The sequence below is a fragment of the Panthera pardus genome, unplaced genomic scaffold, assembly GCF_024362965.1.
Source record: "Panthera pardus isolate Hobbes unplaced genomic scaffold, ASM2436296v1 HiC_scaffold_12, whole genome shotgun sequence".
Classification (NCBI taxonomy): Eukaryota; Metazoa; Chordata; class Mammalia; order Carnivora; family Felidae; genus Panthera; species Panthera pardus.
In genome coordinates, this window is record NW_026526677.1 from 12,158,757 (window position 1) to 12,302,935 (window position 144,179).

At 41.4% G+C, this 144,179-nt stretch overlaps 4 protein-coding genes and 1 pseudogene across 6 annotated transcripts; 2 read left to right on the forward strand and 3 right to left on the reverse strand.

Annotated features, from left to right (window-relative positions):
* Positions 1-19,759: 19,759 nt before the first annotated feature.
* Positions 19,760-23,676, reverse strand: CNTF (ciliary neurotrophic factor). Its single transcript, XM_019414462.2, has 2 exons — positions 21,935-23,676; positions 19,760-20,716 (listed from the first exon to the last, which is right to left on the reverse strand). The coding sequence occupies exons 1-2, from the start codon at positions 22,046-22,048 to the stop codon at positions 20,228-20,230; spliced, it is 603 nt and encodes a 200-aa protein (XP_019270007.1). The 5' UTR covers positions 22,049-23,676; the 3' UTR covers positions 19,760-20,227.
* A 118-nt stretch (positions 23,677-23,794) lies between these two features.
* On the reverse strand, positions 23,795-69,699 carry ZFP91 (ZFP91 zinc finger protein, atypical E3 ubiquitin ligase). Of its 2 annotated transcripts, none has more exons than XM_019414461.2 (11): positions 69,241-69,699; positions 63,600-63,628; positions 35,579-35,791; positions 35,313-35,349; positions 34,586-34,687; positions 33,927-34,061; positions 33,108-33,158; positions 32,606-32,684; positions 31,146-31,260; positions 28,010-28,109; positions 23,795-27,660 (listed from the first exon to the last, which is right to left on the reverse strand). In XM_019414461.2, exons 1-11 carry the CDS (start codon positions 69,588-69,590, stop codon positions 27,150-27,152), a joined length of 1,722 nt encoding a protein of 573 aa, XP_019270006.1. In that variant the 5' UTR covers positions 69,591-69,699; the 3' UTR covers positions 23,795-27,149. The 2 variants fall into 2 exon arrangements, with proteins under 2 accessions (XP_019270006.1, XP_019270004.1); XM_019414459.2 differs by having other exon boundaries at positions 34,586-34,690.
* On the forward strand, positions 69,690-109,988 carry LPXN (leupaxin). Of its 2 annotated transcripts, none has more exons than XM_019414458.2 (9): positions 69,690-70,584; positions 78,832-78,989; positions 84,604-84,650; positions 91,476-91,575; positions 95,015-95,182; positions 96,103-96,276; positions 96,359-96,440; positions 108,702-108,850; positions 109,162-109,988. In XM_019414458.2, the coding sequence occupies exons 1-9, from the start codon at positions 70,569-70,571 to the stop codon at positions 109,429-109,431; spliced, it is 1,164 nt and encodes a 387-aa protein (XP_019270003.1). In that variant the 5' UTR covers positions 69,690-70,568; the 3' UTR covers positions 109,432-109,988. The 2 variants fall into 2 exon arrangements, with proteins under 2 accessions (XP_019270003.1, XP_019270002.1); XM_019414457.2 differs by lacking the exon at positions 69,690-70,584 and adding an exon at positions 73,114-73,254.
* A 7,544-nt stretch (positions 109,989-117,532) lies between these two features.
* LOC109246960 (mitochondrial calcium uniporter regulator 1-like) lies at positions 117,533-118,233 on the reverse strand (annotated as a pseudogene).
* Positions 118,234-129,893: 11,660 nt separating this feature from the next.
* LOC109246959 (olfactory receptor 1444) lies at positions 129,894-130,847 on the forward strand. Its single transcript, XM_019415321.2, has one exon. It carries the CDS (start codon positions 129,897-129,899, stop codon positions 130,845-130,847), a length of 951 nt encoding a protein of 316 aa, XP_019270866.2. The 5' UTR covers positions 129,894-129,896.
* The last annotated feature ends 13,332 nt before the right edge of the window (positions 130,848-144,179 follow it).

Consider the following 144,179-nt stretch of genomic DNA (forward strand, 5'->3'; position numbering starts at 1 on the left):
AACCCCCTAGCCAGACTTCTCAAAAAGAAAAGAGAGAGAACCCAAATAGATAAAATCACAAATGAAAATGGACTTATCACAACAGATCCCTCAGAAATACAAACAATTATCAGAGAATACTATGAAAAATTATATGCCAACAAACTGGACAACCTGGAAGAAATGGACAAATTCCTAGCATTTTCTCTCTTCCTCTGTGGTGTTAAGAGCATTTTGCATCTTTCTTCCTTTCTCCCCACCTTCCTCTCTCCTTCTTTCCCTCCCTCCATTCCTGTATCCCCTTCCCAACTATGCATTGAGACACAGGTACAGTGTGAAATTAGACCCCTACATGCAGGGCCAATATCCAGCCAGTAAACTCAGGAAGGCCATTTGCAGCCAGTGTGGGTTCTGATGGGCTGGGACTGCATCATGCAGGGTGTTAAATATTTGGACTATTTCCTCTGCTTATCCACAAGGGTAACTGTATGGGTGTCCCCTAGAGTGCTCTACTGGAATATGCTGGGCCCTGAGGCTGTGAGGCAGGGCTGGGCGTGGCCTGAGCCTGGGACCTGGAGTCAAAAGGCAGGGACTTAGATGCAGCCCTGCTACAATCTACCTTTTGTGTGACCTTGTGCACACCACTTTCTCTGGGAATCAGTTTCTCTGTGGGTAAAGTGAAAGTGTGTAAGGCCTGTACCATTTTTGTAAAAGAAAAAACTGTGTGTAAATGTGCCTGGTGCACACACAGAAACATGTGTGAAAGGAGATACACCCACCAGTTCACAGTGGGAATCTCTGGGGAGGAGAACTGGCTGAAGAAGGTCTTTTTAACTTTAATCTTTTTACTCGTTTAATTTTTCGTAACAAGCATCTGTTGTAATTTTTTTAAATGTTTATTTATTTTTGAAAGAGAGACAGAGTGTGAGCAGGGGAGGGACAGAGAGAGAGAGAGAGAGAGAGAGAGATCTGAGGCAAGTTCCAAGCTGTCAGCACTGAGCCTGACGCAGGGCTCGAACTTGTGAACCGTGAGATCATGACCTGAGCTGAAGTCAGATGCTTAACCCACTTAACCAACTGAGCCACCCAGGCACAGCCATTTGTTGTAATTTTTGAAGTTAATAGCAAAGAAAGTCCTATTTGTTCCTGTTTCGCAGGAAATCACACTTCTTATCCGAGGTCACAGGGCATTGGCATCTAACCCAAGGCTGTCCTGCCTATATGTTCTGTATGCTGCCTCTAAACAATTAAGGGATGTGAGTTCTGGGCACCATCTGACCCCCTAATCCCTGGGCCTCAGCAAATGCTGCCCAGGGCTGGTAACAAAACATCTGCAAAGTCTTCCTTGCCCTCCTCCTGCCTGCATCTGACCCCCATAGCAAATGCTTATCCACAGCCCAGCGTTTATCTTCTCTTGTGTCCACTGCTATAAAATACCCAAACCTTCCCCAGGTCCTGGGAAAGAGCTATCACCAAACATGATGAATTTCCAAACTCTTTTGGATTTACAATGACACGAGGTGTTTGTTCTTAAGTCACACGCCCAAAGGACTGAGTGGGATGTGGGAAAGCAGCATGATTACTTGTCCTTGTCATAGGAAGACACACCAACAGGGGAACAAGGCATTACTGTCTCCCCAAGATAACAGTCTTCTCTCTAGCAAATAATCCACCCCAAATTACCTTATGAGAAATCAATTACACTTTTTAATAACAGAATGCCAAAATAGAGAGTGGAAGGAACCACATGTAGGTAGAAAGAGCACTAGACTTTGGACTCAGACCAACCTGGGTGCAAATCCAAACCCTGACCAAGTCACTTAACCCACTTTACTAAATGGACACCTTATTTTGTGCCAGGCACTCTGCTGGGCATTTTACACTAACAGCTCAAGCCTGAAGAGGTTTGTATTGTTCTCAACGTGTAACAAATGAGAGAAGTGGGACTCTGGGAAGAAAGCCACAATGTGGGAGGGCTCAGCTGATGAAATTGCTAGGGCCCAGATTCCAACTCATATCGGGAAGTCAAGGCCAGCAGCCGTTCCTCTGGCTGGTGCCCCCTCTCCCACACATGATGCAGGAGGTGGGGCAGGGGGGGTAAATGTGCTCCAAGCACACTGTGGAAACCAAGTCTAACCAGGAGTGCTACCACTGGGTTAAGCGCTCCCCAAATCCAGACCCTGACTTTGAATAGGAAGGCAGGCACAGATCAGTGGATGGAAACTGTGCTTTGGCATTCGATGCACCTAGATTTCTATGTTGGCTCCACTGCATACTGAACTGTAACCCTGGTACTTTACCTGACTTCTCTGGGCCTCAGATTCTTCAAATGTAAAAGGCAACTGGTGACAGGTTAAACTAGGATTATACAACATCTCGGCCAGAGTCACATTTAGAAGAGCTGCTGATCTTAGGGAGAGGAGATGGAGACCTCCAAACTGGAAAAGAAGGATGAAAGTTCTTGGACCCTAGACTATTCAGAAGCAGCCTTTAGAAGTTCAGTCCTGTCCATACACCAGGGCTCTGAGGCAATGATGCAGTGCCCCGCACCCCCCACCCCCCCTCACTTCTTAGAGCTACTGAGAGCCTGCCCCAGCCAGAAAGGAGCTCCTTTCTGGAATATCTGCCAAAGGCCCACAAGGAAATCAGCCTGCAGTAAATGTGACCTCCCAGCCACAGTGCCTCACACACGAGCTGCCTGGTCAATGGGCAAAAGACCCAATTTTCCAGGCTTTGCCCCTAACCCACTTCCTCATTCAGTGCAGTAGCAGTAGCAGGATCCTACCTGCACCCCGTGGCCAGAAGCCAGTGAGAGACTAAAATAGTGGGTGCTCAATAGATTTGATTTGCTTCACAGAGGTCAACTGGGAGCGCCTGGGGCAGCCTGCTCTCCACCATCCTGGTCCACCTGTCCCTGGGCCTAGCGCAAAGCCTAGAATCTGCCGAGTTTCACTCCCCTTGGTGCTTCTGATCAGGAACATGCTTTCCTCTGAACAGGTCAAGGGGGGCAGCCTGAGAGGGGACTACTCACTGGGGAGGGGCCTGAGTCTTGCTGAGTCACTGTCCCGTGATTGGACATACTTCGGCTCCCGGGGCCATGTAGTTTGCTGAAGGGCTGCAGGCTGCCAAGGTAAAGCTCTCCAGCCTCTGCCCCTGCCTCAGGGCCTGCTTTTGAGGCGGGAGGGGGTGGGGAATGGCGGCCCGGAGCACAGGGCCGCAAGCAGGCTCTGGCCTTGGGCTTGCCTGGAGCTCTGTGGGGTGGGGGGGTGGGAACTTGCGCAACCTGGAGCCTGGGGCCTCTGCACCACGGAAGCAGCGAGAACCTCACCCCAGACCACATGCACGTGGGGCGTAGCGGGAGGGCGGCGGGAGACATGTGTCCGAGCTCACTGCTCACGGGCTGGGCTCGGCTGCACCGACACCTGACATCTGGGCAGCCACCGTCAATATCCCGCTCTCCTTCCTCCCCAGACTCCACGGCGCGTTCTCCGTCCGCTGCCGGGACGTCGAGTGGTACAGCCTGGGCCCAGGAGCGTGTGGCGCACCTACTCGGGGAGGGCTCCGAGCCCGTCCCCCTTCTTCCAGCCCGCCATCCCGCAGCACCTGCTGACCCTGCGCGCGCAGGTGACCGAGGCCCAGAGGACAAGCCTCTGACAGGGACGCCGTGCCGAGGCCCGCGCGCGCGCGTACTCACCCCCGAGGACGCCGAGAGGTAGAAGCCGCGCGGCCCGCGCGGCCCGCGGGTAGAGCGACGTCACATGCGCCGCCTCTGCCGCGTTTGCCCACGCGGTCGGGGCAGGCGCAGAGCCGACACCTGCGCGAGCACCGCGGCCTCCGGGAGGCGCGGCTTGGGCTGGTCGGGCCTGCACCTGCCCGCGCTTCTCCGCCCCCCCCCCCCCCCCCCCCCCGTGCCACTCGCGGCCACCACGCGGGCCAGGCGCTCCCTGGCTGCTTGAGGCGCGGGGTGGCCGCCGAGCCAACTGACGCCTGGGGGCGACTTCCAGGAGGGCGAGGCCGCATGCAGGGGGGCGGGGACGCACCCCGAACCCGCTCCCCCCGCGACACCTCTTGCCCCGGCCAACCCGGCCCAGCGAGCTGAAGACGGGCCCGTCCCCCCCACCCCCCGCCCCCCTGAGTGCTGGCTCTTCCCGGGCTGTCGGGCCTGCGCCCCGCCACCAGCAGCACAGCCTGGGGTGCCTGGCCATACCCCCTTCGTCCCCGTTGTGCCTTGCAGGCCTCCCTGCCCGCCACTTCGGACATCCTCTTCGGAGACCTCTGCAGTCCTGAACCCAAACCGGCTCACCAGGGCCAAGGCCTGCACCTGCTACTTCCACCCACGGGTGCTCTTTGGTGACCTCAAGGTGGTCAGCAGCGGCTCAGAGCTGTCTCCTTTGGGGGTGTCTTCAGCTGCTATGCGGGACACCCCTTGGTGGGCCTTGTGAGGGACCAGAGCCCTGGGCCCCTGAGGGAGATGCTCTACCAGGACAGCCCACGGACCACCCCGTGAAGTGCCTCACAGGGTATGGCGAACTTGGGGGTTGCCTCAGCCATGACTGCCAATCCTCTACTGCCTCAGGACTGGGCCCCTCTTGGGCCAGCAGCGGACAGCTGTGCGGATCCCCCCATTTCTTCCCAGGCCCCCCTTGCATGACAGCAGCAACACCCACAGGCTGTCTGTCCTGGTTGAGTCCAGTGGTCAGCAATCAGGGTGAGGCTGCAAAACCAGTAACAGGCCAGCATCAGTGACCCATCCCTGCCGGTCAAGCTCTTGAGCTGGCCCGGCTCCTGGGTGGGCACCATTGTGGCTATGGTGGCTCTTGCTCTGGGCAGAAGCTATGGCTTCAGTTGCTTCGAGAAAGGGGGCTACAGGAGACTGTGGGGAGGCATCCTGACAGGAACAGAGGGCCTATGGGGTCACCCGAGCGACTGCAGAGCCCAGCTCAGTCTGAATACATAGATGATGACAAGAATTCTGTCCAAACTTAAAGATAACCGAACAGGACTGCTGACTCATTACTAATTAAGGCTTTAGCCCCCTCTCTTCCTTCTACCACCTAGACAAAAAGTTACCCAAATATAGAATTGGCTGCACTTTCAGAAGGTACCAGTGTAGAAGTAAACCATGCTTCCTCAGACCCTCCTCCAAATTACCCAACATAGACTCAAGACCTGTCAATCCCTTGCCCTGATACCCTCCTGCTGAGAAGCCCCACCCTTCTGTGGGGCAGGTTCACATGTTGCCCAGCCTCTCTTTTGCAAGGAGCCAATAAGCCCAACTTTGTTCAAATACAGGTGTGTTCCTGATGGACTTTGGTAGGAAGGAATCAACAGGGAAGGTAGAATTGGTCTTGACCCTAGGACATACAATATAATTGAGGTTGGAATTTTTTCCCTAATTGTTATAAAATTCAATCTGTTTTCCCAGAAACATTGTCTTGTACCCAAGGACCCAAAAGTTCTCTCTCATGCTTCATCTAAAAGGTTGTTTTGTTTTTTTCCAAATAGGGCCTGACCTATTTGTGGATCATGAAATAAATTAGGTTATGATCAGCATTTTAAAAGATGAAATAGAATAAAAAATACAGTGCCTTCCATGAAATAAATACAGGAGTTGCTTTTGGGAAATTTTGTTTTAGTTACGAAGTTGAAAATTGCCCATATCCAATCATTTTTGACTCACAAAAAAAAAAGGCAGTTTTTTAGTATTTAAACTAAAATATGTGGGGGCGCCCAGGTGGCTCAGTCAGTTAAATGTCTGACTTTGGCTCAGGTCATGATCTCACAGTTCGTGAGTTTGAGCCCCACATTGAGCTCTGTGCTGACAGTTCAGAGCCTGGAGCCTGTTTTGGATTCTGTATCTCCCTCTCTGCTCCTCTCCCTGCCGCCCCCCACTCACACTCTGTCTCTCTCTCTCCCTCTCAAAAATGAGTAAACGGTAAAAAAAAATTACAAAAATAAAAAATAAACCAAAATATGCGTATCAGTATACAGGGTCACAATGTAAAAGACATTTCAAACTGTGAGCACAGTCAAAAGAGTTGAAAGCCACTGTTTTTAATGCTTGTTCCGTGGAGCTTAGTTTTGGAAAACTTACATGTATCCCCCAAATCTATCTCACTCCCAACCATCCCTAATGGACAGCCTTCCCTTCGGAGTTCCTGTTTAGCTCAGGTATGCCAGAGAAAATTGCCGTTCTGTAACCCAATCTCTGTAACCCACAGCAATCTCTTAGGGATGCAGTTCAATTTTATAATGTTCTTGGACCACAGGCCTTATCACAATGAGTCTCTGGTTGTCACAAGAACAAACTGAGGGTGTCCCATTAAACCCACAACCTTAGAACCACAGGGCATGCAGAAATCTAGTTCAAATGGCTCCTTGGGATGTGAATTTTTAGAGCCAATTCTGAAGGCACATGGAGAGACTCCCGGTGCTGGTAGTTGGGAAGTATGGCCTCACCCGGTTGGCAAGACCCCACTTCCCTGACTTGGGTAACCCTAAGAGAGTCATTTTACTTCTTGGTATTTCAACTGCTCAAGCTACAAATGGAAAGCTATCTGGATACTGATGAGATAGTATTGGTGTAGACCCCAAATCCTAAGAGGAAGAATCAACTAAAATCCAAATAACACTGGGGATTTTAAGATCATCTCTCCTGTTGGCCTGGTGTGTGCACATTGGAGGTGACAGCTAAGGACTGACTTACTCTTGCCTCTCCTGTGCCTTCTCTGGACTTGTGATCACTACCATTTTTAGAGATTTTCTCTATGTGAAAAGTACCTTTCTAATAGCATTTCACTTTATCTTCACAAACCCTAAGGTCGTAAGTAATTCTCATATGAGGAGACTGGGACTCAGAGAGGTTAAGTGACTTGCCCAAAGTCCTGTGACTCCAATACCTCAAATGCTAATGCCCTGTACCTACTGAGTATTTAGACTTTACCCTTTGTAACGGCTATTTCATTTAATTCCTTGAAAAATGATTTTAGGTAAGCACTGGGAATATCCCTATTTTACTGGAGAGGAAACTGAGGCTCAGAGAAGTTAAGTAGATTTTATAGGACACTGCAGCTGAGTATAGCAGGAAAGCTACGGGCTTGGTCTGGTTCAAATATCAGCTCCTAGTAATTCCTCTGTGCCTCAGTTTGGTCCTCCATAAAATGGAGTTAGCACAGTAAATTCCCATGTTACTTGAAAAGTCTAAATGAGCTAGTGAATACAAAGCATTATGGAATAGCCCAGGCTTTCTAAATTTAAATCTATGACACTGGGGCACCTGGGTGGCTCAGTTAAGTGTCTGACTCTTGATTTTGGCTCAGGTCATGGTCCCACAGTTCGTGAGTTGGAGCCCTCCATTGGGCTCTGTGCTGACAGCAAGGAACCTGCTTGGGATTCTCTCTCTCTCTCTCTCTCTCTCTCTCTCTGCCCCTCCCCCACTCATGCACATGCACATGCTCTCTCAAAACAAACAAATCAGTCAATCAATCAATCAATCTATGGCACGAACACTATGGGGTCTGATTTGCCACCGCTTTAAAAGTGGAGCCCCAGAACCAAATCAGACAGACATGAGTTCAAGTCCCACTGCTCCTGCTTGTGACCGTGGCCAAATTGTCTCACCTCTCTGAGAACTAATCCTATCTATAAAATGGGGATCATTCTGAAACTGATATCATAAATTGTTATACAGATTAAACAAGATAATGCAAGGAAATCCCTTAGTACAGTCACCCTGGCATGTCACCCTGAGCTGTCACACAACATGCAGATAATTCTGATGGTGATGTGCGGAGGTGAGCAGGGGTGAACTGGACACACACTATCACCAGGGCTCACAGCTGAGTGGAACAGACACCCACACAACCGAAATTACTCATTGTGGAAATGTCATAGAGCTTCCAACAAAACATCATGGGAAAGTGAAAGAGGGACACAAATTCTAAGTGGGAGGGGGCTGGCAAGGCTCCTGGGATGAGACAGGACTCTTGGTCTCAGCCAGGCACATTTTCACATGTGTTCAGTTACGTGGGCCTGGGAGGATTCAACAGCAACTGAACGCTCCTTTCTGATGTTCTCAATCCATTTCCTCGAATAGGCCTCCCCACCCCCCACTGAGCTCCCAAAGTGAGCCTCTCCACAATGAGGTATGAGCTGGGGAATCAGGGCATAATGGAAGTTTTGGGCCTGAGAGAAAAAAGAAGGGGGGCAGAATAGACCACCCTGTGTGTAGGGTGACCATAGAATTCATCATCCAAATCTGGATTCTTGTTGAGGCTCAGAGGAGGTGCTATTAAGTAATTACACGGGACATGTTTACTTAAACATATGTCATTCCACTTTTACAGGTGACGGTTTGCCATTAGACCCTGACCTATCTTGTCACCCTGATGTCCAGCTAGCCTTTCCCCATGTTATACACCCACTGCTACACACATTGATCCCCACCTCATGTTAATTCCTGGCTGTGCCTTTGCCTGATGAATTCGTACTCATCCATCAAGACTGCGTTCAAATGTCACCTCCCCTGACAATACACTTCTGTTTGTCCCTTCCTCCCGTACCTCACACACTCCTTCAATCTCCCAGGAGGAATCATCTCTTACTCTGCTTAACCTCTTTAGCAGCATGTTACTGTGAGTTTGTCACTTTGCACGAGTTCTTTATCCAAACCGACTATGAGCTCTTTGGATGGGGGGATGGAGAGTGTGCTCACTGTAGTTACTTCCAGAGCTCAGCATCAGCCAGGACACCCAGGTAGGTACTCTACAAATTTGCTGAATCAAAGAAAACAAGAAGTGGTCCTGTGAGGCCCCAAGTGATAAGAGCCACCCATCAAATCCTTTTAAGTTGCCTGCCCCTCTTAGATTCTTAAATGTATTATTTCATTAACAAAGCAGTTTTAAGCCCCTTTTTGACCATTATAAGTGTTTGAATAACAATGGGCATGGGATCAAACATGAATAAAGCTCACATTTCACTGTCTCAAAATATCCTAGGCATGTAGGCAAAAAATAAAACTAAAAGGAATGGGTGCAGGGGAGGTGGCAACCTGGTGCAACCACTTGGCGTCCGAGGCCCTTTTGGGACTCTGGGTAACAGTGGAGAGGCTGCCACGGTCCCATCCCAGCCCATGACAGAATGGAGACGGCTAGGCGACTGTTAGGAAGTTGTTCCTTGGACACTGTACAATGTTTTCTCCTGGAGCAGGCTCCTCTTGGACAACTGGGTTGTTGCTACCTTTTTTTTTTTTTTTTTTTTTAACGTTTATTCATTTTTGAGAGCCAGAGCCAGAGCCAGAGGGGGCAGGGCAGAGAGAGAGGGAGACACAGAATCTGAAGCAGGCTCCGGGCTCTGAGCTGTCAGCACAGAGCCCGATGCGGTGCTTGAACCCACGAACTGTGAGATCATGGCCTGAGCCGAAGTCGGACGCCCACCTGACTGAGCCACCCAGGCGCCCCTAGGTTGTTGCTATCTTTTTTTTTTTTTTTTTTAAATTTTTTTTTCAACGTTTTTTATTTATTTTTGGGACAGAGAGAGACAGAGCATGAACGGGGGAGGGGCAGAGAGAGAGGGAGACAGAGAATCAGAAACAGGCTCCAGGCTCCGAGCCATCAGCCCAGAGCCTGACGCGGGGCTCGAACTCACGGACCGCGAGATCGTGACCTGGCTGAAGTCGGACGCTTAACCGACTGCGCCACCCAGGCGCCCCTAGGTTGTTGCTATCTTAAGGACACTTCAGGTCATGTAAAACAAAGAGGTCTCTGTCCTTATTTTGACTTTTAGATAGCTTAAAACCAAATTTTGGCCTTTTCTATACATTTTTTTTTTTCGCTAAATTCAATCTTAGTTCCAACCTGGCTATAATGAAAACCTTCTTGGGAGATGCAAATTTGCCCAAGTTGGGAGGTGGAAAGCAGAGCGATTTCTTTATATGTCTTAGAACGACAAAAGCTCTGGGGACTGTCAGAGTCACAGGAGGGTTGGGGGGGGGGCTTGCTCTGCATTTGGATTTGGACAAGGGGACCCTGTCAGTTCCCTATAGAACTAAGGCAGAAGAACTGACCTATCTCCTGGTGGGTTTTCCTTATCTTTCCTTCCTTCGGGTCTTGGGTCTTCTGTTATGCTGACTTTGAGGATCACTGATATAAAACCTTGAATGGTTCCTCATTGCCTATGGGATAAATCTAAATACCTTAGCATGATGTTCAAGGGCCTTATGGTTGAGCCCTAACCTTCCTATCCACTTCATTCCCAGGTGCTCACCTCCCCACTCCTTCTTCCATGATTGCTATGCTCCACATTCAACTCAACATATTTAAAAACCAGACTGTGTTCTCCTATGCTACCTCCAATACCTGTCCCCCTGTCTGTGTTTCTTGCCTATTCACTCTCCTCTTGGTTGCAGGGGGTATTCTTTGCTTCTTTCCTCTTCCTAAAGCTCAGAGTCCTTCTCTCCAGCTTCCCATGCTAACTTCTCTGCCATGATCATCAGAGTTGTCCCCTTTTCTCCATCCACTGTCACTTTTTTTTACATTTATTTATTTATCTTAAATTTATATCCAAGTTAGTTAGCATATAGTGCAATAATGATTCCAAGAGTAGATTCCAGTGATTCATCCCCTATATATAACAGCCAGTGCTTATCCCAATAAGTGTCTTCCTTAATGCCCCTTACCCATTTAGCCCCTCCCCTGACCCCTAACGTCTCCAGCAACCCTCAGTTTATTCTCTGTATTTAAGGGTCTCTTATGTTTTGTCCCTCTCCTTGTTTTTGTATTATTTTGCTTCCCTTCCCTTATGTTCATCTGTTTAGTATCTTAAATTCTTCATATGAGTGAAGTCATGTATTTGTCTTTCTCCAACTAATTTCCCTTAGCATAATACCCTCTAGTTCCATCCACGTAGTTGCAAATGGCAAGATGTCATTCTTTTTGATTGCTGAGTAATACTCCATTGTATATGTGTATATATATATATATATGTGTGTGTGTGTGTGTGTGTGTGTGTGTGTGTATATGTGTATATATGTGTATACACACACACACATATATATATATATATATATATATATATACATACACACACATAATCTTTATCCATTCATCCATCGATGGACATTTGGGCTTTTTCCATACTTTGGCTATTGTCAATAGTGCTGCTATAAACATTGGGATGCATGTGCCCCTTTGATATAGCATACCTGTATCCTTTCAGTAAATATCTAGTAGGGCAATTGCTGGGTCATAGGGTAGCTCTATTTTTAATTTTTTGAGGCACTTCCATACTGTTTTCCAGAGTGGCTGTACCAGTTTGCATTCCCACCAGCTGTGCAAAGGAGATCCTCTTTCTCCACATCCTCATGAACATCTGTGTTTGCCTGAGTTGTTAATTTTAGCCACTCTGACTGGTGTCCATCAACTGTCACTTTTAATTCAGGTTCTCCATCATTTGTGGATTTATTTATTTATTTTTTGCTTGCACTCTTGCCCCTATAAACTCACCTGCTCACAGGGACTCTTGAGTACTCATATAAATCCTATCAAGTCACTTTTCTGCTTGAAAATTTCCAATGGTTTCTCTCTGTAGTGTCAATACCCTTTAGCCAAAGACCCCTAGGACAACACCTATAGTCAAAGTTGGGTTTATTGGCTTGTTGCAATGAGGGAGACAACACATCATGAGGGACTTGGGGACACCTCAATAAGGAAACGTTAGCAAGGATTTGTGATAGGCTTCGGACTCAGGTTAGTTAGTTTGGGAAAGGGTAAAATGTAGTTTTGCTCTGAATTGGGTGCTGTCAGAAAGCAAGGGTAATTCTATGATTGGGGTCATTTTTATCTAGGAGGAGATGCTGTCTGTTGTCTATGTGGAAATACTAACCACACACTGACTTCTGTCAGAGTTGGTTATACACCTGCTGTGTTCCAAATCCCTTTCCACACTTACTCTCACTGCTAGTGAGAGAGAAAACTCGTAGCCCCTGATGCACAGCATTGATCTGACATTCACAGCTGGATCTCAGTGTATCACAGGCTGGTCTGAGGCTCACAGCCAGTGAGCCTAACTGATTGAAACAAACTCATAGAAGAATAACTTTGCACAAAGCTCCCGGGGACCGTGATAAGGGAAACAAAGCCACTTCATACTTTTGTCTAATCACAGACAAAATCAAGCTGCCACCCACAAAATACCCAATCATAGAATTGCCCTCACTTTCTGATAGCATCTAAGCTAGAGCCAACCTCTCTGCTTTCTCAGGCCCTTCTTTCAATCACACAACCAAAGCCTAAATCCTACCATAAGAGCTAACACCGTCTTACCGAGATACCCCATAGTTTCCCATGGTGTCCATTCTTCCTCGCTGTTACAGGTAATAAAGCCACCCGTGTAACCACAGATTTGTTTCTCCTGGTCTTTGGCTGAGGGCCTGCACACTGGCATTGCTCCCTTGCCCTCCTGGTTTCAGCCACATTGGCCTCCTTTCAGTTCCAAGAAAATGGGAAGCTCATTCCTGCCTAGGGGCTTTGCACTCAGTAGTTCCCTGTGACCCTGGTACTTCCTCTCAGGTCGCTTGGTGGTTGGCTGTTATCATTCAGATTTCCAGGAAAATAACTCCTTGGGAAGTTCTGTCATGGCCTCCTCTCTAATTTTATACCACTTTTTGATTTCCTATATAATTCTCATTCCTTTCTAAATTATATTAGCCGTTGCCTCTCTTCCTCAACCAGAGTGCAAATTTTAAAAGATCAGGGGTTGTGTTGTGTTCACCTCTGTACCCTGGTGCCTTTAACATTTCCACGAATAACCAAAAACATATCTTACCTTGAGAACAACAGCATCTTCTTAATGGATCCCTCTGCCCCAGGCCACTTCCACACCCAGGACAGCTCTCACAGAGCCCTCTGAATTGTTTTTCTAAAACGAAGGGTAGATGCTAGCACCATCCCTCTTGAAGAACCTTCCAGAGAATCTCTCCTGAAGGTGCCAGCACCTCATTCGTCCGGTCTCATCTCCTACTGTGGTTCTTGGAGAACCCTGAGCTCAGTCCTGGTGAACATTTCCAAACATGCTACATACCTTCCAGCAGCTAAGCCTTGACTAGTGCTCCTCCCTTCTCTCCAGAATGTTCTTACCTACTTCTCCTTACTTTTTCCTGAGGCCAAAATCCTAGTCATTTTTCAAAGCCTAGCTCCCAAAACACCATTTTTGGAGCAGTTCTCTACATTCCTTCCTTCCTTGGGCCTCCTACCACTCTTCTTTTATACTCAGGGTGCTACTAACCACACCTTGACTTCTGTGCCCATTGGCTGCCTGCTTTCTTAGGACATCATGAGTGTCTGCAAGGCAGGGAACCATCTGCTGTCTGAGCCTGTTCCTGTGGTTGTAAAATAAAAATCTTTGTACCGTAGAGGAAGAAAACTTCTTCCCTCTAGATTCGTTGGCTGGTCTAATAATTGACAAAAGACGGATTCATGGGAGAAAGACAAACTTAATTTCGTACATACACATATAAAAATATGAGACTTAAAGAAGTGACCAGAGCAGGCAGCTTTTATACCTTTTAGACAAACTTGTGAAGGATTGACAAGATCAAGGGGTTTGGGCTTGGGGTAGTAAATTAGTGAAGAAGTAACATGGTTTGTGTATACAGACTTCTCAGCCCTCAATTCCCTCTCTCTGGTGATGAGCATATTCTCTCTCTCCTGGTACAGGGAGAGTCCTTCCTTTCCCAGATTTATTTTCTGCTTTCTGGAGACAAAAGAGGGTCAGAATGTCCTTGCACAGGCTGTTTAAGTAACTTTAAAATAACCAGTATGCCAAAGTGGCACATTTTGGGGTGGCCTGCTCAAAGACTTTTTGTGAGGGATAAATGAGTTACTGCACGTAAAGCAGTTAGGATGATGACTGGCACAGAGTAAATAAATACTGAATACATGTCTGCTACCACCACTAACATTTCTTTCTGTATCCTTATTACTGGCCCAAAGTAGGCATCAATAGGCATTTCGTGGGAGTGGGACAGGAAACTGCTGGAAGACTGAGCTTTGGAGCTTAGAACCAGGTTGGTAATTTTTTTAGCGACCTACTGAGTTGTCTGTGTAACTTCCAACTCTCTCCCCACCCCAAGCTTTGGGGATAAGGAGCCAGGGATAATTAAGCAAGAGAAGAGGAAGTCATCTTAAACCTTTTACCTAGTGGTGTGGCATCAGGTTGGTCTGACCTAAAGACATCTGCCTCAGAAATGTATTTATTTAAAAAACACTCTTAAAAAAAGTTTATTTTTATTTATTTTGAGAGAGAGAAAGAGAGCAAGCAGGGGAGGGGCCGGGAGAGAGGGACACAGAATCCGACACAGGCTCCAGACTCCGAGCTGTCAGCATAGAGCCTGATGCGGGGCTCAGACTCACAAACCGTGAGATCACAACATGAGACGAAACCAAGAGTCCGATGCTTAACTGATGGAGCCACCCAGGTGCCCTGGGAATTTATTTTGAAAAAGCCTCCCTGGGTCCCTTGTTCAGACGATGCTCATCCTGGAAGGAATAACATATTTAACCACTACCTCAGAATGGGTCCCACTTTCCTTGTCAGGGGAGGGATGGCATATAGGGTCACAAGAGAAGTCCGGGCTAGGAGTTGCTGTTCCCAGAGTTTCCGAAGGCTTGTGAGAGAAAGGGTTGCCAGAGTGCTGGATGCAAGAGAAGGACGGAGAGGCACCAGATGCCTCCCAAGATGAGGTTGGTCTGGTGCAGAAGCATGACGGGGCGGTGGGAAATTCTCCACTCGGCCGTAGCTCTAATTCTTCCGCTTTCCGCCTGCGACACCGGGGCGCGTTACTGAACCTCTGGCCCTGTGGTGCTGTCCGGTGGAGAAGTTTTGAGTTCCTTTCCGTGTTAAGAGGAGGTGCTGGCATGTAGCAGGCGACTCTGTCTAAATGCATGCTTTAATGCATCCTTGGCAGTGTCTGCCTGGCTGCTCTGGAGCTTGTCTGACCCTGTCTCCTCTGAAAGCCACCTTCTGGGTGTGGAGAACAGCCAGTCTGGGCTCTCAGGGAGGTAGGTTTGGGATTCCTGGCTGCCGGGTCAGCCTCTACTGGCCGAAGGCTCACAGGCACAACAGGGGGACATGTAGGCTGTGACCAGATGGGATCCTGGGGAGCAACTGGTGTTTCTCCGAGATGCTTAACAGACCTCTCTCCTCAGCTGAAGGTCTCACACGAATCCAAGCTATGGGAGACATGAAATATACTTGATGTGTGTATGTCATTCACAAGTACTTTCAGACACTCATTTGTCTAAACCATTTACCAAGCTGTGAAGTTAGTGGCCACTTCCGTTTCTTAAATGAGAAAACTCAGAAAAAGTGACTTGTCTCAAAGTTTGGAAACTTACCAGGGTTTGGCACAGGTTTGTGCTGGCTTTATCTGAAATCCAGATATGGAGGAGGATTTCAACATAAAATGGCCTCGATTGTTAGGTGGCCACGGCAGTGATAGGGGAGTGAGTCTTGGAGCCAGAACTAAAACTCCACACCGGTCAGGTACTAGGGGAGGGACCTGGGCAGGTTAATGCTCATTCTCATTTCCTTCATTTGTGAGATGATATCTCAGAGGATTAACTGCCTGGCACGAGTAAATGAGGCAGTATTCACACTGCCTTGAACATGTAGATAAAAATGCAGCATCTCTTAGTTAAGTCTCATATTCTCCCCTATGCGATTTTTTCCCAGCTTAAGTGTCTACCTTCAAACTGGACTAGAAACAGGCCAATCAGGGTTCTTCTCTGTCCTTCAAAGGTTTTGACTGGGGTTCAGAGTTGAAATTAAACCATTCGAAAGGAAATCTTCCCCGTCTGCAGGCTAGCTGATAGGTGTGGGGCAATCTGCCTTTTCTAGGCTGACTGGCCTCGGGAGTTTTTCCCGGTGGCCTGGCATCACGGAGATTTACCCGGCACGCTCGACGGAGCCTGGCCCTTGCTGGGAGGATTAAATTTCATCCAGTGTTGAAACCACTTGAAATTCCTCTTGCTCATCCAAAGATACAGAAATAAAAGAAGCAACTCGTGGTCCTGCTGAGGCGAGATCTTTATTGTTAGCCGCTCTTGCATCTTTTACTTTCTATCTGCCAAAAATAGATGGATCCAAGTAACAGGAGAATCACATGCACATGGATGTTACCACACACCCCGCACATTTCATCAAAAGATCAAATTGTATTTTTTACTGTGTTTTTCTGTAGACTTCAGGGCTCTACAGAAGCTTCTGAGTGGAAAGAGGACTTTTTTACCACTTTCACTTTTTCAGTGTCCCCGACATCCGGGAGGTTTGTTCTTGGGTGGGCTGAGGCAGGAGGCCACACCATTCTTCTTCAATGCCCTGGCCTAAACACTGCCTAGTAACTAACACTCGCGCACATACCATAAATCGACTGAAGTTGATACCCAAATTGGACTTATTTTTCCTCTTCACCAATCACTTTATCGCCCTGGTGGAAGCCCCTTTGCTTCCTGCATTTCTGTGTTACTCCTTAGTATTAAGAGAGTAGGTGTTCAGCCACTTTATGAAGAGCTGAGGATTCATAGTCATTCTAAACCACTTTGGAACTATGTAGGTCTCCCTGAAATATTTACTTGTCCTCTGCCTGTTTGACCAGTGGTCACAAGAATGAGTCATCCATTGGGCTTTAATCCACATGAGCCTGAAATAACAGCAATACCAAGGCGATGACTTTATTAAAACCTTCACTTCCCTCAAACCTGATCATTTCAAAGCTAATTTTATTTGATGGTTGGCCTGTGAGTTTGTGCCAATTTGCAAGTGTTTTCCAAATCACCTTCTTAAACCAAGGCAAAGTTTACCAGTTCTCATACATGTAATTCCTTACCGATTCAGAAAAACAGAATCTCTCTCCTAACAAAGGACTTTTCTAGAGGCTGTGGGATAGAAGGACTCCTCTTTACAAAATATGAGTTAGGGGTTAGGAACTAAACTCATGCTTTAAAAAAAAAAAAAAAAAAAAAAATATATATATATATATACACACACACACACACACACACACACACACACACACACACATAAATGCCTTTACATATATATATATATATAATTACATTATACATTTTATATAAATCTTATAGTTGCATATTATGTAACTATAGATAGTTTATATGTCTATAAAAATATGATTCCCCAGAGATCCTATCCATATATAGATCTAAGAAACAAGGGAACTAAAACCTAAAGGCCAAAAATCTCTTTTGGGTTCTGGACTCTTAAAAGAACCATACTTCCACAGTGTTGCCATCATTCCTATCTGTATTTTGAGACACACCCCTAGAACACGGGCCTGTTGTCAGTCCCTTCTTCAATGTCGCGTCCATTTCAGAGAAGCAAGATGCACAGTTGACACGTTCAGAGCCACACACTTTTGCGACTTTGTTATTAGAGCTGAGTGCTCATTTCTCCCTTATTCTATCTACATTTTTCTAGGGATTTTCCCCATACTTCTTTCTTTTTAAAAAACAAATTTTTTTTTTTTAACATTTATTTATTATTGAGAGAGAGAGAGAGAAAGAGAGAGAGAGAGAGAGAGAGAGAGAGCGAGCATGAGCAGGGAAGGGGCAGAGAGAGGGGAGACAGAGAATCCGAAGCCGGCTCCAGGCTCCGAGCTGTCAGCACAGAGCCTGACGCAGGACTCGAACTCACAAACTGTGAGATCATGACCTGAGCCGAAGTCGATCGCTCAACCAACTGAGCCACCCAGGCGCCCCTCCCCATAATTCTTTTGAGGCATGCTGCAAGTTTTTTTTGAAGAAACTGATACAGAACTCTTACCACAACGCTGGGCGTACACTCAGGGGGACTTGGTTGCTTACTAATCAAGACTCACACAGCTTCCTATTTTTCTCCCATTCAGTAGTTAGTACTTGTACCTTTTCTGGACCCTCTGCCACTTCGAATGTGCCTCTTACAGATAAACATTTCTACACATGTAACTCAACAAAGCTTAAGTCATGCTCCCTTAATTTCCAAAACTGCCAACGTCTGCTCTGCCTCATCTGCTGAATATAAAAACAAAACCCTTGGGAGCCACTTCTTTCAGATTCAGGTTTGTGTTCAGTTACTCCCCAGTAAGAAACTGTATTCCCATCTTTATCCATTAAACAGAAAGAGCCTAAAATACTTCATAGGTAAATCTACGAGCTTCACATTAATAAACAGGTACTTTATCCATTAGAAATACTGCTCTTAAGCAAAAGAAAAAGTTTAAATCAGAGAAAGCTTAAATGAAGTAAGCCTCTCTGCTTTTACTGAGACAATATCTACCTATACACCAAAATTACAAATGAAATAAAAGCAAACATTAACCTCGAGTGGCAGCCGGACCCAAATGTTTATTACTGCCTCACTTTCTTCTAACCAGCCAACTCTTCCTCTTCTCATGATTTCTCTTTATTTGGTACCCAGCCACCCTCTGAGATACAACCGAACTCCTCCCTCCTCCAGAAAATGATTTCTGGCCCTCGTTGAGCTCCTCCCTAGAACTCCCTAACCCTAACCTCGTGCCTCACAATTCCAACCAGAACTGATGTCTTCTACACATACAAGGCCATTTCCACAGATGTTTATTGCAGAGCAGGGCCTTCCTTGCCCTGTATTGCCACAGTGCCTCTCCCAGAGTCCTCATAACACTGACCTCGTGGAGTTGTGGACACAAACCCTTGTGGGAAAAAGATGAAAGCTAAGTCACCCCATCCCAATCTCATGCAACCTATGTGGTTAGCCCTCTCTGACTCATGGTTCACTTAAGAGCACAGCAAGTAAACTAAACTGATTTGGGTCCCCCATCCACGATGGTGACTTTAACTGGTAGCATAAAATAACGTCACACCTGAGAACTGGGTTTATACTGCAGCACTGGTTCGTATGCCTGACCGCAAATGACCTTTTCCATTAATGCCCACATTTACTAGTTGGGGTCTTTCATATAGTGTTTCTCTCAAGAACATTGAACACAATGCCCTGCCCCTTTCTTGTGAAGCATGGAGGCTTTGCTGTATATTGCTTCAGTATCGCTGGCATTCCCACTTGGAACAGAGTGGGCCTCACCCTCTCCTCATGACTAAGTCCAGAGAATGTGTGGTAAAAGGAGTTTTGTGACATTTTAACCTGAGTAGTATTCCAACCATTGTGCATGAATGCTTGGCTTACAGTGCCTATGTCGCCACATTGCTGATTACAATAAATGTGAGGTAACCTAGTACGAGTTGTGCCCAATCCAAAACTCAAAAACATTTGTGGGCACTCTAAAGCAGCCTGGAGCTTCCGAATTTCACAAGTCTGGTGGGCCTAATCTTTTCCCCAAACCGAATCTTAACATCTCCAGTGCTCTCTTCTTAGCTAGGCATGGGCAACAAATACTGCCCTTCATGCAAATTTTGTTCTAGTAACATATCAGGACACATAATGGGGATTGTTTTTCCAGTGCTAGGGATAGACTACATGGGTCAATTTTCCAACCCTCTGTGACACAGAGGTGCAGTGAAAGAAGTTCATAATTAGGCCTCTAAAGTGAAGGGCACATAGGCTTTAGAGTGAGAAAGATCTGAGTTCAAACTGAAGCGTGCCATTTGCTAGGTGGGTAACCTTGAACAAGTTGTAATTTCTGTGACCCTGTTTTCTCATCTGCCAAGAGGGGAGAACACTACCTCCCTCAAAAGAGTTGTGGATATTACACACAGAGCCCCTGGCGTACTGCTACAATACAGTACATACTCCATAAACGTTAGTTACTATTTTTATTATCTGTGAGTTTGAACTGGCTAGTAGAGTCCATGATTTTTCATTCACTGTTCCAGTCTTCTCAGAAAAGTCATCTAGGACTAAAGTTAAACATACATTTATCCTGTGAGACTGTTAAATACTTGTAAGGTTAACTTAGTGGGTAGAAAAGGTTAGAGCACTAAAGTGGAAGGATGTTGCCCTTGTCCCCACTCCCTTATGGTCCAAAACACACACACACACACACACACACACACACACACACACACACACACTCTCTCTCTCTCTCTCTCTCTCCACAATAAACCTTATGCCCATTTGTCCATGTCTACAACCATACTTGATGAAAATGCCTGTGGTCTTAAAAGGTTAGAAAACTTTCAAAACTTAAGAATGGGAAAGTGAGGCCTCAGGGAACTGTGTATATTCCACTAGAAAAGGAAGGGGGAGAGAAGAGGGAAAACTGCTATATTTTCTTGTCATTAGTAATATAATGGCTCCCGTGTGCCGGAATCCCAGTCTGATGAGAAGAAATGACTCGAAGGTCACGAATGGATCTAACTGTCCACTGTGAAAGCTCTCGCAACACCTTCAGGCCCCACAGCTTCTTCTCAAAGAGACCACCATCTCCAACAACGGTAGGCATCCCATCGGCCTCATTGGGGGGGATCTTGTGTTCCAGGAGCATCATTAATTCCTCCAGTTGGTAAGCAAAGGCAGCAACTTGGAGTAGAAGGGTATGTATTGCTTGATGGAAGTCCCCTTCAGCTGGAGTAAAATGTACCTGTTGGTCTTCTAAAAGCCTGGCCAACATAACATGGAAGGCTCGATAAGCTTGGAGGTTGTCTTGGAGTCGTTCTGCCTCAGTCAGCTCACTCCATCGATCAGTGCTTGCCACTGGCACACCATCCACAGAGTCCAGGTTTATGTTCTCGTTCAGGCCCTGATGCTTCATCTGGCCAAGGATACATAAAAACATCATATCTTCTGTAATTATCCCAACATTTTTATTTCATCCCTAAATCTCATGTAAAATCTTTTTCATCTTCCTGGTCAAAAAGGATCCAGATTGTAAAGAAAATAACAAATCTACAAAAGGAACTCTTTATTTGAGATCCAATGATGGGACTTTAGGAAGACCTTATTGTCTCTGAAATTATACATACTGTTTTGACTACCTGTTCAGTTTTTGTGGGAGAATCTGCAGTTTTCATTGGGTTCTAAAGGTTGAAAACCACTGGTCTAGAATGCTTCCTTCCCACTTCAAACTGCCTCCTGGAAACTGGAGTATTTTAAATCATATTGGAGATTTGAGTAACTTAAACATACTTAAAAACACTGGGTACATCTATGAAGCCCTAGAATTAACCCACTGCAGAATTCTTCTAACCCCCTGTCTCTTCCATTGTCCACTCTCAATGGTGAGGACAATCCTTTAAGAGAATTCAGTGGGAATTCGTTTAAAAAAAAAAAAAAAATCAGACTCTTTGGTATCTCAAAGAGTCTGATTTCTAACTGGTGAGGCTGTACGAATCTATATTCAGAACTCTCACAGGGCCTTCAGTGTTCCTATAGGCCTTAGATGGACACCGATGGGGATCTCCTTCTATCAGAAAACCGGTCTGGAACTCCCAGTGAATTTTCTAGGGGATCCTTTTGACAGTGTAGGTGACTATTCTATTTAGACACAGGGAGACTTGGTATAAATTATGAAAAAGTGGGTGGCTAGGAGAAATTCTTTGGATCTGTGCTGCTCTTCTCTCAATCCTATACACCTCACTCTTTACACAGTGCAAAAATTCAGAACAATGTATACGAAGAACCCACACTTAGAGGGCCCACGGCTAATCTATTCTGGTAGAATTCAGACTGTAGGCGATCAAATTAGGAACAGCCTCCAAGACATATAGCCAATCCTACCCAGAACCCCATGTATATTTTCTTATTCAAAGAGCATGTCTCCTAAATAGCCTAGAGAAGAAAATAAGGTCACAGGAGTTTCCTTAAGGGAAGGAACCATGAAGAACCATGTCAAATGACGGGCCCAATCTATGAATGACTATATGAGGAGGGCCTTCACGATTGGCAATGGGGGCTGGGACAGACATGGTGGTAACGGGCTTCATCAGAGGAGATGAAGTGAAAACAGACAACAGCAAAATAGGCAACTTACATAAGATTCCATAAGAGCAGTCAGATCTGAACGAATCTTCCTTGCTAGCCAGATAGAGCGGCTACAGAGGTCCCGGCGGTGAGGGGTCAGCGATGAGTGCTCTGCGAAAGCCATCCCCTAACTCAAATGTCCCAGGAAACAAGTGAGCTGGGTTTGCTTCTGTCTACACTGGTCCAAATAAGAAATGTGACTCTCAGACTAAATCCACTGGGCATTCTGTACTAATGGGATTGTGCACCCCACCCCCACCCCCTGCCTGACTCAGAGGTGGCAGCAAATTCCTGGCTGTGGATTTTTGTGCCTGTGGAATCAAAGGCCCCTTTTTAATCAGCTTTTTTTCCTGCAGTGTCTGCCTCCATCTCTCTCCTCCACTCAGTGCCTAGCCTACTTGTTTTTATGTCATTGTTTTGCTTTTGCACTTAGCAACAAGGTCACTATCACACTAATCCTCATGACACCCCTGCCTAATGTGATCTGTATTATATACATATAATCATTTAATTTTATTATTACCCTCCTTTGTATTCCCCATGTCCTCCTCTTTCTTTCCTTTTTTTGGCCTGGTAAAGTGTTCAAGAATATTAAGTTATTACTATAAATACAACCGCCACTGATTAAGCAGCTACTCTGGACCAGACACTGTGCTAAAGGCTTTAAAGCCTTTATTCGACCTATAGAATAATTCTATGAGATATTAATTTCCCCATTTTACATACGAAATTGAGGCTTAAAGAAAGTAAATAATGTACACAAAACCCAGAAAGCAGGCACAAAATTTCAATATAGGTCTCTGATTTTACAGCTGTTTCTCTCATTGACTTTCCAATTTCATTCTTTAGGTTTTTCACATTTGTTAAGAAATAAAGTTTATGTGAAACAGGTCCCTTAAAAATACAGCATCTTTTCATTTGTATCACTTCATTACGTATCTAAAGTTAGTTTAATTTACACTAAAAAATCAGCAAAGTAAGCATCTCTAACCTCGATCATGGTGCCTTCCTCATAGCTACAGGATGAGGAAGGTACTGTTTAGGCCTGTTTTCTTCCAAAGGACAGGAAACACCCAACCCTGACCGGGTAACATTTCTAAGGCAGTCTCAAGTGACAACATGCTTTTCTTTTTCTTCCTTAGCCCAGTCACACCACACTGCTTCTCAACAAGATAAGAGAATGAGCTGGGCTTTGAAATGAGGGCAAAAGAGTTTAACAGCATGTGCAGAGTTGTTCTTCTATTGCATTTAACTCCGTAGGTTAGAGGATGATACTTACTGACCCAAGAGCTGCAAGTGTCATCCCTGAATCAATCAATTAGCTCCCACTGTTTCATAGCATAGACGTTGCCTCTACACTGAAACCCACACCTCAGGTGCAAACTTCCATAAGTAAACAATAAGCGAGAGTAAGAAGGGAGAAAAGTGAGAAGTGGGTGCTGTAATAGTAGGCCTTTTAAGAATGTAGGAGGATTCTAGTTCTTTTTTTTAAGTTAGTACTTGCGTGGACACGGAGTTTTCTGAAAAAGCACCGATATTAAATGCCACCAAGGTTTTGTCACTTATCAGACTAACATAAACTTCACAGCATCCTTAACGTTCTACTAGACTAATAAGGCCATCTTTTCTACAAGTCTGCCAAAACATGGGAGGGATTTCCAAGTTTGCCAGATGATCACAGAATCTTATGGCAACTCAGCATTAGAAATCAAGAACTAAAATGAGTCAGATGCTAACTGTCTGATTCTCAATGAGAGCAAACAGCATCTGCCACATAAAACCTGCTCTGAGGGCACTTGTTTCTCACTGAACGGCATCAATGGTCTTCATCCTTTGGATAACTGTAATCATTACAATCAAGGAAGACAAGTTGCTTCCAAGAAGACAACTTTTATTGTTCTTCTTTACATATTTATTTTGGATATGTCTTAACTAGATTAAGAGAAAACAAGGATTTGAAAAGCAGAGTATCCCTTTTATTATAATTTCTTTTTACATAACCTTTTCAACCTAGATTCAGGTAACTACCTGTCTCTCCCATCAAAGGAGAAGGGTCCTGCACATTACAACAGGCAAAAAAGGCTTTCAGGAAATAAAATATTTTAAATTGATCCATTACAATTTTTCAAATTTCTTGAGTACATTGGAAAGTGGGAAAAAGAAGGAGGGAAAAATGGTACTTCAAACAACCAGACCGTGATAACCTTAGCTGGCTTTAGTACACTTTTTAGATTTTTTTCCAACAGGTACAAAGGAGGTTCAAGTGCTCTATGTAGATGCTTTTCCATACCTGATTTCTCTTTTTTTTAACTCCCAGTAATCCTGGCCAGTGTGTATCCAAACTCTCTGAAGCACAGTAAGTCTCAATTATGCAGAATAACCACAGGCAACCAGAGATTAGGGGGAAGCGCATCTGCCAGAAAGAATACTTGTATCTGAGTTACATTTTCAGAATTTAGAATCGCCAATTCAAGATGGAGAATATGCAATGGGAAGAGTTATTAACAAGGTAACACAATTTGACTATGAGTAGGCAACGTGGAATTTTAAGGTTAGGAGAGCTCCTTGGAAGGACATAGAAGTAAACAGCGTGAGAAGCAGACAGGGAAAGGGAAGAGGGCCTAGTAGAAGCCAGCTTACTTGCACCACTTTTTATTGTGCTAGCATCCCTTTCTCAAAAGGAAAAAAGATAAAGTCCCTGGAGAATATTTTAAAATTGATTGCATACTGATAATAACTTATTGAAGCAAACTGTTGGCAAATGGTACCTATAAAGAGGTCAAGAAACAAAAGGAGAAACAGAAAGTTCCTAATTATTAGAACTTGTTGCTTTTGATGGGGAGGAGTGTGATATAGGGAAAAACATATTTTCCCTTTCTCTCATCAAGTTTTTTATGCAGTTTGCTTTTGTGTAGGTGGTTAAAATATCTGATGACTAACCACTGCAAGCACAACTTACAGGGACAAAGAAGATAAATGTGACGACGACAGAAGTTAAGCGTGGAGTCCAGATGCGAGCCAGTAAAACAGTATAAAAAGGACTTATAAGGGAAGTGGAACGACTTTGTTGTAAACGCACCCAATCAATCTGATAATATTTTCAAATGTACTCAACATACCAGAGTCCATTCCAAATCCTTACTGTGGGCAGGAAAGCATATTCTACATCCCTTCTATCCTTATTCCATTTTCTACCCCCACACTGGAGGGACGGCAAATCTGCAACACTCTGAAAAGAAACAATGGTGCATTTAAGTCTGTTCACTGTAGGTGTCTGACTCCCTATCCCTGGCATCCCAACCACTGACACTAGTGGGTGTAAAGTAAGCCTCTTTCAGAGATGACATTTTGTTACCCCTCTTTTTGGAAAAAAATAAATCAAAGAGAAAATTAATAAACTTTGTCGTTTTAGTGTTTGTGAAAAACAAGCCATTCCTTATTTTGCTCCCAGCAAAACTTCATCCTTTCCAATAGCCATCACACATTTCTGACAAACAATGAATAGGACAAGCCTTTAACTCTGGCTTGTGAGGTACACAGAAGGATAGAAACTGCCCTTCTAATTCTCTAAAAATCCCCTAATAGGTTTTTAGTCTTCTGGGAGTTATAAACTTGTAAAAAAAAAAAAACACCACCTGCCTCTCCCATGGACAGTAATAAGCAGTCTACCCCATTCTATCTCAATGGAAGTGGTAATTCTCAGAATTTTAGGTGAAAGCCAAGGTGATTATTATACAAATTATTAACTTCATCTATGGAAGTCTTTCCTCTTCTGAAGTGTTCTTAGAAGGAAAACAAAACAGAGCAATTTTCCTTGACTTAAAACTGTACGAGTCATAGACCTCTTCACTGATGGCAGTGTCCTTCACTAATTGGGAGCTGGAATGAACCAATGATAAAGCAAAAACCAAAACAAAGCAAGGGGCCACAGTTGGGCCAACAGGAAGGTGTGCAGGAAGAAATGAAGGGGACAAAAAAAGAAAATAAATGCATAAGAGAAAATCTTGTATCTGTAATTCAGACCCTGAACAATCCTTCTCATCCTCTCAAAATTCCTAAATTTCAATGCTCTAAAAACTCAAAGAGCACTAAATACTGAAAACCTAACAACCTTCCCTAAATAGGCTTCTGAAAAAGCATTAGGCTACTGTATGCTACTGTAGTGATTTTGTTAGTGCTGAGGACCAGCTTTCTTTAAAGGCCACTGGAGAGCTATGATTTAGAGGCTGGCTGTGCTTCTTCAACCCTATATCTTGCCTTCAAAAGTACTTCTTATGGAAAGGACCCCATGTCAGAACAATCTAATCTCTCCCAGCCCCACAAAATATAGCAACAAAGATCCAAAAAAAAAAAAAAAAAAAAAAAAAAAAAAAAAGAAGAAAATCAGACTTTCCATTAATAAATAAGGAATCTCAGGTTCCACAACACAAAAACACACATGTTCAAAGTGCAAATTTCTGCCATTAGTCTGGGACTTTTCTCACTGATACAGAGCCCTGTCTTATGGTCAGAGAAACCATGTAGAGGGCAGCCCCCCTCCCTGTTGGGAGCCTGCTTCCAAGCTAGTGAGCACCACTGAGAACCAGATGGAGGTGTTGGGAGGGGACTGAAGTGCTGGGGTCACAGAGGAGGGAGGTGGTCCCCATGAATCCTTCCTTTCCTAAACCCAGCAGGGAATGGAGGAGAAGGGGGTGAGTGAGAGAGGTGGGCTGTTTTAACAGCTCACCCTGCCAGGGGGCCTAAAGTGCCAAGTCAAGCTGCCAGCCTCCAGAGATTAGAACTGTATGATGCTTTGGGGGTAAGTGTGCCGCAGTGGGTAGAAGCCAGAACCATAGGGCAGCAGTGAAGGAGAAGGGGCTTAGAGGACAGTAATATACTATCAAGAGTTAAAAGCTGATCCAGAGCACATCAGAGTTACAGGTTTAAGAAGGGATCTGCCGGTGAGCACGAAGTCTGCCTGGCTGGAACGGAGTAGGAGGATAACCCTCACTTTAAGAGCTTCTTCTTTTTTGCCTACCTTTTTGGTAAAGGCAACATCAATTTTATAAAGGGGACAATAGAGGGAGAAGAAGGTGGGTGTAGATGTGTGTGCTGTGATCCACAATGGAAAGAGCAGGCCCTTCAGTTATTTTACTAGATTTTAAATGCTTTAAATTTTTTTTTGTCCTTTTTATCTTTTAAATACAAAGTCTGAGCTGTCCCAGTGCCCAAAGTCTTCCCTTCCACTAAGGTCCAGTAGAGTCTGAATCTTCAATCAGAACCTCTGTGGTAGCACCGAGTATATCCGAGTTCATGACCAGCCCTTCAGTGCCCCCACTGCTGCCACTTCCCACAAAGATCTTCCCATCAGCCATCAGGCTCACCCGCTCTGTCCCACTACAGTATGACTTTGACATCCCTTCGGCTTCTAGCAGGAGGCACTCTCCAGAGGTGGAGTTTCCCAATGGCTCAGGAAGAAGAGGAAGACCCTGCCCATCTGCAGGTTGTGTCAGGGACTCTGGGTTAGTGCCCAAGATATCTGTGCTGGTGATGAGGGCGCCTGCATTGGCAGCCAGAGCTTCGGCAATCAGCACCTCGGGGTGGCTTTTTGCTTTGTGTGCCACTACGCTGTCCTTCTTCTCAAATTTTTTGCCACAGATATTGCAAGAGAACTGGTAGAAGGAATCTGCATCATGCTTCTTCATGTGCCAATTAAGGGATGCCTTTTGCCGACAAGTAAATCCACAGATCTCGCATCTAAGAGAGCGGAAGAGGAAATGGCTGATCAAACAGAGAAATGAAAAGGGCTCTTACTCAGGGTCAGGGCAAGAACTTAGAGGTCAATATACAAGCAATAGACACTAACATATACTTGTGAAAAATTAGGAAAAGTTAACTAGATGGAAAACTAATCTGTTTTTTTCTTTTGTTTAAAAACCAGAGGAAACAAGGAAAAGTTCACTAAGTAACTTGCATCCCCAATCAATCCTCTGATTTGGTAAAAGTAAACAGCAGTGGCAACTGAAATGTCTGTACAGGGGCTAACCCGCGAGCAGGGCATGTATGCGCTTCTCCCCCAGATGTTCACCAGTAAATAAACACTCACTGTAACGGCTTCTCGCCAGTGTGAATCATCCGGTGCACTGCCAGATTGTGAGAGCTCTTGAAGGCCCTGGCACAATATTCACAGATATAATCCCTTTGATCTAAGAAGAAAAATAATGTGGTTAGTGTTCCACTTCGAATCCCTCTTAAGTATTTTTTCCCAGTTTACAGTAAGCAAGCAGATGATCAGTTAGTAAGAGCAATATTGTTTTCAATGTATAAAATACACTTTGGATAAACAAAATTTTAAAAAGATATATACCATTTTCTTTTTTCATGTTTGTTTTTGAGAGGAAGAGAGAGAGACTGAGAGAGAGACAGACAGACAAGACTGTGAGCATGGGAGGGGCAGAGACAGAGGGAGACACAGAATCCAAAGCAGGCTGCAGGCTGCAGGCTGGGCATGGGGCTTGAACTCACGGACCATGAGATCATGACCTGAGCAAGTCAGAGGCTTAACCGACTGAGCCACCCAGGCACCCAGGACTTGTTTTAGAAAACTAAACAAAGCAAAACAAAAACAACCTAATGGAAATAGGAGAATTGGAACCCTAATCTCAATCTTACCAATAATCCAGATCTTGGATAAATTGCTTAGTAAGTAAACAACTACATTTTCCCTGGATTTTATTCTTTAAAACAGTTTTTCCAGACTGTGGAAGCTGAATGCTTACATATGAAGAATTTGGCACTCAAACACCAAAATCAACAATAACAACAGAATTTGGCATCTCCTAGAAGAAAAGTGATCCACAATTAAAGTGGTAATCATGTCTTCTGTTTCAGGTTTAAAAAATGTTACCCAAGATAAACAATTTAAATTTCTCTCAAAAAGGTTCAAGTTGCTGTCATCATATATGTGCAAACAGTACCTGTATTCTTTACCTTATTCTCCTACCCCACATCTTCTGCACCATTCAACCCCCGCCTCTGTCATTTCACAATCCCCCCAAATTTCACAGGATTTTTGATGAATTTGGTAACATGGTGTAAAATCATGGGTCAAAGGAGCACTGCACTTAATTATTTCTTTATCACTTGGTTTTGGAGAGAAGTGGACAAGGAGATGCTCTGTATCTCTTGAATAAATGACCACTATGTTTTCTGGGCCTTTCTCTTAAAATTGCTACACATAGTCAGAGTGAAAACACAAGGATAAGTTAAAAGGCAAACAATATCCAATTTAATTCTATGCCCCATCCCAAACAGTTCTAAAGCCAAGTGTGGGAGAAGAGCCAGGTTTTTCTCAAGCTTGAATATATTTGGGAATCATCTAGGGATGTTAGTAAATGCAGATGCTAGTTGAGCGGGTCTGAGATTCTGTAAGTAACTCGCTCAAGTGACATCGATTCCTGTTGGGCTATTTTCTACATGATGAATAGGCAAGGTCTAAAAATGCACTTTTAACCCAGAGACAACTCTTCAGTTTGTCTCCCAGGTCTTGTCTACCTTTCTAGTTTCACTGTAACATGCAAACCTGGGTGGGGCATCCACTTGCTTAAATAAATTACATTTTTAAACAATGTTTATTTTAAGAGAGAGAGAGAGAGAGAGAGATTGAGAAAATGTACGAGTGGGGGAGGGGCAGAGAGAGATGGTTAAGAGAATTCCAAGCAGGCTCCACACCATCAGCACAAGCCCCACATACAGCTCAATCCCACAAACCGTAAGATCATGACCTGAGCCGAAATCAAGAGTCAAACACTTAACCGACTGAGCCATCCAGGTGCCCCAAATAAATTACATTTTCAAAGGGAGTCTGTACATACAAATTTGGAAAAAGAAAAACTGCAATGACATCATAAAATTTTATTAACCAAATACAAATAATTGGAATGGAGTGAATTTCTAAAGGAGTCGGTTTGTCATAGTAGTTACTTGATACTTACAGCTAATACCCTAAACTGGTTGTCAGAAACTACTTTTGTAGAGAATAAAACCGTATAAACAGGGAGAAGGAGCAGAGATATGGCAGCTAGCAAGGAATAGAGTGGAGACAACATTCTCCCTGAAGCAGCATGGTATCATGGGAAGACTGCAGACTTTGCAGTGAGTCAGACCTGAGCTCAAACCCTGGGGCTCTGAGAAGTCTGTGTGCCAGGCCCTGTGCAGTAAACAGCACTATGGATGTGATCTTATTTCATCCTTATAATAATTCCATGATATCTGTGACATTATCATCACTATTTTTCAGATGAGGAAAGGCGAGAAGTTAAGCAACTTGTCTAAGTCACACATACAGTAAAAGATGGAAAGGGTACATATATCAGTATAACAGTATACTGTATATACTGTATACTGTATAACTGTAGGAGACAACTAGAATTCCTAGTTGTACCCTCCACAACTACTGAAAAGATAGTAGGTAATAACCCAGTGCCTGGCACCTGCTCAATTAACTCTAATACCCAGCCTAATTTGTTCCTATTAACTGAATGGCTTTGAGATTGTCAGTGGCTAAAAATGAGTGGAATTTGAATCCATTCTATATTATGTATTACGAAGGCATTTGGTTTCTCTTTTTAAAAGAAAAGCTCCTACAGGAGATTTCATGGGAATGTAATAGCTAGCCTTCACAATTTCAACAGCACCAGAATTGCCAGGAGCTAGTGAGTAGTTAGCATAAACCAGAGGCAAGCCTCTTTACCATCCAGGCTTTCTCTTCATACTCATTTCTAGTCCATAAGAGCTACTACAAAGTATCTACCAGAAAGGGAGTTAGAAAATCTTGGTTCTGTTAAAAACTAGTGATGTCACCAAGGCCAAGTTAATGTGCAAAGCCTCTGGTTTCTCAGCTGTAAAACAAGGATAATATAAGCAAACTTGGTGATGTTGAATGATGATAATAACATATGTAAAGTTTCTAGTCCACAGGTGATATAGAATATGTGCTCAATAAAAAAACTGTCCTGGTCATAAAAGTTCTTAAAAAAGTCAAAGGATAAAAGCGAAAAAGCCCTAGTTTGTTCATCTCTTATAAAATTTATGTTTTATTACATTTTATTTTCATACCTTTCTCTCGCACTTGACTGTAGACTTTTTAAGATTTACATTAGAAAAAAGTATCATTACCAATCTACATACTTAAAAGTAGAATGCACTTAACACTTGATAAAACATTTTATTTAAAAAAGTACCTGTATGATGTTTGGCATGTCGTAGAAGTTGCTTCTGGAGCCTGAAGAGTCGCCCACAGGAGGGATGAGGACATACATATTTCTTCTTCAGCAAATGCTGATACTTAATGTGGTGCTAAAACAGTAAGAGAATAGAAAGAGGGATAAAAATTAAGGCTTCTTGAAAGCTTGTTCCTTTGCTAAGTCAAAAGTGCTAAAGAAAAACCAAATACTCTGCATATGGATGGGGGTAGGGAGCAGTGTAATAAAATAGTTAAGAACATAGGCTATGGAAACAGATCTGGATTCCAATCTGGGTCCATCATTCATGAGCAGTGTGACCTTAGGAAGTGTACTTAAATACTGTAAGCTACAGTTCTCATTGGCAAAATGGAGACAATTACTGCCCTAACAGTACCAATTGCATTATCATGAGAATATAGAGATCATGTATTATATAACGCTGAATGCAGTAACTGGCCTATAGCAAAAGAATAGTACCAAACATTACTATAACAGAACCAGAATCAGAAAGTGAGGGCTTAGTCTCTCTTGCATTATATTTGCTGCTAAACTAAAAATCAAACAGGCCATTTGTCCTTTTTTTACAATGTTTATTTATTTGAGAGACAGAGTGAGAGTGAGTGTGAGCACACATGCACAAGCAGGAGGGGGCAGAGAGAGCAGGAGAGAGAAATCTCAAGCAGGTTCCGTGCTGGCACTGTCAGCGCAGAGCCCGACATGGGACTGGATCCCACAAACCGTGAGATCATGACCTGAGCCGAAATCAAGAGATGAACACTCAACCGACTGAACTACCCAGGTGCCCCCAAAGAGGCATTTCTTAAGGTTTAGTAATAAACATTTCACTTTCATGTCCTCTGCTAGACCTAAATATAAGCTGAATCTTTAATTCATTTTTAAAACTCTACTAAAAAAAAAAAAAAACCCTAAAAATTTATTTTAATTAATAGATTTTATTTTAAGAAATCACTGATTTGAGTTGCTAATTTTATTTTTAAAAATACACATTAAAATAAAGTCTGTTCATCTGTGTCTCTGGTGTGTTGGTAAAATCACCTATCAGAAGTATTTACACCATAATAGGAAACACCGGACTATTTCAAGGAAATCCTTTTTTTGTGCTATGTTTTTAGACATTTTTTTTTTTTTTAAATGTTTATTTATTTTTGAGAGAACGAGAGCATGCATGAGTGGGGGAGGGGGAGGACCCGAAGTGCACTCTGTGCTGACAGCAGAGGGCTCGATGGGGTCTGAGCCCACGAACCAGGAGATCACGACCTGAGCTAAAGCCAGACGTTTAACCAACTGAGTCATCCAGGCGCCCCTAGACACTTTTCTTGACATTGTATGTCAATGATAAAGCCTGCACAAGTTCACAAATTATAATATCTCATGAAATATGAGAACTAGTAATGGAACCTAACCTGAAAGGCTGCCTTATGTAACAACTTACTGACCTGCAAATAGCGAGGGTGAGCAAGAACGGTTCCACATCCTTCCATCTCACAACGGACATACTGGATTGGAGGCTTTTTCCTATGATCAGTATGTAGGAGATATGTTAGCAAACAGAAAAGAGGCACTCTGCACAGTGACTTAATTCAGTGCACTATAGGGGACAGCAATTTTACAGCACAAAGAATTAAAATCTCTTTACTAGTATACAGCTTGCACAGAATTTATGTTAGAAACAACCAGAAACGGCCAAATGTTTGATAAAGAGTTTAAAAAAAAATGGACCAAATAAATTAGAACTCCCCAAAAGGTAAAGAAGCATTAAGATTTTTTAAGACCCTGCAATGGAAATAAAAACACAGTAACTTTGCATCAAGGACATTAATAAAGTTGCGTTTGAGAAATTTTCAAACAGCCATTCCTGCAAGGTAATTGTGAGTAATTATGTGAGTAAAGTGCTTACCATCAGGAATAAGGAACACAGTAAGGGTATAAATTACTTACCTCCGTTTGGGTAATCGTGGACTTTTGTCATCTTTTCGCCTTCTTCCTCTCCTGTAATTAAAGAACAGAGTAACTATCCACATATTCCAGATTGAAGCTTGGAGTGAAGGATGGCTGAAGACATGTACTCAAGACCAAAGAGAAGGTGGCAGAAACAAAGGGTACCCCATAATAGACAGAACCAAAGACATATCTGACAAGCCAAACAAATAGGTCATTCTAAAATAATTTCACTTAAATAAACCTGCACAAGTTAAATACATACTTTTCTAAAACTATACATTACCATGGAAGATTTGGATAAACCTCAAGGTTACTACTTGAAGAGTTGTTTCAGTAAAATGTCTATCACCTAAATTTAATCAATTTAAAAAGTAGAATCGAAAGAGTCCATTAGCTAAAACCCCTGAGAATATAAACTCTACTCTCCTTATACAGAACCAAAAGCCTAAACACTTAAAAAAACAAAATCTTATTTCTGCAACAGGCAATGATGGCTGGACAGGAAGTCAAGATTCTTAAATCATTTGCCTTACTTAGTTTGCCCTTCTTTTGAGGCTCCACATTTGCCATACTTTTTTTGCTCTTACCCTGCCTCCCAATAGCTCCCGTCTTACCCACTCATTTAGATCTCTTTAAGTATTGATTTGAATTAAATTTAAACTTTTCAAGCTTTTGAGTCTCTCGAATGAAACTGTCAGCTGCTTGAGGCAGCAATATGTACCTGTCAATAACCCTCCTCACACTCCCACCCTTTTTTTCCACTAGTGGCTTCAAAATCTGTTAGGTTTCCATTTTTAGTAGTAATTGCCTACTCACTTCCTAGGAGGTTCCTCATCCTCTCTAATTTCATTCTCTTCTTCTTTCACCTCTACCTCCACTTCCACTTTAATTTCTTTCTTCTCTTTTTCTTCTTTCACCTTCCCAGATTTTCTCCGTGGTTTTGGGGTTTCCCTGAAAACACAAATGCATTTCAACACTGGTATCCAGCAAATGATCTTTTCAAGGGGACCTGTGACAACGGGGTAAAATCTGTGATTATCATTGATTTACTATAAATTATGATCCTAAGCTCATGAAATACGATTTGCAGTCAATTGTTCCTCACATGCATGGTAATGATACATACTTAAAGTCGCTTAGGCTAACAATACCCTAGAATCAAAATTCACTATAGTTATAAACAGAAATACAAAAGTAAAAAATTGTAAGTATTCAGACAATTATGGTATCTTGTTAAGATAAACATGCAGACATCCAATAATTTGGATATGATCAAAATAAAGTTCTATATAAATAGAAGAGAGGGCTGTGTGAAGGAGTTCGAAGATCATGTTCAATTTGCAAAAGTACATAATTGCTCATTTAAAATGAAGTCCATACCCATTAGTTTAGTAACAAGGCAAAATAAAAGCACACAATAGTGCTTTCCTAACTTATTTTTCATTGACATGTCTGGAGTAAAATCTGAGACGTGCCTTTCTAAGTGGGGTTTGTAGGTCTCGTCTCTTGGGTCGTCTTTGAATGGTATTTCCTCTTCACTGATTAGCATTTCTTCTTCTTCCTCCTCTTCCTCATCACTACTAAAAAGAAGCAAAAAGAGATTAGAAATTCTAGTTGTAAGGATTATATCTGACTGGATTTTATTTGCTAATTTATTTAGAGGTACCAGAAAGTCACAGTAAGTTATTTAGAATTTTCATCCTTACGGTCTAACTGGATGCAATCTAGCTACTTTATCCTCACAATAATAATTAGAACTAAAAATACATTACTTCATTAAATCAAGGTAAAGTGATGACTGCTCAACGGCACTAAGAGTTAAAGAACAACTGACTTTATCATACTGTGTGTAGTCATCTGATGATCTGCTCTATCAAAGGAGATCAACCAAAAAAAAATAATTCACATGACTTTATCATGGAATATAAATTTCAAAAACCCTAGTTAGTCAAAACATCTACATTTCCCATTAGTGGCTAGCATAAAATAAGCCAGAATACAGAAGGTACTCAAGACATGCTTTCCAAACTGGGTAAGTAAAGATTACATGGTTAAAGCTTTAATTAAGAACAAAGTGGCATCTAAATACCAAAACTGAAGTCAATTTTTTTTTAACAGTTCCACATTCTTTCAAGTAGAAAACAACTTCTGTATGTGCTATATGTCCCCAAGGGTTTAAATACGACATATGAAATTTCTTACCTAATGCCACCTGGAGACTGGTGTTCTTCTGCACCATCTGGAGAAAGCAAGCAAAACAGAACTTTACGGATATTGATATTTTGTCTCTGCAGCCAAGAGACTCAAACCAAATTACTGCCTGGAAGAACTATACAAAAGGAGAGTATCTGCAAATTGTCTAAAAGGAGCCCTATATCATCAGACCTACCCTTGACAGTTGTTCAACATTACATTTAAAATCAAAAGGCAACTGGTTATTAGATCAGCACACTCTACTTGTACTGTACCATAGTCAAGTTGATCTGTATTTGGTTCTGACTTGCAGATGAGCTGCAATGAACCAGTCTTCGACCTAGAGCTTCGGGTGTTCTCTGTGTCATGATGCCGAGAAACTGATGTCCTGCTACTACTGCGCCAGCCCCGGCTAGGCCTAGTTGCAGCAACGGAAACTTCTTGAGGGAGAGCAGAATCTCCTTCTTCCTCTTTCTCTTCCTTAGGATCTAGATGAGAATATATACCATTACTTATGGTTAACTAATAACCATCTCAGTATATCTACTATTGTAAATACAGTTAATAAAAAAGAAAGTAATTTTTTTTTTTCCAGGAGAAAAGCCCCTCAGATCTTTGCTGAAATAAGAGAAACACGAGAGGAAAATTAGATGAAACTTCTCCTTATTGTCATCACTCTAAAAAGAAAAAAAAAATTCATGTCATAAAGTAGTAGTCTTATATCATATCTAGAAAAAAATGGAACACTAAGACAAGTATGCAAAATATACCAAAGTAATTCAACTAGAATTCTAGCCTTTACATCCAAGATAAAAGAAAGTAAATTAAGTGAGTGGTCCCAGAAAGATGGCTGGAACTTCTTACAGAAGCACAAGAAAGAATCACAGGTCTAGATGTGTTAACAACCAAACAATGATGGAAGAAATTGCTGAAGAGAAATTCCATAAGAAAAATGCTGTCCCTTGACTCTTTTCAATAGTTCTTAGAACCAAACCATGAATTTCAATTAATCTATAGCATCAATGGGGCACCTGGGTGGCTCAGTTGGTTAAGTGTCTGACTCTTGATTTCAGCTCAGGTCATGATCTCATAGTTCATGAGTTCGAGCCCTCCATCGGGATCTACACTGACAGTGCAGAGCCTGCTTGGGATTCTCTGTCTCCCTCTCTCTCTGCCCCTGTCCTCCATGTGCACTTGCTCTCTCTCACAAAAATAAACAAATATTAAAAAAAAAAAAATCTACAGGGCCTATCATGACAAAGTCCAGCTCCAGTGTTGCTCTGCTTCGGTTTTCCTGAGATGCTGTGTACAGGTATACACACAATGTTACTGTTACCCTAGATTTTCTTCATGCTTTAAAGGTGAATGAGGTGATGTAGGACCATTCCCTCCTGAGCAATAAAAAAAAACAAATAAAAAGCTTAGTATTAGAAACTGGCTTTCATCCCTAGAGTAGCTTATTACCATGTTAGCATATTAAAAGTGAGCACATTTTGACTATTCTTTATAATAGAAAAGGCCTTTCTAAGAACAACACAAAATTTTAGTAACAGTTATACCTAGGACTATGTAAACATAAAAATTTTCTGCATGGCAAATTCCACTAAAAGCAAAGTCTAACAGCCCAACAGAAAAAAGCCAGCAAAAACATGTGGCTTTCACACAAACAGGTCAATCCTCTCAGGAGAAACTCAAATGAAAACAATTAGTGTGGTACCATTGTTCCCGTCATACTGTCAATGATCCAAATGTTTGACAACAGAGTATTGGCAAGGCTGCAGGAGACAGTAACACAGATGACAGCATGTGCACTGGCAAATCTCTATGAAGGACACTTTGGCAGGATCTACTGAAATTATAAATGCACATCCTTTCACATTAATTTCAACTAGGAATTTATCCTACAGAATTGCAATCACATTTATGAAATGACTTGTGTATAGTCATCAAAGCACTGTTTTTAGTAGTAAAAGAGTAGAAAACAGCAGGAGGGGCTTGGTTATATGAATTATGATACATCTAGTCGGTAGGCAACTGCATGGAAATACTTCCATGACACTTCATTATGCAAAAAAACCCCACATTCATGTAATATCCAAGTATTATATAGGTATACATTTGTTTTTTATATAGAAATAAATATACATGCAAGATATGTATCTTATATATGATAATAGCACTTCTGGAAGGACATACAAGAAATTGGTAAATACTGGTCACTTCCAGAGAAGGTACAAAAATATGTCCAGTAATTCTAAGTATCTACCTAGGAAAATAAACTGGCAGCGGACATTCACTGTAGCATATTTATAACAGCTAAAGAATGGAAATGACCCGTCCCTTCAAGATGATGACCCATACTGAGTAAGAGAATATTCAAATGAACTATGGTTTATTACTAAGATGGGATATTATATAGAGGTATCTGTAAAGAATGACATGGAATTATTGGTAAAAATACTGTTAAATAGAAATTAAGCAAAATGTAAGACACAAAACTATATCTAACATGTTTTTTAAGATATGAAAAATATAATTTCCTCCACTGTGGAACAAGGTGGTGACTGGAGGCTATTTCAGCTTTAACATACTCTGAAAATTTTATGAGAATATATTGAGGAAATGGAGTAAAATTAGTTTGAATTGTAGAGAATAGCAGTGGGAACTCCTAAAAACCTGACATAATTTTTATATCAGAAATGCATTTCCTTTCAGTTTTCCTTCCCACTCATTATTGCCTTTCTCACTCTTCTCATATCTGAACTATTTTAAGTATCAAAATATGAAATAATAAAAAAGGGTTAGATTTTAAAATATCTTCAACTATCTACAATCCAATGAGTTTTATCCATAAGTAACTGGAAGGTCAAAGACAACTTGTTTAAAATCACAAAGCTAGATAAGCAGACCCAGATATAAAAATCATGTCTCGAGACTTCTCCATCTAGGTCATGAGTGCTTTTAAGATACATCAATTTCTTCAAAGAAAACAATTCAACATCCTCCATAAAGTATTATGAGAATAATGGAGGGGTGCCTGGGTGGCTCATTTGGTTAAATGTCTGACTCTCGATGTTGGCTCAGGTCATGATCTCACAGTTTGAGTGCTGTGTTGGGCTCTGTGCTGAGTGTAAAGCCTGCTTGGGATTCTCTCTCTCCCTCTCTCTCTGACCCTCCCCTACTTGCTCATGCACCTGTTCTTTCTCAAAAAAAAAAAAAAAAAAAAAAAAAAAAAAGTAAATAAATATATATATATATTTACTCAACCCAATGACACTAACTTGGACTTTAAACCCATTCCACTTCTGTAAAGCTTTTTTTCTTCAGTATGAAGGATTGTATGGCCACATCTTCTCATGCTATTCCTCTTATCCACCAGAGAATTGCTTATTCTTATAAATAAAGCATAATAGCCTGGTTTGTGGAATACCACCCCATTCCCCCTAAACTCTAGTCTTTAAGAAAGAAAAGAAACATTATCAGAGTACTGTTAGCAAAAATGTACCTCATCAGAAACACACACACACTGCCAGAATCAACTTTGTACAAACTCTGGAAAATACTCAAACATATTACAGCAAACACGTGAACACTAAATTAAAAACAAAAAACAAAAAACAAAAACAGATGAGTTATACAAGACATTTAAGGAAATCTTGATCAAATTACTTATTGAACATAAGCTAAAGGAAACAGCCTTTAGAGATGACAAGACAAAGAATACAGTGTTTAAAAATATGGTCAAAAAGCTAAAGGGTTTAAACCATTGACAAATAACTAACAACAATCAGGAGAATAATATGTCAACAAATAAAGAATGCCGATAAAGAAGTAGTAATTCTAAAAAAAAATCAAATTCTGTAGCTGAAAGTGTAACAACTGAAATGAAAAACTCACTAGGGGATTTCATTAAACGGATCTGAGGAAAGATGAATCAGCAAACTGTAAGGTCAAATAAGAGTATCCAATTCAAAGAACAGAAAGAAAAGTAAACAGAGCCTCCTAAGATACCCATGGGACCATTAAGCATACTGACTTAAGCATACACACGAGAGTCCTAGAAAGAGAGAAGAGAGTGGAGCAGAAAGAATATTTGAAGAAATAAAAGCCATCAGTTTCTCAAAATTAGTAAAACATGAATGTACACAAACAGACATTCCATGAACTCCAAGTAGGACAAATTCTGTGGAACTGAATAAAGGAAACATTTACAGTGGAGCTGGCTGACCCAAGCCATACCACTCTGTTGCAACCCTTTGCAGACCCAAGAGAAAGAGATGTACCAAGCATTCCCAACAGAAAGAAGCCTAGTCTACTACCTAGCAGGAGGAAGATTTTTCCTTGCCTGGCAACAGCCCAGCCAATGAGACAGTCACAACTCAGCCAATGAAAAGCTATTGTACTTCAAACTCCCAGTTTACTCCATTGGACTCTGGCCCCCCAGCCCCCACCTCCACCCCTGCCCAGAAGTTCCTCTCCTTTGTTTGAAGGACTTGCCTATCACTTATTATTGCTTGCTTGTCCAGAATTGTAAATCCTCTGCTATTCCTGAGTAAACCCATTTTCCTGGTAAAACAGTTGGGTGTTATAGTTTGTTTTTTTTTTTTTTTAAGTTTATTTATTTAGAGAGAGGGGGAGAGAGAGAATCTCTCTGACAGGCTCTGCACTATCAGCACGGAGCCTGATGCGGGGCTTGAACTCATGAACTGTGAGATCATGACCTGAGCCAAACACCAAGAGTCAGACGCTTAACTAACTGGGCCACCCAGGCACCCCTTGGCTGTTTTACTTTTAAGGTCAACAACTCAAGAGATCCACGCCAAGACACATTACAATCAAACTGTCAAAAGCCAAAAGACAAAGAGAGACTCCCGAAAACAAAACAGTGTTAAGAGGAGTGACTCATCAGGTATAAGAAATGCTCAATAACATTAATAGCCTATTTCTCACCAGAAACCATGGAGACCAGAAGGCAGAGAGATACCATATTTAAAGTGATAATGTCAAGCAAGAATTCTATATGTGGCAAACTATCCTTTCAAAATGGAGATGTTCTCATATAAACAAAAGCGAAGTTTGTAGCTAATAGACGTGCCCTACAAGAATGCTACATAGGGTGTCTTCCAGGCTGAAATGAAAGGACACTAGGAAATAATTCACAGCCATATGAGGAAATAAAAACACCGTAATTACATAAATAAATATAAAACAGTATTATTATATTTTTGGTTTATAACTCTTCATTTTCCCCCTACTTAAAAGTGTATAAAACAATAATTAAAAACCTGTGTTAATAGGCACACAACATAGAAAGATTCCAAGTACTGGTTTCTTTTTGCTTAATAGTTCATTCCTTAATTTATCTCTTTCCTCTCACTTTTTAGTATGGAGCAGTAAGAAGAAACCAGACTGCACTTTCCACACTTTGCTTGGAAATCTTCTCAGCTAAATATACAAGTTCCTCACTTAGAAGTTCTACATTCTACCCAACAGAACATAATTCAGCTAAATTATCTGCCACTTTATAACAAGGATCACTTCTCTCCCACTGCCCATTAATATGTTCATCATTTTTTTCTAAGGCTTCCTCAGATTGCCTTTAACTTCTCTATTTCTCCCAACTTCTTTAAGGCAATACAGGCTGCTTTTTTGATTAACTGCCTCAGAATTTCCCCAGCTACTACCCATTAACCAAAACCACGTCTACATTTTAAGATATTCTGCTACAGCAACACCCCACACTTCCAGTATCAAACTCTGTTATTTGTTTTCTAGGGCTCCCATAACAAATTACCACAAAAGACCTATTTATCTGCAAAGATCCTATTTCCAAATACATTACATTCACAGGTACTCAACATCTTTTGGGAGGAAACAATTCAACCCATAGCAAGTGGCTCTACTAACAGGAGACAAACTAGACTTCAAGTCAAAAACCGTTACAAGACAAAGAATACCCACTGTGTATTAATAAAAGGGTCAATCAAGAAGATATAATGATTATAAACCTATACACACCCAACATATGAAGTAAAAAATGACAGAATTAAAGGGAGAACTAGCCAGTACTAAAATAAGATAGAGACTTCAATACCTTACTTTCAGTAATGGATAGAGTAGTCAGAAGTTCAATTAGGAAACAGAGGACTTAAGCAACACTATAAAAAAAATAATTAGACCTAACAGACATATAAAAAATCCTTCACACAAAAACAGAATATACAGCCTTCTCAAGTACACACAGAAGATTTTCCAGGGTAGACCATATGTTAGTCCAAAAACAAGTCTCAAGAAATTTTAAAAGACTGACATCATAGAAAGAATGTTTTCTGATCACAATGGAATGAAACTAGAAATCAGTATCAGGAAAAAAACTAGAAAACTAAGACATATGTGGAAACAACACACTCTTCAAACAACAAAAAGGTTAAAGAAGAAATCACAAAGGAAATTAGAAAATACTTAAAGAGTGAAAATGAAAACACAACATAGTGTAACTTACGGGCTGCAGCAAAAGCAGTGCATGGAGGGAAATTTAGATATAAATGTCTACATTAAAATAGAAAAAAAACCCCACATGTCTAATCAATAATCTAACTACACCTTAAAGGAAAAGGGGAAAAAAGAAGCTAAAGCTAGCAGAAGGAAGGAAATAAAGATTAGAGCAGAGATAAATAAGAAAATAGAAACCGACAGAGAAAAACCAATGGAACTAGAAGTTGGCTCTTTGAAAAGATCAAAAAAATTGACAAACCTTTAGTTAGACTAAGAAAAAAAGACTCATATTACTAAAATTGGAAATTAAAGTGGACATTATTTCTGACCTTACAGAAATAAAAAGGATTATGAGAACACAATTAATAACTACATATAAACAAATTAGATAAACTACATGAAATAAACAAACATCTAGATACACATATACTAAAACTAACTCAAGAAGAAACAGAAAATCTTAACACACAAGTGAAGACAAAAAGTTAGTAATCAAAAACTTCCCAATGGAAAAAAAAAAAAAAAAAGGCCAGGAGCAGATGGTTTCACTGATGGATTCTACTAATCATTTAAAGAATTAACACTATCCTTCTCAAACTATTCCAAAAGAGTAAAAGAGGAGGGAACACTTCTCAATTCATTCTGTAAGGCCATCATTACTCTGACACCAAAGACAAAGACACCATAGGAAAATTATAGACCAATATCCCTTGCAAACCAAAGTCAGCAGCAGCACATTAAGACTATGAAGCATGTTAACACTAAGATCAAATGGTATGTATCCCAGGATTATGAGGGTGGTTCAATATATGAAAATCAATTAGTGTACTATACCACATTAAAGAGAATGAAGGGGAAAAAAACCCCACACAATCATCTCAAATGATGTAGAAAAGCATTTGACAAAATTCAGCACTTTCATGGTAAGAACACACAGCAAACTAGAAACAGAATGAAACTTCAACCTGATAGAGGGCATTTATCAAAGCCCCAGAGCTAACATACTCAATGCAAAAGACTAAACTCTCCCTAAGATCAGAACAAGATAAGGATGCCCTCTTTCTCCATTTATTTTCTAAGTTGTACGGACAGTTCTAGCCAGAGTGGTTAGCCAAGGTGGGGGAAAAAGGCACCAAACTGCGAAGAAAGAAGTAAAACTATCTCTATTTGTGGATGAAATGACCTTATTTCTGAAGAAAATTCTATAGATTCTGCAAAACAACTACTACAGGTAACAAATTTAGCCAAGTTGTAGAATACACATCAACACACAACAATTACTTGTTTTAAATATACCAGCAATGAGTAATCCAAAAAGGGGAATAAGGAAACAATTCCACTTACAATCCAATTAAAAACAATAAAATACTTGAACATAAATATAGCTAAGATGTTAATAGTCCCCAAATTGATCTATGGATTAAATATAATCCCTATCAAAATCCCAGCTTCCTTTTTTGTAGAAACTGACAACTTGATCCTAAAATTCGTATGAAAATGTAGGGGATCTAGATTATCCAAAACAATCTTGAAAAAGAACAGAGTTACAGGACTCACTTTGTTCCTCCCAGTCTTATAACTTATTACAAAGCTGCAGTAATCCATCAGTGCCACTGTGTGGCACTGGCAAAAGGACAGACAGAATGACCAATGAAACTAACTTGAGAGTCTCAATATGAACCCATACATCTATGGTCAACTGATTTTCAAGTTTGCTGAGACCAGTAATGGGGAAAGAGCAGTCTCATCAACAAAGAGAGCTGAGACAACTAGATATCCACATGCAAAGAATGAAGTTGAACCCTTACCTTATACCATATATAAAAATTAACTCAAAATGGATCAAAGACCTAAATATAAGAGCTAACACTAAAAAATCTTAGAAGAAAACCTATAGAATGGGAGAAAAGTATGTACAGGTATTAATTCTGATAAGAGCCTAGTATTCAGAATATAGGAAGATCTCTCACTTGAACAAAAAGACAAACCACCAACTAAAAAAATGGGCAAAGGACTTTAATAGACATTTCTCCAAAGAAAATATACAAATGGCAACACACACACACACACACACACACACACAATCTTCAATATAGGTCATTTATGAGATGCAAATAAAAACCACAGTGATATTATATTACCACTTCACATTCACTAGGATAGCTTTAATAATAACTTAAAAAGAAAACAACCCAGGGGCACCTGGGTGGCTCAGTCAGGTAAGCGTCCGACTTCAGCTCAAGTCATGATCTCACGGTTTGTGGGTCCGAGCCCCATGCTGGGCTCTGTACTGACAGCTCAGAGCCTGAAGCCTGCTTTGGATTCTGTGTCTCCCTCTCTCCCTCTCAAAAAACAAACATTAAAAAAAATTAAAAACAAAACAACAACAAAAAGCTCCCAGAAAAAACAGATGTTGGAGGGATGTGGAGAGACTGCAACTCTTGTACATTGTTGGGGGGAATGCAAAATGGTGCAGCCACTGTGGAAAGCAGGTGGCAGTTCCTCAAAAACAAACAAAACTACCATATGACCCAGCAATGCCACTCCTAGGTACAGTCCCCCCAAATTGAAAACCAAACAAATACTTGTACATGAATGTTCATTTCCGTACAATTCAAAACAGCCAAAATGCGGAAGCAATTGAAATGACCATCAAACACTGACTGAATGGATAAAGAAAAGGAAGTATATTACATATTACATATTAATATTACATATTACTCTTGGAATACTAACATACTAACACCTGCTACAACACGGATGAACAATGAAAATATTATGCTGTACAACAGGAGACATGAAAGTCGAATATTGTATGATTCCACTTACACGAAATATTCAGAATAGGTAAATTCAGATTAATGTTTTAAGGTAGTGAGGTAAAAGCAGATTAATCTTTGTAAGAGGCTAGGGAGAGGGGTGTTGGGGAATGACTATTATTTTTAAAAATTTTTTAACGTTTATTTATTTTTGAGAGAAAGGGAGAGACAGAGTGTGAGCACAGGAGGGGCAGAGAGAGAGGGAAACAAAGAATCCGAAGCAGGCTCCAGACTCTGAGCTGTCAGCACAGAGCCCAATGTGGGGCTCAAACTCACTAACTCTGAAATCATGACCTGAGCTGAAGGCGATGCTTAACCCACTGAGCCGCCCAGGCTCCCTGGGGATTGACTATTTTTAATGGGTATGGGGTCTTGTTTGGTAGGGATGAAAATATCTGGAATTTGATAGAGATGACGTTGCACAACATTATAATGTATTAAATGTCACTAAACTGTGTGCTTTAAAATGGTTAATTTTCTTGGGTGAATTTAACCTCAAAAAACCCCTAAACAAAAGGCATTGTCAGGTTTCCAGAGTAGAAACTGACAACCAAAGGATAACCCACACATATGGATGAACAATCATGACCAGATAGAAAAGAACCAAGTTTCTTTTGTGTAGTACTTCAAAGATAATTTCTAGCTGTTTCTTATAATAGCAGTTGACTTTGAAGAGGCTTCTTGACATATAATAAGAAAGAAGGAAAAAAACCCACAGTAGCCTAAGATACAACCACATTCTTGAAAGAGGAAGAAAGGACAAAAGAAAAATGGTTGATACTATGAACTGAGACGAAATCATACTACTGGCAGGAATGTTTCTTCTAATTCTTCTAAGTAGCAAAAGATGAAATGTAACAGTGATTTATCTCAATCCTATAGCAACAGATAATTCTTTCAAGTAAACTAACTCATCAAATTCCAAAAGATGATAGCCACTTCATCATGATAAAACACTTCTAGTCAGAAGGGCTATCCCAATATGATCTGGTTCTCCTTCAGGTTGCCCTATTTTTTTAACTGAAGCTTAGAGAATTAAATCTTGACTTGTTCAAGATTACAAAGCTAATACTGATTGGGGGGTGAAACAGGGAATGGTTGGTTGGTAAGCTGGGAAGAAAGCACAATCAAGGTCTTCTCATTTCTTTTTAAATATTTACTTTTTTTTTTTTCCTGGAAAACTAACAAAGTTAAATATTTGACAAGCATACCTGACAGTATAATTTTTTCAAATTTAACCTTATACTCTGCCAAGTAATTTTTATTCTTGTTTTTATAGATGGGGAAAGCAAGTAACTAATTTTCCCAGACTCAAAAATTAAGCTGTGGAGCTGGAATTTGAACTCAGGTACATCTAAGTCCAAAGTCTATACTCTTTCTACTGAATTATTCCATGAAAGTGAATTTTTAATCTAAAACTGCACATGGCATTTGTTTCAAAATAGAGGAATAGAGGGAATTGTTTGATTAAATACCAGAACAAAGCTGAAAGATTTTCAAGCTTCAATTAAGAAATTAAATGATTAGTATATTTCTTCTTTTAATGTTTACTTATTTTTGAGAGCGAGCGAGCGCAAATGGGGGAGGGATAGAGAGAGAGGGAGACTCAGAATCCGAAGCAGGCTACCAGGTTCTGAGCTGTCAGCACAGAGCCCAATGTGGGGCTTGAATTCAAGAACTATGAGATCATGACCTGAACTGAAGTCAGACACTTAACCGACTGAGTCACCCAGGCACCCCTGGTTCACTCATTTAAATCAATGCAAATGTTTGTGTGTATATATGTGTTAATAGTTAGATTTTTCTTTAAAACAAACAAACAACCAAACAAACAAAAAACCCAAACGTTTATTTATTTTGAGTGGGGGAAGGGCAGAGAGAAAAAGAGAAAATCCCAAGCAGGCTCTGTGCTGTCAGCGCATAGCCCCATGGAGGGCTCGATCCCACAAACCATGAGATCATGACCTGAGCTGAAATCAAGAGTTGGATGCTCAACCAACTGAGCCACCCAGATGCCCCTTAAATTAGATTTTACTTTCTTGTTCTAGTCATGTTCTTCACTGCTTATTACATCTATGGTTTTATTTTTTTACCTATTCCAGGGCAGTTATCAGCCCATGCAGCACTGAGAGAAAGAAAATAAAGGATAAAAAATACTAATGAGCATTTATAAAATTTATACAGATCTTAAAATTTTAGGGGGCGCCTGGATGGCTCAGTCACTTCAGCATCCGACTCTTTATTTCTGCTTAGGTCATGATCCCCAGGTCGTGGGATGGAGCCCCATGTCAGGCTTTGTGCTGAGAGTGGAACCTGCTTAAGATTCTCCTCTCTCTTCCCCTGGCCCTCTCCCTAGCTTGTGCTATCTCTTAAAAAAACAAACAAACAAACAAACAAACAAACAAAAATTAGGTCAAAAATGCTAGAATCCCAAACTAAGCTATTAATTTTCAAAGTACAGTCATCAGGTGAGTTAGTTCTGCCTCTTAAAAATATTAAGAAACTTTGCTTAGACAGAGGTTTGAGAAAGTGAAAGGATACATTCTCCTTGAAACTGTAGCTCTGAAAACTAGTGTTCATTAACTGGACAGTCTCCATAGCTCAAAATTTAACATTTAAGTCTGAATAGATCTGCCTGGACTCTAAAGGATGAGTAAGTGCTAGCTACGTGATAGAGGGGAAGTGGGAAGGAGGAGCACGTGCAAATGTCATGAGATGCTCAGTGATATGTCATGAGATGTCCATGCTCAGTGTGGAGGCTGCTTGGGATTCTCTCTCTCTCCCTCTGCCCCTCTCCCCTACTCACATGCTCTCTCTGTAAAATAAAAAATAATAGTAATAAAAAAAAGGTCCTTGGAGGATTTGGATTTTATCCTAATAGCCACAGAAAGGCAGTGGAAGATTTTAAGTTGGAATGTGGCATGATGAGATTTGTAGTTTTTGTGTTCATTCTGGTTGCAAGCTAGAGAACGACTTATGCTGGGCTAAGAGTGAATTCCAGGAGATCTAGCTAAAAGTCTACTGCAATACACTAGGCAACAAATAATAGCTTGAAAAAGAGTAATAGCATTGGAGATGGAAAGAATTGGAGATCTGCAAAAACACTTAGAGGAGACAGGCCTCTAAGGATAGACGGGGATAGAGAGAGGTATCATGGATTTAGTTTCTAGATTTATGACCTGGACAACTGAATAGATGGTGAAAGTATTCACAGAAAAAGATCAGGTGTCTTTTACTGTTTTGAGGAGACAGTAGGGAGAATATATGTTCTATTTTGGATAAATTAAATTTGAAATGTCCGCAAAGTGAAAAAAATCAGTGAGCCCAAAGTTCAGAGGAAGGAGTCTGGGCTACTTACCTACAACTGGGAATTGCCATTACCATGGTTGATTACAGTGCTATGATCCAGATTTAGCAAGGTCCACATAAAATGATCATTTTCAACTTTTAGAAAATGTTATTTTTAGCTATTCCCAACATTTGGCTTATTCACTGGTTTCTCTGTTCCAGAAGTAGTTTCATATGGTAAAATCTATTTAAAAAAATTAACCATAGAACGATTTTGCTTTGTTCAGTCTTTCAATCCATTCTCTCCTAAGTACTCTTTCATATTTTGATGGTAAAATGTAGTGCAGCAGAGTATCTGGGGCATGTAAAGAAAGTTATACTAAAGTATGGGTGTAACATTGACGCTGAGGATAAGAAAAGGAAAAAAGCACAACAGTGCTGCAGAAACAGAAAAGTTCAGAGTTATGGGGGCACAGAAATATTACAGGGAGAAATTTGCTCCACCTAAGGAACACTGTGAGCAATAAAGCTGAGAAAGTATAATTCATCTACATTGTAGAGGCTCTGGATCCAAGCCTAAGAAATCTGTAGTTAGACAGGTAATAGAGAATCTCTGAAGGTTACAGAGTTAAGAGCTACATGACCTGAATGGAGACCAATCTGGCACACAACGGATTCATAAAGAAACGTGGTTTGAGAGTTGCAATTTAAGGAGATCGGCTGGGATGCAATTGTATATTTAATTTTAATAAGGACTTTAATTAAAAATGCTAATGGAAAAAGGTTGATAGGTTGAAGTGGGAATGGGGTAGGGGGAGGCACAAAATGAGCAGACCTTGAGCAGGGTAAGATGTAGAGGTTAAGGAAGAAAGGCATCATGGATTATTCGGCATCTGCCCGTTATTCTACTGAAACTGCTATTGTTACGGTTTCCAATGTCTTCCATGTAGTTAAGTCTAATTGACATTTTTCAGTTCCCATCTTATCTTCTGACAGTTGGTTTTCATGGTATCACACTTTCTTGGTCTTTTTCCTACTTTCCTAGTTTCCTGTCCCCAGTCTTTCCTGGTAGCTTCTCCTCCTCCTCCAACTGTCCTTTAGATTTAAATGCCACAGCTTAATCCTAGCATCTCACCTTATTCTACATTCATTCTCTGTAATCTACTCTTGCCTGTATCCATCGTAAGTAGTCACCTTCCTTGGGTTTAAAAAAAATTTTTTTTTTTTAACATTTATTCATTTTTGAGAGTGAGAGAGAGAGAGACAGAGCATGAGTGGGGGAGGGGCAGAGAGAGAGGAAGACACAGAATCAGAAGCAGGCTCCAGGCTCCGAGCTGTCAGCACCGAGCCCGATATGGAGTGCGAACTCACGGACTGCGAGATCATGACCTGAGCCAAAGTCAGGCGCTCAACGGACTGAGCCACCCAGGCACCCCCCCTCGGGGTTTTAATATGTACTCAGTATAGTGAATGAGAGCCGATGGTGGTGCTTTAACAGGGAGGCACTGTCCACGCACAATAGAAGGGTTGCCTTTTAATAATTAAACTACAAATCAATACACAATGAAAATGCAGCACTACACAAAGTCACCTAAAAATGGATCTAGCACTTGGGCCAATCTAATTAATGACCAATAATAAGGAATATTATCATGTGGCTGCCACTGTTCTAAGTAGTTCATGTATATCATCTCACAATGAATTCTCAAAATACTCCATTAAGTACTTCTTACATACTTTCTTAATTTTCCAGACAAGGAAACGGAGACATGGAAAAGTTAAGAAAACTCCCCAAAGTCACATGGTAAATTCCCAACAAAGCAGAGTTCAAGTTCAGGTTGTCTGATTTTGAAGACTGTGCTCTTCAGCCATGATGCTCTTACACTAAAGAAACCCTGAACTCACTTCTGTCCTCTGCACGCACTTTATCATCGCACTATGCATCATCGTCTTTGTATAATAAGTAATATACACCTCTATATAATATCACTTTGGTTGTGATGTTACCGTTCCTTTAAAATTGCTTTTGCCAAGGCCAACAATGCTGAGAGGGGCTCTTACCTTTGTGTGCCATGGACTCCTCTGGGGATGTGGTAAAACATATATGCCTCAGGATTATTGGTTTTAAGTGTATAAAATAAAATAGGATTTTAAAAGAAGGCTTACAAAGAAAACTGTAATGGAATATAGCTAATCCACAGACCCCTCAAGCTAAAGCTAATGGATACTTTGTTTTTAATCATGGGCAATCTTTCAGTAGCACTTGCCACTACCCTTCCAGCTACCTTCTTCTAAATGAGTTTTTTAATGCTTTTTATTTTGAGAGAGAGAGACAGAGAGACAGAGACAGAGAGACAGAGACAGAGAGAGAGAGAGAGAGAGAAAGAGACCACACAAGTCGGGGAGGGGCAGAGAGAGAGGGAGAGCGAGAGAATCCCAAGTAGGCTCCATGCTCAGTGCAGAGCTGAAAGAAGGGCCTGATCTCAAGACCCTGAGATCGAAGTCAAAGAGTCAGACCCTTAACTGCCTCAGCTACCCAGGCGCCCCTACCCCCTTCTAAAAGTTAAAACTCTTTGTCTTTTCTTCACTTCCACCACTTTTTTTCCTTCTTGGACTTTTCATCCTTCTCAGTCTCATCTGGGCTCTCCATACCTTACTTGAAATGGTGGTGTTTACTGGCCTGCTTCTCTTCTCACTGAAAACACCTACACAATCTCATCCATTCCCAGAGTTCAATTAGTATCTAAAAGTTAAGACTTTTATAACCAACTACCTATTGGTCACCTCCTCTTTAATTTCAAGACTTGTGAGACACTGAGTAGAGGACATAGCTAAGCTCTGTCCAGACTCCTGACAGAGAGAAACTAAGAGATGATAAATGGGTGTTGCTCTCAACTTGTCATAATTTGTTTGAAAACAAATACAGTGGTTAAACACCATGGTTTTGCCTACACCTATAGGAAAGGATGCATGAGCTATCAAGTAACATTTTCAAGGAAATGCTGGCATCATATAATTCTCCTTCTCACAGAATCTCTTTTTTAATACTATGTCCACCAAGCAATTTTGTAATCACTTGGTCTTATGGCACAGTGCAAGATTTTTAGTGATACAGAAAGGTCCAAAACAACTGAATATAAAGAGAGTTTTGGTGATGATATAGAAGATGCAAATTTGACACAAGCAGAGGTCTGACAGGCACTTTTGCAAGTGAGGTCTGCCCTTCTGTAAAGCTGCCCAGAGGCTGCCATATTATTAAGAACTTGCCCAGTGGAGGATGAGAGACCATGAGGAGGAAAACCATGCTGCTGGCCCACAGCCAGCACCGACTGCTTCACACGCCAGTGTGGCCATCTTGCCTCATCAGGCCCTTTCAGCTGTTCTCTGACCGCAGCTGCCCGACTAGCCCAGGAGAACAGCAGAAGCATCCAGCCAACTGGAAAACAACACGGGATAATAAACTATTCTTTAAGACACCAATTCGGGGCAATGTGTTCTAAAGCAAAAGACATAACTATGAGTCTCCATTTTCTCATCTATAAAATGAAGGATTAGAGATGATCCCTAAGATCGTCTCCAACATAAACATAAGAGTTCACTCTTTCACTCTTCACATTTGAGGATGCAAGAAACAAAACAGAAACAGATTTAGTGGGATGAATGTAATTAACATAGAGACGGAATAAAAGGAATATTAGAATTAACTACAGTTTTAAGTTTTAAATAGTGTGCAGGGGACTTCTAGTTAAACAGCAGATTGAATATATTTTTTTGGTCTGCTCCCTTCTAAAATGTCACTAAAATGACAGAGAAGAACTAAAAATGACTAAGAATCACAAAGTTAAAGGAACACAAAAGGAGACAACAGCCCTATGATTTCATTTCAACAAAATTTTAGAAGACCTGAACCAGGATAGTGATAAAGACTTTCACATCAAATAGAGTTTAAACTTACACTAGAAGGCTGGGAAACAAATCATAAGTTAACACACACACACTTAGCCACTTCAGAAAGAAATAGGAATCAGAGTCACAAGGTGCCTCTGAAAGAGGGGATGCTGAGTAAGACTGAAAAGAGAGCAGCTGGAAGGTTTTAAAAGTTAGTTTCAACACGTGGTCCCTTTTATCATTTGCTGCCATCAACCACCCCTCTGAGCATAGGTTTACTATTTAGGAAAAGGTGAACTAGACAGGCCCTGGCATCAACAGTTTCAGGTAAGGGCAGAGTTGAAGTATTATTAGAGAACAGTGGTAATTAAGTGGAACCAAAAACAATAAATGTTGAGGACCCTCCTCACTGACCTCCCACCCAACGCTATAACCAGAGATACAGAACTTCTCTCTGATGAAAATGAAATGGCCCATAGAAAGACTATGCCCACATCATCTCTTTACAGGGGACAGGAAGTCTAATCTGTGCACACAGACTTCCCGATCACAGACTTTACTCTAAAAATCAAAATAAAGTTAGGGAACACCAAAAACTTGACAAAAATCTCTTGAGAGGCTAAATAAACAAATGGGAAAAACATTGAAAGAAATGACAATTCAGGGAACAGAAAAAAAATACATATACACAGAAACATACCTGTATATTGATAGGAAGCGAGTATGTCATTAAAGAATAGTAATACATGAAAAAAAAAGCTCTTGGAAAATCAAAACTATGATAGCAAGAATTAAAACCTTTAAGAAAAGGTATTAAGCTGAGAAAATAAAACAAAAGTAGAAAGGGTTAAGAAGAGGGAAAAAAGAACAAATTAAACAGAGAAAGCAAAAGCAACAGTTAAAGAAATAAGAACATAAAATCTGCTACAAATTGAAGAGATGCATTGTAACTTAATTTAACATCATTTATGCGTTAATTTCATTTATCAACTAGGTTAGTGTGATGTTGTGATCTATAAGAAAAATATGTATGGTCTTCATCCACAAGCTCCTAACTCAGAGTTGCCCAAACCCTTCAAAATTCCTAAGTGTTAAAAGTGTTTCTGGTTATGTTAATAACGTGACTTTTGGATCCTACCTAAGGAAGGGGGCTGGCTGCCAGAAGGTTGAACTTTTAGTCTCCCTCCCCACTTCTGGAAGCCGAATGGAACACCAATGGACGATGATTTAATCAATTGCAGGAATTATGAAGGCTCTATAAAAACCCAAGGCAGGGTCCAAAGAGCTTCTGGGTTGGTGAACACGTGGGGATCTGGGGAGAATGGCATGCTCTGAGAGGGGAGGGAAGGGAAGTGTCACCAGATAGACCCTAAGACCTGCCCACTGGCTCCTACTCTTTGACCTCTGTCTAGCATTTTTTCCTTAAGCTCTCCTTTCTAGCTTATCTCCTAACTCAAATGGAAACTGAAACCACCCCTCAAGCAATAGTAAGTGCCCTGATAGACCTCCAACCAGCCCAGACCACCCAAGCCATCTGAGTGTAACTTCCTCTTGTAACAGACTAGCACCTGCGCACATGGACCATGGAGTAACCTCAAGAATGACCAGCAACTATTGTTACCTAATTATAAAACTAAAATCTCCACCCAAGGAGAAGCCAAGCCTCATTTACGTAACATACAATGTATGTACAGACATGTTTCCTTAAGGCATATATGTGACCTTATACCCGTCTCTACATATGACAAGGCTTCTCTATCTAAATATTCATCCTAACCCTAAATAAAAGGAACGCATTTTGGAGAGTCACGGCTTTGGAAGTTATTCCCTGTGATCACCTTATTTGTTGCAAATAAAGTTTCCTTTGCGCAACAACTTAATGTGGTGTAGTTTCTATCTGTGACTCACCAAGGAATAAACTCATGTTGATTCGGTTGCAGAAGCTTCTCACCCCTTCCTTCACATCTTGCCCTATAGATCACTTTCACCTAGCTGTTTCTGAGTTATAATACACCAGTGATCTAGTAAGTAAAATGTTTCTGAGTTCTGTGAGCTGCTCTAACAAATTAACTGAATACAAGGAGGAGGTCATGGGAACTTGTGATTTATAGTTCAGAACAGGTAACAACCTGGACCTACTACTGGCATGTGAATGGAGGTGTGAGGGAATAGTCTTGTAGGACTGAGCCCTTAACCTACAGAATTTGATGCTATTTCCCTATAGACAGTAACAGAATTGAGTTGAATCCTTGGAATATCCTGCTGGTATCTGAGAATTGCTTGGTTGCTGTGCGGGAAACCCTCTTCTCCCCACTCCCACTATAGTGCCTAGTTGTTTGGTCAAACAGCCTAAATGTCGCTGTGAAGGTCCTTTTGAGATATGATTAACATGTAAATCAGTAGATTCTGAGTAAACTACCCTCCATAATGTGGGTGGGCCTCATCCAATCAGTTGAAAGCCTCAGAGCAAAGACTGATTTCATGGAGTTTGGCTTCAAGATTACAACACCACCTCTTATCTGAATTTCTAGTCTGCTGTTTTGCCCTGTGGATTTTGAACTTGATAGCCACAATCACTTAAGCTTAAGGAATTTAAGCTAATTCCTTAAAATAAATCTCTCTCTCTATATATATATATTCTATTGGTTCTGCTTCACTCGAGGAGCCATAATACAGACTCTGGTATGGAAAGGGGTTCTAGAGGAAGAGAATGTTTTTTCAATATAGTGATTCAACAATTCTATACATTATTCAGTGCTCACCACAGTAAGTATACTCTTAATCTTTTCACCTATTTTACTCATCCCTGCATCCACCTCCCCTCTGTTAACCATCAGGTTTTTCTTTCTTATGTATTTTTTAAAGATTCATTTTATTAATTATTTTTTTATTTTTTTATTTTTGAGAGAGAGATACAGTGTGCAAATGGGGAAGTGGCAGAGAGAAGGAGGGAGGCACAGAATCTGAAGCAGGCTCCAGGCTCTGAGCTGTCAGCATGGAGCCCGAACTTGAATGCAGGGCTCGAAATCATGAACCAGGAGATCATGACCTGAGTCAAAGCTGGCCACTTAACCGACTGAGCCACCCAGGTGCCCCTAGGGTTTCCTGCACATAGTATTACGTCACTGGCAAACAGTCAAAGTTTCAATTCTTTCTTACCAGTTTAGATGCCTTTTCTTTTCCATGTCTCAGTGCTGTGGCTAGGATTTCCAGGACTATGTTGAATAAAAGTGGTGAGAGTAGGCACCCTTATCTTTTTCCTGATCTTAGGGGGGAAAAGTGCTTGGTTTTTCACAATTGAGTATGACGTTAGCTGTGCGTTTTTCATGTATGGCTTTTATTCTGTTGAAGTGCGTTCCCTCTAAACTTACTTTGTTGACGGTTCTCCTCATGAATAGATGCTGTACTTAGTCACATGCTTTTCCTGCATCTATTGAAATGATCATATGGTTTTTATCCTTTCTCTTATTGATATGACCTATCATGCTGATTGATTTGTGAATCCTGAACCACCCTCCTGTCCCAGGAAAAAAATTCCACTTGATCACGAACGATTTTTCAAATGTATTGCTGGATTTAGTTTGCTAACATTTTGTTGAGGATTTTTGCATCCATGTTCACCAGATATACCAGCCTGTAGTGCTTTTTTTGTGATGTCTTTATCTGGTGTTGGTATCAAGGTAATGCTGGCTTCACAGAATGAATTTGGAAGCTTTCCCTCCTTTTTTAGTTTTTGGAATAGTTTAAGAATAGGTATTAACTCTTCTTTAAATGTTTGGTAGAATTCATTTGTGAGGCCATTTGGTCCTAGACTTCTGTTTGTTGGGAGTTTTTTGATTACTGATTCAATTTCATTACTCATCATCAGTCCGTAAACATTTTCTATTTCTTCTGATTCAGTTTTAGGGGGTTATATGTTTCTAGGAATTTATCTATTTCTTACAGGTTGTCCAATTTTTTGACATATAACTTTTCATAATATTCTCTTATAATCCTTTGTATTTCGTGGTGTTGGTTTTTATTTCTCCTCTTTCATTTCTGATTTTGCTTGAGTTCTCTCTCTTTAATGAGTCTGGCTAAAGGTTTATCAATTTTGTTGATTTCTCAAAGAAATAGCTCCTGGTTTTATTGATCTTCTTTTTTTTTTTTAAGTTTCTATTTTGCTTATTTCTGCTCTAATCTTTATTATTTCCTTCCTACTACTGCGTTTGGGTTTTGTTGTTCTTATTTTTCTATCTCCTTTAGGTGTAAGGTTAGGTTGTTTGACATTTTTCTTGCTTCTTGAGGAAGGCCTATATTGCTATAAACTTCCTAGAAGAACAGAATCTTAAGGATGAGCTTTATGAATTAGTTCTGTGGTTTCTGGAATCATTTCTTTAATTGATTTAAAGGCCCTAATGACTCTATTTTTGGTAGTAAAGAGAACACTGAAAGTCTATGGCAAAAAATCACCAATGGATACTCCTGATCAAATATTTCTTTAATAACAGACAAGGTTCTGGCTATTATGTAGTCAATACCTTAGAATATTTCAAGTTAAATGAGCAGAAAATTGGCTAGTTGCTTCTAATGACACTAGACGAAGTTGGGAAAGATAGGGATGTGCTTAGGGATTTAAATTCCTAGCTCAAGTACCATATAAATGACCTGAAAGTTTCTATGCCTGCGCTGAAAGAAATCCCGATCTCCTACAGCTACAGAGCTGAGATTGCTGGAAACCAAACCCAGAGTCTCACCAAGGCCAAATGGGTATAGATACTTCTGAGTACCACTGCTAGCAGCAGAGACCAACACTGAGTCCCTGATATGGCACCATTCCCCAGGGTTATCACCCAGCTACTTAATGACAGGTTCATTATAATGGACCACCCACACCATGGAAGTGGCAATGTTTTGTTCTTTGTGGAATCGACATCTGGTTAAGGATTTGCCTTCTCTGCATACAGTGCTTCTTTGAAAAATACCATTTGTGGACTTACATAATGTCTTATCCCAGTCATGGTTTTCCACACAGCATTTCTTCTGAACAAGGAACTCACTTCTCAGCAAATGAAATGCAGCAATGGACCTATGGCTCATGGAATTCACTGCCCTTACCATGTGCCCCACAATCCTAAAGCATCTGACTTAACAGAAGAGTGGAATGAAAGTAACAAACACCGGTGAGGTTGTGGAGCAAAAGAAATCCTCATCTATCACTAGAGAACATAAATGTCATAGCCACTATGGAAAACTCTTTGCCAGGCCCTTAAACATACATTTATCAGTTACAATCTAAAAATTCTACTCCTAGATATCGACCTAAAAGAAATAAAAACATTCATCCATTCAAAAACTTGCCCATCAATATTCAGAGTATCATTACTCATGATAGCAAAAAAGTGGATCAACTGATAAATGGATAAATCAAATAGAATATTTCCAAACAAAGAAGTACTACACAAAGGAATGAAAATATCGATACATGCTATAATATGGATTAACCTCAAAATTATGCAGTGAAAGAAGCCAAACGCAAAAACACATATTCTATACACAAGTCTGTTTATAAAGTGCCCAGAAAAGGAAAACCTATGTAGACAGAATTATACACTTGAAATAGGTGTATTTTATGATATATAAGTTGTGTCTCAGTAAAATCTTATTAATAAAATATGCATCACAGCACTAGACATAAAGGCCAGTAACTAAAAGCTACCCAAATGCCAATCAACAGTAAAATGAATAAACCATGATACACTCTCACGGGGGAACACTGTATGACAATGAAAATGAACAATCTATAACACACACAACCTAGAGAAACCTTACATAATGGAAAGCAAAGAAGCCCTACACAAGAGTACATGCTATATTACTCCACTTACACAGAATCCAAAAAATGGCAAAACAAATTTGCGCTGTTCAAAGTCAGAATGGTGGTTACACTTAGGGGTAGGGATCAGGTTCTATTACTTGACCTGGGTAATGACCACATGACTGGGCTTGCCTTGTGAATATTCACAAAGCCATACATTTATGGTAAGTGAGCTTGTGCATATGTATGGCATATCTTAACCGACTTTCAAAAAGATCACCTGTAATCCTAGGAAAAAAGAACAGAAATATCAAGTGTCCTTCAATCAGGTAAGGGTTAAATAAATTACAGAATATACATGTGTAGTAGCCATGGTTGGATGCCCACCAAGCATCTATTTGCCTCCTCTTTCCTGAAAGACTCGATCCCACTCTTAGACACATGGTGGGATTCCTGATCAGTGTAAGCTAAAGGCTTCCTAAGTAGTCTGTGAATTCCTAAAGGTTACCAAGACCTTCTCAAGAGGTTTACAAGGTTGAAACTCTCCAAAACAACCTGTATTGGAATTTGGATTACATTTCATTTGTAGATCAGTATGGAGAGAAATGACATCTTAACAATACTGAGCCTTCAAACCCATGAACAAGGTACATCATTCATTCCATTTATTTAAGTCATTAATTTCATTCAAGTGTTTTGCACTTTCCAATGTTTAAGTCTTTCATGTCTTGTAACATTTATCCCTAACACCTATTTTTTGATGCTCCTGTAAATGGTATAATTTTATAATTTCAACATTTTTGTTACTAACATACAGGAATACAACTGATTTTTGTATGTTGATCTTGTATTATGTGAGGCAGCATCAAGATGCCTTGCAGATTTTGCCTTCAATCTTTTTGCAAACTGCTCTGAGGCCACCACGACCCGAAAATGTCTAGACTGAAAGACCAAAGAGAAGAGGGAACAGCCCAACTGAAAAACAAGTTTCTGTATTTTAAACTATTGAACTTTTGGAAGGTTACATGGCAATAGATAAGTGATACAAGAGTTTAGGAAGAGTCACAGTAAAGAAAATAGGGTTTAGAAATTCTCAAAAGAGGCAAAATTACAAAGAAGCTAGGATACAAGTTGGGAGATTAACTGGGATCAAAACAGCAATGAGGTAGGCAGGCAGAGGACAGAACCTCAGTTACCTCTAAGAGAATTACTTGCACTGAAGCTAAAGGGGGCTTTGCCTTGATGTAGTTAGATCAATCTGGCTAGTTTTAATTCAGAGGAGCTTGATCCTTCTTGGACTTAAAAGGTCAGGAGGCATGAAATCATAGCTAACTCCTTTTTGTCAGAGGTTCTTGTCCACTCATGCTTCAGTTTGCTTCCACCAGGGCATTCTGCTGCATCTCTCAAGTGGTTGTGGCAGGAATTGGATCTCAACACAAAATAATTACTCTACATTACAAAATTAACTTATAAGTGTTGTTAGAGATGGTTTCTATGTAAGTTGAATCATAATGGGCAAACTGTTACAAAGTTATTTCTTTGTATGTAAGGGAAAGACTCGTTTATCTGACAAAACATCCCACAACTGAAATGAGTTGATAAGCCCATGGGCTTTCTGAGCCCATGTCACAATCCCCACACGAGGTATGTCTGCACTTCTAGAAAACTAGAACAGAGAGCAAGAACCACAGGAGGTCTAGGTATTTGAACAAGAAAAATAGTTTAAAGGATATGGGGCATTCCCAATGAGGAACTGGATGTCTGAGTAGATCATTCTCCTACTGAGAGAAATAATATAGCTCCTGTTACCTTAAGATAAAGAGCTAGGAACAAAATAGGACAGATAAAATGCTATGTACTGTCAGCCATTTGAGACATGAACATTATCGTAACAGTCAGAAACTTGAGTTTCTGAAACCTGATCAGACTACTCTGTATATTTCTATAATTAGCTCTTTGTTTCTCATAAATAATTAGTAAAGTCCATTTTGAAATATACCAGCGTCAGCAGTATTAAGAGAAATCAAGGAAAGCAAGGCTCTTTTTTAAACTTATATTTAAGCCAACTTTAGAAGGGTATTATTGAATTTGTGAAGAATGCTTCCGTTAAAAGTGATCATATATTTGAGAGTTAAGACTGAAACTACGTATATGCCCCCCCCCCTTTTTTTTTGCCTAGTGATTCTCCTTTCAGAGCTCTTTCCTATTCAAAACCAGTAAGATTTTAACTAGGGACACCAGGTTATCAGCCAGGAGACTCAAAATAAGAATTGTGAAGACAATGTCCTAAGTAACTTCTCACATCATCCTTTGTACAAAAACTCAAATGGAAAAATTAAAGTTAGATTTTTCTCAATGGGAGTAGGTAAAACAGGTGGGAAGCCTGTTCTATATAGTTAAGAATAACACAAATATTGTTTAAGGGTACTGGAAATGACAGGATAAGAAATAATCTAAGATATTCCAACATAGGAAAAATGAAATAGTCTGATGAAATTAAAACTATAAAAATTGCTAAAAATAAATTCCAATTTTTAAAAGAAAGGAATACAGAGCTATAACATATAAATTAGATCAATGAACACAAAAATGGAGGATGTGATCCAGGAAAAGAAATAACAAAACAAGCTAATATTTTAGTAATAATTCCAGATATTATGTTGATTATAAATTAGATAAGGCAAATAATCAAAGCTCTTAACAATTTAATTCCCAGATCTATAATGAACTTATTTGATGACTCTGTCTAGGTAATGTTTTCTAAACGTTACTACCCTGTAACAAGAAGAGTAACTGAAAACAGTAAAAGAATTCTGAATAAAAGGTGAAACCCAGAGTTTAATACAATCAAATTTTTAAGCACTCAGTGCTCCGAAGTGTTTTCCACAAATTCTAATTTTATGAGCTATCCCTTAAAAAAGCGGGGGGGGGGGGGGGGGGGGGTCTTATAGTCAATTAAGTTAGGGAGTTACTGCACATTTTGGTATTTTTATTGCTCACTACTCAACAAACAAAATCTGAGAGGCCCTGCAATAAAAAAAAAAACTAACACACTGATGACTCAAACACCTAGCACATTTGACTCTGTAAATACTTATTATTCCACGAAACACTTGAAACTCACTTTAGTAAACATTAAGATATTATAGTCTCCTTTTTTTTTTTTTTTTAATAAGGTTTCATCTTGGGCAGTTTTAGTTGGAGGTTTGAAAGTAAAGAAATTAAAATTAGTGGATAAAGTAACACTGGAATTACTAATAAACTACATTGCATTGTGGCAAACTATCACTATACTTATTACCATAAGAATAACATTAGTTGAAAACAGAGAACAGAATGAAAACAGAGAGCAAAGTTAAAAAGGAACCTGCTAGGCTCCATCCCTCAAAATTTCTAACACTCTTGGAAGCTGGCAATGGTAAACTAAACTTTCACGTTTCAAGTTTTTCCCTTTTTGCTTCTTCTGTGTGGAATGCTCTTCAGCTATCTACATGCACACTCAGGTCTCAGTTACAAAGTCACCTTCTCAAAAGGGGTCTTCCCATGACATCGTAACTTCATCAAACTCTGAACCACATTATTTTAATCAAATGTTTCACTGCACTGATTTGATTACCAGCACAACCTAGTACCTAGAATGCTGCTGGACACATAATGCGATGCTCAACAACTACTTGTTCAATGAATTAATAAACACTATCTTTGCAAATCTCCATTTGTTTTTATATATTTTCATTTTCCATTTGTTTTACATATACCTATCTGGGTTAAATAAATACAAGAACAGGAACCAATACAAACATGTTTCTTTACTATTTCAAGTGTAAAACAATCAACATGGCACTTTGCAACTTCATAATTTTAAAACAACAAGTTGTTTTTTGTGTGTATGCAACATTATTTGTTCAAACATGTCCAAGGTTCTTATCTTTGACTGAAGGAAAGGATATAGTTTCACGCTGTTTGGAGTAAATAAGAGTTAAAAACAATCCTGAAAACATCTTGTCAATATTAAGGAACAGAATTAGTAGTACCTCTAGAAAAATATCAAAAACCTGCTCAAAATTTTGAATAACTTTGGAATGAGTTGAGTTACTTCAGTTAAAATGCAGCCAACTGAACATGAAAACTATTCCAGAGTAACAGAACAACTTTCTGAGAAGTTAAATGACAAGAAAAAGGGTAAGAATCGAGGTGAATTTAAAAGCATAGGGAAAAGTGACCACCATAGATAGCCTCCACTTCTGTATTCCCTGGTCTAGTTGTTTAAATGTACGTAAGATACAGTTTTCTTACGTTCCTATATACTGTTCAGAGTTGAACAGCCGCAATGAAGAGATGAAAATGAGAGCTGGAGAGTATCTATTTCTTCAAAATTTTACAGTTACCTTTTACTGAATGTTCACTGGATTTTGAAGTATTGATATTATTTGCAATAAAAGGCAGGACTTGAATTCAAGTGCTGAGCTCTAACTAGAGATTCGGAGCATTTAACTAGTGAATTGAGTGAACTGATGGAGACTGAGCTACCCAGAATGCAGTTTAATCTCTCCACAGCTGCACAGCTATGTAACAAGCCAATTTCTGGTTTAAGACATCTATGCAAAGAGCAATTAATTTATCTCCAACAGAGATTCAAAATTACCACCACATCCTCCAAGTTCTGCTCAAGGCAACCCAAAATAATTTCTTTATACATACTCTTTAGACACATCAAACAACCTTAGCTCTAATAAAGGCAAGCTGAGGATTTTGTCTTTTGTTTTAATAAAAACTGCTCTGGTACTTGATTGCCACCTGTCTACGTTTTCTTCACAACGTAACATTTCAAAATGATCTCTGAATAAGGAACATTAGACCTTCCATTCTTGGCAGACTCTATTTTCCAAGTAAGAGCAGCAAACTGGTCATGCAAAGTTTTCTACACAAAAAAACTTGCCTAGAATAAATATTTCTGCCTGATATGAAATACTAGCCTCAGGTTCTAAAATTCAGAGGGAAAAAAAACCTGGTAACTGGTATCTAATTATTTACAAAGCAGCCACCAATTTAAGTCACTGGTTCCTAATCACACTGTCATTCTTCTACATGGCATTAAAATCCAGGTTTTAAACTTGCCTTATACATGTTACATTTTCTCAAAGCATTCTTTATGAAGAGAAAAATCTTAATATATACGAACATATGTACGTATATAAACACATACATACATAAACACATGTACATACATAATTGGCCAAGCCTCAGTTAGATTTGTCAGACACAATAAATGAAATGCACTTAAAAGTACACTTGTTCCAGTCTTAAAACGGATGCTGCATATTTGATTTAGCATCAAGAAATGCAGGCAATAACTAGAAAAAATATATACATATAATGACTGAGCAACTGGCCCAGCACGTTAGGGGCCATTTTAATAATCCAATCTGCAAAGCCAGAATAAAGTCTTTTTTAAAAAAAAGTTGTTTTTTGTTTTTAAAAAGGTGGACATTAGCTTTCTTTCATAATCCAGATAAGCAGAAGACTACATTTAATACCTATATTTGGTTTGGTAAAACTCTTTTAAAGAGAAACAGTCTAATGATCCCATTTAATGATTCATCAGGCTGAATGAAATCTTAGAACACTTTTCTTCTCACATTCTTCAAACTGCATTTATAATTTGAGTCTCTACAGGCACCAAGATTTTGTCTATACTTTACTCTGTATATTGTGTATCATTTCTGTTACTTTACTAAAAAACCATATAGCTAAAAACAAATTGCAATAAACTAAAATGAGATAATCTGATTTCCCACTGATTAGGTTTCCAAATAATGCCAAAATGTTCCACTTGCCCAAACCTAGCATCTAAATAGGTTCTAATCACACCAATATTTTTTTACTAAATAAAAATCACTTTTAAATGAGAACAATCTGAATCATTAGGCTGCAGTTTATCCTATTTTCTATCAGATTATAAAACAACCAGTGTAATGTACATGACAGATAAGAATGATCAAGTCTTACCTTTGTCAGTTGTTACTTTGTCCACGCATCTGAAAGAAATGAGAATCAACTATTAAAAGAACAATCTTGCACGCATTCTTAAAACACAGATATTTATCTCTTTCAGGTTCATCTCCAGAGTGATACAGAAAGCACCTAGAGTAGTGTGGTCAATAGAACTTTCTGCAATGATGAAAATATTATATATCTGCACTTTCCAATATGATAGTCACATGTGGCTACTGAGTGCTTGGAAGAGCTTATGTAATTGAGGAAATGAATTTTTAATTTTGATTAATGTAAATTTAAACAGCTATCATATCTGACAGCACATAGTTACAGTATTCTTCAAGACAGTTTCTAACTATAAAAAGATTAATACAAAGGAAATAGTGCTGATTTTATTATATTAAGTGGTTATGTAAGAAAATGTCCTTATTTTACTAAATGCAGTAACTAGGGGTGAAATAAAACGTTTGAGATTTTCTCTAAGGTATGTCTGTCAAAAAAAGCGGGGAGGAGAAGGGAGATAGAGGTAACGAGCAAAATCTTGACAACTATGGAGATTTCACTGCACTTTTTTCTCTATTTTGTGTATACTTGACAATTTTCACAAGAAAAATTTAATGAACCTAACAGAAAACCCCAAATTATTCATTTGTTATACCCAAGTCAAAATCTATTTCTACAAAGGCAAAAGACTGGACCTTAGAAATAAATATAATTTGTACTTTACAAATTAGATAGCAACAGCAAAGAGTTTTATGTGTTATAAATGGATTTTTAAAAATGTTACTATCTTGTCTTAAATTTGTTAACATTTCTATCATTCATAACTGTTGAGTGTGGTAAAATGAACCCCTGCCCCTGGAGTCATTACCCAAATTCAAAAGTCCTCAGGTCTTGGATCTGTATTGTAAAGATGTCACACAGTATTTCTGAAGCAGTACAAAGTTGGTTTGGTTTTTTTCTATTTTTTTGAAAGTAACCCTGATATAAATGAAAATCTTATGTAATAAGAATGTCCAAATACAGAAGCCATAGCATAATACAAAATCTGTTCTCCTTAGAAAGAACAGCTATCATTTTCTCATCCCACTTTTTTTTTTAAAGCTTGGTATTATAATTTTATTTTAAATTATATTATCAACATCCCAGTTAATAATTAACATAAGATAACTGCTAATCATCCTAACTCTAAAGGAGAAGTACAGATTTAATTGCTAAATTTTGAAACTACGCAATAAACTTTCCAAAAACCGTTTGGAATGCTAACATGTTTCTATTACCATATTGATCACCATAAGAGGAAAGCTCAGAATTTTAAACTTCTACAACTGGAGCTTTCTCCAAAGAGTCTCAAAAGCTGTTTCAATTCAGAATATTACTGCCTTTTCATTCCCATTATCATGACACCTTACAAAAGGAAATAGCAAGAAAGTGTCACCCAAAGGTTTACTACCATTTTACTTTAAACAAGAAAATACACCAAAAATGGAATGCCATGTACCAGAAAATAGAGCAATATTTGTTTCCTTCATTTGTAACCTCCCCCGAAACCTGTAGTAGTAGTCCCTCTAAGAATACTCCATTTTAGCCAATAGGGTTACTCAATACCTAGAAGTTTAAAAAAGTACTTATTGAAGTTTTACACGAAGTGCATTGGCTAAACACAGGCCTTATGATCATGGTAGAACAAAAAGAAGCCTTTTTTGCAATCTAACCTACTCTTAGTTTAAGAATTAGTTTCCGTATTAGTAAAAAGCAGATGTTTTAACTTGATGAATTCAGAAAAAAAAAAAATGGTAGAAATGTACATATAGTTTTTTTAAAAAATATTTTTGAGAGAGAGAGAGAGAGAGAGAGAGCGCGCGCATGGGAGAGTGGCGGGGAGAGGCAGAGAGAGAAGGGAACAGAGGATCTGAAGTGGGATCTGCACTGACACCAGTGAGCCCCATGCATGGCTCGAACTCACAAACCATGAGATCATGACCTGAGCAGAAGTCAGACACTTAACCAACTGAACCACCCAGGCGCCCCGAGAAATGTACATATACTTTAAAATGAGACGTGGATTAGGGGTGCCTGGGTGACTCAGTCGATTAAGCGTCCAACTTTGGCTCAGGTCATGATCTCACGGTTTGTGGGTCTGAGCCCCACATCAGGCTCTGTGCTGACAGCTCAGAGTCTGGAGCCTGCTTCAGATTCTGTGTCTCCCTCTCTCTCTCTGCCCCATCCTTTGCTCACACTGTGTCTATCTCTCTCAAAAATAAACATTTAAAAAATGTTATTAATAAAATAAAAATTAGACATGCATATATATAAACATCTGCAATTAAAATATAAGAATCTGAACTCTTAAGCTTATTGGCCAAAATACAGCAAATGACGAACCAAATTCTTCAATAGTACTGATATAAAAACCTTTCTTCATATTTGGTTTATCTTTTCTTATAATTAGCCTTAAAGTTTTATTTTAAAATGTTTCTAGCATTTAACTTTATGCCTTTCTTTTGAGCAAATTCACTGAAAAATCATTTCCTTCCATAAGGATTTCCTGTTCATTAACTTTTGAATGTTTCAATGTAAACGAAAACATTGTTACAAGCATAAATGTATATTAAAAACTGTAACCTAGTTATCACTTAATTATAAAGCTAACTTCACAAATCATAAATTGTCAGTTATTGATGAAGACACTAATTTAAAGAGCTTAAGTAACTTTCCCAAGGTCACTTAGTGAGTGGTAGAAAGCTGGGAGCAGAAACTATCTAGTCCAATCGTTTTCTACTTCATTACTTTGCCTTCTAACAAAAAAAGAGGTTTCAAACAATCCAAATCCCTGTAGTTATTAACCTTTTAAACTACTGTACACTTTGCTGTCTCTTCAATCAAGAGAAACAAATGTAGGTGAAACAGCTATTACTGAGAATTTATAGGAGGAAACGTTGGAATATGTAAAAGAACCTGAAAAGAACAAGTAATTAAGACAGAGATTAAATCTCTTCCTTTTTTTTAAAAAATTGCCAAATGTTGTTAGGAAAATAGAGAAGAAGGTCAGAGAATACTTGACCAGGGTTCAGTAAACTGATACTCAAAACCTCACGAGAAGTGCCTGGGTGGCTCAGTGGGTAATGTGGTTAAGCATCCAACTCTTGATTTAAGCTCAGGTCATGATCCCATGCTTTGCGAGACTGAGCCCCAAGACTGAACCCTGTGTCAGGCTCTGCACTGACACCATTGAGCCTGCAGGAGATTATCTCTCTCCCTCACTCTGTCCCTCCCTCCTGACCCCTCCTCTCTCTCAAAATAAACAAACATTAAAAAAAAAAGAAAGAAAAAAACCTTTTGAAATATCTTGAAGGGTTAAATAATTTTAACTGATTAAAGTTACCTTAGCACTCTGAAAATCCGTAAACCATGCATACATGTTTCTCAAACCTTCACTAATCACTGCATCTTCCCTTCAGACTGCAAAGTCCTTCAAGACCAGGACAATGTCTCATTTACCTTTATAAAACCTCGCCCAACAGGGTACCGGGCCCAGTTACTGCTCAATCATGGTTTAGTTAACTGAAATGCTTTAGAACTCCTTTGATTTCTAGGGCATGCAGTAAATTATTACTAGGAAAGTTTATTTTAACAATCTGATCAAAATTGTGTAACTTTAAATTAAGAGACAGTTCTGAGGCTAAGAGAAGGTAAAAGAACACTACTATCTTTTACAATACTGGACAAGAGGAAAGGACACTAAGAATTAAGGCTCTATCTTTCTCCCCCCAGGGAATCATATGGAGAAAAAAAACTGAAGGGATTTAATTAAGTCATCTTCATCCAAGTTCAACTGTTTTAAAGTAAAAAGACTCGTAACTACTTTTTTTGCCAAGAGTTAGGGGAAAAAAACCAAAGAAATGGAAAAAAACTATTGCACTAGGTGTCATCAGGTTGAGACATCATTTCTGTAAGTAAAACTGGTAGGAAAGTGGGAGGGAAATGAGCAAGGAAGTTTAGGTATATTTTACTCAGATGGGTAGGTGAGAATGGAAGGGCATTTAAAAATGTATTATGAGGTTATTAACTTTCCCAGGTGTGGCAAAAGAAGGAAATGGAAAAAAAGTCCCAACTTTGCAGAGCTTCCATAAAACCACCACGCACCACTTATGTCTCTAGTATGCTACCACCACTCAAAACTAACTTTTAGCAAAGACTGCATGTAGTACGCACTAGGCTTTGTGTTAAGTGCTTCACGTGCTGTACTTAATTCTAATTCATCTCATAAGGATTAACATTAGCTCCTATAAACAATGAAACTAAGGCACATGCAGTTGAAGAAATTTGTCCAAGGAACTTAATCCAAGTTAGGGTAATGACAGCTCTTTTCAAACTGGTGAGATTAAATACACAATCTTAAAAGTTTTTGTGACTGGAATTAATCTACAGGAATTAGAATCCCAATCGCAGCCAAATGATTTGTATGCACAGATCTTTGTTCCCAGAATTGCAGTTTACACAACAAATTCTCTGGATTATGTTAACTTAAATAACATTCAAAAATTTGAAGTACATCTAACACCTCTGAATTTTATCTCTTTCTGAGGGGCTTCTAAGACAAGCATGCAAGTCACAGACGTAAGTCTTAATTTTGGAAGAGGTGTTTTCAAGTTTTAAATTTGGGATAAGCCAAATCTTGCCACACTATCTTTGGGAGGGGGCACTTAAAACTGTAATTCCCCCACTCCAATTTTCCCTTTCACCCATTTTTTTCACTTGAAAGTCGAAAGATAAAAATGATATTTTCAGCGACGAATTCAATGGCTAATATGATTAATTTCTACAATTTACAAACACACGTACTCGGTATTTCCGACATAGAAACATCTTTAAATATTTATGTTCCTGGTCCCCCCATTATCACTAGATGATAACAGAATTCCTTGAAGAATTGTCTTTCAAGGATGAAGTTCCTACGTTGGAGCATAAGCACAAGCAGAGAAGCGAAAACTAAAAATAGATAGATAAATAAATAAATAAAATAAAATAAAAGGAAAACCACTAAAAGATACCCATCTGATTCTGCTGTGTGAAAGACTACACTTAAAATTGGCAGAGCCACGTTTCACCCTAAGCACCAGATTCCTAAAACAAGTGAAACGTGATGTGAAAATTCAGCAGAGTGGAACAAACTACATAAAGCTGCTCATACAACTGGCTCTCGAGCTAATTAATGGGAAGGGGGGGTGGGGGCCACGCACTTCAGGAGCCAAGACCGTGCTGTTGATTTCCTAATGGGGATGTGATGTAATACTGGAGAGCCGCCTTACGAGGGGAAGGGACAGGCTGACAAAGGGAGTGCAGATGCCAGAGTGCGGGCGAAGCCTGCGGCGGCGGGGAAGAGGAGGGCCGCTCAAGGCGCAGGAAAGGTGTATCCCACAAAGGACGACCTCGGGGAGAGGGGAAGTGGCCCCGCGGACGGAGGGCACGGGGGAGGGCCAGAGAGGAGCGACGGGACAGCTAGCAGGGAGGCGGTGTGACATCTGGCGCGCGAGCCGGCAGGGGGCAGAGCAGGCAGGATGTCACGTGGAGTGGGTGCTACGGGAGCCGAGAGGGTTGCGTGCGGACAGAGGGGGGTCTTTCCCACCGCCTGAAAGACTGCGTTACTCACAGGAGTCGCGGACTCTTCTTGCCCTGAGCTGGAGACGGGGGCTTCGCGGCCTGGGACTGCTGCCCGGGGGCGTCGGGAGGCCTGGCGCTGGGGCTGCTCCTCCGCCGGCGGGGATACTCGGCCTTCCTCCGGCGAGACACAGCGGCGGCGGCGGCGGCCGCAGCGGCCCGGCCCCGGTCCCGACCTCCCCTCAGCACGCGGCTGCTAGTCGTCCCTGCAGGCGCCGCCGCCGCCGCCGCCTCAGGGGGCTGTTGTTGGGGCTCCTCCGGAGCCGCCTTGGCCGCCGCCGCCTCTCCCCCTTCCTGGTCCTGCTGCTCCGGGGGTCTCGGCTCTTCCGTCTCCCCCGGCATCGGGGCTCGTCCGTCCCCCACCCCCTCGTCCCAGGCGGCGGAGGCGGAGGCGGCGGCGGCCGCGGCGCTGCTCCCCCCGCCCCCTTCGCCTCCCGGAGCGTCCGGCTCAATCTCACTCAGCGCTCCTCTTTCCCCCCTCCCCTCCGCCCGGCTCCGAGGGCGCCCCCCCCACCCCCTGCCACTCAAGGCCCGCTACCGCTGGCGGCGCGCGCGCCCGCCACAGACGTGCAGCGGACCAATCGGAGAGGAGGGACGGCTTCTTCGCCCTGCCCCTCGCGGCCTCTCACGCAGCGACGTACCAGGTTCCCTCCCCCACCCCTTCCTTCAACCAATCAGGAAACGGCTCTAAGGGAGCGCGCGAGGTTTCCTTCCCCGCGCACCCGTTCTCACCGTTAAACGGCTGCGTCTCGCGACAATCCTAAAGTGACCTTCCTCCCCCCTCCCCCGCCCCACGAGCTCAACGCGCGCTAGGGGCAGTGGGAGGAGCAGGTCCCGCGAGGAGATTGGTGGGAGGAAAACGCACCTTTTTCCCCGCCTCGCGCGCACCCTGGACTGGCTGCGCGCGCACCTGCCTCCCTAAGGAGCCGCTAATGCCACAGGGCTCTTTCTATCCTTCTTCCTTAAGCCGCGGAAGTAGCCTTGGCGTTCTTCTGCCTCCACCCCGACCCCACTTTCCTGTCTGTGGCCTTTCTGTCCCCAGCGCCGCCAGGTCTTGCGGAAAGAAGGGGAAAATTTTTTGAGTTGTCGCTTCTCCTTTAAGAAAAAAAACGCCGTCGGCTGCCGGATGAAAGTCTCTGAAAAAATGGCGGCGGTAGAACAGAGGCGGGGTCGTGAGGGCAAGGAGGGCCCGCCTCTTGGCGCATGCGCAGGGTCAACTTGTCAAAAGGCATCCTGGGAGATGAAGTCCTGAATATCCTGAGCTTTAGGAAAAGACGACAGGCACCCAGAGGCGTAGAGGATGCTGGGAGGTTTTGAGTGATGCACGATGGGAAAGGTAGTTTACTCGTTCTGCAGTGGGCGTTTGTTCTTTCAAGGCGGTAGTATTTCCGGGTTAGGCCGTGAAACTTGCACAGATCCCAGCTGGGTTGTCGGGCAGTTGCTGGTTGGGATAGCTTAGGACTGTTTTCCCGACTTTGGAATCGGTGTTGGCGAAACATTTCTTGGGTGGCCACGTTCACAGTGGCCTGGGTTGGTTACTTTGCACCTCCTAGCGTTCATGTTTGCAGTACACCTCGTCATCTTATGTGTGACCCGTGAGCTCCTAGAGGTCAGGCACTGAATCTGGATCCGTCGGGTGCTTGTCGCATAGCACAAACCCACCACTAATTTGGTTCTTAATGAAAGTCTGTGGAGGGGCGCCTGGGTGGCTCAGTCCATTAAGCCTGGGACTTCAGCTCAGGTCATGATCTCACAGCTGGTGGGTTCCAGCCCCACGTGGGGCTCTGTGCTGACAGCTCAGAGCCTGGACCCTGCTTTGGATTCTGTGTCTTCCTCTCTCTCTGTCTCTACCCCACTCGCACTCTGTCTCTCTGTGTCTGTTAAAAGTTAAAAAAAAAATTTTTTTTTTTAATAAAAGTTTGCGGAAAGGATTCTAGAGTTGCTGTTTTACCAGATGCTGGTGCCAAGGAGCTGGCGTCAGCTGCCTAACTTGGCTGTGGTCCCTGGGCTGCAGGGAAGGGGGTAGGGTGAAGGGTTGTTATCGTGATTCTGTGACCTACTCAGAGAAACCCAAGGCCTCTTTCATGCTCCCTCCCTCAAAGCCACTTGGCTTCTGTGGTTTTGAATGTTTCTGCTGCACAGGAAGCACGGTCAGAACAGCAGCTTTGTCAGAAATTACCTGTCTGTTCACTAGCGTATGCAACTATATTATCCTAATGCGTCAAATGGGAGTTTCCATTTGTTTTCCAAGTTGCAGTCAGTGACTCCTGCATTCCTTCCTTACTGCTTTTCATGAACTGTACCCAGGAAGCGATGTGAGAGAACGGTTCTTACCCCTAGAAAATAAAACATCCAGGTTTAAAACCCCCCAGAGAAAGCAGTTGGAAACAAGATCTGGGGATCCAATTCTAAATTTCACATAAATCATTAAGTTAAACTGCAGATGGAGTCTAATATTTGCAAGCCAAGTGCTGAAGTGCATTTTTCCTCGGTGTCTTGGCTTAGTTACCAGTTCAGCTGAGGCAAATGGCATATTTGCTATCGAGTGTTCTGCACTTTCATAGGACTAGTGACATTTCAGTTGTAAAAACTACAGATTAGTGTGGATGGGAATTTTTTCAAACCCATCTGGACTTTTGGAACAGCACTGACATCCAATGGCTGCTCAAAGTAATGCAGAGTGGGAATCTTTTGATTAAAAAAAAAAACTCTTTGTGTCAGGAGGGAATGAAAGAATCAATAATTCCTTTAGATCAACCAAAAAAAAAAAAAAAGACCACTGGATTGCAGAGGAAAGATCACAGGCATTGAAACTAAATCTGGATTGGGGCGCCTGGGTGACTCAGTTGGTTGAGCATCTGACTTCAGCTCAGGTCACGATCTCACAATTCATGGGTTGCAATCTCACAGTTCCTGGGTTGGTGGGTTTGAGTCCTACGTCGGGTTTTGCACTGACAGTGAGAAGCCTGCTTTAGATTCTCTCTCTCTGGATTATAGTAAATAGTAAAGCTACCTATAATTCTCTTAATTTCCTCAAGTTACCATTCCTTGAATTTATTTCACTACTGGTAGAGGTGGAGATAATAATATCTGTTTCACAGGGCCATAATTATAGTTCTTCACACACTGCCTTCTCATAGGAGTCCTTTTGTAAATGTTTTATTTCATTCAAGGTGAGTAAAATCAGAGTGGTAAAAGATGAAAGTTAATCTCAGTGTCCTTTTTCTGAGAAATTGCTAGAAAGCAACATAGCTAAGCAGAAATTGTGCTTCACTGAGACATCTGCAGCTTAACGCCTTGTGTCTTGTCTTCCCATTTTCATTCTTCATGACTGCTATAGTTGGTTGTGTTTTGGACCACAGACGTAGCCAGGCCCTGAAAATCTAAATGTGACTACTACTCTGCCCTGCTTTTAATGGATTTACAGTCTATTCAGGAAAGCAGGGAAGCATAATTTCAGATAATTAAGTGAATGAAGACAGCAAAACGAATTGGGTGCTGGTTAACTGATGGAAATTTTATGAAGGAAACTGCTTTTGTGGTCCCCAGCTTTATGTGCACACACACGCATACGCATACTCACATACACTCACACACAGCAGGTTTTCTGATGCTCCAGCCACACTGGAGGAAACAAGTGCAAATCTGCCACTCCCATGAATTCAAGATGAATCCTGGCACATAGTAGGAGTTCAGTTTTTTTCAAAGTTAATTTTGAATCTTTATCACCCTGTCCAATGCACTAACAGAACTCAAATCCTACTACCCATCTTTCTATGTCCCATTTTTAGAACCCTAACTTTTCAAAAAGAAAAGAAAAAAAAAAAACTCACCAAATCAAAAGAGAGGAAGTGCTATGCAAATACAGGAACCAAAAAGGGTTATAGAGGCTGCTTCATGCTGTTTCGTTCAGTTCCTTTGCAGTCCTCTTCAGCACATGCTAAAACAGTTCCTCACAACCTGTGGGACCAGCGCATCTTGGGGTGCGTGACAATGGAAGAGTTAGGTGAGTGAGGACCTTCCTGGAGGGGAAACTGAAGGAATGAAGACTTGGCTACCATCTCTGTGTGGTGGGATGTACTTCTAGCCAGGGGGAGGGTGCTGCTGGAAGATTTTGTTTCCACTTCTCTCTTGACTTCAGCCCAACCAAGAGTGAAGCGTGAGGAACTAGGATTGTTTTGGGGAACTCCGGGTGCACTCTTTTAGTGGCACAAACAGGCAGAGTTTGGTGCTTAGCGGAGTAAACCATGCACAAATACTTTTGGACTGAATTGTTTATTATGAGTATTTGCCCCTTGGCGACTATTGGAGGTCACAGGGTGGTCACACAGTTGGCACCTGCAGAGATATGATTTAGGAAGAAAAAAAAAGGGAGAGGGATAGATGGTGTTGGTGAGGAGAAGAAATGGAAGAGCAAGAATGAGACATTTGTAAAGGTTGGAGAAAGGCCAGGGTGGTTTCATTTGTTCCATGGTTTAGTATTAAACCAAGGAGAATTAGCACAATAACTCCACCAATTCTGTTGCTAAGCTCTTTATTTGGAGGAATTCTCAAGGAACAGATTACTACGGACTGCAAATATGATACTCTTTCCACTTCAAACAATTAAAACCAGCAGTGAAACAATTGGCCACATGGCTCAGAGAGATCCCTGACTTCAAATCTTTGGAGTAATGGAAGCTTTGTCATTCTTGGGATTCATTCTTTATCCTCGGCTGACCTTCGTTGCTGGCATCCTTCCTAACACTGAGTCACTAACCTTTACTCGCTTTCCAAGCTGTATTAATTCCATAGTGTTACGGGTTTTTGTATGTCTGGGGTATGTCAAAAGTGTGAACAACAACAACAACAACAAAACGTATCTCACATATTGTCTTTTGTTGCTGTTGTTAATTATTGGGAGTGTTAGTTATTGGGAGTGTAATTTGAGAGCGAGAGGAGCAGAGAAAGGAAGAAAGGCAAATTATAGGAGGAAAGAGATGTCAATGAAGAGGGAAAGGTGGTATTTAATAGACACAAAACTGTTTTGAAGGTGAAGTCTCTCTTTTGCTGCTTGGGGTAGAACATGTTTTGGACTTGGACTAGAATCCACATTCTTATTCTGTGTGAGAATTGGGGAAGTTCACGTTTCTAAGTTCAAAGTCCAGCTCACTAGAATCTAGCCCTTCTTTCGTATTTTAGCAACACCTAATGGCTTTCACGCAGGTAATCCAAAAGGGAACTAATAAGTATTCAGCGAGTTAAGCTAAAACCTGACGTTTTTACAGATATTAATCATGTTAGTGTCTGAAGCAACTCTCTGAAATAGGTAGTATCCACTTTTTATTTCCAATGAGAAAACTAAGAAAAATAATAAATTTGTTCAGTATTGCTCTCAGGAACCCCTAACACCAAAACTGATTAATCTACAAGGTGTTCTCCTATTGTTTTTTTTTTAATGTTTATTTGTTTATTTATTGAGACAGAGGGAGAGAGAGAGAGAGAGAGAGAGAGAGAGAGAGAGAGAGAACGAGCCAGGGAAGGGCAGAGAGTGAGGGAGAGAGAATCCCAAGCAGACTCCACGCTGTCGGCACAGAGCCTGATGCAGGGCTCAAACTCAACCAACTGTGAGATCATGACCTGAGCCAAAATCAAGAATCAGACACTCAAACAACTGAGCCACCCAGGCACCCCTCTCCTGTTTTAGAAGTGTGTTCCAGCCAGTAGAACAACCCAGATACTTAAAAAATTACAAATTAGATTTGTACAGTTTTGCCCTAGTTGAGCAGGATGAAATGGTAGAGAAACCTGGTCCAGAAATGGAGAAAGGGGGAAAGTACCAAACCTCCTAACAGGTGACAGGTCAGCAAAGGCAGGCAGATATTTTCTTTTTGCAGTATCTCCTCCAAGGTCGGTAGTTTGCAGCCACCAGCTTTTACCTGAAGCTTCATTACTCAGGGAGGCCAGCTAATGGGGAACCAGGAGCAGCCTCTGGCTCTGAATGAAAGCTTTACAATCCAGTGAGATCCCCCAAGAGACCTCACTTTACTCGTTTCATGTTAATGTTGACATGATTGGATTTCCACAGATGAAGCACCACAGAGAAGGACTGTGGAGTTTTCAGTGTACTACCACCCCCCACCCCTTGTAACCCCGCATTTGTCATACTGAAGTTAGTCATCTTCAAATTACGGAATCTGGCAGAAAGCAAGATAATCTCGGGTGTTGGTATTATGTGCATTCATAGGAAATGGGAAGACGGAGGCCTGTTAACTCATGACCCAGAGGGGAGAGTTTCACTAACTTTGGTGTGTAACCTACTCCTAGAGATATTGTGTGTGCCTCATGGAGGGTCTCCTCTCTCCCCTAATCTTTATTGTAAATGCTTTTTTATTTTGAATCCAAGGAGATGTATGACTTCTGGTTGGAGTGAAGCTTAGAAAATAGAAAAGAAAAGGGGGGGGGCTACATCTTAAGGGAGGGGCACCGAATAAAACTTTGGAACTCAGTTTGGCATTCATTCTGGCTAGTAAGGTTATTAGAAAAAAGTTTTACTTTCTCTTTCTACTTTAGTTTTCCTTTTCTTTTTTGTTCATTTAAAAAAATCTTTTATTATCAGGAATTTAAAAATATACGCAAGTAAAGAAAATAGTTTAATGAAATCTAGTATACCTATCAACCAGCATAAACAATCATCAGCTCTTGGCCAATCTTATTTCATTAATACACCCATCCATTCCTTTCACTCCTGGATTATTTTATTTTATTTTATTTTTTTAATGTTTATTTTTGAAGGAGAGAGAGAGACAGAGTGTGAGTGGGGGAGGGGCAGAGAGAGAGAGGAAGACACAGAATCTGAAGTAGGCTCCAGGCTCTGGGCTGTCAGCACAGAGCCCGATACAGGGCTTGAACTCACAAGCTGTGAGATCATGACCTGAGCTGAAGTCAGACGCCCAACCAACTGAGCTACCCAGGTGCCCCTAATGTTTATTTATTTTTGAGAGAGAGAGAGAGAGAGAGAGAGAGAGAGAGAGAGAGGAAGCATGCACGTGGTGGGGAGGGGCAGAGGGAAAGGGAGGAGAGAATCTGAAGCAGGATCCTTGCTGTCAGCTGTGAGCTCAAAGCCCCATGTGCCCAACGTGAACGGTGAGATCATGACCTGAGCCAAAGTCCAACGCTTGTCCGACTGAGCCACCCAGGTGCCCCACTCTTGGATTATGTTAAAGTGATAATCGGATATTACATTCATGTCATTGGTAAATAATTCAGTATTAATCTCTAAAATAAATATATACATATACAAATAACCATAATAGCATTATCACGAACAAAATTCATAATCGTTCTTTAATATCATGAAACACGTAAAATGTTAACAGACATTACTTAATATTATCAAATGTCTTTTTACATCTAATATAAGTTAACAGTGCTTATTTAAAGTATTGAATATTCAGTGTTCAATATTCCTCATTGTTTTCTTTTCATTGAAGTTCACACATTGAAATTAGTTGTGTTTCTTAAATCTCTTTTAATCTCAGTTTCCCCTTCATCTCTTTTTTTCCACTGCTGTTAGTTTTTGAAGGGTAGTTTGCCTTGAAGAGTTTAGCTCAGCTTGCTCATCTCTAAAATGATGCATAAACTTCAATATTTTTATGAGATGGGTGACTAAGAAAGATCTGTAGAAAATTTCACTTGCAAGAAATTACTAGATTTTTAAAAAAATTCCAGCTAGTTAATATGCAGTGTAATATTAGTTTCAGGCGTCCCATATAGTGATTCGACACTTACATATATCACCTGGGGCTCATCACAACAAGTGCGCTCCTTACTCCTCTTCACCTATTTCACTCATACCCCACCCACCTCCTCTCTGATAACCATCAGTTTGTTCTGTAGAGTTAAGAGTCTGGTTCTTGGTTTTCCTCTCTCTTTCCCTCCCATCCCCCACCCCCCGCCACGATCATCTATTTTGTTTCTTAAATTCCACATATGAGTGAAATCATATGGTATTTGTCTTTCTCTGACTTATTTCACTTAGCGTGATACTCTCTAGCTCCATCCACATCTTTGAAAATGGCAAGATTTCATTCTTTTTTTATGGCTGAATAATATTACATTGTATATACATACACCACATCTTCTTTATCTGTTCATCAGTTGGTGGACTTTTGGGCAGAAATGACTAAATCTTTTCTTATGCCGTTAATAAATACCCATCCCCCCTGATACCTAAAATAAATGAAAATCTGTTTTTATAATGACCTATGTAAAGTTCATTTTCCTCATCTGAGGACTTCAGACCTAGGCAGATCCTTAGAAATAATATAATCCACTGTTTTGCTAACTTAAAGAAAACATGACCTGTGGTAAGAAATCCACCACAGATCCACTAATGGATCTCAACCCACAATTTGAGAAAACTTGTAATAAAATGACTTGATTATGGGGATGAGGAAGTGACTTCAGAGAAGTCATGCCAGGATGGCCCCGAGAATCCACGTGAGGATGGGGACTGGAATTTTTGACTTGAAGTTAGTGCAGGGTCTGGGATCAGATAGTCCAGGATCAGTCAGACAAGGCTGCATCAGTAGTAGCTGATTTACAAAGCAAGGATGATAATATCACCTGCCTTAAAGCATTAGGATGACTAAATGAAATATATAAGTTCCTGAGCATAGTGCCTGTAATGTGTTGATTTTTATTAATTATTGTTAATTTCATCATAACAGAAAAGTGGTAGTGTGCTACTTGTAAAGTGCATTGGTTTTTCTGAAGAAAACTACAAGGGAAACAAGTCTCAAGTATTTGGATTGCAACATCTTGCTTGATTTTGCAATAGCTGTTTTCTCCATGATCCCTTTTTCCCCCCTATACTCTAAAAGACAGAATACTTCTACTTGGTTTTGACAGTTTTATCATGTGCTTGGTATGTAAGAAAAAAAATAATCAGAGTTAAGAATAAGTGTTACTGTCTTGGTATATTTATTTATTTTTTAAGTTTATTTTTTGAGAGAGAGAGAGAGAGCATAAATGGGGGAGGAGCAGAGAGAAGGAGAGACAGAATCCCAAGCAGGCTCCACGCCATCAGCACAGAGCCCTATGTGGGGCTCGAACTCACCAACTGTGAGATCATGACCTGAGCCAAGACTAAGAGTTGGACACTTAACCAACTGCATCACCCAGGTTCCCCACTGTCTTGGTATATTTAGAAAAAATGTAATATAATTACTTCTATTTTTCTGATAGGAAAAATATATAGGGATTTACTTTTTTCTTATTGGGGATCTTTGTAGGCCATCCACCCAAAATGAATGATAAGTATTAACACGCTGCATTATAAGAAGTCAAATTCTTGAGTGATGCTGTGAAATTGAATGCAACCCTAGGAAATAGGTCACAGTATGTGGAGGCATTAAACATCTTCTGGTAGAATAGACCACAGTCTTGAAGTAAAATATGGAATAAGAGAAGATATTTGAAAATAGCCCTAACCCAAAAGAAGAAGATGAATGGAGGCACAAGTGGGGATAATTAAGGAGGAAAATTATCCCAGAAGACTTCCATATTCTGTATTATGCTTCTCTTGTATCTTATAATATAGATGCCTTGTTGGAGGAACTGGAACGCTCCACTCTCCAGGACAGTGATGAATCCTCCAGCCCAGCTCCTCTTTCCCTGGATCAGCATTCCAGAAAGGAGACTGACCTTGCTGAGACTTCAGGTGTCCCTTCTGTTCAGAATGATACAAGTCCCTTGCTGGTAACTTTCATTTATTGGAGTACCTTGAATATAAGTGTTTGAGTGCATTTCTGAAAATTAATTGTATCTTACGTAGAGTGATGTGAGAGGAGAATCATATATCCAAGAAAAATCCCTCAATGGTAACTTAATGGTGGTTGTTTTTGGAAAGGAGGAGAATTGAGAAAATCATCATGGAAGAATAAATCTTTGAGAACTAAATTTTTTTCTAGTGAGGGCATGGTAACAGAGTCTTCCCTAATTTACTTGGAAAATTCTGATATTGCTGTCTCGGCATCAGAGATGCATGTTGCAGTATGACTGGAATTAACACTCCAGAAGACCAGGGATCACCTGGGCAAGGCCAGGTGGGAGCTCAGACAAGTCTTTTCAGGGTGACCTTCTAGGGCCACAACTTTCCACGTCTTATTTTCTGTTAAATGTATTAGGAAATTCAATTATTAGTATACCTAGAGATGATGACACTCTAGATGGTCCACTCTAGGGGACCAACAGAAACAAATTAAACTCAGATGGTATTTTTAAAAAAATCCAGAAATCCAATTTATCATTGTCTGGTTAGAGAGAGTCTAACCATCAAATAGAATAATAGATACCAGTATTTGCTATATACATATATAGGTATATATATATTTCCTTCCTATATGTAAGTCTACATGAATCTATGTTGTACTTAGGAGGTTGCTTGATGAGAATAGAATTAGTGTAGAAGAGGAATTAAGTAGTTTTCACATGTGGTGTTTTGAACTATGATATTCTGATTCATCCTTGTACACTTGGTATGAAATCACAGGTTGCACAGACATGAAATCTGAGCCTGTGGTTCCTTCCCCCTTTAATTGTTCCTCCCTCCAGCTATATACATACAGTTTTAAGGATGAACATTTATTTCTCTCCTAGGGAGCTACTGTCTCTTTTCCTCAATGCAAAATCATAGGCATAGGCTCCTAACTGGTCTGCTACCCTTGCCCCCAGCATTTTATTTTCAGAGTAGCAGCCAGAGTGATTCCGTAAAACTTAAATCAGATGATGTCATTCCTTTACTCGGAACCCCACAGTGAATTTCTATCTCCATTTGAAGCAAAAGCCAGCATCTTTACGCTGACCTTAGTGGGGTGACTATACGCTCGGTTCACTTGGACGAGCCCTGAGTTTATGCTTGTTTTCTTGACATCCTATTATTGGCTTTGGCATTTACCCTAAGGCTTACATATTTTAGGAAGTTTTCTTATTAGCGTTTTCTTATTAGTATTTACACTAAACCAGCGTGGGTTCATAGACCTCCATTTGGTTCTTCTGGCTTCTTCTAACACCTCATCTAGTAGTGTGTGAAATACATTCAGTGAACAGAATTCAAACTGTATTATGGCTGAATCCTAAAGATGGCTAATGACAACTCATCTCTCTTTCCCTGATCCTGTTCAGACACATCCTAACTGGCAAGCTCCTTTTCAGGGATAACATGCAGGGTGCGGGCCGTTAAAGCTAAAAGCTTAGGCACCGTCAGGGACAGCTAACACCTCTGGTTGCAGGTGATGGCAGGGGAACTTTGGAAGCTTTTTCCCCAGCCGGTCACTCTGTATAGCACCACTCATGCTCATGAGAAGCATGGACCCTCCTCAGGGTCAGAAAAAATATGGGAAACTGTGGCTTAATATCATACAAATTACGTGCAGGAAGTAGAGGCCAAGCATTCTCACCGCTGAGTGTAGTGTATTCTAAATGTTCTCATTAAAGCAGCTTTGTCCTTAATTGTGTATGTACAGCTATAGCTATTTGTTTTATTATTTGGCAATGCTTTTATTTTTGCAGCAGATGCTTTTAGCAGCATTTGGCTCACAACAAAACCAAATCCAGAATTACATGTTTAATTTTCTCAAGGAATTGATGATGAATGTGTAATTTGCACAAAATATTTGCCAACATTTCCTGCCCACCCCCGGTGGCAAGTAGAGATGTTAGTGCCCCTTAGAAGACAGGAAGACACAGCCATAGGGAAGAAACATCAGCATCTACTTCATAAGTTGCTCATGTAAAAAGAACGTGCCTGATGGTTTAGCATGTGCAGCTGCAGGAGGCATGTCTAACATGTCACAGTGAAGCACACCTTTGCATCTGCATCAAGTGTCGCTTCTAAACTGGTTTTGTTTAGTATCAGCTTCAAGGTTTCTTGTGCTTCTAACGGAAGTAAATGTGACGATTGAGTTGACTCCCTTTGCAAACCGTCAAATAATGTCAATTTTATATCCGTGCCACCAGAGACCTCAGAAAATTTGTTAATTCCAAAATGGTTTGATTTTTTTCCCCTCTAATTGAAAGGATCAAAATTCAGTATTTGGAAATTCATTCTTCCCTCAAAAGCAGAACATCTGACATTGTTAATGCCATTGTAAATTTAGTTGGGAAGTTCAACATTGAAGACAAAGTGGGTTATTGTGCGTGTGTGATCATATGAATACAAATTTTGATGGAGAACAGAATTGCCGTTAAAAAAAAAAGTTCCATATTAAAAAACCTATGCAGCAGAAATGTGCTTGAATTGGTTGTGATGTGCACAAAATTCCTGACTGCATCCAAGCTCCAGGATTCTACCAATCAAAATAGAAACTGCAAATGTCAAAATTTACAGATCTATATTTCCACCATCAGAGTATATATGTATCTAACTCATCCACAAAACTTCTGTGACAGAAGCTGATGTTGAATACGGAAACAACATTTCAGCATGGCTGCATGCATTTTCTCTCTGTATTGCCTGTCATCAATCAGATTTTAGAAATGCCTGAGCCTCTGAAAATAACATTTTGTAAAGCAACTTAAATATAGGTTGCATTATGTGGAAAATCAGTCAGAAATATTTAATCGAATTATTCAGTGAATGTAGCATGAAAATTCAGCTTTTGAAGCTTTCAGCAAGTTGCAATTATGTAAAACAAAGCTTGCAAAAAGGAAGGAGCTCAAATTTCTCTCTACAAAAGCTGGGGAGGAATTGAACAACTTAACAGATGAGAGCTCAAATGGTTTAATTACCTAATTTGAAAATTGTGCTTTGGAAAAAATCTTGTCTTTGATGGAGTTTCTAATTTTAATTGGATAAATTTATATTCTCCACCAGAATGGGATGAAATTGTGAAGGCCTATGATTTTGCAGTATCTACATTTGGCAAAATGTTGAAAAGAATCACAAAGAGATGACTTAGGAGCTCTGTCTTGTAAAAATATTATTGAAGAAAGGTGCTCTGGATGGAGGTAGAAATACAGCACCTGTGAAAATACTGGGGCAGAAATATTTATACATTTTAATATGAGAAACATTTGAGAATATCCTCCATTTAGCAGAATTTGCCCTGAACTTGTAGGCTCATCAACATCCAGAGTGGGAATATTTTCTCAATTAATTCTCAATATTATGGTCTACAGAGAAGCATCAGTTAAAAGTATCAATAACTTCAAAATATATTTATATATTATATATAAAATGCATATATATAAAATGCAGCTCCTTAACTAGTTTGCAATACTAAAAGATATGAAAATAATAAGATCATATTTTATTAAAAAAAATTTTTATTAGTTTATTTTGAGAGAGAGAGAGCAGAGGAGGAGCAGAGAGAGAGGGAGAGAGAATCTGAAGCAGGCTCCATGCTGTCAGCACAGAGCCCAATGTGGGGCTTGAACTCACAAACCTTGAGATCATGACCTCCTGAGCCAAAATCAAAAGTTGGACACTTAATTGAGTCACCTGGGTGTCCTAATAAGATCATATTTTTTAAAAAGACATCTTTCAGAAAAATTTCCACATCACAGTGTTAGAGACAACAATGGTTAACAATTAAGGTATATGAATCTATCTCAAGAAAAATTATTTACTGTGCTGTTTAAAAATGTTCAAATAATCAATATACAAGCTTTTTTTTTTTTTTTTTAACTTACTGTTTAGAGATGCCTGGGTGGCTCAGTCAGTTGAGTGACCGACTCTTGATTTCAGCTCAAGTCATGATCTCACGGTGTGTGAGGTTGAGCCCCACATCAGGCTCTGTGCTGACAGGGCTGAGCCTGCTTGGGATTCTCTCTCTCCCTCTCTCTCTGCCCGTCCCCCATTTGTGCTCTCTCTCAAAATAAATAAACATAAAAAAATTAATGCTTATAGCTATGTCATCTAAAAACATTCTAGAGAATTTTATTTTTTTAAGTTTATTTATTTTGAGAGAGAGGCAGAGAAAAAGGAGAGAGAGAATACTGAGCAGGTTCCTTGCTGTGAGTGCAGGGCCTGACGCAGGGCTTGAACTCACGAACCATGAGATCAGGAGCTGAGCCAAAATCAAAAGTTGGACACTTAACTGACTGAGCCACCCAGGCACCCCTAGACAATTTTATTTCGAAAATAAGTTTTCAAAAGAATTATTTTGTAGGGGCGTCTGGGTGGCTTAGTCGGTTAAGCATCGGACTTTGGCTCGGGTCATGACCTCACAGTTCGTGAGTTCAAGCCCCTCGTCGGGCTCTGAGATGACAGCTTGGAGCCCGGAGCCTGCTTCAGATTCTACGTCTCCCTCTCTCTCTGCCCCTCCCCCACTCACACTCCATCTCTGTCTCTCTCTCGAGAATAAACATTAATAAAAAAGAGAATTATTTTGTAGGTCCATCAATATAATAAAACCCAATTTTTGGTCGAGAAATACATATTTTTAAAGTTATATAGTATTAATTATTTTTGGTACCTACCCCTCTTTCGCTTTTAAGAACATCCCAGTTTGAACCATTATATGGTCACCCTACTTGCTTGATCTGGCCCCTTTTACTCCCTGTCCCTGTCTTGCCAGTTCACTGTGCTGCCCTGGCCGCCTTCCTGTTACATGGATGTTCCAGGGTTCCCCCCAATCTCCTTACTTCTCTCACCTTCTGTGAGTCCTTACTCAAGTGGCGCCTTCTCAGTGAGTCCTTCCCTGATCGACAGATATATTTTCCATTGCCATCTTTCTCCCATTTCTCATGCCCTCCCCCCTGACTAGTTTTACACGCTACTGAATTTATTCTATTTTCTTATTAATTTGTTCATTATCTGCTCTCACCACCATAATGTCAGAGGCAGAGGAGACAATTTTTGTTCGTTCATTTCATTTTCTGTTTTCATCGCTGCATCCCTGGCCCCGGCACATGACAGGCACCCAATAAATATTTGTTCAATAAATAAATGAGTTGCCGGTCAACTACCCTTTAGAGACACACATATTTTATTTTTTTGTATGTCAGAGTTAGCCATGATATAGTCTTCCCCTAGACAACATCCTGTCTAGGTAAAGGAATCGCTCTGATTCTTTTTGTCGGTTTTATGGTTCCTATCTGAGTACGATCAACTTCTCTATTTCAGTGCTTTTTAGGGCAGGGCGGGGGACGCTGTTACTTGTTCACATGCTGGCTGCTTCGAATTTGGCCTTCTGTTATGGGATGGCTGGTTTTGCTCTGCCTTGGGAAAGAAAATCTCAGAGATACGCTAGTTATCAGTCCTATTTAGAAGCTAACAACATCCTCTAATTCTGGGCATAGAGGAGTGACAACAGTCTCCCAGCAGAAACTCATTGTTTGCTCTTTCTTCTCTGTCACTTATATGTCTTAGGTACAGCTCGTGTATACGACCCATATCCAGGAGCCCAATATCTACAGGTATGTTTTTTATTCACTACCTTAAAATATTAAAGATATTAGATGATTGTTATCAATCTGGGTCTGGACAACAAGTTGCTTTGCATGCGTTCATTATTAGAACTCCGGCGACTTCCCTCCTCCCCTTTCCATAGTGTTTCAGCAGAGGTGGAGTTCTGCCAAGCTCACTTGGCAGTTTCTTAGGGTGCCTGCCTTCTAGACGGGCCGTCCAGGCTGGTGGGCGCCACTATTTCCTTCACCACCTGGAAAGGTGTAAATCGTTCGAGTCACCACACGTTTCGGCTGGGCTACTCCAAATATCACGCTCCAGTTCGCGGAAGAGGAAACACCTAAAGAAATTTCAGCAAGACGCCAACAAAACCAGAGCTAAGATTAGGGTCGACGTGAGACAAGAGGGTCTCCGCAGCAGACTGACGAATATATACTTCTAATGAATCTGTACTTCTTCTTTCTATAGTTGTTCAAGATTTATTTAGCTGGCGGGCGGGGGGTGGAGGGAGGGTGGATTTCCTTTTAAAAACATTACATATTGAAACAGATCCACTTACTAAACCGTTTCAACTGACCAAAGCAGAATCAACAGTCTGAGAAAATGAAAAAGGCTGTTTTTCTCATTCTCTCTTCAGGTAGTGCTTCACAGTTTGAAAAATCAGACAGCTTTCTGGGAAACAAATTGAAGGACTTCACAAATTAAAAGGGAAACGAGATAGCAAAAGCTCATGCTTGGTAGAGTACCACACCATACCTTATTTGGTTCTAGAATTGCAGCCGGTCAATAGTGCACACCCATGATGCCAAATAAGGGAAGGACCTGTGTTACTATGAAGTCTTTTTGTAACTTCCCACCTGAGAACACTTTCTACTTGGATGGGAGTAAGGCCAATTTATATTAATGTAATTGTCAATTCGTTCCAGTTCCAGGAGACTGCCTGGTGGGTTGCCCCCTAGACCACCCTATCCCTCCTTCTTGTAAAAAAAAAAAAAAAAAAAAAAAAAAAAAAATCCAAAGAAGCAAAACAACAATGAAACCGTGCCTGGCACACATAGGCTTTCAGTAAATGTTTGCTTTTTAAAATCTAGGAAACCAAGACTTCGATAGAAATATTAATGAAGACAGGAACATAGAACAGAAAAACCAGCACAACCAACAGCCAGTTTCCTATGTATCTGGCATTGCGATCAATTGATCGCATGCCAATGGAGAAGACTCACATCGTTTTCCCCTCAGACCTATTTCTTTCTCTTGTCTTGCTCCGGTCTGTATTCCGGGGGCGCTGACCCCTGTAGGCTGGGTTTTCCAGGCTCCAGGATCAGTTGGCTTTCGCTGGAGGGTGAAAGGCAGGGAAATTCAGGGTATTTCCTCCCCTAATCTCTCTCCACAGTGTTGGGGTCAGCAGCTACATGTCCTTTCTGGCTTCAGCTGGAGCAAAACAGGCCTACTGTGGTTCCATTCCAGCTTGTACCTTGGCCTCTGGCTCTTAGTAACTCCCCACCCCCTCGCTTAATGGCTTTCTGCTGTGGCTAATCTTTTGCATTACCTCAGTATCTGTTTGCCTCTTTAGTTATCCCATCACCTGTGTAATCAAATTTCTGGATTAAATTCCTTTGGCTTACTCCCAGAGTGCTTGTATTTTCCCGAGTGGGCCTTGACTGATACACTTTCCCCAGTACCGAATGACGCTTGCTGTGTCGATCTGTATGGGAGACTGATATGAAATCCAGGTGGCCTAGTAAATAAGCAATAGCCTGGAACACATCCCTAAGGCTGGTATAACTCAGAGCTGATAAGGCTCGCCGGTGTGGACAGAGCGTGAGACTCAGAAACTAGATGCCTGCATGCTGCTTCCACCGTTTCCTCTGGCTTGCTTAAATGAACCAAACACTGCTTTCAACCTTGAGACTGTATTCAATACTAGTGGCATGTGTAGCCATGTAGTAATATTTCTACTGTAGTTATATATCAAAGCAATGTGAAGGATAATTTAGAAACGTATACACGAACAAAAATAATTTTGGTAAGAAGGAGGAGAAACACCAATCATAAAAACATCGCAGAGGAATGAATAGGGGAAGATTCCAGCGAACGAAGCCCCTCACGTGAGGAATCTGTATTCTTTTGACAGCACAGAGCCTGCTTGGGATCCCCTCTCTCTTTCTGCCCCTTCCCCTGCTCTCTCTCTCTCTTCAAACAAACAAACATTTTAAAACAAACACCACACCTCTTGTATTTGTATATTATTAAAACCTCTAACTCACGAATTAAACTGTTGCCCATGACACAGCAAAGCACTTTTACCACCTTCAGGAAGTGAGGGGACCCATCAAAGGAGCTCTCATTTGGAGCTTCCTCTCTTTTTAGGAACACTTCCTGTAGTGATGGAATCACCGACTCTTCTGACCTTTCCATTCTTATTTAGAACATTATGTTGTTGATCCGGTTACTCTTAAGGTATCACACCAAGGGTTTCTCTTTCCATACGGCACCAGAAGTCTTGCTAAAAAGCAGTAAGAAGTGTTTTGGATAAGCACCAGTGTGCGCCGACTGTGAGGTAGACAGGTTTTTAGGATTATACAGACCCACATAAGAAACTACATTTCTTCTACACTGGGAAACAGGGCCGAGAATGTGCGGACAGCCTGGCTGCCTTTTGCACACAAGACACACGCCTATGGCAGCAATGACGAAGGGGTCATGACCCCAAAGTGTCCTGAGGCTGAGCCTCTCTGTGCTTCCTTGGAAGCCTCTAAGGATTGAATCAAGCACTTGTCTACTTGAACATTTTTGTTCCTCAATTAAAAAAACAAAAAACAAAACAAAACAAAAATTATTTCTGGCAGGAGGCCCTGTTGTACCTAAAAGACAAAATCTTTTCTCTTCAGAGGGGGAGACATCCACTTCCTCCTCCATTTTTCTTACTGTTAAATACTCAAACGGAAGTAGGTCAGTAGTGGGACATGTTGTGCCCAAAAGACAGTCTTTTTTTCCTTAAGAGAGGAATGTTATCAATCACATTATTAGTCTTTCAAATTTTTGGCTAAGGGATAAAAACTGGAATCTCACTGTTGAATTTGCATGATAAAGATCTAGATCAGCATATTTTTATACAGTAATAAACAGTCAAATTTCCTTTTCTGAAACTTGCTTTTTTAAAAAATCTTTAGCTCATTTTTCTATTAGCTTGTCTTACTGATTTGCAGACTTTAATATTTGAATATTATTTATGTTTTAAGTATTTATGTATGTTGAATTTTTTTTGAAATTAGCTCTGTTGATGTTTTGGTTTTTTTTTTTTTTTGCTTTCACTTTAAGTTTCATGCCTTTCTTAGGAAAGCCTTCATTACCCCAAATTATAAAAAAAAATCTTCCATTTTCTTTTACTCCTTTTATGTTTAAATGTATTTATGTCTTTAATTCATTTAAAACTTACTCACGTGCAAAGTTTGTTAAAGATCTAAATTTATTGTTTCAAGTAGGCTGTCGTGCATTTTGTGTCTACTACTTTGCTTATGAGGATCTGAAATGCCACATTTACCATATGCAAAGTTCTCATGGTTCAGGAGTCTGTTTCTGGGCTGTGTCTGCTCCAGTCCTCTGATTTGTTGGCTGAGCTGTTTCTTTTCCAACATCACACACATTTGATTGTCACTTTATAGGACAGCACATCTATCGAGACATCTTCCCTCCTCACCTCTTTTTACAAAATGATCTTGAGTGTTCTGGCCCATGAATCTCAGCGTCAGCTTATTAATGAACTTGAATAATTCTCTTAAGATTTCTTTAGGAATTACATTGAACTTATAGTTTAATGGGAGAAACTGACATCGTATTATGCATCATTACTTAGGCATGTCTTGTATGTCTGCCACTGATTTTTCTTCACAGAAGCCTTGCACGGTTCTTGTTAGAGTTATTCTTTTTTTTTTTTAAGTTTATTTATTTTTGAGACAGAGAGAGACAGAGCATGAACGGGGGAGGGGCAGAGAGAGAGGGAGACACAGAATCGGAAGCAGGCTCCAGGCTCCGAGCCGTCAGCCCAGAGCCTGACGCGGGGCTCGAACTCACGGACCGCGAGATCGTGACCTGAGCTGAAGTCGGACGCTTAACCGACTGAGCCACCCAGGCGCCCCTGAGTTATTCTTTAATATTTTATATGTTTTTTTGGTGGTGTTGTGAACATGTGCTTTTTCCCCAACGGACTCTCAAATTGGCTACTGATGTCTATAGGAAAGAGACTAATTATTTCACTGTATTCCTGTACCTAGTAACCATCCTGATATTTTCGATACATTCTAATAGTTGTCCAATCATTTATCTTACATTTTCCAGGTAAGTGATTATATCATCTATTTAAAAAAGAAAATAAACGGGTGCCTGGGTGGCCCAGTTGGTTAAGCATCCAACTTCAGCTCAGGTCATGATCTCACTATTCATGGGTTTGAGCCCCACGTAAGGCTCTGTGCTGACAGCTTAGAGCCTGGAGCCTGCTTCGGATTCTGAGTCTCTCTCTGTCCCTCCCCTGCTCGTGTTCTTTCTCTCTCTTTCTCTCTCAAAAATAAATAAACATTAAAAAAAATTTTTTTTAATAAAAAATAAAATAGGAATGAGAAGGCTTTGCCTTTTTCTTTCCAATATATAAGTCTCTTATTTTTACTTTTGAATGCATTTAGTAATGCAATCTGGAATAATATTGCAGACCAGCAGTGATAGTAGGATCCTTGTCCTCCTCTTAATTAGAAATGTGTTTAGTATTTGACCATTAAATATGAGGTTCACTGTAGATTTCTTATATTTTATCAGGTTATAAAACTTCTTTTCCTCCATCTTCAACAACAGGAATGGTGGTGGATTGTGTAGTTCAGCACCTATCAATATGTTTGTAAAGCTTTTTCTATTTTTTAGTATAATGAATTACATTAATCCTTTTTCTAATGTTGAACCATGCTTAAAAGACTGGCATAACACTATCTAGCCAGGATGTTTTTAAAACATATTTCTGCTGTCTTTATTAAGCTGCCCCCACCACCCCATCCCACATACACACATTACACGCACACTGTTCTCTCTTTGTCTGGTTCTAGTATTGCGTTTCTGTGATATTTATAGACCTTATTTGGTGATTTTCCATATTTTTCTGTGAACTTGGAAATTTACACAGTGGTCCAAAAAACCCAGTTTTTGTTTGTTTTCTTTTTCAGTAATTCATGCTCTTACTCCTTCTGTTTAGTTATTTTAGTTTTGGTGGGTTTCTTTTTTTTTTTTTTTTTTTTCTTTTTTTTGAGATTCTTGAGTTGGGTGTTTTGTTTATTGGTTTCTATTCTTTCTTATTTTTCAATATCACACTTCAGTCCATTATATCTTTTTATTTCTTAAAAAATTTTTTTTTACATTTATTTATTTTTGAGAGACAGAAAGAGACAGAGCACAAAAGAGAGAGAGAGAGAGAGACGCAGAATCTGAAGCGGGCTCCAGGCTCCGAGCTGTCAGCACAGAGCCCGACAGCTGAGCTCGAACCCACGAACCATGAGATCATGACCTGAGCTGAAGTCGGACACCCAACCGACTGAGCCACCCAGGCACCCCTCCTTTTATTTTTTACTTTTAATTTTTTTAAATTTTATTGGAGAGAGAGAGAGAGAGAGTGCACGATTGAGGGAGAGGGGCAGAGAGAGGGAGATAGAATCCCAAGCAGGCTTCACACTCAGCACAGAGCACACATGGGGCGCAATCCCACAACCCTGGGATCGTGACCTGAACGGAAATCAAAAGTTGGAAGCTCAGCCAACCGAGGCACCCAGGTGCCCCTATATTTTTTCCTTTTAATAACATATCGCTTTTGACTCTGAAGGGTGTTTGTGTGTGTGTGTACGTGCTTCCGTTGCGATTTCTAGATAGGTTGAAAATTCAGTTTATTTTCTTTCTTCATCACAAGAATTGTTGGAAGTGTTTTATTTTTTTCTTAGGTGGGTAGATTTCTTATGATTAATCTGTACTTTTATTAAAGCAATAGAAGAATATGGTCTGTATTATTTACTTCTTAGAATTTATTGAACCTTATTCTGTGTTCTTGTACACAGTTAATTTTACTAACAACTCGGCAAGTATTTGAATAGACTGTATTCAGTTTCGTGGGTCCAAATTGTATTCATCAATAATTTACTCCCAATTATATGGATGTGAAACCAATATTATGTACATTGTCTAAACTCGATCAGTGATCTTTTTTCTGTAAAAGGCAGACAGTAAATATTTTAGGCTTTGTGGACCACAAGGTCTCTGTTGGAACTATCCAACTGTGTAAGAAAGCAGCAGTCAACAGTGTGCAAATGAACAGTCATGGCCAAATTTGGCCCTTGGACCTTAGTTTGCTGATGCTTGCTCTTTATTCTTATTTAGTGTTTGTCTTTCGCCTGACAGTAAGTGAGAGAAGGTGTAATAATTTATAATTTAAAAAAGAATGCTATGATAATAAAAAATATATATTGGGCCATTATCTTCAAGCCATTTTTAGAAGCTGCTTTGCACCTGACTGTTGGGGGAAAACGTCCTGCCAGCTACATGTCCGGAGCATCTCTTCATGGACTTGAGAACAATGGTCAGCTTTTGAGATGACCAGAGGAGGACACGGAGACAAAAATGCAGGGAGACCGTGTTGAGATTTTTAGCCCACTACCTACTTTTTAAATACTCTCTCTAGTTTTACTCACACTGAAGGGGTTAGTAATTAAAATTGCATTTTCTGGTATTTTATGTGTGGCTTAACATTTATCTGAGTGTTGATGTGTTAGGATTTGTTTGGTTGTTTTTTTTTTTTTCTCTCCCTACAGTGAGGTCCAAGAGCCAAACAAAGCCCAGCTGCCTCCTAAAACCTCAGCAGCTGCCCAGCTGGATGAGCTTATGGCCCACCTGTGTGACATGCAGACCCAGGTGAGCATAGTTCCTGGGTGCATCTCTGTGGACCTCAGCTCTGCATCCCCCTTCGGAACTCTCAGCTGTCATTCATTTTCCCAGACTAAATTTAATTCAACCGTGAATTTAACTTTGTGGGATGTATTATCTGGGCACAAAAGATAATATGATATGGGCTCTGATCTCAAGGAGTGTGCAATGTGCTTGGTAAAGGGAAGCATAAGCCTGTGCAACATTTATAGAATAAAACACAGATGGGTTATCAAAATATACACAACAAACGTTAGGAAGGTAGAGAGGTCAAGGAGATTTTATCAGAGGTGGGGATGGGGTGTGGGATGGACTCTGAAGAATGGAAACAGTTTGGACACAGATGAGAGAGGAGGCCCTTCCAGTTGGGCATGAGCCTATGAGGGCGCAGGCATCTGAGGCTGGATGGAATGTGACAGGACCTTCAGAGACCCGCCTGAGTGGGACCGCGGAGGGCAAGCTGCGGCAGAGCCAGGGAGATCAGAGTGTGGCTTTGAAAGTAGGGAGGAGGAGGAGTCCTGAGCCCCATACTCTGATAAAATCTGCCACCTCCTTCTGGCCTGTAGAGAGTGAGTGGTGAGCTCATGTGGCCTGGCAGGGGATAGAAATCAGAGAAGTGGACTTTAAGAATTTACTAAGGGAAGGGGCACCCGGGTGGCTCAGTTGGTTAAGTGTCAGACTTCAGCTCAGGTCATGATCTTGCAGTTTGTGAGTCTGAGGCCTGCAGTCGGGCTCTGTGCTGACAGCTCAGAGCCCAGAGCCTGCTTCGGATTCTGTCTCCCTCTCTCTCTCTGCCCCTCCCCTGTTCATACTCTGTCTCTCTTTCTCGAAAGTAAATAAACATTAAAAAAAAATTAAGAATTTATTAAAGGAAATATCTAGAATTCTTTCTTTCTTTTTATTCTTATTTATTTTTGAAAGAGAGAGAGAGTGGGCGAGCATGAGCGGGAGGGAGGGGCAGAGAGAGAGGAGACAGAATCCCAAGAAGGCTCCATGCTGTCAGCACAGAGCCCAACATGGAGCTCGAACTCCTGAACCGAGAGATCATGACCTGAGCCAAAATCAAGGAGTTGGACGCTTAACCAACTGAGCCATCCAGACACTCCTCATCTAGAATTCTTAAAGTAGAGAATCCAGCCACTCTAAATTGGTTGGAAGCTTTGATATGCCCACATGAAGTGACTAAGACAAGGCAGTATATAAAAAGGTGTGTGACTGGGGAGGTCAGGAACCTTATCTTTGTGGCTCACCTTTGGACTCCCAATGCCTGCACAGTTCCTGACACATTACAGGAACAGATGAATGAACATCAGAAACAAATTTTCTTCCATGCCTGGGTACATTCAAAACTGGGTACATTCCTCAGTGCATTGTACCGCTGTAAGTACTAGGACAAAAAACAAAAAAAAAAATCTACACTAGGAGTTTTAATTATGTTGTGTTTTCTAATTGATTTAGCATGTGTCATGGTTTATTTACGTTTAAAAAATATCTGCTCAACTGGGTGTTGTATGGAAACCAATTTGACAATAAATTTAATATTAAAAAAATAAAAAAAATAAAAGATATCTGCTCATTTCTTGAATGGGCCATACATTCATGTTGTACAAAAATCAAAGGTGGAAAAGTTTGCAGTGAGCTATTTCCCTCTCAGCCATGTCCCCAGCCATCCAGTTCTGCTTGTTTCTTACATACTCATTCGGAAGTGTTCTGGAATATATAAGCAAGTAGACGTGGGTGTGGATAGATATATATGCATGGATATGTATATACATATACAATTGTGTTTTTTTTACCTACTTAATAGGGATGGCCCTTTTGGGCCTTCTAGATGTTAACCTTTTGAACACTAATCTCTTCAACATTAAGTAACATTCTATAATAGAGGAGGGAGGAAATCTGTCAGATGATAAGTTTCTTGAAGGGAAATGAGCATTTTGGATTAGTGAGATAATGTGAAGTTATTTCTGGCAGTAAAAATAGGATACGAAGGCAGACAGTAACAGATCGTATATATTCAGGAGACTGCAGGGAGCCTGGCTGGCCTTAGACAATGGAGGCTTTTAGTGACTAATGAAAGATGAGATTGGAAAGGTAAAGTGAGGGCAGCGGATGGGAGGCTTTGAAGGTCTGTCTAGTGCATGCAAATCTGATGCCATGGAGGCCGTAGGGAGAGCACCTGTTTCCTGATCAGGAAGTATTAGGTAGATGGTAGTAGTAGCTCGGTCGGAAAGGAGTAGAGAGAGACAGAATCAGGACACGGAGTGATGAAGGACGAGCTGGGCATCTTTTTTGTAATTTGAGGCTTTTCCTTTGAATGGATTATAATAACTACCTTGGGGTTTTGCTTAAATAAATCCAATCCATCAGCAAGTCTCATATGACAGCTTCTCACCACCTTCTCCCCTAACACGGGACCAAGTCATTCTTTCTGGTTTGAACTGTTAACAATAATCTCCTTCCTAGCTGGTGCCTTTCCACTCTTGCTTGTCTACACTTAATCCCTCACTCAGCTACCATGGGGATCCTGTAGATCAGATTCTTTCACTCTCATGCTTGAACTCCTCCAGAGGCTCCATAACCCTTGGGATAAAACCTGAGTTTACCATGAGGGCCCAACATGATCTTTGCCTCTCTGTCCATCGTCTTCTGCTGCCACACTTACTCTTACTCCCTCTACTCCAGCTCCCCTGACCTTCCGACTTTTCCCCTAACTTTTCTCCTCCTCTGGGCCTTCCTTCCTTTTGGAATGCGTTTCCCATGAATAGCAATATTTCTGGGCCCTTCCGTACATCATGAAATATCTGTGCAAATGTCACCTTCCTTAGACAGTCTTCTCTGATCACCTTCATCTAAATCAATTCTCTCTCACCATCCCACCCTCTGTTACTCTTGTGTCGGTGTAGAACTTATGTCTTATCCCTACCTGATGTTACATCATATACTTATTTCATTGTTTATCGTCTATCACCTAGAGAATATAAACTCCACGTGGGCAGAATCTAGGTCACCTTGGACATTGCTCTATGCCAAGAGCCTGGGGCTGTGACCAGCACAAACTAGGTGCTCAAAAAACATTGCAGAATAAATGGGTAAAAAGAAGATATGATTAATTGTTGACCTATGGTCATTGTAGGAGTGAGGAAAAGTGTCATCTTCGTACACTTGATTTCCCACGGTCAGAAAAGATTTACAAATGAAGGATGATTACTCCTATTTCATCTGGCCTGAGGAGTTTAGGATAAAAGGGAGATGAAAGCATTTTTATTGGTGTTACAATGTTGACTCTTCCAGTACCTTGGAGGGAGGTTAGGTACAGAAGAAAGGATCCGTCAGTAGAGGTGAGCTTACAGGTCATGAAGAAGATGCCAAGGAAGGGAAATGTACATGACACTGATTGTTTTTGTGGTTCTCTCCCGGGTGCCAGGTTGCAGCGAAAGCAGATGCCAGCAAGAAGCACTTAGCAAACAAGCAGGATCAGAAAGCCTCCCTGGACTCAATGCTGGGGGGGTTGGAGCAGGACCTGCAGGACCTTGGAATTGCCACAGTGCCCAAGGGCCACTGTGCTTCCTGTCAGAAGCCGATTGCTGGCAAGGTGGGATGGGCCAAGACGTTGGTCCTACAGCCATCTGTCTGTGTGTATGTCTGTGTCTGCCTCACCAAAGATTGCTCTATGGCCTTCTATTCTACGACATCTTAGTAATAGTTAATAACTACCCATCCCTTACAGTGCTCCAGACACTGAGTTAAGCACTTTGCAAGTATTTCCTCATTTACCGGTCACATCAGCCCTTCAAGGGACACTCTATTATTGTTCCTTTGGAAAGATGAGGGAAACAAGGGCTCTGGGATGTTAACTGGCATGTATGTCCAAGGTCTAGAAAGAGGAGGAGGTAAGATTTGAAGCCCAGGAGAGCCTCACTGCCGCGTGTGACTCTGAACCACTTTTCTGTCCTGCCTGTCCTGGGAGGGAGTCTCCCCCTGCTCCCTCTGTGCCAACTTCCCGCTCAAGTTGATTGATTATGATTTCTGCTGACTCAGCTCCAAATCGTGGCCGCAGCCTCCTGCTGTGTCATCCTTCACCAAAACCCACAGCAAAGGGCTTTGGTGTGGGGCGTGAGATGAGGTGTTCAGATCAGAGGAACAAAAACCCTCATCTGGCCTTTTCCTCTTCCAGGGATCCCTTCCAGGCCACCGTAGTCATCCCTGTCTGTCACTGCTGTGCTCGATTTTGCTTCCCCCACCCTCCGGAGCTGTGTAGCGGCAACCAACACCTAACAGACTTTTATCAGCAAGATTGGTCAGGAAACTGGGCACCCCTCTGGCTCTCCATAATGCAGGGGCAACAGACCCCGTAGGTGGGACCTGGGTCTAGGCCTCCGTGTTGCGTAACCCCAGGGGGGCGCCGTTTACACGAAGTACCGTGCGCCAAGCGCTGTTCAGAGCTGTGCAACCTGTAGGCCCTAGGTCACCCGGCTGCAGTCTCACGGTGGCCCAACTTCATTTCCTCCCCAGGCGATCCACGCTCTGGGGCAAGCGTGGCACCCGGAGCACTTCGTCTGCGCTCACTGCAAAGAGGAGATTGGCTGCAGCCCCTTCTTCGAGCGCAGTGGCTTGGCCTACTGCCCCAAGGACTACCACCACCTTTTCTCCCCGCGCTGTGCTTACTGCGCTGCTCCCATCCTGGACGTGAGTCATCCTCCTTCTCCTGCCGGGGCTCGTGGGTGATAGAACTGCAGCCCTCTGACGTCTCTGTGTGTTCCTTTTCCAGAAAGTGCTGACGGCAATGAACCAGACCTGGCATCCGGAGCACTTCTTCTGCTCGCACTGCGGAGAGGTGTTCGGGGCGGAAGGTATCGCTCTTCCTTGGTCGGTTGTGGTCGTCGTGGTTCCGGCCGCTGGCAGCAAGCGCCCGTTTCAGTACTCTATGCCGTCCTTCCCCGCCTTTCCCCAGCATTTAAAAATTTTGTTCGAATTGGTTTAAAATTTTTTTTTTAATGTTTGTTTATTTTGGAGAGAGACACAGAGTGTGAACGGGGGAGGGGCAGAGAGAGAGAGACACTGAATCGGAAGCAGGCTCCAGGTTCCGAGCTGTCAGCACAGAGCCCCAGGCCGGGCTCGAACTCAGCCTGAGATCCTGACAGGAGCTGAAGTGGGGCGCTTAACAGACTGAGCCACCCAGGCGCCACTAAACTGTTTTTTTAAATCAAAGAAATACTAATGCAAAACCTCAAATATCGGAGCGCCTGCGTGGCTTAGTTAAGTATCTGACTTCAGCTTAGGTCATGATCTCATGGTTGGTGAGTTCCAGTCCCACACATCAGGTGAGCTCGAGCGCCCCTTTGGGTGAGCCCCGCTTCTCTCTCTCTCTTTCTCTCTAGCTCTCTCTCCACCCCCTGCCTCTGCCCATCCTGGGATTTTCTCTGCCCCTTGCTCACCTGCGCCCCACACCCCCCTCGAAAAAAAAAAAAAAAGCTCAAATATTACATTAAGGGTAATACTGAAAAAGATCAATCACTTGCTTTTCCTTTCTCCACCCCCAGATCCAGTTATCCTCTCCAAATGTTTTCAGCTTTTTTCTTCTGTTATGTACTTGTGTATTTTAAGGAATATACTTATATTACCATACATTGATTTTTTTTTCCTTAATTTTAACCATTACATATTAAGTTTCTACAGGGGAGGATGAGAATTTACTATCCCACTTACCCTCAACACACTCTCCCCCCCCCCCCCCATTCTCTCAATGTAAAATCAGGTCATAATTACAGGTCAGACCAGTATTCAGTGTGCACACATTGACAACCATGGAAATATTGTTCATTGTTAAGCCTTGTAGCAAACTGTGGTTAGAGCAGAGCACAGATTTTAAAACTGTTGTTTTTATATTATAATGTTTATTTTTGAGAGAGAGAGAGTGCTCGTGGGCACAGAGGAGGGGCGGAGAGAGGAGACACAGAATCCGAAAAAGGCTCCAGGCTCTGAGCTGTCGGTGTGGAGCTCGTCGTGGGGCTCGAACTCACAAACTGAGATCATGCCCTGAGCTGAAGTCAGCTGCTTAACCCACTGAGCCACCCAGGTGCCATGGAGCAGAGCACAGATTTTAGTGTCAGACTGCCCAAGTTCGAATCTGGGCTGCGGTATTTATTAGCTATATGATATCATTCAAGTCATTTAACACTCTGTATCTCGTTTTCTTCATCATGGGCCCAGTACTAATTACCTCACAGGGTAATTATGAGGACTTTGAGGTGCAATGGCAGTTTTGTGTTTAGAACAGTGCCCAGCACTTGGAGACACAGTAAAAATTAGTTTTACTATCATGGTATCCTTTTCATATAAATTAATTTTCTCCCTGAAGTTAATATTTAGATTTCTTTTTCACTGGCTCAATTTTCATTGTACCTAGCTCTAATTTATCTGACAGAGTTGTGGAATCATTCTCAAAATGGTCAGCCACATCTGGTAGTCAGTCAGTTCCACTCATTTTGCTTTGGGGACGTCTGCCCTCCCACCGCAGCCTGAAATGCTTCCTCCTCAGGCCTGCTGTGAAGCACTTATTCTGGGTCATTATCCTGGGAATTTCTTTTACTCCTTTACTCCCTTTTTTGTTGGATCCTCTGTTTCCTGGATCCCCGGTCTTTTACTGCCTTTACGTTGGTGGAACAGCTCCTAGGAAAAGAGGAGTAAGAAGTAAAAGTCTTGAGACCTTGAATATCTGAAAATACTGTTATTCTGTGGTCTACCTTGAGTTGCCTGGACATAGAATTCTAGGTGAAAGGATTTCCCCCTCGAATTCTCAACACACGGCTTCCCTGTCTTCCAGCTTCCATGGTTGAGATGTCTTTATTAAGCTTCTGTTCTTATTCCTGATACTCACTGTGTGATCTGTTTTTCTCTCTTTGCAAGTTTTCTTTTTCTCCTTTCTTCTGAATTATCTTGATTTTTTTCCCCTGACTTCTTCTTTTTATGTTTGTTTTGAACTAGTATGACTCACACATGGAATCAGAAGGCTTCTTTCTTTTGTTTGTGTTTTTTTTTCCTGTCTTTTTAGGATTAACTCAGTAGGAAAACAATTCAACTGTCTCCTAAATAAAAATTTGGGCAGTCCCATGTCATTTCCAGTGACTCTTAATGAACAGTTATTTTTTTTTTAAGTTTATTTATTGGGGCACCTTGGTGGCTCAGTCGGTTAAGCATCCAACTTCGGCTCAGGTCATGGTCTCACAGTTCGTGAGTTTGAGCCCCACATCCGGCTCTCTGTTGTCAGCGCAAAGCTTGCTTTGGATCCTCTGTCTCCCTCTCTCTCTGCCCCTTCCCCAGCCATTCTCTCTCTCTTTCAAAAATAGGTAAACATCAGAAAAATCACATTTATTTATTTATTTATTTATTTATTTATTTATTTATTTAGAGAGCACATGTGTGCATAAACAGGGGAGGGAGAGAATCCTAAGCAGGCTCTGCACTGTTAGAGTGGAGCCCAATGTGGGGCTCAAACTCCTGAACTGTGAGCCCAAAGCAAGAATTGGAGGCTTAACCTACTAAGCCACCCAGGCACTCCCTTAATAAACAGTTATAAATAGAAAATCAGTTTAAAACACAAAACACCTGGGGTGCCTGGGTGGCTCGGTCAGTCAAGTGTGGGACTTTGGCTCAGGTCATAATTTCATGGTTCTTAGGTTTGAGCCCCATGTCGGGCTCTCTGCTGTTAGCACAGAGCCTGCTTTGGGATCCTCTGTCCCCCTCTCTGCTCCTTTCCCACTTGCATGCTCTCTCTCTCTCTCTCTCTCTCTCAAAAATAAACAAACTTTTAAAAAATTAGAAAAAAAAACCCCCGTAAAACATACAACTAAGTCCTCGGGTAATTCCATCTGTGTAATAGCTAAAGCATCCAACTTTAAGTGACCACTACTGTCCCTGGTTGGCTCTTTAAGCTGTGGGAGACCAGGGAAGGGGGTTCTAGCCCTTCCTCTGTCCTTTCCTACCTTTAGCATCCACCCCCTCACCCCTGTTGCTGATATCTGACCCCTCCATGGTTTAAACAGTGGAGGAGGAAGATAAGCCTGGAGGAAAGTACTAACTTTCCTAGTACTGCCATAAATTTGCATCATGCTCTCTGGATCTGGCATATGTTTAACTAACTTTCTTTTTTTTTTCTTTTTTTTTTTTTTTCCCTTGGATGCTCTTGTGGATTCAGTACAGGTTCAATTTCAAACTCTTGATTACCCTTCGCTTATCTTAGCTAGCTGTTTTCTGCTTGGTACATTTCTTGAAGGACTCATTCCGCACAGATTATTTTTGTAGGGTTTTCATTGTTCCCTCCTGGTGATCTCTTAGAAGTGATCACAGTGGTTGCACGTGTCTCTGTCACTCACACTTTCATATACAGACCATGGGGGACGGGCATGTTTTTCTTACAGTCAGTGGGTTTGCAGTTAGTTATCAGCTGTGTCTCTGTATTCAGCCAGATTCACTTGTGGACATTTCCCAGGGGTGAGTTAAATACTGTCAACTGTATCCCATTGATGGCTGGGGACACATATCCAGCTCTCTGAGTGGCCCTATTGAAGTCTCTCTCTTGACTTGAGGTTACCTGGAAGCATACCTCATCCCTCTTGGTGGTGGTGGCGATGAAGCACCCATACAGTTTTTTTCCAAAGAAGTCCCTCTCTCAGTTTTCCTTTCTCTTGACCTGTTTTAGATCCTCAGTGTGAGTGAGGAGTTCAAGAATTGTGTAAACAGCCCGTGGCTCTCTACTTTGAGGGATGTCCTAAATGTCACTTTGAAATCTGACATCTATTACTGGGGCGCCTGGGTGGCTCAGTCAGTTAAGCATCCGACTTTGGGTCAGGTCGTAATCTCACAGTTTGTGGGTTCGAGCCAGGGTCGGGCTCTGTACTGAAGGCTCAGAGCCTGGAGCCTGCTTCAGATTCTGTCTGTCTGTGTGTTTGTCTCTCTCTCTCTGCCCCTCCCCCACTTGTGCTCTGTCTGTTAAAAAGAAAAAGAAATTTGACATCTATTACATCGCTTGTGCCTTACATCTTGTTACACCGGTCTTTGTCAAATGCTGCTGATCTTTGGTTGTCCATTTCCTGTTTAAGAATGAGACACTAAAAGGTTAATTGGGAGCTCTGTGGTACAAGCAGAACTTGCTGACTGGTGGACTGAGCTGTGTGATACTCAGGTATCACATGAGTATCTGTGATGCTGTAGGCATTTTGCTGGGAAACCCCTGAATATTATTATTTTAGGTCTTTTAGGGCTTGACACTCTCTGGTTTGATATTTCCAGAATTAATCACTACATTTTGTGGCAGGGTGGGGGATCTGATCTAACAGCTCTTCAGACTTCCAGCCAATCTTGTTTCCAGACTTGAAAACTATCTTGTACATTCGCTTTCTGAGCCCCTCTGATGCTGTGGAACCCCAGCTTGCATTGCCTTGGTACCTCCCCTTTGCAGAACCGCAGGCTTCATTTTCTTGTTTCCTGCCAAGCTAGTTGCCACTCTTATACCTACTTAAAGTTTTGCAAAATTGTATTGATATCTCCTCTGTGGCATCTCCTCTCCTTTTCTCTTATTCCTTATGGGTGTTTCTAATGTAAATCATTCTTTATCATGTTGGTGGTATTTCAAGAGAGAATGAAAATAGTCCCATGTATCCTGCCCTTCACTGACATAGAGACTCACGTAAATGTCAGGCATGTTATTATGTATATTCCTAACTGTGAATCATTTAACCCCCACTGCAGTCTTGTAAGAATATTTTTATCCTACACGTAATCTAATTATAAATGGAAACACTGAGCCCCGGGAGGGAAAGTAATTTTCTTAAAGTTATACAGCTAGAGTCAGAGAGATGGAATTGAAACTCAGGTCCCATTTCTGCAGGTTCCATGATTTTTCTACATCATCACAACTGCCGTTTGACGTAGACTCGATTCTTCTTCTGCTGTTGGATATCTTCACTTTCTTGGCACTCACAAGGTTCACTTTATCTGACAATAGACCCAGATACAGTAGCACTGACATAATGCACTAGCAAAGTGCTTTGTAGTAATTTGCTTGTTCACTGAAGCTTGTTCAATGCTCTTCACAAATCATTAGGTATTTCGTTTCCAGATTGCACTTTAGTTAAGCAGGATTTTTTTTTTTTATTGAGATTTAATCTGAATCATATGAAAGTGTGTCGTGGTAAATTTGTATTGTACTGGTAGCCATAGAGGTGTTAGAGTTAGTTGAGTAGAACAGTTAGCAAGTGAGTGCTGCCCATGGATGATTATGATATGGATGGGATGCCTGGGTGGCTCAGTCGGTTGAGCATCTGACTTTGGCTCAGGTCATGATCCCACAGTTTGTGGATTTGAACCCCACATTGGGCTCCGTGCTGACAGCTCGGAGCCTGGAGCCTGCTTTGGATTCTGTGTCTCCCTCTTTCTCTCTCTCTCTGCCCCTCCCCTGCTCATGCTCTATCTCCCTCTGTCTCAAAAATACATATAAACATTAAAAAAAAACCTTAAGATTATGATATGGAGGTTGCCTGAGAGCAGAACAATAGAACACAGGCATATTTCAAGAAGAGACAGAAGTTAGATCCAAGAGAAAATTATCCTATCCATAGGATGACCAGAAAGCACCATGAGGGTAGCTAATAATCACTGTTCTTGACTCTCGCCCCCTCTTAACAGACGAGGTGGATTGGGCCATTTATGACCTTACATACTCACCAGACCACACTTAAAACATTTATTGATACACCTGACAAAAGAAGGCCATTTATTAATCAGATGCTCCTCCTAGCTTATATTTTTGTTTTTATCTTTTGCTTTCTGCAAATGGGTCTCCTGCCATATGGTTGGTCCGTTAATTAGGTGGCATCCGCCTCACCTCGAGTCACATAGTCATACAGAGTTTCTATAATGACAGCTTAACCACCGAGCCTTCCGGGAAATTAAATTCATCTGCATTTTTGTTTCAGTTCAGAAAGTTCCTCTTTAAGGCTCAACTTTCTAAGCTATCAGGCCTTAGCATCCTCCCGTGGGGACCAGGTCCTCAGTGCCTGTGTCTTTCTTTTTAAATTGTTCATTATCCAGGCCATGCAGGTGCTCCCTAATTTCCCCTGTGGTTAAGAGCCTCACCAGAGTATAGACACCTCTCTCTCTCTCTGTGACACTTTTAATTGTTAGTGTTTCTCATCCGTCCTCCAGAGGTAATTGGCCCCAGAGAGAGCCTCCAGGAAAGTGACTGCTGAAACTTTCTCAGTTTATTGGATCACTAAATGCAGGGGCATCACAGCAACTTTGGCTGATTGCTTTTGATTCCTCTCCTGAGACTCACCAGAGGCAGTTCCTTCCCTGCTGTGTCATTCTGGAGACCAGCTACCCTGCAAATGCCTAGATGAGGGTCATTCCTAGGTCAGTTGGCATGTCTTAATGATTTTCTCAAGTAACACCCATTTACAGGCAAGTTCAGTTTTATGTCGCTTGCTTTATGGAGCATCACTGCAAATTCTTGGGCCCCCACCCCAGATCTGCTGAACCAGAAACTTTGGCGGGGGGGTGGGGGGGGTAGGGCCAAGCAAATCTGCATATTGACAAGCTCTCCAGGTGTTGGATGCATGCTGAAGTTTGACAAATACCATGCCACACAAAAGCAAGGATTGCGGGTGCTGGTTTGTTTTCCTTAAATGGTAGGCCTTCCTGCATGCTATTGTCCTTGATCAGACCTAGACATTCTTTGACAAAGTGGGGGGTGGGGGGGAGTAAGCTCCTCTCTGTCTCAGGGCCTTAGAAGAACATAGAAAAGCTTATAAAATTATTAGTTTAGATTTTTAGATCTGTAGGCCTCAGAAGTCCATTCAATTGTCCATACTTCAAAGATAGCATAGCTGAACAAAGCAAGGGATATCAAAAAGTGACCAGAGATAACAGGAAGACTGAAGTTGCATGATTTGGGTCCCAACCCCTGGCTCCTCCTACTGCCTTTTTGGATCTGGCTGCTAGTAATCAAAATGGGTTCCTAGCAACCGTGTTTCATGGGTGGGCCACTTTTCAATGCCCTTGCGTACTTTGCTCACCTGTTCTTTTGGCGGAAGTACAGGTAGAACCCTCATATTTACAAAGCTATTGGGTTATGATATTTGGGCTCAGCTGATACTATCCGTCCCCACACAGAGGTCAAGACTAGGGTGCAGCTAGGGGTGCGACACTGAAGTTAGGCTTTGAAGTTAGGCCTAGATTTGCACCTTAGGTCCTCTACTGGCTCGTTCGTTGTATGTAATTTCTCTGAGCTTCCCTTTTCTCACTTGTAAGATGGGAGGGTTGCTGCGAAGACTTTAATTTCAATTAGTACCGTAGGCAGAGCCTTCGGTTGGAACCAGGACAAAGCAGGTGCTGCATAAACAGGGTTGCCAACAGTCACCTTCGTTTTAGGCAGACTCTCCTGATAAATGGTAAGGAGAGCTCCTTTCAGAAAAGTCCACCTATTTATACATAATCTAGTTAGTCCTGGAGAGGCTCTAAATGACACATATTCTGGAGCTGATGGTGTCAATAGTGTAATATCGTTCACACGTCTGCTCATTCAATAAACATTTATTAAGCCACTGCCCTGTGTGTGTCAGGCACTGTTCTAGGTCCTAGGGATACAGTGACAAAAAACACGGTTCCTGCCCTCACGGCGCAGGTGCTCTAGCGAGAGAGACAGACAATAATCAAACTAGCCAACTAATTAACTAACTCTACTTATACGTCACTTATAACTTTACACGTTAGGACAGAGTGATAGGGTGCTGTTTGAGATAGGGTACTTGGGTCAGCTGCTCTTTTAAGCAGGTCCCCCCCTCAGTTAAGTGAAGGCCCAAACCCTCTGGGAATCTTGGGGAGGTGATTTTCCAAGCAGAGGGAACATATTACTTAAATAGGTACTTGAAGATGAATTAGTTTGTTGTATTTTTCTTTTTTTAATGTAAAGACATAAAAAGACAGTGCAGAAATCTTCACTTATAACCGATTACCTTGTTAACCTCATGCAGCATAAAAACTAATATTTTCTCAAGTAACATTTGAGAAATGTTATTTCTCAATAACTTGTTATTCCATTCAGGCTTTATGTAAACAAATTATAAAAGATTATGTGCTTAAAGATGTTTATTGAAGCTTTATTTGTAGTACCAAATATTGTAAACAACTATGTTCATAATAGTAGATTACCTCTTGTATATTAGTAAGGCTGCTATGAATTTCTTTAAACATAACATTTTCTTCTTTTGAATATTTGTATGGATTAATTCCCAGGAGAAAGATATCTATATCTTTTTTTTAAATTCTTGATACGCATTACCAAATATTTACCCAAAAGAATTCTAACATTTAACTTTCTCACCAGGAATATATAAATATGTGACTCACTCCATGTATTTTCCAGTATTGGGTAGACTTACTTAACACAGTTTTTACTACTTAGCTAAAATTAGAAACTAAACTACTAATTAGAAAAAATTAGAACTTTACTTTTTTCTTCTGAATTTCATGGCTTACTAATGTTGAATATATTACTACTAAAAGTATTTCTTCTTGTGCTATTTGTCTCTTTGTGAGGAGGACTTATTTTAAGGGGTTTAAAAAAATTAATCACTTTGGGTTTCTCATCCTTCTTTATCCAGACGTAGGATGTATAAGACTCAAGCCCAGGGTTTTCTAGCATGAGCCCAACAGTGAAAATGTCCAGTATTAAAGAGAAAGCTCTTACATTTCAACAAATTGATTAAATTTTTTTGTTATGGAAATTGCTTGCTGCCTGGCTTCACCAAGTGTCCGTGTTTCACTGAACTAAAATCCTCTACCCTCTACCCGCCTATCTACCCCATTTTCTTGCTGGAATATTTAAAAGCAAATTGTAGAAATCGTGTCACCTCACCATTAAATACTTCAGCATGCATCTGAGAAGGACAGAAGGACTTTTTTTTTTTTTTTAACATAACTACTTTCACACTTGATGAAGTTATTAATTCCTCATTATCATTTAAAACCCATATCTAAATTTCTCAGGTTTCTTTTTTTAAATTAATTTATTTAAATGCAAGTTAGTTAATATACAGTGTAGAATTGGCTTCAGGAATAGAGCCTAGTGATTAATCATCACTTATATATAACATCCAGTGCTCATCCTAACAAGTGCCCTCCTTAATGCCCATCACCCATTCAGCCCATTCCCCTCCCCCGCCATCCACCTCCCCTCCAGCAACCCTCAGTTTGTTCTCTGTATTTAAGAGTTTCTTATGGTTGGCCTCTCCCTCTGTTTTTGTCTTATTTTTCCTTCCCTTCCCCTATGATCATCTGTTTTGTTCCTTAAATTCCACATATGAGAGAAATTATATATTTGTCTTTCTCTGACTGACGGATTTCACTTAGCATAATACGCTCCAGTTCTGTCCATGTTGTTGCAGATGGCAAGATTTCATTCTTTTTGATCGCTGAGTAGTATTCCATTCCACACACACATATACATATATATAACACATCTTTATCCATTCCTCGGTTGATGGGCATTTGGGCTCTTTCCATAATCCAGCTGTTGTTGATAGCGCTGCTATAAACATGGGGGTGCATGTGCCCTCTTGAATCAGCATTTTTGTGTCCTTTGGATAAATATCCAGTAGTGCTGGGTCGTAGGATAGTTCTGTTTTTAACATTTTGAGGAATCTCCACACTATTTCCAGAGTGGCTGTACCAGTTTGCATTTCCACCAATAATGCAAGAGGGTTCCCCTTTCTCCACATCCGTGCCAACATCCGTTGTTCTTGTGTTTTTAATTTTAGCCATTCTGACAGGTGTGAGGTAATAGCCCATTATGGTTTTGATTTGTATTTCCCTGATGGTGAGCAATGTTGAGCATCTTTTCATGTGTTTGTTAGCCATTTGATGTCTTCTTTGGAAAAGTGTCTATTCATGTCTTCTGCCCATTTCTTCACTGGATTATGTGTTTTTCAGGTGTTGAGTTTGGTAAGTTCTTTATAGATTCTGGATATTAACCCTTTATCCAACATGTTATTTCCAAATATCTTCTCTCATTCCATCCGCTGCCTTTCAGTTTTGTTGATTGTTTCCTTTGCTGTGCAGAAGATTTTATCTTGAAATCCCAATAGTTCATTTTTGCTTTTCTTTCTCTTGCCTCTAGTTACTTGTCTCATAAGAAGTTGCTGTGACTGTGGTCTAAGAGGTTGCTGCCCATTTTCTCCCCTAGGATTTTGATGGTTTCCTTTCTCACATTTAGGTCTTTCATCCATTTTGAGTTTATTTTTGTGTATGATGTAAGAAAGTGGTCCAGTTTAATTCTTCTGCATGTTGCTGTTCCAGATTTCCCAGCACCATTGGCTGAAGAGACTGTCTTTTTTCTGTTGGATACCCTTTCCTACTTTGTCAAAGATGAGTTGGCCATACATTTGTGGGTCCATTTCTGTTCCATTAATCTATGAGTCTTTTTTAAAAGTACCAGTATCTTACTGTCTTGAAGATTACAGCTTTGTAATACAGCTTAAGGTCCAGAATTGTGATGCCTCTAGCTTTGGTTTTCTTTTTCAACATTACTTTGGCTATTTGGGGTCTTTTTGGTTACCTACACATTTTAGAATAGTTTGTTCTAGCTCTGTGAAGAATGCTGGTGTTATTTTGATAGGGATTGCATTGAACGTGTAGATTGCCTTGGGTAGTATAGACATTTTATCAATATTTGTTCTTCCAATCCATGAGCATGGTATGTTTTTCCATTTCTTTGTGCCTTATTCAATTTCTTTCATAAGGTTTCTATAGTTTTCAGCGTACAGATCTTTTATGTTAGATTTCTAAAACACGTCATTTACTTTGTTTATTTGAATCAGTTGGGTCCAAGGAAAGTGTATGCATTGCACTTGATGGTTTTATCTCTCAGAATAAAAATCCTGTAATGATCTTCTCTTCCTTTTTTAAATACCATTGGTTTCTTAAGAAACTGGAACCTATGTCTTATTAAATGTTCTTGATTTGACTGGCTGCTTCCTCACAATGTTGTTTAACTTATTTGCTTTCGTCCACCCTCCCCCTATTCTTTTGAGATATATTTGGCAGATATTTTCTTCAGTTTATCCTGTGTTGGCTTTGCTTATGGTACTTTTGGTCATGCACAAGTCATTGATATGTTATTTTTAATGGAGCTAAATTTATTGATGTTTAACTTGCTTTTGATATTTGAGCCATTTTTACCACAGTTTTCTCATTCCTGGTTTAAAGAGGAACCCACTCATTTTTGCTTAAGTCTTTATATGGTTGGAATTATTACATCTAGAACCTTACATCCATTTGGAAGTTATTATTTCGTATTACCTTCTTTTTAAATATTAGGCACTTTTCTTCAGGGGCTGTTTTAGGTACTAGAGGGACTTAATGGGACAAGACCAGGGATATCTCATTTCAGAGCTAATGCTCCAACAATGGAGGACAGACCACAAAGATAGTTGCAGATCGTGCTAAATACTAGAAAGATGATTTTTAAAAAAGATGAAGTGAGGGTGCCTGGGTGGCTCAGTCAGTTAAGCTTCTGCCTTCAGCTCAGGTCATGATCTCCCAGTTGGTGGGTTCGAGCCCCACATTGGGCTCTATGCTGACAGCTCAGAGCCTGGAACCTGCTTCAGATTCTAGGTCTCCCTGTCTCTCTGCCCCTCCCCCACTCATGCTCTGTCTCTTTCTCAAAAAATGAATAAACATTTAACATAAAAATTTTAAAAATTAAAAAAAATGAAGTGATGGATATGGGCTGATGAGAGGCCTCTATGATAAGGTGGTATCTGAGCTGATTGCTGAATCATAAGGTGAGATGGGCCATGCCCAGTCCTGGGTAGTAAAGGCGCAGAGGAGGAATAGACTCTAATACTAACTACTAGGGATAAGCCAGGCACAGCACTAACGCACTCGTCCCCCATTATCTCCTGTATTCTTATAATGAGCCATTGAGGTCAGTATCTATTATTGGCCCCGCTTTGAATATGAGGACACTGGGTTCAGGAAAGCCGAAATCATTGGCTTCTTCTCAGCCTCCCACTTGGCGGAAGGTATCACCCTGCACCTTGATTTTGCCCCTCCAGGCTTTCACGAGAAGGACAAGAAGCCGTACTGCCGGAAGGATTTCTTAGCCATGTTCTCACCCAAGTGTGGTGGCTGCAACCGCCCAGTGTTGGAAAACTACCTCTCAGCCATGGACACCGTCTGGCACCCGGAATGCTTTGTTTGTGGGGTCTGTATACTCACTCACCTGTCCGATTTAGGGAAAGTCGGGAGTCCTCCTCTCTGAGAGGCCAGGACGCCAGCTGGTAAGAGGGTTCACAGCTCGGGGTGAGGGTTTGATGTGAAGCTCAAGGAGGCACTAAACACAGCGCCCCCCGTGGGCGTGTTTGCTCGCGTGCTTTGCAAGCGGGTAATATCCTCGCCTCCATCCACCAGTTAACTGGCAGGAATTTTAAGGCTGCGGTTTCACTTTGCTGATGTTCTGTTTCTTGACACCTGCATCCCTTTTCTTTCTCTTCGCCCCCCCCACCCCCACCCCAGGACTGCTTCAGCAGTTTTTCTGCTGGATCCTTCTTTGAACTGGACGGACGTCCCTACTGTGAGCTGCATTACCACCAGCGCCGAGGAACACTGTGCCGCGGGTGCGGGCAGCCCATCACCGGCCGCTGCATCAGTGCCATGGGCCACAAGTTCCATCCTGAGCACTTTGTCTGTGCTTTCTGCCTGACACAGTTGTCAAAAGGCGTCTTCAGGGAGCAGGATGACAAGACCTACTGTCAACCCTGCTTCCACAAACTCTTCCCACTGTAATCTCAGCTGACCCCACGGTCCCCCCAGATCCCCTGTAAAGTTGAAACCAGGAGAGCAAAGCGTACTCTGTTATTACCGCTCTTCTCAGTGGGCATAGAGAGAAAGTAAATAGATCTAGAAAGAACCTTCTAGATGTTACATGGCTAGGCTTGCAGTCTTAGGTTTTAGATTTCTAGTCTTTTTTTTTTTTTTTTTTTAAATCGGGTACTTGGATCTAGATCTAGGTCCTGCTGTTAGTGCCTCTGCAGATGCGTCTTACACATGCACACATTTATTTCACCCCTGGTTTTCTCCCATTTTCACCCCGGGGACGACCCTGCCCATGTCTTCTCTCCCGTGGCCCTCATAACTGGGCCCTTTCACACCTCCCTGGTTTCCCTCTGGGACTCACTTTCCTTTGACCGCTGCATTATCCTTGCTGTCAGCAGTCCTGAGGCCCCTCCCAAGTTCCCTGCATCTGTCTTCAGTATATTTCTCTTTTTCAAGAGGATGTCGGTTTTAACTGGACTACTTTGAGTACCAACATCACTGATAAATAAAACGGCTTTTGGTTTTAATGTCTTGCTGTCACGTTTAGAGATAAACTTCCGCTTCCTGGGTTATATACTAGGTACTATGTGCAATTAAATTCACATCATATCTCTCGTTTACTTCCATACAATAGGCACTTTGTGTTAATCAAAAGAAATTGAAAGGAGGGATTTCTGTTCACTAAGTTTTCTCTTAATCTGGGCCCTTAACATTCATTTCATCTTAGTTTTTGCATTGAGGTGATTGAATCGTCTTAAAAGATGGCAAATCTCCTTAAAATTGTTTTTGTCACTTTGTTCTTGCGGTTTGTGGGTTCGAGCCCCAAGTTGGTCTCTGTGCTCACAGCTCAGAGCCTGGAGCCTGCTTCTCCCTCCCTTTGTTTACCTAAAGTGAAAAAACAGATCTCCACTAGACACTTGAAAATTCTTATTTGCCTATGTATGCATTGCTACAAACTCATAAAATTGTATGTATTAAATACGTCCATTTTTTATATCAATTATATCTCAATAAAGCTTTTTTTGTTTTTAATGAAACATCTTCCTCAACTTCACAGTTCTCTCAAAAAGACAAGATGGCTGCTTTATTTCTCAAGGAAGTTGCTGTGAAGGATCTTAGATATTTTCCAGTTTGGATTAGGAAATCCAAGCCCCAAAGACAATCTCCATTTAGTTATTTGTTCCTCTGCAAACTATCATAAGTAAATTTGTGAAAAAGCTTTTAGCTATTAAAGAAATCTGACTTTCTCATGTCCTATTTCAAGTAAACTTCAGAATGAGTTCTTCCTCAAAGGAGATATTGATAAGATCTGTACTATGTCTTTCTTACCATGGTCTTAAAATAATTGTGTAATTATTTGAAAAAACAGCAACAATAACAACAACAACAACCCGGAGTTTAAGTTACTGAGGAAAATTCCTTTATCAGAGGTATTTTTAAAAATAGGACCAATTTATGGGCCCCTGGGTGGCTCAGTCTGTTAAGTGTCCGACTTCGCCTCAGGTCATGATCTCACGGTCTGTGAGTGTGAGCCCCATGTCTGGCTCTGTGCTGACAGTTCAGAGCCTGGAGCCTGCTTCAGATTCTGTGTCTCCCTCTCTCTCTCTGCCCCTTCCCTGCTCATGCTCTGTCTCTGTCTCTCAAAAAATAAATAAACATTAAAATTTAAAAAAAAAATAGGACCAATTTAAGGGTCTTTAGACCAATGTGGGAAACGACTTCTTAGAGAATGATTCTTGTTAAACGTGATCACATCTGTCTCCTTTGAGGAAATGGATCATCAGGGGGTTTCTGAGAATTAAAAGGAAGTGGTAACGGTTAATAAAATAGGAACTTCAACACATTCATGCTATGTGGGAGGTCATGCAGGGAGCCATGGGGCCTCCTGCCCTGTTTGGTTGAGTACCAGACTAAACAAAGTATTCGTTCTCCTTTTAAACATCTTCTTTACAATGTCTGCACCCTATGATGTCACATGCAGGTGTCAATATGACAGTGCTCATGGTTGCCTTGGCAATTTGACAAAATGCACTTGAGGTTTTAGCCTTTAAGAAAGAATGTTCAGGTGCTAACACTTTTTTTTTAAGGATTAGCTATTTTGAGATATCAGTAGAATCTGCTATTTAACAACATCAGAGAAAATTCAGTGTTTGCCAGGTGCAATTATGATATGGACATTTTTGGGGCATGTGGGTGGCTCAGTTGGTTGGGTGTCCAACTTCAGCTCAGGTCATGGTCTTGTGGTTTGTGCATTTGAGCCCCAAGTCGGGCTCTGCACTCACAGCTCAGAGCCTGGAGCCTGCTTTGGATTCTCTGTCTGCCTCTCTTTCTGCCCCTCCCCTGCTCACACTCTGTCTCTCTCTCAAAAATAAATAAATATTTAAAAAAGAGAAATGGACACTTTTTTTCCTCCTTATCGTGAATATAAGTGGTCATATTTGCTCCAAGAAGAGATGCTGCCTTCAGGTCCAGTGTTTTAGCATCAAGGAAACCATTCACAAGAAATTTTCCTTAAAAAAAAACACACACACACAAGAGAAATACTATTACTCAAACTGATTCCCTATCTGTTTACTCTTGGTTCTGAGTAACTGCTAGCTTTGAAAAAATAGAATCTGAGGAATAGAGCTTTTCCATCAGTAAGCTCTCTCTCTCTCCATATATATATATGTATATATATGTATATATATATATATATATATACATATATATATATATATATATACATATATATATATATACATACACACACACACACACACACACACACAAACATATATACACACACACACATATGAATGAGTGACTGGGAACTCTATTCTCAAAGAGAAATTTCTCAATTCGTTTGGCCAATTATTCTTTGGAATAAGTAATAAAGTCCTCCAAAGTGGAGCACAACAATGATTTTTCCATACAAGTTCCGGCAGTTACTTCAATCTGTGTAGGATGGCCTCCAGCCACATGCTCCCTTTGTCATGACCAGTAGAGGGAGTGAGAGCACTTTTATCTGACTTTGCGAGTGAAAGTCCTGAGATTCATCCTAACTTGGAGAAGTTTCGGTCATTACTCAGTAATTTTTACTGGAAGAATAGATGATGCAGCTTGGCTTAAGCCAAACCAGACCATTCCTAGAGCTAAGGGCAGGACTAAGTTCCTAAAAACACAAGGGCAGTGTGGAAGAGATGTGAATACTTTAAAAGTCTGGGTACTGGTAAGAAGGGGGTGATGAATCTCAAATTTGTAGGACTATACATTCAAAAACAAAAATATTAAAGCATTTCTGAGTTTCAAGTGATACAGAAGGGAGGCAAGCAGGTATTTCTAGTGCCCAAAGCAACATGTCTGAGAACTTAACAGAATTCCAAAGGAGAGGAGAGTCAAGAATGATGGGATCATGAGGAACAGGGGGCAGAGGTATTGGTTTTCACTGGGCCCCTACAGACACAGCATTAAGAAGCATCAAAGCAGCCTCAGTCTGGTGATCTTAAAGGAGAGCTCTTCCAGGGGCGCCTGGGTGGCTCAGTCGGTTGAGCGTCCTGCTTCGGCTCAGGTTATGATCTCACAGTTCGTGGGTTCAAGTCCCGCATCGGGCTCTGTGTTGACCGCTTGCTCAGAGCCTGGAGCCTGCTTTGGATTCTGTGTCTCTTTCTCTCTCTGCCCCTCCCCTGCTCATGCTTTGTCTCACTCTGTTTCTCAAAAATAAATAAATGTAAAAAAGAATTTTTAAAAAAACAACATCAAGGGAGCTCTTCCAGCTGAAATAAAGATGAGAAGGAGTGCCAGTTTTCTTTAGGGGCAAGTGTCTTGGACATGAACTGGTCCTTACTAAGGGCGGTGGTGGCAGCCACTAACACATGGGGCTGAAAAAGTGACCACCTACCGCCTACATACTTGGGAGCAGTGTTGGTAGATGGAACCTGCCATCAGGGCATCAGGTGAGCGCTGAGAACCCAGAGCTCGAAGGAGAAATGGAAATCCACTGGGCCCCACTGGATGAGAAAGAAAGACATCTCAGAGAAGAGCTGGGGCTTGAGTTGTCCTTATTGCAAATTTATAACTGCTGGGAGGCGGCAATGTCTCAAATTTATTCTGTAAGAAATGAGACAGTTTATATAAGACGTTTCTCCTTCCTGGATATGGTAAACCCACAGTACCTAAATTCATTTCCTGTGGGAAGCTATGTCCTGACTGCATTTAGGTTCACAGATCATGGATTCTGGACAATGGCACACACTTTCTGGCACCCTGCTGAGAGATCCTTCTTCCCTCCTATTTTGGATATCACCAAATCTCAACAAATACTGTATTCTAGGAGTAACATTCTTGCCTGGGATAACTACCCTTCTTCCACTGAGAAGATATCTCAGGTCACACGTGTTGATGGGAAAATTCCTATAGCTCAGCATGAGCAGACCAACAAATCAAAGAGGACTTTACTTCCTTTGAACTTGACTTAAAGTATATCAACTTAAATGAACTTAATTAAACCTAAGTTATGTCCTATGAGTAGACATAATTGGGAATGTGAAATAGAATGGGAGCACCACACTGTTCTCATCTTTGGTCCAGGTGGTTAGGTGGGGCTGACTTTACCCTTAGCCCCTGGGAGGGACACACATCTCAGGCCTGACCAATAAACGTGCTTTGTTCTCCTGGACCAAGGTGATTGGATCAGGAATGGTCACGTGACCCGAGCAAAGCCAATTAGATTTCTCCCCAGGACCTTTGCTGGATTTTTTGTGGGGGAAAAAGGTATTCTCATTTTGTTGAGCGTCTAGCTGTGAGGATAATAAAAACCCACTGCTGCTGGGAAATATCTTTATGGTCACTTATGAGGAGCCTGCCTGAGAGAAAGAAGCCAACACAGAGGAAAGAATTGCTGAGTCATGAAGAGATAGAGTCTTCTTTTTTTGAGCCACTCAATCCTACAATATCAACACCTTCACCCCAGACTGAGAAGTTATGTGAGCAAATAAAACCTCTTTTTTTGCTTCAACTGATTTGAGTTGGAATTCTGTCACTGAAGAATTGTGTAAGAACAGGCATATTCTCTCCTTTATAGACTTAAAGTATTGTGAAATAATAAATGAATGAACAAATAAACTCAACAGTGGCCCATTATTTATCACAGTAAAACTACTAGACAAAAATCTGGTATTCCCAATGCTTTTTACATTAGAGCACCATGAAACACTTTGCATTTTAAGTCTGAGGCATCCTGTAGATAGCTCATATACTTAAAATACAAACTTTTTGTTCCTGTAACAATTTGTTAATAAAGTTGAGTTGTATGTGTCAATATCTCTAAGGGAGAGGAGAGAGAAGAGGGTGCTGTCACTCTTTAAGATGCAAAAATGTGTTGGAAATCATGTTAAATGTACTGCTTTATCTAATGCTCATCCACAGAGAACTATTACATCTTTAATGTTATTGTAATGCTGTGTATTTGTAAGGAAACGTAGTTTCAGAAAAAATCTTGCTGTTTTACTTGCAAACAAAGAAAAACATTTAGAAAATTTTAAGACAATTGGATTTACCTGCATCGTGAAAGTTGGTCCTTGAAAAAAAATTGGGTTTACAAGAGCCCGAGGAAGAGAAAGAAAACACTTACAGTGATTCTGAGAGAAGATCTTAGGGACGCCTTTCAGTGCTTTGGAGGTTGAGGGTGATGAGTTTCATTATGTGCAATGACACTTGGAAAATAGGACTTGTCCGCTCCAGGTGCTCTTGCATTTTTCAGACATGAGTTAAGAAATATTAGAGGCTCAAAATGAAGTGAGGAGCTTGGAAGGAGAGAGGTTTTCCTAAAATAATCTGAAAAAATTTGAAAGGCAGGGAAAGTGGGAGGGGAGAAAATGATAAGATATGTGCGAGAACTCGTGAGTTAGGCAAGGTGAAATTTCCAGAGCTTCCAGCGAAAGAAGAAAGATGGGTGAGAAGAAGGTGATATACAACACTCTCTGTGAGGACAAGAAAGGCAGTGGGGATTGGGGTGGGGAGTCTGCCACTCAGCCCCAGGGGAAGCTATTGCTTATCTTGGAGTGTCTCTGAGCTTGGGTTTTGCTAGAAGTGGACCCCGAGACCAGGATTTGTGTGCAATAGTCTATTTAGGAGGGGACCTCTGGATGTACAGGTAGGAGAATGGAAAAAAGGGGATAGCAAAGGGAAGCAGGCCAGTTCAGTGTGCATTGACGAACAGGTTACTCTGTTGGAAGATGGAGCTCAGTGTTCTTGAGGATGTCTGGAATTTATGGGAGGACACATGAAATGTCAGTCAATAAATACCCCAGCCCCACCTCTGTCTCCTTTAGCCTGCCCTGTTTGCAAGCAGGACATGCTTCTGTGGCCAAAGAAAGCCCTTCATCTAAGTCACAGGTGCTTGAAAGCTTTCAGGAAGCATCAGCGCGTGCCTAGCAGCCAGTGCCAACAATAGGGCTGGGGAACTCACAACATCTCTTGGGGAAAGTTATGGAGGGGTAAGTATATAAGCAAAAAGTCATTAGAAAGTTCTTCCAGTCACTGCTAATCATAATACATTGAAACAACACATTTGTTTGCAATGCTTTAAAATATTCCCTGCTCTGGGAAGCTTAATGCATTTCACCTATTGGGTGATTGAGGGGATTGAGGAAGAGAGTGGACGATGATTATTATTTCCACTTTACCTGTGGGAAAAATGATCAATTTACATGAATAGGCCAAAATCACTCAATTTTAGTGATAACACTAGTACCAGACTAAAGTTTGCCTCATCTTTGCCTGGGACGCTGTCTTTTAGGCTCGACACCAACAATGTAAAGCCTATCTCAGAAGTGTGGCCCAGGTGGTAAATTTTCAAGTGACAAGTAAGGGCACCGGGGCAGGAAAGTTGTCCACTGCTGTAGCCTAGGCTGTTTGTGATTAGAGGATCACGAACAGCCTTCGCACCAGACAAATCAAAGTTCAAATGTTGATTCTTCCACTTACAAACTGTGTAAACCTTGGTTAAGCCACTTATCGTCTCCAAATCTGTTTCATAATAGGTCTAATGTAGGTAATAATACCTCCCACATGAGTTTGCCATGATGATTAACCAAGATAATAAGTGAGAAAGGCTTTGTAAGGCGCCCAAAACCGAACATAAAAGGCACTGACAAAATAGTCCGGGAGATATGTGAAGAAGTCAACATGGCTTCTGTCTCTAACATTGCCATGGAGACTGTGAAACTGTAGCAGGCTCTTAGTTGTTTTTGTATGATTTTAGAAATCTTTTTTAAGGCTCAGGATGAAATCGATGGAACTGAAAACGCTGGGAGATTAGAAGAGCTTGAATTGGAGCCCATAATCTTCCTTTGCAGCAACATATTGGCAAAGCAATGCTCACAAGTGAGTGAGCATGGCACAGGAAATCCATCCAGTTAGCTGCCTGCCACAGATAGGAAACAGCTAACCTGGGTTAAGGAAGCAGAGCCACAGAGAGGAAGTTCAGGAACCTTCCAATGTTATGATTTTCACTGCCTGTCAATGGCCTAATCATCAGTCAAGGGAAATTCCCAGGAAAATCCTTATCATCATTATTACTTGTATCAGTCTGCTAGGGCTACCATAACAAAACACCAGACCGGGTGACTTAAACAATAGAAATGTATTTTCTCACAGTTCTGGGGGCTAGAACTCCAAGATCAAGGGGTCAGTAGGTTTGGTTTCTCCCGAGGCCTCCTCTTTCTTTGGCTTTCTGATGGCCACTTTCTCACTGTGTCCTCACATCGCCTTTTTATTTCGTGCCTCCCTAATATCTCTTCCTCTTCTTATAAGTCCTACTGGATTGGGTTCCCCACCCTCTGACCTTATTTAACCTTAATTACCTCTTTAAAGACTGCATCTCCAAACACAGACACACTGGGGATTAGAGCTTTAACAAAAGAATTTTATGGGGACATAACTCAGCCCAAAACATTACTTAAAAGAACACAGTGGCAAAGATACAATTCTACATGCTTTCTGATGACCAAACTCTGTTAGCTAATTGCAAACTCACCGATGGGCAAATTTTGGTCTTCTTTTCTTTTTCTTTTTTTCAATAGACACTTGATTATATACCCAGGTGATAAAATTCCAGAGCCACGGGTACACATGTAAATACAGACCTAAATTTTTAATACTATCAAGCTTGTGTGATTCAAGCATGGTTTTGAGGCCAGTGACCTTAGGGTCTATCGTCCTGTCTATCTGGATGAGGGGCCTGATCTCGCTTGGCGTGAAATGCCACCATTTCTGTCCTCACTCTAGAAGCTTCCTTTCATTCAAGGAATACAATTCTTTTACTCTGCTTCTTTCTAGACTGACGTCAAATTTGCTATCCTATTCAGATTCTGATCACTTCAGCCATCGTTCTTTTAACACATGCAATTCCAGTTTTATTTTCTCACTTTCTGCTCTGAGGGATGAAAATTCATTCTTCTCCAAAACAACCATTCACTTTTCCACATTAGCAATCAGAGATGTTATTTGCTGGAGAGAGCTCTTGGCTGCATCCTGGTGACCAACCTTTGAAATGATATTCATGTCGACCTCCGTGGTCTTGACCAACTCATTTATGGAATATAGTGATTTCTGCTTGTTGTGTGGTAATCCCATTTTCTTTGAGTTAACACACTAAGTCATGTTTCACTTGGGACTGATGTATTTGAGTTGTAGGCAAGAGTGGGGGAAGGCTTTGTGATGTGGGTCTTGACTTCGGGTGTGGGTTTCCATCCCAGAACTGCTCGCTCGTTCTGTTACCTCGTGCAGCATCACTTGATTTTTTATCATTTGTTCATTCATTCCATCAACATGAACATCTCTTTTGAGATTCTTTTTTATTTATTTATTTATTTATTTATTTATTTAAAAAAAATTAACGTTTATTTTTGAGAAGAGAGAGACAGAGCATGAGTGAGGGAGGAGAGAGAAAGAGGGAGACACAGAATCTGAAACAGGATCCAGGCTCTGAGCTGTCAGCACAGAGCCCGACGCGGGGCTCGAACTCACGGACCGTGAGATCATGCCCTGAGCTAAAGTCAGATGTTTAACCGACTGAGCCACCCAGGCGCCCAGAGATTCTTTTTTAGAGTAAATAATTTATTTATTTAAATTCAAGTTCGTTAACGTACCGTGTAGTCTTGACTTCAGGAGTGGAACCCAGTGATTAATTCATCACTTACATGTAACACCCAGTGCTCATCCCCACAAGTGCCCTCCTTAATGCCCATTACCAATTTAGCCCATCCCCTCCACTCCCCTCCCCTCCGGTATTTATCCAAAGGATACAAAAATGCTGATTTGAAGGGGGCACATGCACCCCAATGATTATAGCAGCAGTATCAACAATAGCCAAATTTGGGAAAGAACCCAAATTTCCATCAACTGATAAATGGATCAAGAAGACGTGGCATATACGGAATATGGAATATTACTTGGTGATCAAAAAGAATGAAATCTTGCCATTTGCAGCAACGTGGATGGAACTAGGGTGTCTTATGCTAAGGAAAATAAGTTGGTCAGAGAAAGACAAGTATCTTATGATCTCGCTTATATGTGGGATTTAAGAAACAAAACAGATGAACATAGGGGAAGGGAAGGAACAGTAAGATAAAAACAGAGCGAGGGGCAATACATAAGAGATTTTTAAATACAGAGATCTTCTGAGATGTTTTGTGGAAAGGAAAGGTGCGTGAAAGGTAGCTCTAAGAGTGACCTGAGTAGAGAAGTATTTTCTAGATGTTTGTGTGCTGAGAGGAAGAGGGCCACAGCAATGGGGATGCTGGAGCTTAAGGTGAAGATTAAGAGGAATATGAAGATTTAAGATGAAAACTTGATTAAATAAACCAGGTTCTGTAAGAGACAGATGAGGTGGGGGCAAGAGCCCAGATGAGAGTGTTACCCTTAGGAATGAGGATGGTCCCTCTTCTATGTGTTGATATATGCAAATATGCTGTGATACAGGAGATGGATGTTGGTTTTCTTTTCAGAGGTGGGAGATACATTTCAACTTAAACTCTTTCTTTTTATTTTTCATTAACAAATAAGCCTCCAGGGTTTATAAACTTACAAATCAATAATTTTCCATTTATTCCTAATTAGAAGCATACGGTCCTTTTTTTTTTTTTTTTAATACTACCACAACTGCTGAGTTAAGGACGTTTCCCTTAAGTGAGCTCCTCAAGTGACATCTTTGTGCCTAGACCTCTGTGCCTCGTCCAATTTACTAAATAGAGAATCAGATGGGATTTACATAATTCTGTAGGCCCTTGCCATCTATAGGCACTGTTCTAGCTTCTGGGAGGCAGCCTAAGAGGAGTAAGACACACGCACTGTCCTCAAGGAGTTTAGAGTCTAGGAAGGGTCACACATTCCATCCTAATATGAGCTTAGCTACACAGGATGATTTCTTCCTTGGCAGCAGAGGTCAAGGTAATGAAAGACATAGGGACACCTGGTGGGAGAAGCAAAATGGGGTTACATCTGGATAAACCCCAAATTGAAAATATAGTAATTATATGTAATATACCTAACCTACAGAAGATCGCAGCTTAGCCTAACCTACCTTAAATGTGCTCGGACACTGACATTAGCCCCCAGTTGGCCCCATCTTTTCAAACAAAGCCAACTTTATAATAAAGTGGTGCCTATCTCATGTAATTTATTGGATTCTGCATTAACAGTGAAAGGCGGATGGTTGTGTGGGTAGAGAATGGTTGCGGGTGAATGAGTGATTGGCGTTCATTATCGTGGGGCTGACTGGGAGCTGTGGCTCGCTGCCCCCTCCCAGCATCACGAGAGAGGCTTGTACCGCAGGTCACTAGCCTGGGAGAAGACCAACACTTAAAATTCGGGGAAAGCTTTCTACTGAACGCACGTTGCTTTGGCACCATAGTAAAGTCAAAAAATCATTAAGTTGAACCGTCATAAGTTGGGGACCGTCTGCACTAATTTCTGGGAAAAGAAACAAAAGGAGCCAGAAAATGTGCAGAACTGAACATGATAAGGCACTTTGGAAAAGTGTCACCAATGGAAGGACACACACGTTTTCCATAACCTCCAAGAAAAATGTCATGGTGGAGACGGCTTTACTTGGAATCCACAGGTGAGAGAGAGAAAACCAGGCCTTCCAGCTGGAGGGTAAAGCATGAAGTAAGGCAAATGGGAAAGCGTGCATGGGAAATAGGTGGAGGGAGGAGCTCGTCTATCGAGGATCTCCTCTAGTGAGGCCACACACTGCGGTACATGAGCATAAAAGGGGGAGTGCATGGTGGTGATGAAGGGAAACAAAACCGGAAAGGTTGGTTGGGTCTAGTTTGCTTTGAACGTCAGGAGGCACATTATCCTGTGGGCAGGAAGTGGCCATCAGGGTTTTGAACAGGGTGGATTGAAGAATGGGAGGCAGTGGGGAAGGCATGATCATGCGTGGGCTGAGATTCCAAGCTTCCCATGCGTGCTCCATCGTCCCACTGGATTTTACCTACAAAGCACAGATTCAAAGAGGAAATTATTAATAATCTGAAGATGCAAACTGAAGAGGATTAAACTCCCAAATGGGGCCCTTGTTAGTAGAGGGCCCCCTGTGACTATGCTGGATGTGTGTCTGTGAGGCCGGCTCTTGAGTAACCTTTAAGAATAGTGTTTCAGGGGCACCTGGGTGGCTCAGTTGGTTAAGTGTCCAACTTCGGCTCAGGTCATGATCTTGCGGTTCGTGAGTTGGAGGCCCACATCGGGCTCTGTGCTGACAGCTCAGAGCCTGGGGCCTGCTTTGGATTCTGTGTTTCCCTCTCTCTGCCCCGTCCCCTCCCTTATGCTCTGTCTCTCTCTCTGTCTCTCAAATATAAGTAAACATTAAAAATAGAAGCAGAAGAAGAACAGTGTTTCAGAGGCACCTGGGTAGCTCAGTCGGTTAAATCTCTTGGGCTGAGGTCATGATCCCACGGTGGCTGATGAGTTCAGGCCCCAAGTCCAGCTCGGTGTTGAGCGTGCAGAGCCTGCTTGGGATTCTCTCTCCCTCTCTGCCCCTCCCCTGCTGGTGTGTGTGCACGCTCTCTCTCAAAATAAATAAATAAACTTGAAAAAAAAAAAGAATATTGTTTCAGTGGAAGGGGGTTGGGGGTAGGATGGAAAGAGATGAGGCTCCAGCGCAATGGAATGAGGATAGGGTGAAAGATGAGGTAGACCGCCCTTGAAAATTTTGATGGTAGAGGCACTGGGATAGCACAAGGGTGTTGGGGTGGGATAAAGCCTTTAAAAAAAAAAAGTTTATTTATTTATTTTGAGAGAGTGCAAGCAGGGGGAGGGGCAGAGAGAGAATCCCAAGCAGGCTCCACTCTGCCAGAGTAGATCCCCAGGAGGGGCTTGAACTCACCACCCTGAGATCATGACCTGAGCTGAAATCAAGAGCCAGGTGCAAGGGGTGGGGGGTGGTTGTGAGAGAAAACCTTTCGAGAGTTTTGGGAGAAGGGATGGGTAACTTAGGCGTGTTTGTGGACAAATGGGGGTAGGAGTGAGTAAGGGAGGGTGTAAGGGATGGGCAGTAATTCCTACAGTAAGATCTCACAAAAGTCGAGATAGGATCCACAGTAACAGAACTGAAGGGCAAGCTGAGAAAAGAGGAGGGAAGTTCTGAGATAGGAAGGAGGAAGCAGACTGGATGGGCTGAGGAGTTAACATTAGATGGCCTCGCTCTTAGCAAAGGAGAGGAAGATGTCATCCTCAGAGAATGCAAGTACCTGAGTGGGGGTGCTGAGGAGTCAACAGAAGCTCAGGAAATTCTGGGGAAATCAATGCATAGAAACAAGCATGGAATCTCAGAGCCATGGGTTTCAATTATGCTGCTAATCAGCGGCGTGGATTTAGGCAGATCGCTTCACCTCTATGAGTCTGTTTATTCCTTGAGGAAATTAGATATTTACAAAATGGCACACATTTATACGGTGCTTAGTATTCTAAGTACTTTACACCCATTAACTTAATTAATTCTTACAACAACCCTGTAATGAGAAAGCGAGGAATGGACAGGCTGGCTTTATGAGTCTTCTAGGCACTGGTGAGGAGAGCTGGGCTTTGAACCCATGCACGTGCTCTGTGCTATGGTGTCTTGTGGTACCATAACACTCAGTGATCTCTTAGTTTGTACAAGGTGCTGACATATAATGTGTCCATGAAATTAACTTTTTAGACAGATGAGTAGCTTCTGGATTCTGCCTGTAAGCCCCAAGCATGTTTCCTCCATGAACTTAATGAAGACTGGCTCTCCTTCCCAGTCAGCACTGCTGGGAATGGCTCATCATATGAAAAGCTTGAAATGGCCTCAAGGTGGCAGCATTAACTCAAAGATGGATAGAGACACCACTGTCTGGGCTTGAACTAGCCCCCAAGTCAGAATTGGCCCCTGTGTTGCCCCTCATTTTTCTGAAACCCTCAGGGATAACTATTTGAATGGGAAGCCACTATTTAATCTTATGGGGAGACCAACTGTTGAAGGAGCCAGAGAAGTTAAAGCAGAAGTGTTCCCTGGGGAATTAAGAGCCTTCTTGAGGGAAAAGGAGGAAGACACATTCAGTGCTGTGAGAAACTGATGAGACTCAGAGATTCACAATTTATCTGAGTTATTCATTCAGTAAGCAGCACATTCTCGCTCATCACAACCCGGGACCATTCCGTTTTACCATGTAAATAGTCTTTGTTTTCAGCTGTGTAATTTTTTAGAATATTAAGCACTGGTAAAGGAGACTACTAAATTATTTTATAGAGCCAGGTGTTTTGGCTAGATGGTCTCAATAGTTAGTGTTGATCCTACAGGTGAAGTTTTCTCTGCCTTCTTCCTATTCTCTTCATTTTCTTCTTCCCCTTCTATTCCCCCTTCCTCCTCCTCCTCCTCCTTCACCTCCTCCTACTTCTCTGTCTCCTCCTTCTTCTCCTTCTCTGCCTTCTTCACCTCTTCTGCCTCCTGCTTCTCCTTCTCCTCATTCTCCCCCTTATTCTTCCTCTCCTTCTCTTTCTTCTTCTTGCTCTTCTCTCTTCTCTTTCTTTTTTCATCTCTCTCTCTTATTCTCTCCCTCTTGTTCTCTCCATTTTCCCCTTGGCTGCTGTATTGATCAAATAAAATAATGCGGAGGATGCCTAGTCTTCAGAGTTGAGCTTGTGGGTCAGGAGATTTGATGCTATGAAATTCCAAGAGTGGTGCAAAAACTCCTTGGCCTCATTTGACCTAACCTTGCCACCTACTTGGCCCCTTCTTACTTCTTTTTCTATCAAAAATTCTAAATTTGTTCTAACTGGAAATTTTTCCATGAAAACATTTGCATGAAAAAAAAATTAAGTAAGTAGGCTTCACCCATGTAGCCAACTTTACTGGAACACGCATTTGTGAAACCTTATGAGAAATAGGATGCTTTTCTAGATTCTGAGAACATCCTCACTCTTCCACATTGACTCCCAAAGGATCAGTACAGCGTTGTGTAAAAGTATATGGACTTTGAGTCCGATGGACAAGCATGTCCCCACTTTCTGGAACTATAAGATGCTCAGTGTTTGTCTGCTATATCCCCTGTTCTCATTCTAAAACCAATCATTTCTCCAAGGAGCCCTGTTTCCTTCTATTGAAGCCAAGATCTAGGTGCCAGGTATACAGTGAAGTTTTCACATCTATAAAATTGGAAAGGTAATACATTTCTTGTAGAGTTGTGTGAACTTTAAGTGAAATAACACACACGTACTTAAACAAGGGCCTGAACCATAGGAAGCACCCACTATCTGACAATTCAGTAGAGGCTGAAATAGAATTCTCTCCTTTCTATAAGCTCCATGTTAAAGCTCATTTGAAACCAGATCGATTGGGGGAAAAATTTTCCTGAAAGTGTTTTGATCCCCAAAACTCCCTGGAACTTGGGGTTCTTCAGTCTGAGCTGAGTTTAGGGAAAATGGAGATTCTGATGTTTATCATCTGTATTTGGCATTTAAAAAGTTCTCCCCATTTAGTAGAGAAAGAGCCAAATCTCAGTACTTGTAAGAAATCTGTGGGCTGAGGAGGGACAGTTGGACCTTCCATCTCCTTTGAAGACATTTTTGATGGAACTTGAGATCATTTTAACCTGTGCTTGTAGAACTGGGGCTCCCCCTGGGCCTAAAACCTCTTCAGTATCCCTTCAATGTTTCATTCCCTTGGGAAAAAGTGGTGTTTTGATTGCCTGTTTGCTTGACACTGAGCCCCGAGTTTCGATTGAGACCTTAGGGTATGTCCCTCCAGAGGATCCCAAATCTGTATGACTACCAGTTCCTGGCTGGCCCCAGCCCCCTCCCACTTTGGTATGACTCACTTGGGCTCTGAAACAAACTATAAAAGTAGCTGAACTGGCTTTACACTTTTGCTCCACGGCCTGAGGAAATCTTTTACTATTTGAAATCTGAGGTTCTCCTGGACTAAACAGCTTTGCTTTTCTTTTTCAGACTCAAAAAGTCCGGTAGTTGAAGGCAGTTCTGAATTGAGATCTCATAATTCCCCAGGAACCAGGTATATTTTCCCTGACCTTTTCCAAAACACCGTTCTTCACACTGTGGGTGAAAATAATGGGTCTGTCTAGGAGAAAAGGGCTCAGAAATGGTATAAAACATGACTCTGAAGTCTATTTTCTTCATTCTCGTCTGCCACATCTCATAAAAAATGGAAACACAGTGAGCCTCCCATAGGTAATTTTGGTTCACCTTTCTTAAATAGAAACTGACATAGTCATTGCCAGATAGGATACTGATACCAACTGGTGTTAATAAAACCCAGCAGCCATGTTCAGATGATCGACCAATAGCTTAATAGAAAAAGAAATAAATTAGGTTGTATTGAGCACCCACCACAGACCACAGAGTGGCTGGATTTTTCCATATCTTATCTTACTTAATCCTCTACTGATAGAGGGAAATTGACTTGCCTCCAGTTGCACAGCTAGTAAGCATTAAAAACTATTATTCTAACTCAATTGTTGTGCTTCTAGTCTGCTCATTCATTCAACAAATATAAATAAGTAATATTGTACCATGTGCCTGGCACCCATCTAGGTGGTGAATAATGATACAGAAAACCGTGACAGACTTTATCTCTTTCTTTATGAAATCCAGTCTAGTAATTTTCCGTTGAGAATCTTCTTTGAAACTCCCCAAATGGGGTGTGATGGCCAGGGGTGAGTCTTCAAACCCCTTTAGAAACAATTGTGATGAAACTTTGATTTCCAGACTATCTATCTTGGTGGTTTAAGCTCCTAAAATTCTTTAAGTTTGAATGTTTTTCAGTTTTCAGCACACTTCCTTATTCATTATTTATTAAATGAAGTGGTCTATTCTATATTACCTTCAAATATTTGAAAATGTCTTTATTCTTGCAAGGACCCTTCTGATATTTATTTTAGACCTTTCAGGGCTTGGGTAAGAGAAATACAATGGCAGGAGCAGCGATGGGCTTTGGATTCAGGCCTTGCAACCCTTCAGGGAGTGCTCTGAGCAAAAGATGCTTCCAGATTTCTCTTTGCTGCTGCGGATCCAGACACATTTGTCAACAGTGACTGCAATGCAGAATGGAAAGAGTTGTCCATCATGAGAACATAGAAAAATGCCTTGAATATTAATTGCTAACATATGAAGATGGCATTCTGGGGCAGTTCAGTATAAGGAGCATGTGATAACTGGTAGAAATTATACCTATAGCTTGGGTGGATATAATTGAGTGGGCTGTTCTAACCAAGGACATTGATCAAGCAAACGTTTTCAGAAGGTGCTTTGGAACAGAATTCAGCATCCACACTGAGTCAGCTGCCTTTCATTCTTGGAGTTTTTCCAGGTTGTTTGTCCTCTCGTGGGTTGGGGGCAGAGGTTGGTTTATGAGAGAGGAATACCTTGTTAGTCAAAGGATCACAGTACTTGGTAAGCAGTTTTCCCTTCCTGCTCTCCCCCATGCCCCCACCAACGAGCAGCAATATTTGGCTGGATCTCCCAACCTTGAACTAGTTACTTCATGTCTCTAAGTCCTGGTTTCTTCATGTATATACCTATACATGAATATGGTTATATTAAACATTATATAGTTATATTATATATATATTATATATATATATTATATAAATATATATATATTTATTTTATAACATATATTATAAGATGTATAATATACATGACTGGTGGAATTGTAATTAAATGAAGACATGAACACAAATAGAGTTTTATAAACTCTAGAAGACTGGTTCTCAACTGGGGACAGTGTTGCCCCCCCATCCCCCAGGGAACATGTGGGACATTTGGGAGTGTCTGGAGGCATTGTTGGTTGTCACAACCGGGAAGAGGGTGTGTTACTGGCATCTAGTGGGTAGAGGCCAGAGATACTGCTCAACATCCTACACTTCACAGGACAGCCTGCTCCTTGCCCCCTCCTCCCACCTGCAACCAAAGAACTGTTCAGCCCATAATGTCAATAGCGCTGAGGCTGAGAAATCCTGCTCTGGAGCATTGCATAGATATTGCAATTAAGTTACTGTGTGATCTCGAGGGGGCACCACATACCTCAGTTTTTAAAATACAAGATCGAGAAATTGCCTATCCTCGATTATAGGATATTATGATCGCTGAATTCTAGAGAGGAAGCACATGGCAAAAGTCAAAAGGAAAAAAACAATCACAGATTTTTTTGGATGAATATAGCGGAAAGTGCTACTGGTTGGAAAGTTAGCTGGTACATTAGTGGATGGGAATCCATCAATAAGCAAAAGCAGATGAAAAATATACAACTCTAGGATTTATCCTAAAGAACAAGAAAGTCGTGAGGAGCCGCGTGCAGGGGTATTCACTGGAACGTTGTTTATAAAGGGGACACACGGCAGAGCAAGGAGTGGATCCTGTGCAACAGCATTTCACCTGCTGCACAGCACTGGCGTGTGTAACACTCACCCAAACAGGACAGGCTGGGCTGTCTCCTTGTTTGTTGGTGGAAAAAAGGCTCCTGGTGGTGAGCATCGCATGATGCATAGAATTGTTGAATCACTGTGTGGTACACCTGAAACGAATGTAACATTGTGTATTAACTCTACTAAAAAATAAATTAAAATAAATAAAATAAAATAAAGGCTCCTCAAGCTGAAGACTGCAGCCACTTTCCAAGGTAAGCCAAGGTCAAGCAGAGCTGAGGCATTTTCCCCTCCTCATCCCTCGTTTCGCCCTTCCTCTCCTTCCACACTTGGTTTTCTCTCCCTTGTCTGAGCTCTTCCTCTGCTCGGCTTCCAGGGGTAGGGAAAGCCCGGAAACACTTCAGGCTGAGGGGGAACAACAGGAAAAAGAGACGGTGCACCGGAATCAAGACACAAGCCCTTCGCCAGGTCTGCCGGCTCCATTTGCACTGTTATTTCTGCACATTGTTCACAGCGCAGGTCTGAGCTAATATTCTGGCAGGAAACATGGGTCCAGCTAGACAGAGCAGCAAGCTGTGTGTTGTGGAGTTAGATAGCGTGAAAAATCTTTGAAGACTTTGCTGATGATTTCCTTTCATCAAATATTTATGTATGTATGCCAAGGGGCCTTGGCAGGCTGGGTGGGCCAGAGGCGATGAGGACAAGGGTCTCAAGAGGCTTACGGCTACTTGTGGAGCTGGGTGGCTGCCCAACTAATTGTGTGCTAATCAAGCCTGAGAGCCGAGACCTGGAGGACTTGATTGTAACCCGGATCAATAACAGAGGTTTCTGAAGGGAGGTGAAGACATCTGCATTTCCATGGAAATGGAAATTGAATTACTGTGGAAGAATAAACTCATAAAGACAACTAAGGGTTGTAGTTGAGACCTCTGGACTTAACATCAGACAGGCCAGGTTTTTCATTCTGTTTCCAGCACTCACTAGTTTTGTGACTTTGGACCGTAGTTACTATCATTATTATTATTGCTGTCCAATCCCATCTAAAAGCTAAAAGCCAGAAAAGGGAGACCAAGCATGAAATATACTGCCAGCTGGAGCTAATCTGAGAAAGAGGGCGAAATGCTCTATCGTGGAGCATTGTTCATAAAGGTGAAAAATGGGAAATGAGGGACTGGGGTCGTCATTCGGCAGTTTCTCCTTGTGTAAAAGGAGGAAAATAACAGGGTCAAACCCAAAGAGTTGGTGTGAGGATTAAATGAGTTAACTATGAGTAATGCCTAGCATAGAGTAAGCCATTATTCGGATTTCTGCGATTACCTGCATTACTTCCATCATATGTGCACAGACAATGTTAAGAAATCTCCATGGCGTCTGTATTCTTGGGAGTGGAATAAGAAGTCAAGATATGCGGGATTTAGACTTTTTACTTCACACTGTTCTCTTTTTTATTTTAAAAAATTTTTTTAACGTTTTATTTATTTTTGAGACAGGGAGAGACAGCATGAACAGGGGAGGGTCAGAGAGAGGGAGACACAGAATCTGAAACAGGCTCCAGGCTCCGAGCTGTCAGCACAGAGCCCGACGCGGGGCTCGAACTCACGGACTGCCAGATCGTGACCTGAGCCGAAGTCAGACACTTAACCGACTGAGCCACCCAGGCGCCCCGACTCTTTTATTTTTAAAAAGAGATTTTAAATAAGATCTTAAAACTGTGTTACTGTGGGGGCGCCTGGGTGGCTCAGTCGGTTGAGCGTCCGACTTCGGCTCAGGTCAGGATCTCACGGTCCGTGAGTTCGAGCCCCGCGTCGGGCTCTGGGCTGATGGCTCTGGAGCCTGGAGCCTGCTTCCGATTCTGTGTCTCCCTCTCTGTCTGCCCCTCCCCCATTCATGCTCTGTCTCTCTCTGTCTCAAAAATAAATAAACATTAAAAAAAAAAATTAAAAAAAAAAACTGTGTTACATAATTTGTTTTATACGATATAAACAGGTAGAACAATTCAAGCTCTGAGTGTATGGGACTTCAGGTTCAGAAATATAAAGATGTGACCTTTGATTCTGAAATTGGGTTATTTGGGTTGATATTAAACTCTTCTAGCCTTAACTTTCTGTAAAATGGGTATAGTAGCACCTACCTCATAGGATTAAATGCTATCATACGATGGAAGGGTCCTGCATGTGCCTTACACCTCATCCATTCTCAACACATATTAGTTTACTATTTTAATTTAAAAAAAAAATTTTTTTTAATGTTTTTATTTATTTTTGAGACAGGGAGAGACAGAGCATGATCAGGGGAGGGGCAGAGAGAGAGGGAGACACAGAATCCGAAGCGGGCTCCGGCTCTGAGCTGTCAGCACAGAGCCCAACGTGGGGCTTGAACTCACGGACCGTGAGATCCTGACCTGAGCCGAAGTCGGACGCTCAACCGACTGAGCCACCCAGGCGCCCCAGTTTACTATTTTTATACCATCCCATCATCTCTCCTATCCTTTCTTCTCATTTTCATCGCCTCTTCCTTAATCACCAGATGAAATTCAAGTTGGCCCTTATGGAGAATGGCACAGAAGCAACAGAGTTCATCCTCTTGGGATTAACAGACGACCCTCATCTTCAGGTCCCCCTCCTCCTGGTGTTTTTATTCATCTACCTCATCACTCTGGTTGGGAATGGGGGGATGATGGCAATCATCCACGCAGACCCCCACCTCCACACTCCAATGTATTTTTTCCTCAGTAACCTCTCCTTCGTAGACCTGGGCTACTCGTCAGCGGTAGCTCCTAAAATGGTGGCCGCACTGCATTCAGGGAGCAAAGTCATCACCTACAATGGATGTGCTGCTCAGTTCTTCTTCTTTGTGGGTTTTGCCACTGTCGAGTGCTACCTCCTGGCCTCCATGGCCTACGACCGCCATGCAGCTGTGTGTAGGCCACTCCATTACTCCACCACCATGACGGCAGGTGTGTGTGCCCTCCTGACTGCTGGCTCCTACGTCTGTGGCTTCCTCAATGCCTCCATTCACACGGCAAACACCTTTAGACTCTCATTCTGTGGCTCTCACGAAGTAAATCATTTCTTCTGCGACATTCCGCCACTCTTAACTCTCTCGTGTTCTGACACTCGCATCAGCAGCTTGGCTGTCTTCTGTGTCGTGGGCTTCAACGTCTTCTTCACCCTCCTGGTCATCCTCATCTCTTACTTCTTCATATACATCGCCATTCAAAGGATGCGTTCTGCTGAAGGACGGAAGAAAGCCTTCTCTACCTGTGCCTCCCACCTCACTGCTGTCACCATCTTCTATGGAACTATCATCTTCATGTACTTACAGCCCAGCTCCAGCGAGTCAATGGATACGGACAAAATTGCTTCTGTGTTTTACTCGGTGGTGATTCCCATGCTGAACCCCTTGATCTACAGCCTTAGGAACAAAGAGGTAAAAAATGCTCTCTGGAAAATACACAACCAACTTTATCCCCCCTCGTTAAGTGTGAGTAGGAAGTAGACAGGTAACTACTGGGGGGGATAAACCTTCCCTCAGACCTAGATGCCATTGAACTCTGAGGTTTGGCAAATTTCAGCTTTTTCTCCAAGAACAGTGGTTACTCCTGCCACTTGGGGAAATCACAAAAGCAGCACTTTAAAAACATTTTTTTAATGTTTATTTACTTTTGAAACAGAGGGAGACAGAGCACGAGTGGGGGAGGAACAGAGAGAGAGGGAGGCATGGAATCTGAAGCAGGCTCCAGGCTCTGAGCTGTCAGCACAGAGCCCGATTCGGGGCTCGAACCCACCAACCGTGAGATGATGACCTGAGCCGAAGTCAGATGCTTAACCGACTGAGCCACCCAAGCGCCCCACAAAAGCAGCACTTTAAAATGTCTCACTCGGGGAGATAATCTATTTAGTGAATAACAACATGGGACATTTAAACCCTTCTTGCACTAGTTTCTTGATGTGATTCAAAGCAGAAGATCAAAGCCTAAACTCAATGCACTGGATTTCCCCTTCCTTATTTTTAGTTAGAAGAAATTTCCATTCACTATTAAAATTTGGTGTCAGGATCACACCTTCGTTGTGGAATATTTATCATTTGAAATGCACTGCATTATGCTTTTCATCTTTGGTCCATGGGTTTGAAAGTTAAAGCTTCTACTGCAGACAAAGGATGTTTTTATTAATTTTAATAATGCCTCGGAGAAAGTTTTCACTCAAAGGACAGGGCACTGGACCCAGAGTCAGATGCCCCAGCTGTCAGTCCTTCCAGCCACACCCCCCCACCCCCCCAACACACACACACATTCCTGTTCACTCGTTGGTGGAGCACATTGTATTCTCAGTCTCCTGCTAATGTGTTGAGACAGCTTTGGTAAAAAAACAAAAAAAACAAAAAACCCCCAGTGAGCCACCTTTGTATGTAACAGTTTCAGATAAGCTGTTTAAACTTTAATGGAAATAAACATATCTTTCTTGAGAGAGTTTGCACTCTGTTCTATGCTTTTGGCCTTTGTCTAACATAATTACCAAAGCTTGTGGAAGGTTTGGAGGAAAAAACTTTTTTTCCCCAAGGGCTATGAAAGAGGAGATTTGTCTTCTGGATTAAACGCTTGCATTTTTAGCACCTTTAAGTTCGGTGAATCTATGATGAATACACATAATAGCTTTCTGTGCCCTCTTGACTTCTGTTTTTTCAATAATTCAGTTCACCTCTGGATCCCTGTTGCATTCCGATGTTCTTTAATTAGCTGCTACAAGAATAAAGAAGGCTGTAGAAATTTACCTACCTCCTAAATGTGAATGGCACAGTGACGTACAGCCCAAGTCCACCTTTGGGTCTTATTTTGTGTGCGGGATGGTATCAGCAAATGTGTGTGTGGGAGGCAGTGATTAATTTTATTTCTCACATATGAACGGCTTGGTGGTGTTTATAGCCACAATTAGTCTAAGTCACTACACATTTCATGATATCAACATCTCAAAAACAATGAAAAAATAATTTTTGTTTTAAATGTGAAAACCAGAAATCTTGGTGGGCTAAAGCAGGGAGCTTAGAAAGTCAAATTCGTTTTGAGATTACCAAACTCATTCTGCGCAGGGCAACCTCTAACTGAGGAGAGGCGATCGTGGGTCTGGTGGAGAGAAGAGCAAAGAGAGAGTTTTCGAAATGAGGTTGACCTTTAGGAGAAACTTCCCCTGGCACATGGCCACCGCCACCTGAAGAGACCAGGAGCTTCTCCTGGATCCAAGACCTTGACTCCCTGGACCTGCCTCTTCTATCCTCCATCCACCCCCCCCACCCCCCCACCCCCAGAAGAGTGGCCTACTGAGTAATACACCTAGGAGAACAGTCTTTAAAAGCCAACATCCACTTCACATAGGAGTGGTCACTTCTCGGTGACTTACAGAAGTCATGGAGCTCAAGGGCGCCCAGATTGGGAAGTGAGTCTGGGAAGAGTTATCTGAGTGCCTTTTGGTCTGAGCTCAGCTTCTTTTCCTATTCGATCAATATAATTGGGTTCTTTTCCTCTTCTTTCTTTTTTTTTTTTAAGTTTATTTATTTTTAAAAGAGACAGAGAGAGAGCAGAGGGGGGGCAGAGAGAAAAGGAGAGACAGAATCCCAGGCAGGCTCTGCACCATCAGTGAGGAGCCCAACACAGGGCTTGAACTCGTGAATTGTGAGATCATGACCTGAGCTGAAACCAAGAGTCAGACACTTAACTGACTGAGCCACCCAGGTGCCCCTCTCTTCTTTCTGTTCCTCTTCTAACTCCCTTTCCCCCTTCTTTTTCTCTTCTCCTTTATTTTCTTCTCAACCCCTTTCTGTCCTCAACCCAACCAAGAACTCTCCTCACCATAGGGGCCATTAGGCTTCTATGAAAAATCAAATTCTAGGGTTTGTATATCATAGCTGTTACAGTACCCAGTAAGATGTATTTCTGGGTGTGTTTCTTGTCCTTCCACGCCTCAATTTAGGCATAAAAGCATGAGTGAGAGGTCTAATGCCTATATATTTCTCTTTCCTGTGGAAGCCTTCCCAAACTAGAGTTACAGTTGACTGCAGATGGGTATAAGGGAATACCAGTTCTAGGGACAAGAGCTAGATAAAAATCCTTACTCTTCTTATCAGGTGTATGACCTCAAGAAAGTCATTTAATCTCTTTGAACCCAACATGCAGGGTCAATTGTTCAGATGACATGAGATAAAGTCTGTGGATGTGCCAAGCATGATGAATGCATATTTGATGCAGCAGATTCCTGTGCAAGCTGTCACCCGGCTATCCTGTGCTCCCCGCTTCTGGCTTCTTCTTCTTCTTTTTTTTAATGTTTCTTTTTGAGAGAGAGAGCACAAGCAGGGGAGGGGCAGAGAGAAAGAGAGATACAGAATCTGAAGCAGGCTCCAGGCTTTCAGCACAGAGCCCGACGGGGCTCAAATCCACAAACTGTGAGATCATGACCTGAGCTGAAGTTGAACACTTAACCAACTGAGCCGTCCAGGTGCACCGCCTCCCCCCCCCCCCCCCACCCTGGTCTTGGCTTTTGGCTTCTGAGCTCCCTCCCTCTCTACCCCATCCAAGTCCAAGCTTTTATTTCTATCCATTGCCTAATTTCCTTTGTTCCAAGCTCCCAATTCCACATCACACACATTTCAAGCTGATATCACATGAGTATTCATTTCCAGAAGGTACTCAGAAGGAGACAGCTTGTCGCCAGCAAGACATTAATTTACAGAATCCACATTCCTGTGGGGAGCTTTTCACTTCCACATGGGAAATCCGTCAAACGGAGACTAAATGCCCATTTGGTTATTAACAACACCCACCCTCTCCCTGCGGGGATGGTCTGATGAATGCGGAACCACTGAGTAAGGCTTGTAGCTCAGGAGAGTAAAGGCACGGGAAGACTTCCCTTCTTGAAGTGGCCAAAAACAGAAAGTGAAAACACATCAATCAAGACGATTATTTATATCAGGATACATTACCCCTTTGGAAAAGGATTCATGATTGCGTTATTCTAACTATGAGGCTCCCTTTGTATATTAGATGGTTTGTTTAGTTTTAGGTGTGGGGAAAGGAAAATTAAAATATTAGGAGTCTTTGACCATTGAAGCTAATATTACAAAGTCATAACTCTTTAGCCTTCAAAGAGTCTTTAAAAATAACCTAGACCAACCCTCTCATTTTACAGCTGACAACCCCGATTCCCACAGTTTAACGTGCTTCAACTCATAGGGAACCAAGTCTTACCAGACTTATTCATCCTTTATATTCTATAAAGTTTTTGAAGTGTCAGAAGACATTTTTACACTTTAACTTTCATTGTTCACCACCAGGTAGATTTTTGTGCTTCAGTTTTGCAGCTGAGGACACCAGAACTTTGAGAAGTTAGCTTACCTGCCTACTGTTCATAAGAGGAGCCAAGATTTGAACATGAGTCTTGCCTTCCCTGCCCAATTCTCTGAGAAAGAACAAGTGACCTTATATTTTAGTAAGTTTCAACAAAGGACTTATTTCATGTATAAATCATTTACAGTCTTTCATGATAAGTCCCTGCCATGTGGAAAGGCACTGTGGGGAATACAAACAAATGTAAGACGGTAAAATATAATTCCTACTCCAACAAAGCAAATCTTCCTGCATACATGGGCACTGGTGCAATGTGCTTTGAGATTAATGACTCAGGATTCAATAACTTTGTTGGCAGGAATTTTTCCTATACTCCACGGAACACGAATGGATCAGAGCACATTTGTTTTCAGCTTTGAGAGTTGGAGTTGACACTTTGAATGCTACAGCCCACAGCGCGAGCCAGCCTCAGCCAATGTTTACTGGGCCCTGAGCACAGGCTGCACGAAAGGCATGGTGTGAGGTCTCTGAAGGAACCTGGCCACAGACAGCACCATTCTTGCTTTGGAAATGGTTGCAGCTTGCAAATCATGCAGGTAAAACAAGACACGTACTACTAGGTAGATGGCAATTCAAGGCATTTGTGGTCATTGTCGAGTGGGTAGTATGGAAAAGAATAATTAGAACTCTTCAGAGACGAGACAGAATCCTGTGAGCAAGGAAAACTCCTTGGAGGAAGGGGAACTTGAGCCAAGCTCTGAAGGGGTGATGTAGAAGGAGCCCAGAATTCCAACATAGGAGACTTAGCTTCTGGTCAAAACCCTACCACTTACTAGCTGTGAAACTGGCAAAGTCACTTATCTCTGAGCCAATTCCTTCCACGTCAAAGTTGAGATAGTAGCAGGCTACATCTTCCTCAAAGATGTCATAGGGTCAAAGTAGATAATGGACAGGAGAGCATTTTTAGAGTTGCTACCCTCTTGCTAATAGTATTGCTGCTGATAACGAAATCATTAGCAGAGCTGAATGGGGAGTTTTTGACCACCAGGAACCCACCTGAACCCAGGAATAGAGATGGGATGGCACATGGCAGGAACTTCTGTTGGCAGAGGCTTGTAGGAAAAGTAAACCACTCAGATTTCAAGTAGATGGGCCACCAGCTCCTCAGTCCATTTCTTCTGCAGGCAATTAGGATTTGCTCCCATCTGACTGGTTGAAGAGCCTGGACCTATGAGAGCCATTGTGTCCTTACAGAGAAATCACAGTTTCATAGCAAAACTTCTGTAGGATTCCACCACTCAGATACCCAGATCCAAGCCCAAGAACCTCACCTCCTATTCATGACATGAGATTTCTCATTTGTTGGTCTGTGATTATTTCATAAGGGGTGTGTGTGGGGGGTGGGGTGTGTGTGGAGGTATAAGTTTTTGTCGCATGTTTAACCAGAAAAAAGTTAGCGTCTACACATACATACAAAGTCAGTGTATGTATGCATATACCCATATATTAAAACTCCCTACGAATCAGCAGGAAAAAGACAGACAGCCCAATAGAAAAACACAAAATTGAGTTATTCAGTCTATTGTTCATGTCTTACCTCCAGTTTGGGGTAATGATGAACAGCGCTGACACGAACTTTTCGTCATGTGTCTCAGTGCACATGTGCATTCAGTTCAGTAGGGTATATACGTCTGAACGTGGAATTGCTGAATCAGAGGTGAACAAGGGAACACTATTTTCTAAAGTAGTTGTACCAATTTCTACTCCCATCCACAGTGTGAGAATTCCCACTGCCAACACTTGGGATTACTGGGTTCTTAAATTATGCCAATTTGATGAGAGGTTAATGGTTTTTATTGTTGTTGAATTTGTATTTTTTGATTGCTGATGATGTTAAACATACTTTTGTGGGATATTTTTCAATTCTTTCAGCCATTTTCAATTGTTGTGTAAAAATAAACTACAAACAGATACAAACAGAATGCATGGAATGGATACATATAGGCTTCTGCTCTATTCCTGACTTGGATGATGTCTATATTGGTGTTTGTAACTATTACTAAACTCAACCTACATGTTTTATGCACTTTTTTGTGTATGTGTGTGTGTGGGTGGGTGTGTGTGTGAATACACATATATGCATGTAATCAGAGTAAAAATGTTAAAAAAGGAAAATGAAACATAGTTCATATTCATTCCTATATTTCAAAACAGAAATTTAGGTACTTTTCTGTTATGTGTCATGTTATGTACTTTTCTGTATAAGATGTATTTCATAATACTAATAAACAACGTTAAAAAAGATACATCTGACAGAGTTCCTATATTTAGGAACTTTGTAGCATAAACTAAAGTGGAGACAGCACCTACATATAGGTAACTTTAATTCTATGTAGCAAATGATAAAAACCAACAAGAGATACACATAAATTGCTATGGTAGAATGAAGAAAGAAAAGATCCCTGGCCCAGGTGGGGAGGGCTGGATGTGGGAGGGGGGCACTAAAAAATGAAAACATTTGTTCTGGAAAAGACACAGCAAAATGAGAATGAAACTATGCAGATGTATTCAGCAAAGTGTTGTGTTTGTCTAGAACGTAATATTCATGAAGAGAAGTAATGGAAAATAAGTTTGGAATGATGTAAGCTGGTGCCCAACTGTGAAGAATATTCTCTTTCAAGTTAAGATGTTCCAATTTAAACTACAGATTCAAACTCAACTATGGAAAGTCTAGATATCATGCACGTATCAGGACTAAAGGTGGAATCCTAACTCCTGTAGACCATTTAGAACAGTTTTGCACATGCATCTGTGTTGAGTCAAAGCATTTTATGTACTTCAGGTAAATTGTTCAGCATTTTTTGTGTGAACACATATCCACCCAAAAAGTTATTTCAGCTTTTGTTGGAGCAGACATTGGTCATGTTTTGAAGTATCTGGAATCCATTTTCCTTCTTAAAAACATTGTGACTTCCTTGGAGAATGATCTCACCATCACTGGGTTGTTGGGAGAATCCCCTGTGTCTGCCCGAGTCTATGGGGAGGCAAAGCAAGGAGGCCTTTCCTTCCCTGGCCCCTAGAGAGAGATTCTTACAGAGAAGTGCATGGAGGTGTACAGAGGGCAGGTATGAGTTCTAAGCTCAGCCAATTAGAAGTTCTCACTCTTCCAAATTTGAACCTGTGACAAGAGATAATGCACAGCAGGAAGGCTTGGGGTTCATTTGCCCCAGTGGTGGGATTCAGGTGGGGCCATTCCAGACAGGACATAGTTTCTTTATTGCTGACTTCTGTCCCTTCGTCTTCCAAAATGCCCTTGGTTCCTGCCTTTTGCCCAGTTGCCCACAGATTCTGTGAACTTCATGATATCCTTTCAAAATTACTTCCTTTTTTTTTCTGTATGTTAGCCTGAGTCGGCCCGTAATAAAACATAACTGATACATCTAGCATGTGAGAGACACTCCGCCAGGGATTATATAGCGAACAAGAGACCAGATCCCAGCCTCAAGAAATTGAGAAATAGAGTGGAAATGTAACATTTTAAAGAGTAGGAGAAATAAAACCCGCAATAATACAAGAGGAATCTGTCAGCATTCTAACTAGTGAGTCAGTGGGAAAATGAATAATGCAGAGAAAGCATTGCCACAAAATTTATCTTAGCAGCAGAAAGCAAAGTAATTACCAAGCCATCCATTTTGTCATCGCGTTTTCTTGCTAACAATGCTGATTAAGATCCAGAGTTATTGCTATGGAGATGAAAGAGGCCTCAGGGCTACTTCTGTCCCGCCATCAAGTTTCAGATGAGGAAGTTGAAGCCCGGGGAAGTGGCCTGGTGTCCAGGAAGTGGCCGAACCTGCTCTCGTGCCATGATCCACCCCTGCAGACCCTCACGCACGTCACAGCTGCGCTGGCTGGTGGCCAGTCCCATAGCATGCTTGCAAACACCCACTTTTACTTCTCCTTGGATATTTCTGATAGAATCACTCTTTGTCCTTATGAACACGTAATTGGTTCTCTCTTCTGACAATGGCCACTTTATACCTAAGTGACACTTGGGCCTGGCTACAGCTGGAAAGCATGTGCTATCTAAGAGCCAACATGTTGTCTTTCTAGCAGCAACTTCTCTTTAGGACCCCAGCTACCTTCCCTTCACGTTTCCTCTCTTCAGTCCCAGGCATCTCTTATGCCAGTAATAGTGTCTCCCGTGGTGATGCCACGGGGAGCTGCCTGGGCCTCAGAGTCGTACTCCCTCCAGGAACTGCCTTCGGGGAGCTACCTGTCCCAAGGTAACCTGCAACCAAGACTGCGCAGTGAAGGACACAAAGGCCTGCCCCCCTTGTCTTGTTCCTTTGAGATGGCTTCTGAGGGCCATCCTAGCTCCAGAGAGCGCCAAAGGATAGGCTGAGGCCCTGTGTCTGGGCCTGTCGCCATCTGTCCCTGACAGGTGCCATTCCCAAGAGCATCCCCCAGTGAGCCACCTGCATGCAAATCTCAGTCTCAGAGCCTGTTTCCCAGAAAATATGATCTAAGAAATCTCCTCACCCTCTCTCAATTCTGAGAGCTTCTCACCGTCAAATAATAGTGTTTTACTTTTTCAGGAAGGTGAGCTTTGTGGTCTCGGAGATAAAATCCTACATCTCCAGACTTGTTTTCTGAAGTAAACAGAAAATAATAGCCCTGAGTTTCAAGCACACGACTTTCATGTTCCCTGGAGAGGTAAAGAGCCTTAGGGGCCATCACTTCCCTTCCCCAAGGATTTCCTGTGTGCCAGGGGGCTCTGCTGGGCACGGTCACTTTTGTTTCTCACACTTATTCTGTTAGCATTGAATTCATTATCCTAATATGATGCTTGATAGAGCTCAGAGAAGTGAGGTGACCTCACTGAAGGTCACCCAGCTGGAGAAACGTATCCTACTAAACAATAAGGGGTTGGTCATCTTCTCCTTTGGGTCCTTAGCACCTGGCTTACTACCTGGCACCTAGCAGGTGTTCAAGGATTCATCTTACTGAATGGATGGATGATTGGATCTTCAAGGAAAAGAAATTGTAATTTTACTGAGTACCTGTATCCTGCCAGATTTGTTTTTCTGTATTTCAATGTACGTTATCTCCTTAAATTTCACAACAGATGGGTGAGGGATGAATTAAATTTCCCATTTCACAGATGGCAAAACCGAGGCTCAGATACACAGGCGCTAAGTGCTAGAACCAGGATTCTAGTCCACTCTGTTTTTTGGGGGCTGTACATGCCTTCCTCTGTACCTAGACCCCCACACGCTCTCCCATTTCTCAGATAAGGAAAGAGAAGCACAGAAGCCTTAAGCGGCTCTACCTAAATCGTGTTGCTAAAGTGGCAATGGCAAGACTAGACCTAGATTTTCCGTCTCTTCCTCCACAACACCAACTAGTTGTCTTGCTACATGCGCTCGGAATCCGTAGGGCTGTGGCTGCCTTTTCGAAACATGTCATTCTCACTTAGATCGCAAAACTCCTCACCAAATATAAAACGGAAAATGTAGGCCACCTGCCCATGTGATTGTGTTTCATAACTCAGAGCCAAAAATAGCTCTGGGCTTGCTTGGCCTGTTTATAAGATATTAAAAGCTCATATTTAAATTCACTTGCCTTCTGGATTAATGTCAAGATTATGGCTTTTCCAGATTCCTTTCTCTCCCTGTCTCTATCTCCTCCAACAGGGAGTGGATTAGGCTTGTCCACATTATTTTCCACATGAATTACTAAGCGTTTATTTTCAAAGATGAATTTCACGGCCTTATTCTCTTTTCTGTACCTGCAGAATTCATTTTTGAAGGCAGAATAGAGAAACGGTTAAGGACACGGGCCCTAGAGCCAGATGGGGGTTAAGGCCATCTATTCTTGGGCAAAGCATGAAACCTTTGTCTTCGTTTCCTCGTCAGTGAAATGAGGACGAAACAATACCTATTTCCTAGGATTGTTTTGAGGGTTAAACAAATGAATTCATGGCCAGTCTTTAACTCAATTCCCAGCACATGCAGGGAGTGCACAAATAAGATAACGAAAAATAAAAATCAACACAACAAGAAGTCACTGCCACCTGGCATATGACCAGTTTGTCCCCGTTTGCCTGGGACTTTCTGGATTTAGCACTGAAAGTCCCAAGCGCCAGGGAACCCCTCCGTCCTGGAAACAAACAACAGTTTCTGAACTACTCATTAATTCCCCAAATATATATTGATAACTAATACATTCCAGATGTTTTGATGGTGTTTGAAAGGTAAACACGACAAAACGAATCCTTGCAGGACGCTCAAGCTAATGAGACAGAGTCATGAAAGAGGCATATTATATGTGGCTGTCCTGAAGGCTGGCATGAAATGTTCGGAGTAGAACTCTGAACTACCTTGTTCCCAGGGGACAGTTTGTAGGGATTTCATGGGTGACACGCTTCTAAGAGGGAATTTTTTCCCCTGAACGCTAACACTATGAGGAGTTAACAGGTTTACCTAGCAAAATGCATTTCTATAAGAACTAAGTTCAACAGCTTTCTTAGCTACAATACTTCTCAGCAGTGACTTTAATAGGCTAATGGGTGTTGGACTCTCTAGGATGGGGGTATTTAAGTTTTCTTTCCAACTTTTAAAATTGCTTGATAGCACAGAATTTTTGTGGGGGACTTGTGGAATGATACCAGTGTTGCATAGAGCTTTGACAGAAAGAAAACCTAGATTAGGTCTAGAATTGAATATAGAAATCTCAGAATAAAGGGGCACCTGAGTGGCTCAGTTGGTTAAGTGTTCAGCTCAGGTCATGATCTCACGGTTCATGGGTTCAAGCCCCGCGTCGGAATCTGTGCTGACAGCTAGGAGCCTATAGCCTGCTTCAGATTCTGTGTCTGCCTCTCTTTCTGCCCCTGCCCCGCTCATGCTCTGTCTGTCTGTTTCTCTCTCTCAAAAGTAAATAAATATTTAAACAAAATTTTAAAAAGAAATCTCAGAGTAGGGAGAAAGGCTGCAAACCTCAGCTCCTCATAAATGGTGCAGTCCTGCTTAGTTGTGACAGCCTGAGCTGTGGTTCTTAACCTTTTTTAGTTCACGAGTCTCCAATTTGATGAATACATAAATTCACAGAGGATAAAAGGCCTCAATTCAGAGGCTTGAACTTTGCAAGAACATACCGGAGAGATGCTGTGTCTCCTTAGGAACTGAAAAATCTGGTTCTCCAAGAGAATTCTGAGCTGTCATATCAGCAGGGATGGGGAGAAAAAAAGCCTGCAAAGTCTGAGATGAATTCTGACCCAAGAAATTCTCAATTGTAGAGTAGCATAAAGAATCGTGGGGATGCACAAAAGCAGTACATGCACAAAATAATACTAATCCTGTTGATACATCAAGTGCTGGCTATTATGTGCATTATTTTAATCAGGAGGTAATTTCTCATGGTAGTTTATGCTGTGGCTTCTGATATCAGAGTCCCAGTTCGGAAGATTGTTTTTGCTGTTTGCTGGCAATGCAACCCTGGGGAAATTATTAACATCTCTCTTAGGCCTAGAATTCCCATCTATAAAGTGGTGATCATAACAGAATCTTATTTGTAAGGCTTGGCGGAGGTCACATGACATAATTTTTGCGGCCTTGTGACTACTCGTCGTAAAGCTCAGGAAACACTAGGTATTATTATCAGTATTATTAGTTGGATAATATTAATTATCTTTATTTCACAGAGGAAGCAACTGAGGACAAGAGTGGTCTGTAACAGATTAATCCTATCAACCACATTCGCCTCCGAGATAACCATCATTCATTGATGATGAGGAACTGAAAAGCAATATCATATTTTTAAAGCATATTTTGGGCAGTGCCTCATCTTTGCAGAAGACATATTTAAATAAAACAAAATAATGTACTTGGACCTTTTCTAAATTATATTTATCCTAATCACCACTTACTTATGTGAATCATATTTATATCTTTGTGAATCACATATTTATCTATATGAATCCTATCCAGACTTCTGTGGGTTCTCTCTGTGGGTCAGAAGCTCCCTGAGGGTGTCTCTACATTTTGGGGACACCCAGAATTGTTCTTAACAAGAATTATATAAACCCAAGTTACTCTTTTCTTTTTCCTTTTTTAATGTTTATTTATTTTGAGAGAAAGAGAGAGAGAGAGTGAATGAGCAGGGGAGGGGCAGAGACAGAAAGAGAGAGGAAGAGAGAGAACCCCAAGCATGGAGCCCGACACAGAGCTCGAACTCACGAACTGTGAGATCATGACCTGAACCAAAGTCAAGAGTCAGACACTTAACTACCACAGCCACCCGGGTGCCCCTAAGTTACTCTTTTCTGATTTAAGAGACATTCTCATATGTCTAGGATCTGATGCTGATATCATTCTGCTTCAATGTCCTCTAGTCTCTCCTCTGTTCAGCTATATGGAAGAGAGAGAGAGAGAGAGAGACCAAGGGAGGGAGGGAGAGAGAGGGGCAGGGAGCCAGCTGGAAGTATGTCTTTATCTACCTACTTTCCTTCCTTCTTTCCTCCCTCTCTCCATTCCTTCCTTCCTTCCGTCCTTCCTTCCTTCCTTCTTCCCTCTCTCCCTTCCTTCCTTCCTTCCTACCTTCCTTCCTTTTTCTGTGGTGGTAGGAACACTAACACGAGATCTACCCTTTTAACTTTTTCAGTGCACAATACTGTAGTGTTACCTATAGGCACTGTGTTGTACAGCACATCTCTAGAACTTATTCATTTTGTATGACTAAAATTTCATACTCGTTAAGTGGCAACTCCCCATTTCAACCCTTCCCCCCAGCCCCTGGCAACCACCATTCTACTCAATTTCTATGAGTTTTACTATTTTAGATACCGTATGTAAGTGGAATTATGCAGTATTTGTCTTGTGACTGGCTTATTTCACTTAACATAATGTCCTCCAAGTTCTTTCATGTTGTTATACATGGTAGGAATTTCATTCTTTTTTGAGGCTCAATAATACCCCCTTGTATATATAAACCACATTTTCTTTTTTTTTTTTAACTAAATTCTAGTTAGTTAAGGTATAGTGTAATGTTGGTTTCAGGAGTAGAATTGAATGATTCGTCACCTAAATATAACATCCAGTGCCCATCGAAACAAGTGCCCTCCTTAATACCCATCCCTCACCCACCTCCCTCCATCAACCCTCAGATTGTTCTCTATAGCTAAGACTCTCTTATGGTTGGCTTCCCTCTCTTTTTTCCCCCTTACCCTGTGTTCATCGATTTGTTTCTTAAATTCTACATATAAGTGAAATCATATGGTGTTTGTCTTTCTCTGACTTATTTTGCTTAGCATAATATACTCTAGCTCCATCCAGTCATTATAAATGGCAAGATTTCATTCTTTTTTGATGGCTGAGTAATATTTCATTATATATATATGTGTATATGTATATATGTGTGTATGTGTGTGTGTGTATATATATACACACACACACATACACACATATATATATATATATATATATATATATATGTACACA

What these genes read in the sequence shown, in the direction of transcription:
- LPXN (XM_019414457.2), top strand. Translation starts at nt 73,146, where the DNA reads ATGCTGTTTCGTTCAGTTCCTTTGCAGTCCTCTTCAGCACATGCTAAA. An exon ending in CGTGACAATGGAAGAGTTAG is followed by an intron (nt 73,255 to 78,831) that starts GTGAGTGAGGAC and finishes CTTATAATATAG; the next exon opens with ATGCCTTGTTGGAGGAACTG. An exon ending in AGAAGCCGATTGCTGGCAAG is followed by an intron (nt 95,183 to 96,102) that starts GTGGGATGGGCC and finishes TTTCCTCCCCAG; the next exon opens with GCGATCCACGCTCTGGGGCA.
- ZFP91 (XM_019414459.2), bottom strand. Translation starts at nt 69,590, where the DNA reads ATGCCGGGGGAGACGGAAGAGCCGAGACCCCCGGAGCAGCAGGACCAG. An exon ending in CCACGATTACCCAAACGGAG is followed by an intron (nt 32,685 to 33,107) that starts GTAAGTAATTTA and finishes TACTGATCATAG; the next exon opens with GAAAAAGCCTCCAATCCAGT. An exon ending in ACTGGCGAGAAGCCGTTACA is followed by an intron (nt 27,661 to 28,009) that starts GTGAGTGTTTAT and finishes CCGCTCTCTTAG; the next exon opens with ATGCGAGATCTGTGGATTTA.
- CNTF (XM_019414462.2), bottom strand. Translation starts at nt 22,048, where the DNA reads ATGGCTTTCGCAGAGCACTCATCGCTGACCCCTCACCGCCGGGACCTC. An exon ending in CTGCTCTTATGGAATCTTAT is followed by an intron (nt 20,717 to 21,934) that starts GTAAGTTGCCTA and finishes ATCCTTGGCCAG; the next exon opens with ATGAAGCATCAGGGCCTGAA.
- LOC109246959 (XM_019415321.2), top strand. Translation starts at nt 129,897, where the DNA reads ATGGAGAATGGCACAGAAGCAACAGAGTTCATCCTCTTGGGATTAACA.